This window comes from Camelus bactrianus, chromosome 1 (assembly GCF_048773025.1).
Source record: "Camelus bactrianus isolate YW-2024 breed Bactrian camel chromosome 1, ASM4877302v1, whole genome shotgun sequence".
Lineage (NCBI taxonomy): Eukaryota > Metazoa > Chordata > Mammalia > Artiodactyla > Camelidae > Camelus > Camelus bactrianus.
In genome coordinates this window covers 80,200,160-80,324,696 of record NC_133539.1, presented here as the reverse complement: position 1 = coordinate 80,324,696, position 124,537 = coordinate 80,200,160, and the positions used below count along the sequence as shown (strand labels likewise).

Below are 124,537 nucleotides of genomic sequence, written 5' to 3'. Positions count from 1 at the left end.
AGCACCCAAATCTTGGTTTCCCATCTCATTCTCCAATAAAAGGAACCACAACTCTTTGTCATGGCTCCTTGGAGAAAAGGCTGGTTACAGGGCTGTCTGGGGCAGGTAAAATACAAGATGAACCTGTTGTGCTGGAAGATAAGGAAATGCTCAAAAATGATGGGAACTGTTCAGAAGGACACAGGTGGCAGCTTGAGGGGTCTCCCAATGGCTAAAGCTGGGATAGTTTTAACATCAAAATAATTAATAATGATGGATTATAAACCATTGGATAAAATAAATACCTAGGAATCTATACTAATGTAAATAAATGTGGAAACACCACTCAAAAAATTCTTTCAGTGTCTCAATGGTAGCAGAAAAAGCATTTGAAACCAGAATATCTATAAAACATGGGGGCAAGGGTGGATATAGAGTGCAAGAAAGAACATCACCAGCAGAATTACAACCAGAGATCCAGAAGGAAAAAATTGGAAGAACTGCTTAGAGAACTCCAAACTTATTAAGGCCTTAAAACACCTGGTACATAAAATTTTGCACCTTAATATAGTAATTTAAATTTAATCTAATCCAAAGTAGAGAGATAGTCATAAATTCAGGACTTAAAATTAGATTATTGGAAGGAAGCTGGTTTCCTATTCAAAGTTTGGAAGAAAACATTTATATGAAGGGTACGCTTCAATGATGTTTCAAGCATTCAAGTTTGAGATCATCATTGTATATCTTTTTTTTTTTTTTTGCAGTTACTAGTTAAGCATATAACTCTAAACAGAAAGAGATGCATATGTTTGTAGGTGAATGTATGTGCATAAAGTTAGAAGCTAATCATTATGGGTGACTAGAAATAATCCCAGAGATAGAAACCAAGCAGACAACTGGATTGATTAGCATAATTTGCTTTCAGGTAATTTGTACAATAATTCAAAATTTTACCTTGTATACTTCAATATTTTCTTTCTGAATTTGGTTGTATTCATAAAATCATAGATCTTGGAGCTGATGACCAAACTAACAAACCAACAACAAAACTCCCCATACTGGACCCATCCCTCTATCTTCAGCCAGTAATAACAAGCTCAGTTTATGAGCCTTTTGAGGCCCAGAGCAACTTGTTTATGATCTTCTAGTTTGTAAGTGATGGAACCAATGTTTATTTCTCCTGCCTCCCAGTGCTATGCAGTATCCCTTAAGCAGGGCATTAAGAGATAGAAACAGAAAAACAAAGAAACCACTATAATTCTCATTGCTTCTTCTGTAGATCTGAGAGTTTTAGAAAATGGAACTAATTTGAGATATATTTAAACACCCAATTCTAATACCTCATTCATTCAACAAATATACCTGGTTCACATTAGGAAATAAAGGAGTCGGGGCAAGGCAGTAAGCTCTCTGCTCTTTTTGATTTTACATGCTTGGTGGTGATGGTAGTGGGATGAGAGTAAGGAAGGTACAGAAAGGAGAGCCAAACAATAAATAAACAATAACAACTAACATGCAAAGAACACTTGCTACAAGCCAGGTTAACACTTTGAATGTATTAACTCATTTAGTCTTCACAATTCCTATGAAGTAGGCACTCTTATTATTCTTTTATTTAAACATTTTTTATTGATTTATAATCATTTTACAATGTGTCAAATTCCAGTGTTCAGCACAATTTTTCAGTCATTCATGGACATATACACACTCACTGTCACATTTTTTTCTCTGTGAGTTATCATAACATTTTGTGTATATTTCCCTGTGCTATACAGTGTAATCTTGTTTATCTATTCTACAATTTTGAAATCCCAGGCTATCCCTTCCCACCCTCCACCCCCTGGTAACCACAAGTCTGTAGTCTCTGTCTGTGAGTCTATTTCTGTCCTGTATTTACGCTTTGTTTTTGTTTGTTTGTTTTTGTTTTTGTTTTTTAGATTCCACATATGAGCGATCTCATATGGTATTTTTCTTTCTCTTTCTGGCTTACTTCACTTAGAATGACATTCTCCAGGAGCATCCATGTTGCTGCAAATGGCATTATGTTGTCGGTTTTTATGGCTGAGTAGTATACTCTTATTATTCTGAAAACAAAGGCATTGAAAGATGAAATGCTTGACCCAAGTCACCCAGCTAGTGGGAGGTATGGCTGGGATTTGAGCCCATGGAGTCTGGCCCTCATGCTCATGTGCTTTACCACTCAACTCTGCCGCTGAGTGGTTAGGACCGTGAAGAAAGTAGAACAGGTGGTGTGACACCCCGTGGTTGGTAGCTGCTTCAATTGGGTGATGAAGGGGAGCTCCTTAAGGAGATGCCATTTGAACTGAGACCTGAGTGACTCAGGAGACAGTCATGCAGGAATCTAGAGGGTGGGGAACAAGTGCAGAAGCCCTGTGGTGTTATAAGGTCAAGGAATAGAGAGAGCGCTTGCTGACGGGGCAGGAGTCATGTGCAGGGGCTGGTGGTGCAGGCACAGTCGGAGAGTGCAGGAGAGTGCACGGGTGCAGGAGAGTGGATCATCTAGGATTGTGTGGGCCATAATAGGGAGCTCGAACATTCTGATGCCATGAGAAGCCACTGGAGGCTTTGTAGCAGAGGAGCTATGGGATCTGATCTGTATTTGAAAAGAAACACTCCAGCTGCAGTGCAGAGAATAGGAAGCCAGTCAGGAGGCTTTTTCAGTAGTCCAGATCGGAGATGATGGTGGCCTGGAGGGGCAGTGGAACAGGGGGACTGAGAGAAGGGGCAGATTGAGAATACATTTTAGAGAGAGGGGAGACAGGACATACTTACAGATTGTGAAGGGTGATAAAATGAGAAGAGTCAATAAAATGCTGCGCTTCTAAGGAAACAAGGTGTGATTTGAGTCAAGCAATTGACATTTCTATTTATAGAGCATTATCTTAAATTAGTTTTTATTAACATCTCCTAATTATATGACATAGCAATATCATTGTTTAACAAAATCTTTACTTTTATTACTTGAAGTGATTTACCCAAAATGCCATAGACTATGCCATGTGAAGTGGGCTTCTTCATCTAAAGACAAGCAGAACTTTAGTCCAACAAACACTGAGTCCTGCTCTCTACATGGCACTGTGGTAGGCACTGTCATGATGAAAATGATCCCTTTCCCAAAAATAAAGGACACTCTAGTCAGAGAGGAAGTCAGATAAACTTATTATTCCAAATATACAAAGTTGAGAGATATAGTGAGCGGAAGTAATGATTAGTTCTGTTCTAGAAGAGCTGCAAGAAAGGTAATGACTGAAACAATTGGGGAGGCTGGACAGGAGTGTGCAGCTGGACAGAGGTAGGATCACCTGAAGCAGAGAGAAGACACATACAAAAGTCCTGAAATGTGGTATGAGCCACAAGTAGTTCAGGTATTTCTCAAGCATCGAATGCAGGAAGGTGGAGAGTTTAACCTGAAGAGTTAGGCAGAGGTCATATGAAGCAGGGCCTCATGTGTTGTGCCAAGGAGTTTGAACATTATTTTCTAGGCAATGAGGAAGCACTGGGGGATTTATATTAGATCTAATGACAGCGTAAAGGGTATATGGTGGAAGGAGAGCAGGAGAAGCTTTTCAGAGGGTGTTGCTTCTAAGGTGTCCAAGAAAGATGATAGACTTGTATCAATTGTTGGTAACCGGGCTAAAGAGTCAAAAGAGAATTGAGGTAGAATTAAAATGATTTGGAAAGGAAGGAAAAAGGAGTAGTTAACATGGTTTCCCAGGTTTCTTGTTGAAGCAAATGGATAAAAAAAACAGTAGAAGAGTAAAAAATTTGAGGAAAAATGACACAATCAGTGTGGAATACTTAGGTTGGAGTTTCTATGGAGCATCTACTTAGAGGAGAGATATTGAGTAGACTCCTAGGCATACAACTCAGGAGGCTACAGAAGAGGTCCAAGCTAGAGATGTATGTGCAGGAGTCTTCGTTCTGTAACTGAAGCCCTGACAATGGAAGAGAGAGAAGTTGAGAGTGTGAGGTGGGAGGATGCAAAGCAGGCTTGAGGCCTTGACGTTTACTGGTTAAGGAAAAGGAAGAGGACAAGTTAACAAAAGAGGCCAAGAAGAAACTGTCAGAAAGGGGACTGTCTGATCTAGAACACTGAGTAACGATGGGTAGTGAAAGTGAGAGAAAATCATTTAGAAGTTAAATTGATGGTTTCCTAACTAGATTCTTGAAAGAGGAGAAAGAGGATGGATTCAATAATGACTTCAAAGTTTCTGGTTCGAGTAATGTCATCAGCTGACATAAGAAATACTGGATGCAAAGCAGGTCTGAGGGTAGGATGATGATGATTTCAGTCCTGTGATGTACTAAGAGTTATAACCAGCAACATCCTTAGCAGTACTACCTAAATGTAGTGTTAAATATTTGATTAAGGTCAAAGCCACTACATGATATGTTGAGGAAAATTAGTTTGTGAATTACTATATTTATAATGTATGTACCTAATTTTCACAACCCCACTACCAATTATGGTTTGAAGTATCCTTGATCTTGACAATTGTGATAACATTATATTCTCTCAAGACAGAAAACCCTGGATTACATTCAAAAAACAAATGGAAGTTTTTCTTTTTTCTTGCAACCATCCTATTATGGCATCATCCAAAGATCTATGACTTCATTTAAAAAAAAATCCAGCATGGACCTGCCTATGGCAGCTCCAGGAAAATGGCAGTGTTACTCCCTGATTGGGAGCATCATATAGCCTCCTCTTCCCACCATAAACAAACAACTCATGGATCACTGCTATGCCTCATCTTCTGGTTTCCTGGATCTTGCCTTTGCTAACTGTATTAGTTTCCTGTTGCTGTTGTAATAAAGTACCACAAACTGAGTGGCTTAAAACAATAGAAATTCATTTTCACAGAGTTCTGGAGGCTAGAAGTCTGAAATCAAAGTGTCAGAGGGCCATGGTCTCTCTGAAGACTCTAGGAGATGATACATTCTTGCCTCGCTCATGCTGCCTTCTGTGGTTGCTGGCAGTCCCTGGTGTTCCTTGGATTGTAGATGCATCCAATCTCTGCCTCTGGCCTTTACATGGGTGTCTCCTCTGTGTATAGATCTTTGTGTCTCTTATCTTCTTATAAGGACATTGGTCATATTGGATTTAATTTCACAGTGCCATACAAATTTTAAAATTAGTTTTTCAATTTCTGTGAAAAATGCCATTAGAATTTTGATAGGGATTGCACTGAATCTATAGATGGCTTTGGATAGTATGGACATTTAAAACAATATTAATTCTTCTGATCCATGTATATGGGATATCTTTCCATTTGTTTGCATCTTCTTCAGTTTCTTTCATCAAAGTCTTGTTGCTTTCAGTGTTCAGATTTTTCATTTCCTTGATTAAATGTATTCATAAGTATTTTATTATTTTTTTAAGTTACTGTGAATGGGATTGTTTTATTTTTTTCAGATGTTTCATTGCTAGTGTATATAAATGCAACTGATCTCTGTATGTTGATTTTGTATCCTGCAACTTTGCTGAATTTATTGATTAGTTCTAAACAGTTTTTGGTGTAATATTTAGAACTTTCTTATTTCTTCTACATTATCTAATTTGTTGGCATATAATTGTTGATAGTATAAGCATACTTCTTTTATGGCACATCACTTTATTGCATTTTACAGATACATGCTTTTTATAAATTGAAGGTCTGTGGCAACCCTGTGTTTTCAGATGATGGTTAGCACTTTTTGGCAATTAAATATTTTAAAACTAAGGTACGTACATTTTTTTAGACAAAATGCTATTACACATTTAATAGGCTACAGTATAGGATAGTGTAACATTTACATGCACTGAGAAACCAAACAATTCATGCAATATTCACTTGATTGTGGTAGTATGGACCTGTAACTGTACTATCTCAGGAGTATACCGGTAGTCTCTTATGATCCCTTGCATTTCTGTGGTATCAGTTGTAATGTCTCCTATTTCTTTTCTGATTTTGAGTCTTCTCTTCTTTTTTCTTGGCTAGTTTAGCTAAAGGCTTGTCAATTTTCTCTTTCTTTTCAAAATACCACTCTTAGTTTCATTGGTCTTTTTCTGTTGTTGCTTTTTGGTCCCTCTTTCACTTATTTCTGCTCCGATCTATATTTCCTTCCTTCTACTAACTCTGAGCTTAATTTATTCTTTTTCTAGTTTCTTAAGGTATAAAGTTAGGTTGTTTATTTGAGATCTTTCTTTTTCTTAATCTTGATATTTATCACTATTAACTCTCCTCTTAGAACTGCTTTTGCAGCATCCCACATGTTTTGGTATGTTGTGTATTCATTTTTGTTTGTTTCAAGTTATTTTTTATTTCCCTTCTGATTTCTTTTTTGACCCACTGGCTGTTCAAGAGTGTGCTTTTAATTTCCACATATTTGTGAATTTTCCAGCTTTCCTCCTGTTATTGATTTCTAGTTTTATACCACTGTGCTTGAAAAAGATACTTGATACAATTTTAATCTTTTTAAATTTGTTTCAATGTGTTTTGTGACCAACATATGATCTATCCTACAGAATGTTCCATGTGCACTTCAAAAGAATGTGTATTCTGCTGCTGTTGAATGGAATATTCTGTATATGTCTGTTTAGGTCTACTTGTTTGAAGCATAATTCAAGCCCAATGTTTCCTTGTTGATTATCTGCCTAGATGATCTATCCACTGTAGAAATTGGGTATTGAAGTCCCCTACCTATTATTGTATTGTCTATTTCTCCCTTCAGATTTGTTGGTATTGCTTAATATATTTAGGTGCTCTGATGTAGGGACCGTATATATTTACGATTGTTATATACAACTTCTTAATGAATTAATCTCTTTATCATTAGATAATGGCCTTTCTTTGTCTCTTGTTAGTGTTTTTTGGCTTAAACTCTATTTTGTCTGCTATAAGTATAGCTACCCCTTCTCTCTTTTGGTTTCCACTTACATGGAATATCTTTTCCATCCTTTCATGTTGAGCCTATGCGTGTCCCTAAAACTGAAGTAAGTCTCTTGGAGGCAGAATACAGTTGAGTCTTGTTTTTCAAATTCATCCAGCCACTTGGTGTGTTTTGATTGGAGAATTCAATCCATCTACATTTAGAGTAATTATTAATAGGTAAGGACTCAAAAATGCCATCTTATCAATTGTTTCCTGGATGTTTTGTAGTTTCCTTGTTCCTTTCTCCATCTCTTGTTGCCTTCTTTCATGAATTTATGATTTTCTGTACTGGTATGCTTTGATTCTTGTCTCTTTATCTTTTGTGAATCTGCTTTAGGTTTCTGATGCATAGTTACCATGAGGCTTACATGAAATAAATATAACAGTCTATTTTATGCTGGTAACAGCTTGACTTCAATCGCATACAAAAAAACAACACTTTACTCCTCTCCTTTTATGTTTTGATGTAACAATTTACTTTTTAATGTGTATTCATTAACAAATTAATGTAGCTATAGCTATTTTTAATACTCTTGTCCTTAACCTTTATACTAGAGTTAAGCATTTGACACTCCATCAGATCACAGTATTAGAGTATTCTGAATTTGATTACATACTTACCTTTACCAGTATATTGTATATCTTCATATGCTTTCATGTTACTAATCAGCATCCTTTCATTTCAGCATGAAGAACTCCTTTCAGCATTTCTTATAAGGAAGATCTAGTAGTGGTTAATTCCCTCAGCTTTTGTTTGTCTGAGAAAGTATTCATTTCTCTTTTATTTCTGAAGGACAGCTTTGCCAGGTAAAGTACTCTTGGTTGGCAGTTTCTTTTCCTTTCTGCATTTTGAATATATTTTACTTTCTTCGAGCCTGTAAGGTTTTGCTAAATAGTCGACTTTTGAGGATTTCCTTTTTTTCTCTTCTGCTTTTATGATTTTCTTTGTCTTTGATTTTTGATACTTTTATTCTGTGTGTTTTGGAGAGGGTTTCTCTTTAATTTGATTTTCTTTAGTGACCTGTGAGTTTCGTGAACCTAGATATCCAAATTAGCTCCCCAAATTTGGGAAGTTCTCAGCCATTATTTCTCTAAATAAACTTTCTTACCCCCTTCTCCTTCCCTCATTCTGTAACAGCAGTGATTCCAAATTGGTTCTTTTGATGGTATTCCATAATTCACATAGGCTTTCTTTCCTCTTTTTCCTTTGTTCTCTTCTGACTGGATAACTTCAAAGTTCCTGTCTTCAATCTCACTGATTCTTTATTCTATTTGATCAAGTCTGCTCTTACGTTCTCTATTGCACTTTTAATTTCATTCATTGTATTTTTCAGCTCCAGAATCTCTGTTTAGTTCTTTCTTATGATTTCTCTTTGTTAAATTCATTTTGTTCATGTATTGTTTTCCAGATTTTGCTGAATTATCTTTCTTGGCTTCTTGTAGCTCACTGAGTTTCTTTAAAATAATTACTTTGAATTCTTTATCCAGTAAGTCAGAGATCTTCATGTCTTTGTGTTCAGTTATCAGAAGATTATTGTGATTTTTTGGTGATATCATGTTTCCTTGATTTTCCATGTTCCTTGGAGTTCTTGTGTTGCTATCTTCACATCTGAAGTATTATTTCCTCCAGTCTTTACTAAGTGCTCACTGTAATGTGTCTAAACTAAATTTTTTTTCCTCCATGGAGTGTAGGAACTTTTCTGGAAACACAGATTTCCACAAAGGCTCTTTGGTTTGTGAGTGACTGTCTAAGTCAGTGTTCTCTAGGGACTCCTAAATCTTTACTGAGAGAGGCTGAAAATGGTTTACTGGCCACTCCAGGGTCCACAGTTACAATCAAGGTCTGTCTGCCTTTTCCCTGACAAGACACCTCCTGGGCCCCTTGACATATGGTGCTAAAACCCACAGCTCCCTTAAAGGCACTGTTGTCCATGAATGGATGCTGACTTTGTTGTTGGGGTGGGAGGGAAGACAAAAATAAGGGATGTCTATGCCATAATCCTGCTAACATCACTGCCTCCACCTTTTAAAACAAAATGAAACAAAACTCTTTACACCAAGAATTAAATGGTGAGGCAAAAAAACCTTTAAAATGTGTAGGATTTTATTTTTTGCTTATGCATGTGTGGCATAAAAAGGGGGTCTTACAATTAATTCAGCAAGTTGTAATTTCAAGACTCTTGGAAAGTGATTCAGTTATTACAGTGTGTCAGCTCTGTTTTAGAATTTTTTCCCCTAGAGTTTGTAACTCAGGTATGATAATTTGCTACATATAGTAAAAAATGATATGGTAGACTTTTGATGCACTTGTTTAAACATTTAAAACTTCTGTTATTTTAAAATGTTTATCAGTATGAAACTCCATTGATAAAAATAAAAACATTTTAATAATGTTTATATTCATGTAGCAGAAAATACTGCTAGTAAAGAGACACATAAGAAAATGTTTAACCTTCCAAGAGTCAAGGAATGTAAAATAATTTTCAAGGTCTTGTTTTCCCTCCAAAAAATTGTAAAGATAGAATAGATAATGCAGATGTTAGGAAAGGTAGGTAAATAGATAGTATCCAGTTTCCTTTTATAAATGATGTTATAGTATGAATGTTTATGTAGAAAACATTCTTTAGTAGAGATTAGTTATTTAAACATTTTTTAAAAATTACTTTGAAAACTATGTAAATGTTTTTCTACAAGAAACCATTTATTTTAACATAAATACATATAAATATGTATTTATACATATCAAAATAAGTAAATATTATATCTAAATGTAAACAGAACACCTTGTCCTTAAAATAATTTTAAAAGCAGGATATCACCACAAACAACTATTTAGTTATAAGTGAATGAATATATATATTATGACAACAATTATGTTTAAAACAACACAAATACAACAGCTGGAGGGAAATACACTTAAACGTCAAATGTATTTCTGTTTGTATAAAAGAACTTCGAATAATTTTATTTTCTTTTTATTACTTTGCAATTTTCCATTTTCTTCATTTATTACTCTATAATGTTCTAAAAATAAACTTAGAAGCAAAAAGTCACAAGGATGCAAAGGAAACTGGTACTGAAACCATCTTACACCAAATAAACCTGGACTTTTATTGAAAGTTAAGACTATTTACATGTATTTCTCTAATTTTAAAATTCTATTAATAAAACAATCCTTTATAATTTATTTGCCTCAAACAGCATATCCTAATAGAAAGTTTGGTTAGGAGTTCCTGACTTGGCTCTATCATAATAGGTAGCTCTTTCCCTATCTATGACCTAAGGAAAATTACTCATCATTGTTGACTAGTAGTTTCTTTATCTGTAAAATAACAGTTTGGACCCAGTATCTCTAAGATTTCTTCTAGCTCCAAGAGCTACCAGTCATATGAGAATGCAATTATAAGGCTAATCGTATGCCAAAGAGACACTTTAAATAAGGCTCTAAAAATGTACTTCTATAAGAATAATAAAAGAACTGTCACAAAAAAGTAACTTACGTGGGGGAAAAACAAGGAATCACTCAAATGCAGTATTAGTTCAATAGATGATCATAATCAAATCACAGAAATATATATTTGGCAAGAAATTCTGTCATTGGGAAAAAACATGGATCATAATTGAGCTCTTCTGGATTCATTGGTCTACAGTTATTTTTCCTGTCCTTAGGTAAAATGAATCATTCAGCTTTTGCAATACTCATGGCTAACTCATTACAAGTTACTTTAGAGTTCTAATGAATAGAATTGTAAGATCAGTTCTAAAATCAATGGTAGAGATCCAACAGGAAGTTGTATTCTTTGTACTCCTAGTAAGGAAGTAAGAATAGATTTACTTCCCTGGCTAGTCTGAAAAATACACATATTATATTGAAGGTTTTTTTAATTGTATATGATGGTTTATTTCTATCAAATGAAGGTCTCATCGATTTTAGAAATCTTTGATCATCTACCTCACAATAACTGCATCTCCCAATTTTTAAAAAATTATCTTTTATGCTAATTTTTTACTTGGTTTTAAAATATTACCCTTTTCACTCTTTCTAAGTCCATGTGTTTTGTACTTCTCAAGGCCTAATCTGACTTGATAGGAACCAAACCAGTTATCCAATTAAATTTTGTTATGAAGACCCTTGACATTCTGAAAGAAGATCCATTTCCTACACATTCCTTGCTAATAAGCAAAGTACCTCTTGACTTTTCAGGCTAAGCTTTCATTTCAGCCAGATCACAGATTACCATAACTGCTAGAATTAGTAGCAAAGTGAAGAAATTCAACACTAAACCTATCTTAAAGGCTAAAATATCCACCATAAGAATTCCTAAGTAGGAATTAATCACTGTTCAAGGTTTGGTAGTTTTCTGTCCACTTCCTGGTGAGATCATTCAATGATAAAATGAAGATACCTATGCTCCTTATTTCATCTATTTCAGTCACTAGAACTACTGTGTACTACTGTCTAGATCCTGAGAATTGTTCAATGCTCTTTCATATGTGGTTTTTTTTATTTAATTCATACAATTCTGTGAGATTGGTAGAATATTTTTATGCAATATTATAGATGAGAAAACTAAAGCCCAAATAAGTTCAGTGATTTGCTTAACATCACAGAATAAGCAGCATCAGAAATTAAATCTAATGTTCTAATGACAAATCCTATTTTCTTAAAAACGTCATCATCCCCTAAATCCCTTCTTAAAGTGATGATGAGAAAGAGGAGAGGCAATTAGTAATCTAAATTATAAACAAAGTTATACAAAATACAAAAAAATTATAATTTTGTTTTCTAATCAAAAAACATTTTTTTTTCTTAAAGCTTTTTCTGTTTAGGATAGAATAACTTCTCTATTTTTCCTTCATAAACCAAAAATAACATTTTTTAAAGCCTTAGATTTTTTTTTTCACATTTGCAACCCTTCAAACCAGAAACATAGTTATAATATTTAGTGGTAGAATTTTTAGACATCATGTATTGTGTGCAAGAAAGGAATAAAGGTAGAAAAATACTCTAGTTGTCCCAGAAATGACATCTACTCCAGCTAAACTTAAAATATGGCAGTATGTTTACAAAGATGTGACTTTTCAGCCTTTAAAGGGTGGAGGGCAGACTTGTACAGTTCAGAATAATTCACTATGGGAAACAAAACACAAGAATAACACAAAAAGAAGTGCCAGTGTGCAGTGTAGTTTGAGTCAAGTACTGCAGGAGCACAGAGGTGGGAGCAATTAGTTCATCCCGTTTGAAGTTATGTGGAACAAGGCTCGGAAGGGGTGATGTTAGGTAGCTTTGATAGAAACACGCACTGGGCAGGGGGAGAGGAAGGGGAAAGGAACAACCTAGAAAATGGCAGTGTGTCTGCATTCAGGAAAAGGGACTCCAGAAATTTTTACTTCCTATAAATGAGGGCCAGTAGAAGAAGCCAGTTAAAATCAAAGTGCTGCAGCTGCACATGGGAAGGGGACCTGGTATAACCTGACCCAATGAACCTGACCAAAAGGGGATGGGCGTGCCAGAGGGCAGGGAACCTGAGTTGTCAATCAATCAATCAATCAATCACGAAACCAGGATATAAAAACAGGAAAAACAAAGGAATGGCGGCATTTTTTCCTCTCTTGGATTGGCCCGCTCCCAATTCTCGGGAGTGTACTATATTTTACTATTTTCTTTTACTTCACTAATACAAATCTTGCTTATATCACACTTTCTGTCTCTTGTCAAAAATCTTTTTTTCAGGTAACTAAGAACCAAGGTAATTCTTATTTCCCTTTTCCTGGTAACAAAGTAAGTGGGCCCCATCCCCTGTGGGAGTCAGGGGAGATGTGAATGATTCTGATCTCCTCAACCAGAGACCACAGGAGCACATACAAGCTCTATCAAGCTGTTCAGGGACAGTCAGCCACCCTGGGGTCACTTTATTATGAGAGAGGAACAGAGGCACTGAGTACTGATCCAGAGTCCTGAGACAGGCAGGAAGCTCCCTGCTGACTTGTGACCTTGACTGAATATCATCTGCCTCAGTTTTCCCACTTGCAAAGGTGGAATCTGCTAAAGTCCCTTCTCAGCCCAGCATTATTGTGGAGATCAAACTAGATAACAGGTGTGAGATCCCTTGTCAATCAGATTATTCTGCGCAGATGTGAGGGCACCCAGCCAGTGGCCTCATCTCTCTCAAAGCCTTGTTTGCATACTCTATCTGGGAGAAGCCTCCCTTAGCAGAATTAATTCCTATTCTGAATTCTCTGACTCATTCCCCCTTTTACATGTGGCCCTCCCCTCTTTGAGGTCAGGGTCCAGATTATATCTGTGACATTCAACATACAACACAGCCACAGACACAATAAAGGTAGAAGAAGTAGCAAATTCTGCCAGTCCTTCCCTTCCCACCCTCATCCATCACCCATGACAATTCCCTGAGGCATACTTTCAATAACCTCATTTCACAAATGGGAAGCTGGGGCTGAAAATGACATGGTCACTCAGTCACTCAGATAATACATGGCTGAGCTGGGATTTGAACCCAGGTCTGACTGCACAGCCATGCTTAGTTTCACTCCACTGCACTGACTGCTGAGTCACTAAACCTGACTATTTCAACAAACAGAATCTGGTTGGCACCACCTTTGGGAATGGAGTGGCTCCGATGGACATGGTTGCAGTGGAGCACTTACAAACATGGCTCTCTATTCAAATCACAGCTCCACCAATGACCTAACTGTGAGATAAACTCTAAACCTCAGTCTCCTCATATGACACATGGGAATATAATAATGCCCATGTCATAGGATGGTTGGGAGAATAATCTGAGAGAATGCAAGCAAAAGTATGCTGTAAATTGTAAAGGACGATATACATTACAAGGATTGATCCAATGATGATAATTATTACAACTAAATAATTAACAGAAAACTTAATTTAATTGAGTTGGGAAGTCAGAAGAGGGAGCCCTCACACCCTGCAACAATGGCAGAGCCCAAAAGGAAGAAAGACTCCTTTCCTGCCAAGGATGCAGCCAATGAAAGGCCATGGACTCTTTGTTTACAGAGCCCTCCCAAATTTCCATTCCCTTCTATAAAAGAGTTCTCCTTCCAGTGCTATGCAAAGACTTCCCGTAGCTTACCATGGCTGTAGAAACGGAATTGCGATTCTCTGCTGATCCTGAATAAAATCATCTCTTTTTTGCTGGAGAAATAACTAGCAGTCTATTTGTTTTAGGTCAACAAGAATGACAGTATGACTGGCACAGTGGGCAAAGTTGTTTTGTAACAGTAACCACTGGCCTGAGACCCCATTCACATCAGTTCTGAGGTGATATGACCCTTCTGTAGGGAACACTGAATGCCCTGTGGACACCCATATTAAGCAGTGACAAACTCTAAGTAACTTCCTGCTGGGGCCTAGCTCTAAAATCTGTTTCTCTTGCCAATCCTGGCCCTTTTTGCAGCCCAATACTCAGGGGCACAGGAGGAAACCATGACATATCATACTGATAGGATCTCCCACAGCAAGTTAAAGCCTCTCCAAAGAGGAGGTAGGAACCTGCCCTTGATGAACCAGTGAACAGAGATTCTTTTGTAAGGCACTGTCTGAAACTGTGTAGCTTGCTTGTTTATTTGTTTGTTTGTTTGTTTTTATTTATAACATTGTTAATTTTTACTGATCATTTGAACAAAAGAGTATTCTTTTTAAATAAAGTTATAACCAGAGACTGGAGGGAGGGTGGTGCAGAGAGCCATTTGGCCCTGAAGTCACACCCACAATCAACCTCAAAGATGAACTTAAAATTGTTATTTCCAAATGAGGTTGGTGAATGAATACAGAACTATTCCAGCAGGCTGGGAGGGTGATGGTCCCCATAAAACTTTAAGCTTGGGTCTTACCCCCTTAGTATGCAGAGTGGACCATGGTTTCTTGGGTGTATTAAATCTGTTACTTTGTTAAATAAATTTTTTTTTTTTCTAAAAAATTCTTTCCTACAACTGTATGCCTCCTGGTAGATTAATATCTAATGTTTTTAAACACCTCTAGAGATTTGGCAACTTGATGTTTAGGATTAATCAATTTAACAGGAAAACTCTTCTCTTAAGACTAACCAAAATCTCTGTTGATTCAGTTTAAACTTGTTAGTACAAATGTTTAATCCTATATGGTCTCAGATACTAAATAAATATTTATCATTCACTTTCTAAGTGCAACCCTTCATAAACTTGAAGAAGGTAACCTGGGGTGCTGCAAAGCTATCCTTGGTCCAAAGTGTGCAAATTTGCCTTCCTCATGTTAGATTATCCTGCCCCATTTGGATCCTTGGACTCCAATGCATGACTCAGAGTCAGCCTTACCCTTTGGCAAGAGAAGAGGGCAGCAAATACATCATGAAGGGCTTTGACTGTCAAGGTCTAGCTTAAGCTTTATACTGACCTGAAGGCTAAGGAAACTGAAATAGTCTAATGGAAGGTAAATTACATAATCAGATCAACATTTTTAAAAAGATCATTCTGATAACATATGTCTGCTGTAGTAGGTAGGGCAGGATGAAGGTCAGGATATTAGCCTGGAAGCCTCACTTCCACGGTCTGCGTGAGAAGAGCTTAGACCCTGCAGAAGACAGCAGCAGAAGGAGTGGAAATAACTGGACAGATTTTAGAGGGGTACAATACACAGGACTGCTGTGCTGTTTTAACCTGGTAAAAGGGAGGAATGGAAGATGACTTCAAAGTTTCTAGAGTCATGGGGAATTTGGTAGATGGCACCATTCACTTAAGAAATACAGCAGAAGAAGGTCTGTGTAGGATAATATTGAGTTCAGTTTGGGGCTTACTGAAGTTTGAGAAACAGACTTCCAAAAGGAGATTCAACGTATAGGTGTGGATCTCAGGAGTGAGATCTTAGCTGGAATACAGATATGAATACTTAAAACATTAACAGTGTGAATAGCACTGGTAAAGTCATGTAATACTTTGTTAAAATTTAATGACAATTCTCATTTATACAGATTCTTGATAAATATATTTAGGGAAATTATAGATACAGAAAAAAGACAAGGGAAAAAAGGAGGAATAATAGGAAGGAAAGTAGGGGATAAAGAGGAAGTGTTGGAGAGAAAGAGAATAAAAAGAAATTTTTTTTAATTTTAAATTTTCATTATATTTCATGTTTAAAAGGTGAATCATCTGTCTCTTCATATGCCTTATAGTGAATATGTTTGGGGGCATATGAATGTGACATTATTCCAAAGAAAACCTGCATAAGCATCATAGTGGGCATTTTGTATATCTGTGGCCTCTTAGAAGCTTTTAAATGTTCTAAACATTGGTAATTTATCACATTGTGAATCCCAGGTCTGCAAGCTGGAAGCTATGAATGTCACCTTTCCAGTCTCTCTCACATCTCAGATACGCAGTATGTGCTCTAGATTTTGCCATTAGCAGCACCCACAGAATGCCTTTCACTCAAAAGAGCATCATGAAGAGTCTAGCTGAGAGGCACAGAGCTCTCAGTGGTATCAAAGGTGAAGACTGCTGGTGGTGTCTGTGCACCTTGATCCCAGAGGCACTGGAGACAGTCTCAGGGTGGCTTTTGGTACTGCCTCAAGAAGCTTTAGCCTTTGAGAATGATTGGCCCTCTTCTGTTAAAACTAGCTAGACTGAGTTGGTTCTGTTTATAACAGAAAGTCCAGATAAAACCATTTATAGAGTAAATTCATAATTATGATGAGTTTTAATATTTTATAAACCCAGCTCATTAATATATGTGAATTCCTAAAGGTAGAGGCTAGCCAATGGTGGCACATCCATTGGATATAAAGGAATTACAACTTAGTTGCATTTTTTCTTTCTCCCTCTTTCTATCCATCTACAGATTCATACCATCACATTTCTAGAATATAATGAATGAACAAAATAAAAATATATTCTGAACCTGATATAAAATTTTTTGTCCATGTTTCCCAAGAAGACACAAATAAACATAATGCTGAGTCATGTCTAAGAATTTATAGAATTGCAGAACAGAGTTGTGAAAGGCAGTGAAATGTATGAGCAAGAGCACTGGCATCTAGTCCTAGTTCAGTGATGAACTAACCATGTGATCCTGGACTCTCTGACCTAGTTTCCTCCTCTGTAAATGGTAGGGTTGTGTTAATGACAATAGCTACTATTTACTGAGCACATACTTTGCTTGTCACTGATAGAAGAGTGATAAGTAATATTACTACCTCAGGCTAAGAGAGGAGATAGGAGATAAGTAACTTGCCCAAAGTCACAGGCAATGGCAGAGATGGACTATGGATTTTGATATATTGCTACCAAAGCTTTACTCCCTGACATTTATTAGGCAATCTGTTGTGTTTCTTTCACTTATACCCCTGTAAATAAATGTGTATTATTTTATAAATCTAGATAAGAATTTCAAGGAAGATGTCAGCTGACTTCACAAGCAACATTATACATTTTGATTTTTAAGCATCTTAAAGCTACATGAGATTTCTTGGTAGGCTTAATATCCTGTTAACTCCTGTTGAAACTGACTCAGAAAGAGAAAGAGCCATGAGTCTTGGCTGCCGAGGGAATGATTAATGATGAATGTGTGTTTGAAATGGCATGATGATAAGGCAGAGACCTTGGGCGGGGTGGTGGTGGGGGATCTGCAACAACAATGAGAGACCAGCAAGCAAAGTGGTGGCAGGAGCAGCAGCTGTGGAATAGAATTAAAATCCCTGATGGTTATGGAGCAGCAAGAATACAATCGGCAACTGCAAAGAGGTCCCAGCATCGTCACTGTCATCATCAGAGACACCTATGGAGTGTTTCTATGTACCACACAGTGTTATAAGTATTTTATATACATTATTTTAGTTAATCTTTTTTGGTTAATATTTTTCCACTTTTACTATGGATAAATGTGTATATTTTTTATAAGTGATCTCATATAATATTAAGCTTTTGTCGCCTGCTTTTGGAATTTCATGTATCTTGAATACCTTCCCTTATCTTTGAAAACAAAGCTTCTCAAACTGTCTGTGAAGGACTAGGGTTTTTTTCAATCCTTTCAGACCAATATTTTGTTAAGTTACTCTGCTCATGCACTTGAATGTCACAGCAATGTTAAATTGCTATTAAAGTTTCTAAATGCTTACTTACAATTTCTGTATTTATCTCCTTGTGAGTTGGTAACAGCTTATAGACTGGTTCTGAGCTACAGATCACACTTTGAGCATCAGTGTTTCAAAATGCCTAAAATTACTGCACAGCATGAAGAAAAACCAATTTGATAACCAATCCCGTTGGGGGTATAAGATAGTGCTTTTCAATGGCAGTCACTACATTCAGTGGCTCTACTAATTTTACTGCTTTGAGAAACAAGTCAAGCTCTGATGTAAATATACTATACCTTTGTTATAAAATCAACTCCCCATAGCATGTTACCTATCATAGAAACTTGCACTTCAGCTTAACTTTGTATTATTCTTTTACATCTTATCAGTTATCAGCAAGACTTCAATTCTGTTTACCCTGCCTTTGATATTTGCCTTCTTTTTTATTGCCATCATCCTTGTTCAGGACCCTAGAATCATGATTCCTGAACTATTAAAAAGGTTGTCTTATCTCCTTGCCATCAGCATCTTTTCTTTCTCTTTTTCCTCATTTAAAAAAAATGAAGTGAGCAGAGACTGATTTAAGATATCCTCCAGTTCTAATATCCATGTTTTATCCCCTGCTGTTTTTATTGACTCTGACTCTGCTCTGCCCAAAATACCTTATCTGAAATTTCACATTAGAGTCTTTGCTACAAAAATAATTATGAGCAGTAAGTACAGCCTGCAGATTGGCAGCTAAGATTTGAAAGATACAACCAGGCCCAACATGCTGACAATCCAGAAACTCTAACCTTGGCCACCCTACATTGGTATTTTCTACTTCTTAATTTGGAACTATAACCCTCAAGGTAATGAATATTTCTGTTACTTTAGCAAGGCAACTCCTAAGAGTAATGAGAAATAGTGATGAGAGTAGTATAGAAATAATGAAAAGCATAAATTTTAATCCGTAGTATTAATATTTTTAACTGCTTGAAGTAGAAAAGTAGTGTTTTATAATCAATATAATTTGTGCTTTTTAGTTCTATAAGTATGTACATATTATTTAAGAAGACCTGATATACCAGACATGATTTTTAACTAATATGAAATGTTGATTATATGTTTCAATGTTTCATTAAGTAAATAATCAATGTTTAAATTTAATTTGTTTTGATTTAGTATCTCATAATAACTCATGTTTAAATAATTAGTAAATTAGCATTAAACAAAGTACATATAAGAGGGAGGGTTCCTTTCCATGAAAAGCTCCATGACACTGAAGATCCCTTCAGCACTCCCCCTTTGCCCTTAAGGAAGTAGGCCATTTTGTGTTTCAGAATACTGGCGAGAAGAAGGAGAGAGAGAAGATAGAGACCAGGTCCCTGAGGTGAAGATGGACTCTGGTCTGACTTTCAGGGCATTTTTCCTGAAGCATGGTGGAGGCAGCTCTGAGAGGGATGAATCCCAGACGCACTCCAGGAGAAGGAAGAATCGAGGCAGCTGCTGAGTTAGGGCAGCCTGGGGATGCCTGGGGACTGATACCAACTGTCATGATTTGGGGAATAACAAATACTCTTGTTCAAGCATGGGATAAAAGGAGTAGACGTGGCTGCCTGTAAATAGTTTATGCTGGCATCAATAATTAACACCTCAGAGGTAATCAAAATGGACTGAAGACCAGACCAGGTAATCAAAACGGACTTCCTTTCCCACAAATGTTCTGGACTGTATACGATGACTGAGATGGTTCATGATCCTAGAGAGGGATGGAGACCCCCTGCCTTATTTGCATTCTCCTATAAAATCAGCTAAACAAGATGGATTAAATTAATCCTGATAAGTAGCAAGCTTATACAGGCATATATAATTTAGAACAGTAAAGAAAATGATGATTTTTTGGACCCAAGATTGTGAAGTAGATTCATGTTATTTACAGATACAGTGGAGCCCAGTGTACTTTGACTCAGCCTGAGCTATTCGTGACTCATGGGAAAGGAAAACCACCGTGGGATCCCTGCTTCCTGGCAGAATGTGTCCACATTTGAGAGGAGATACAGAAAAGGACCACCAAGTGAAGCAGGTAGAGGTAAATCCTAGTAATGTGGTACACCAGAGATGGTAAATAGCCCTTCATTTCTATGGCCTAGGAAACAAAGCCTATGCTTAAATCCCCATCTCCTGGTTCAAGAGGAGGAACCAACAGGAAAACTTTTCTGTCTTGAGGAATTCTAAAGTATATTCAAGAAATCAAGCCAGACCTTGCTTAAGACAGTACAAAGTCTGTTTTACTAAAAACTTTTTTTGCTATGATAATCTTGTGATAGTCAAACACATGATTGATTTTTCTTAGGAACCTAAGATAGTAATATAGTAAATATATTCATTACAATTCTAACAAAATAATGGAATAGGCTAATAGACTGGAAACTCAAGCTTTGTTTTGTTTTAAGATTAACACTACTACTTGTAAAGTTTATGAGTAGATGATTTAATATCTAATTAGATATTATTAAAACTTCAGATAAATATACGAATTGTGGTTTCAACCTTAAGGTATTCCAGAAGTTTCCAGAAAATGGTTCTTTTAAATTATGGTCCTTATTTTCATAGCATGAAAACATATTTTTACTTTCTGCTTGGGGGGTAGTTGGTAAAAGACCTTGAATGTTCATGGCAAAGTGCTTGGATATGCTATTGTTAACAGGAAGTCAAAGGTTTAATATGGAAAATGGCACAATTAGGGCTGATTTATTTTCCCAAGTTTTAAATTATGAAAGTAATCCATGTTTATAATTTAAAAAATTAAACAATACAGAAGTTCTGTCTAGAGGTATCTACTATATGAAAAGATATTACCTTTTAATTTTACATTGGTTTTCTCAGGAGCAGCGATTTAATATATATCAATTCATTGGTCAGTCCTATTTATAAAAAAAGTAAAGAAAACAAACAAAAAAGGATTTTCATTAGGAAAATGAAATAATGTAATTTGAAAATATTGATAAACATCTCAACTCTATGATATACATTACAGTTCCATTTAATCTTCAAAAAGAGGAGCATGCAAAATGTTAATAAAAAATGAAAAGAAATTATGCTTAATGAAGGAGAAAATAGCCTAATATTTTAATAGCCTCTATAAAATAAGTTCAACTATGTGTGAAAGAGAAGGTAAAAATAATGAGAGAGAAAGCATTAGTTCTTTTTTTTTTCCTTATCTGTGACTATATCAAGCATCACAACTGTCATGTTAGTATGCATTAGGGAAACATTTTTCTACTTTTATACATATTAATGTAAAATTAACTCTCTATTATGAATGGTTAGAATGCTATATGGACTTGTGAACTCTAGGTGTATAAAAAGGAAAGCAGTATGGTGGAATGGGGATTGTCTAGATAGATCTCACTAAACTCTGAGCTCTGTGATGGCAAAGTCTGCACCATTTTGTTCCATAACTTTATCCTCAATGCCTAGCAGTGCCTAGTGTATAACAAGAACTTAATAAATATTTGTCAAATACGTAATAATAGTAATAGCTAGCACTGACTGAGTGCTTTCTATGTGTCACTATTCTAAACACTAAAATTATTTTACACAATTCTCACAAAAATCACACTACTTCATAGGATACACATTATATTCACCATAGGGCAAAGGTTAAGAACTTCTGAAATTACACAATTGCCTGAATTTTAGGTTTCCTCTGATTCACCTCTATTGTCCAAAATATGGAAATTTTTCCCTGTCTGTGGTTCTCTGGTCTTTAGCATCTTACACACTATTTACTTGGCCCCTAATGCTTGCTAGAATTTCAGTAGCTTAGTCACCACAGGTTTAAAACTTCTCCTGGGTCCCAGTGCCTTTGAGCTCATATCCTGTAAGTTCTGAATTCCTGCACTAACATCACTCTTTTGCTCTACTTCTGCCCCAGGATTTAGTAAAGGTATTGTATTCACAGTCAATATACCACAACCACAGGAAAAAAGAAGAAAACTGGGGAGTCTATAGGTCAATTTACATGAATAAAAAAGTATAAATTTTGGGAACAACCAAAGAAAAACTTTCAAGGGTCTGAAAAGTCTTCTTTTCTTATTTTGGAATGTATCTCTAAAAGATAAGATCTCTTTAAAGCTTATAACTACAATACCATTATCACACTCAAAAATAAATACAATTCCTCAATATCATCAAATACCCAGTTTGCATTCACATTTCTATGATATTCTCATATTTTAAATAAATTTTTATTGAATCTTTCCCCTAACAGTTTATTATGAAAATTTACATACAGGAAAGTTGAAATAATTTTACAGTGAACACCTATTTACAGACCACCTAGATGATACCAATAATGTTTTTACTATTTCTAGTTTTATCATATATCTCTCTCTCTAACCTACCCATCAATTCATCTATTTTTTTAAACACATTTCAAAGTAAATAACAGACATCAGTACAATTTCCCTTAAATAATTCAACATGTACAACATTAACTGGAGTACAATCTTTGTTTACTTTTCCTTTTCACGTAAACTTTCCAAACAATAAAATGCACAAATCTAAAGTATATATTGTGTTTTGGCCAATGCATACATCTGTAATGCAAACTGCTATCAAAATACAGAGTATTATCATTGCCATCATGCCCCTTCCCATGTATTCCCTATCTCCATTTCCTAACAGACAACACTGTTTTGATTTTCTTCCCATTATTTGACTACTGTTGAACCTTATATAAATAACCTTACTCGTTTGTCTGAGGCTTTTTTCTGCTCAGCATAATGTTTTTGGGAATCATCTGCATCGTTGTGGAAATCAGTGAGTCATCCCTTTTTTCTTGCTGAATAATATTCCTTTGTATGAATATACCACAGTTTATATTCTCTGATGGACATCTGGGCTGTTTCCAGATTTGGGGTATTATGAATAAAGGTGCTACAAAGATTCTTACACAAGCTATTTTTGTGGTCAGATATATAGATTTTTCTGGAGTATTAATGTCATAGGGTAGGTGTATACTTGGTTTTATAGGAAACTGTCAAATATTTTCCCAAAGAGGTTGTAGTTTTTTACATCCACCAATGATGAGGGTTCTGATTCTCTCACATCCTCACCAACATTTGGAGTTCTCAATCTTTTTAATTTTAGCCATTCTTGTGAGTGTATACAGTTATCTCATTTTGTTGTTAATTTGCATATCCCTGATGACTAATGACATTGAACATTTTTTCATGTGTGTATTGGTCATTACTACTCGTTTATATTCTTTTGTAATGTGTCTGTTCAAATCTTCCAGATTTAATTATGTTTTTAATCATGATCCAAATAAAATTTATATCTTGTGTTTGGTTACATGTCTCTTAAACCTAATCTATTGATTACCCCTTTATTGCTCATTTTCCCCTTGCAGTTATTTGTTGAAGAAACAAGATTTTTGTGTAGAGTTTCTGCAAGTCTAGATCTTGCTGATTATATACTTGTGCTGTAATTTATCATGTTTCTCTGTTCTTTGTATTTCCAAAAAAATCAGATCTAGAGATTAATTAGATTCAAATTTGAAAAGTTTTTTTTGCATGGCTTCATAGATGGGTGTGAATATCTATTAGGAGTATATCTCATTTTCTTGTTTTATAAATGAATGATTTGTTCCTTCGAATTCAGTGGTTTTCAAATTCTGTGTTCCACAAGAATTAAAATTTCTGTAGTCTCTATGAAGGCAAATCATGGCTTCTTTTGGAAATTAATTCAGCTTGGCATTTATCTGTTTTATGTACTAGAGTTCACTGTGATATTTCATTTAAAGAAATATTTTAAAAGCTTGAAAACAGTGGATAAACTATGAACTAAATTTTTATTATATTACATAGGTAATATTTAGAAATATTTGTCTCCTTTCTTCCTTCTTTTCATTCTTTTTTCTTTCATTTATTCTTCTTTTCAAAAAATTTCTGAGTACCTATCATGTGGCAGGTACTGACCTGGTCACTGGAAATATTCTAGGGAACAGAATACACAAACTCCCTGCCTTCATGTAGCTCACATTATAGTATGGAGAGACAGACAATAAACAATAATATAACAAATAAATATATATTTGCAGTCGATAATGGCTATGAAATAAAAAGAGTAGGGCAAAGAGGACCAGAAATGCTTGAGGAAGGGGCTGTGATTTTGGAAGGGGTAGCTACCTAGGCTGATTGAGAAGGTGAATCTAAGCAAGAATTGAAGGAGAAGAGGTGGTAAGTCATGCACATATGAGGGAAGGACATAAAAGCAGAGAAAACAGCCTAAGTTAGGAGTATGCCTCATGTCTTTGAGAGGCAGCAAAGAAGCCAGTGTGGCTAGAGGTCAGTAAAAGTGTGGAGGAATAGGAGATGATATTAGTAAGGACTGTGTGGGGCCATGAAGACTATTGTGGCTTCAGCATGAAAAAATGGGAAGACAGTAAAGGACTTTGAGTAGAGTGACATGATCTGACTTAATGTTTTAACAGGAAGACTCCAGATGCTTTATTGAGAATAGACAGTGAAGATTTAAAGGTAAAATTCGGGAGATGAGTCAGGAGGCTATTGCTATAATTCAGGTGAGAGAGGATGGTAGCCTAGAAAAGGGTAATAGAAGGATAAGAACTAGTCTAATTATGGACATATTTTGAAGGTAGAACCAACAAGATTTGGATTTATAAAAGCAACACATCTTGGTATTCTTGGTCACAAGCAATAGAAACCAATTCTATCTTGAAGGAAAAAAGAGTTTAATTTATTTTGCAAATTTACAGGATCAGTATGTGGATCAGACTTGGGAAATGGGCAGGAGCTAGAAAGCTCCAGAGGTGTAGGCAGTGGAAACACCAGCAAAGATGTTTGGACCCAAAGAATCTGGTCTGCACAATGTTGATGCTATTAGAATGTATATGATCTTTAACCCTTTCAATATCTTTAGCACATGCTAAAAATTCACAGTCCTCTGAAAGAGCACATAATTGGCTGAGCTTTAATTATGAAAAGAGGATGTGGCCCTACTCAGATCTATGCTAACAGACAAGAATTACCTCCCACTAAAACCATATTCAATGAGGGATTCTTCAAAAGGAAAATCAGACCATTATTAGGAAGGAGTGGTTAAATGTTCAACAGCCAGGAAAATAACAACTGTTCACTAAAACACTCAGAAAATTTGAAAAGTACCAAAAAAAAAAAAAAAAAAAAAGGAAAGGAGAGGGAGAAATAATCTTCCCAAATGCAACTCCCCACATACACTAAGAACATTTTGTATATTTCTTTAATGTTAATTTTTTCCTATGTAAAGGATTTACATATAGTTGCATTATGCACTTGCATATCATTTACAATACTACCTCTCACCTTTAAACTATCACCCCAATGCATTTCTACCATTTTTCACATGTGATTTTTTTCCTTCATCATTAAACCCACAGTTAATCTGCTTATGCCAAATGTCCCGGGTTCTATTTTTATTTCAACTGCATTAGCAATTCCATTTTCCCATTCATTTGAACAGCACCAACAAAACATTGCTAAGTACAATCAAAGAATTCTAATTGTTGTCATAGTAAATACTCCATAAAGATGGAGTTGCTGTCAAAACTAAACTGGAAGACAGAATCACTTTGGGATACACTGGATGTTTACAAGTCATTTGATAGTGTGGAAGAGGCAATTTATGAGTATCAGTGTATAATGTATGAAAGTGTAGGCTGTAAGAAAACTGAATTTTTGCAGGATGGGTATAGCTCAGTGATAGAGTGTTCACTTAGCATGCGCAAGGTCCTGAGTTCATTCCCCAGTACCTCCACTAAAAAAAAAACAAACAATTTTTGATATGGACAATTACCTATGTTCATAAATACTGGCAAGTTTTAACTGATCAGTTTAGTACGATTAGCATTAACTCTTCCACTCACAGCTGGACTAGGTGTGATAAAAAAAATTCAATTCTTGTGTTATTTGCTCAATTGTCAATTCAAGATGTAAATTATTTTATCTTTGATGTAAATTTATTAATTTAAAAAATGTCACTAAATTTTTCCTGAAAGTTGCAATAAATAATGGGTTTGATAAAAGCAAAAATAATAGAAACCTTTTTTAATATGTTTGGAAAACGCATCACTGATACTATAATAAAAACAAGTTCATTCAATCATTGATTCATTTACTTGTTATTTCAACAAATATTTAATTGAGTGCCTTCTATGTGCTAGGCACTATGGATAAATGGTGAACAAAAAGGCATTTTTTCCCTTTCAAGGAGCTTAGCTAGTGGAGGAGACAGACATTAATCCAATAATCACATCTTTGACAAGTACCACGAAAGAGAGACTTATGGTGCTGGGGGCTGTACACTGGGAATTCTGATAGTGTGAGTAGTTAGGAAAGACCTTCTGAGGAGTGGTAAGTGAGCAAATGCTGAAGAATCAGTAGAAGTTGCCTACTGGAGGTTGAAGGAAGGGGCATCACAGGAATTGGTAGAGAGAAGAGCAGGTGCCAAAATCCTTGAGAAGGAAGACAGGTATAGAGCTCAAGAGAAGGAATGGGAACATGGTGTAAGATGAAGCTGGAAATGAAGTAGAGGTTAGGCCATGCAGGCCTAGTAGGATTAAGTGTTTTAAGGATGTAGTGACATGATGAGTTTGCATAATGTCACTCTGAATGCAGACTGGAGAATGAATTAGAAGAAGGCAACATGGATGCTTGAAGATCAATTACAATGCTATTCATGCAACAACTTTTGAGAACATACTATGTGCCAGGAAGTGTTGCTTGATGCTGAACATAGATACACTGGTGAACAAGACCAAGAAGGTTTGTATGGAACTGAAAGCATCTTACTGTCTTTAAAAGTAAAAAAATGCAAGCAATATGAATAAAGATACTGATATTTTTATAAGTATAATATAAAATATAAATATTAGTATCTTTAATAAAAAGACAAAATAGATTAATGGAAATAAAACTTATGATCTTGGTTTTGCCTCTAAGTAGTTGCCTGCCCTTGGTAAAGGAATGTAATAAGTTCTATGTGGTAGGCTTTAGTAAAATTCATTTGTAAAATAAAGAATAAGACTAATGAGCTAAGGTTTTTTTCCCCACACCTAAAATTTTACTAATCAAATTACATAATTTGAAAAATGGCCTCATCATGTTTGGAAACCTCTTGCTCCATCAAGGAAAGCTAATTGTATTTGTCCAAGTGAAACTTAAAGTGGTAAATATGTATAGTTTTGCAAATCTGTGCCAAGTAATTTATAGCCTAATGATTCAAATGAATAGAACAATGATTCATATCCTAATTACTGACTATTGAGGTGTGTAAAATAGCTGCTTCTGGCTCACAGTGATTATAATTTCTAAAGCTTGTTTCACAGGCAGGAATATAGAAGATGCTGTATTATAACCCACTTGGAAATATGACATTTTAATTGGAAAATGTTAATAATTCCAAGAAAGGACAGAATTCCATGAATACTCACTAAAAATTTTGAAATAAAAATCTTAAGTGATAAATTCTTAGAGGGACTGAATCTTTGCAACTGTACCTGGTTTGGCTTTATTTATAGATATGTACTTCATAAATGCTTTGAGGGAGTAAGGATAGTGACAGAGGAGAAAAACAATTACACAAGCTCTATGTGATTTTACAGTGTTAACATTTAGTTACAGTAAAACATTTAATCCTATGATAAAATATTTAAATTTATAATAAAGTAGATATTATTACTAGTTGATAGCATAACATTTCATATTTAAAAATAAAATCTAGAAATTATAATATATTTCATCACAACCTGAGGTTATAAAAAGCCCACTACAACAAATGTTGTCCATTTATTGCAACAAATAATATTTTTTCCAGATATACTAGTTCTTATTAGTAGATGAGAATAAACTACAAAGGTGTGAGAAATCTCGTTCACTCTGATTTGAAGAGTGACTGCATGGGCAGTGTGCACATTAATGTGGGTGGGTACAGGGTGGAGAAAGATATTCCAGAACCCCAAACTAACTTTCCTAACTCCCCATTCTCTGCTACCCTGAAGGAGTACAGATGAAAAAAGAAGACATAGATGAAGGAGGGGAGGAGGAAATGAAAGAAGGGAACTATAAATAAAGAGGAGGGAATAAACCAGATGGGGAACAAGTGTAAGATGGGAGTGAGGAAAGATGGTCCAGTGTGTCCCTCAATTCAGAGGTGGAGGTGGGGAAGCGGATTCTCCAAAGGAAGAATCTCAGTAGTTCTATCTTCCACATTTCACTTCCCCCACCTGAGAAATTATCTTATTGCTCGAGGAAAATACGTCACACAGTTTAGTATACTAAATACTTAAATTCAGTTCAATTCCTTTAGTATTTTTTGTCTGAAACCTGTTCATTCAGCATCTTAGGAGTTGTGGATGACACATAATAATTTTTAAATAGTTTATTCTTTCAAGGAGCTTCTCATTTTGTTCTATCTTTTTATCCTTTACTTTATACAGTTTTGTCCCCTTGACATATGAATTCAATAACTACATTCCCAGTGAAGAAACCTGAAGGAAGAGGCTAACAATTAACATAAGGAATTTTGGCTGGGACTTGCCTTGGATGGGGACAGAATCCTGGCCAAGGGCAGCAGCAAGAGTGCCATTTCTTCCAGACTAAAGGAGACAGCTTGAGCACAGCAGACTTTCCCTAAAAAGAGGAAAGTGAGATTGGGTTTGGTGAATGCAACGGAGGTCTTTGCTGTATCCAGTCTGGCCTGGTGAGGGACAAGATTTGTGTCTGGGGTAGGGTGGGGCAAAGGGGACAGACATACAAGTGCTATTGCTCCTGTGGTCAGGGATGAGGAGGCAGTGCAGAGAACCATCAGTCCCATTAGGCAATCACAGGGCCTCAAGTAGGGCAACAGTAGTGGTAATGGTAGCAGCAGCCACAGTGCTAGTAAACACAGTAATAATACTAACAGCTAACATGTACTGAGTGCTTATTATATGCCAGAATATGTTTTAATTACATATATTAACTTCTAATCCTCACACCAACACTATGGGGTAACTACCATCATGCCCTTTTATAAAAAGATAAACTGAGGCACAAAGAAGTTAAATAAAGTACTTGAGGTTACAGGGCTAGGAAATGGAAAAGGAGGTTGTATGATTAGGAAATGTAACATGACTATATTGCCTGTTTATTTGCTAGTCAAACTGCTACATATCCCTTAAAAGGAATCAGGTATAGCTTTCATTAGGCTAGCATATGATTTGTGTAGCAATACCATATAGGCAATCATGAGATTTGGGTTCAAAGCCTAACAGGAAGCAATGCAGAGAGGAAATACTTTGTTTCCTTCACTAACTTAATATAATTTCAGTAATGAGACTTTTTGGAATGCTGGGCACACCCTAGTTTAAACATGCAACCACATTCCAAAGTGAAATTTCAATTACTGTTTTTCTTTTCTTTGCTCTAACAGTTATCATGGCATTTAAATTAAGGGCATACTATAAATGTTCTTCAGTTATGAACCAGGAAACCGATAATTACCACACTATTTCACTGATTTTGTGGAATGCATTACAAACTTTTCAGGCTTTCTAAGGTGGCCTGGCAAAATTAAGAAAAATTCTAAATCCTGATGATCTCTTTGAGACCTTCAGAAGTGTTCCATTGTAAAATACAAGTTTTCCTCCTCTTATTGAACTATGAGTTTCCAGCAACGAATTCTCCTTTCTTCCTTCATTTAAATCAGCGATTAGGTAGGGGACTATGCAAAATTCACCTTCGGGAGGAGTGTTTTGAAGAGATTGTGTTACTGGCATCACATTTAGAAAACAAAGAAAATAAAAGATTTTCACTACAGTAATTACAGGAAAAACGATAAATTCTTGGCTAGTCTTCAGAGGAAAGCAGCAAAAGATCTCAGGGTGGGGGATGCAGAGAGGGCAGCAGGAAGCAATTTACCTTGGCTCCAGGAGATTCTAGAATCTCATGACATCTTTTTACATTTGTTCAAGTGCAAGCTTATTATTTTTTTTTTTAAAAAGTCGGAGAAACACTAAGAATTTATTCTAGTCACCCGTTTAATTCCCTAGACCAGAGCACAGTGCCGTACATACATCAGGATTTAAACAAGCAGCTGCTGACCTGAGGTACACCTGGAAAGTCCCGAGTTCCCGTGTCTTGGCCCTGCCACGCCCAAGGCAACCTCTGCTAGGCCGCAAACCTTTTAACCGAACTTAAAATTTCTGAAGCAGAAAGCATACAGGCAGAAAAACCTTGCAGCTCACAGGAAACAATGGCGAATAAGTCATCTATCAAGGGACTGATAAAGTTTAAATGATTTGGTGGTGCATAAAGAAAAAACAAAAACTTGAGGGGACGGAGAATCCACTCAAACGTCCCTCAGGAAACGGGATGTTTACCGAGTAAACAAGCTGTAGCCACACATACACCTGCTACTCCCAGAAGCGGCCAGGGGCCACTATCGCCACCTTCTGGCCACATCCGGGCACTTCTCTACAAACTCGTGACGTTCCGACGTCGGAACCGTTGGGTTTATTTGAAACACACGCACAACCAATCAGTCGGCGCCTACGGGGAGGTGGGCGGAGAGCAGCGGCCAATCACCGCCCCTCTGGAGACTCCAGCCTATGGGAAGGAGGTTGACATCACGCGCCAATCGGCATGGCTTTTAGAGAGAGCGACTCAGTTTTTGAATTGGCCGTGGCCGCCGCTGGCAAGGAATGGCGGTAACGGTGAGGAAGACCGGTGCTTGAAAAGGTGGAACTTCCAGGGCGTCTTTTGAGAGGGGTGAGGGCTCAGTGGGCATAGGTGTGGGTGGCGGAGGTGGGAGCGGGCCGGCATCTTCGGAGCAGTGGGCCGCTCTGCGTGGGTACCACGGCCCCGCCCCGGTGATCGCGAATTCCCGAGCGCCCAGCCCCGGCTTCCCGGCTCAGGGAACCGCCCCGCCGCCATCCCAGCAGAGGGGCCGGGACGCGGAGTGGGGGCCCGAAGTCCACCAGGTTGCAGTGCATCGTCGCCGCCCACCGGGTTGGATATTTTTTCCCGAAAGTTTCTGGGCCAAGGGGGTAGTTTTTGGGAAGGGGCGGGGGGGTCTTGGCATGCTGCAGTGGCGGCCGGCGGCTGCGGCCCTTGGGGGTTTATCTCAGATTACTTAGTGGTTTCACTCTTGGATTCTTCTTGCCGTCTTCTCTGTGAGAAGTTCAGTTTTTGGTATTTACGTAAAAAAAAAAAAAAAAAAAAAAGCCAGCCCCTTCCGGCACCCCATCCCGCGTACAAATTTGTACGTCTTAGTGATTAAAAGTGCAGCCTTTGGAATCAGCCTGGGTTTGAAGCCTTGTTTTGCCACAAACAGTATGGCTTGGGGGGTGTTAATCTCTCTGCTCTAGACTTTAGCTGTAAAATGGATCTACTACTACTACTTGCTTCTTCGGATTGTTGCAAAGATAAGTAAATAAAAGTAAAAGGTTCAGAACAATGTCTAAAGTTTTAGAACAATGCCACGTATTAAGCGTTAAATAAGTGTTATTTATTAATCGCAGTGTTATATAATGGTAATACTAATGTTACTGTCAGTAACACCAGCATATTCAGAATGGCATTTAGCTCCTCCACCCTGAAAGATGATTGCTTAAAAAAATAAGCAAAAGGAAACTTAAAGTGAATATTTGTTTAAATAGTAGAATTTACCTTTGTGATGAAAAGAAGCATGTGTTTTAGTGTATTTAGTCAGAAGTCCTTGAGTATGTTCTCAAATGAGAAATGATCTGTATGGATTTGTGAACACTGATCCTACTGTGTTTATTTTAAAAGTGCAGAATACATGAATGTGAAAAAGTGATTAGTGTATTTCAGTTTGTAGTCAGATTGTTATGTCATTAGTTTACCATGCAGCTCTTTTTGTGTTAAATTTTAAAGCTGTTTTGACAATAAATTGACCATATACAGTATCATCAGAGACAATTTTAATTTTTAATCACTTACCTGTTTTGATGGTCTTTAAATACAGGCATAGGTGAAAAATGCAACCTCATATGATATTTTTATTTATTGAAGTCTCCCTCCTCCTCTATTCCTTAAAGCAGGTTAATTCATCCCTTAATTTTCTTTTTTAACATTTTTTTAAAGGGACTTTAAGTGAAAGCCAGTTTAGAGCCTTTCTTTTTGGATGTAAACAGTTCAGTGTAAGTGAAGTAAACAGCAAAAAGAAAAAGGGGGAGGGGGGCGCTGATATTATTTATTATTGCTTCTAAATGAAGGCTTTTATTGACAACTATTGGAGCACTCCCTTGGAGAGCCTTAGAATAATGATTGACATGGATGTATGGTAAGAGAGTAAGAAATGTCCACATTGTGAATATTATATGAGAATTAATCATTGTCACTCATTTTAAGATATCATCTATTCAGTTTTCATCACAGTAGGATCTGAGTTGTGCCATTATCTCTTTTACTGATGTGGAAACTGAGACTTAACCTACTAAGTGCAGAACTGAGACAGGAAGCTCAGTTTCTTGACTTTGTGCACCTAATAATTAGGCTTAGGTCTGTTATTTTTAGTTTGTACATCTTCACACTATTTGGTATCACCATGCAGAAATGATGCTGATTATACTTAAACTATTACTTTGCTAGAAACCTGATGGAAGTTACTTGTATATTTTTTTAATCTGAAAAAGTAGGAAAGGGTAAATTAGATCAGGCATGTACCTCCAGTTAAGGTGGGGCTTCTTCTTTATATTTGCCCAATATTCTGAAAATTTATTTCAAGATAATCTTACATGAAAACCCCAGTTTGAACTGATAAAAATCTATTCAACTTTTTCTTTATTCCTTGCTTAAAGTCCTGGAAATTTAAAAACAAACACGATTTTCTTTCATAGTCCAGAGTCATATTGACACTTGTTCATTGTCTCATGAAATCTTTTAGAGGAGAAACATTTGAAAAGTAATATGAAAATACAGATAAGGGAACAGTCCAGATATACTTGAGAGGTTTGGAGAAATCCACAGAGGATAAATCGAGAGTGATGGGTCAGATGAAAGATACACTAGGTGGAGAATTAAGCACTATTGAATGCAAGTACATGCGGAGTAAATTGTGATCTGTGTTTGAAAAATCCTGAGAAATGCATTCTGGCTGGTGCATACAGTATATGTGGACTGGGGGAATTATAGAAGATGAAGCTAAATAGGTATGTTAGGACCAGCGTGTAGACTGGATGGTAAACTTGAACTTGATTGTATAGGGAGCAGTGGTTGTGGAAGTTCTAAGCAGGGAAATAATATGGTAACGTTTGTTTTTAGAACCATACCCTGAAAATTATGTGGAGAGTGATCTCTGAAGAAACTGGTGTTAGCGAAACTTATTTGGAACTGTTGTATTTGACCAAGGGGCCACTGTGGCATTGGCCATACGAAAGTGGGCCAGGACCCAGAGATACAGAGATGCTTGAGGGATTGATAGGAATTTTGGGACAGCAAATGAGGTAAAGGAAAGAGGATGGATCCAGTTTTTGACTGGGGTTATTTGGGGGAGGGGTGATGGAAGTATTATAAATGAATATAGGAAGAGAAGTAGGTTGATTGAGGGCAAAGATGTGGAGGAGGGAGGTAAATAGTATTTAGAGTACCTTTTGAGTAGTTTTTGAGTGTTAGGTAATATTCTGGGTACTTTCAATAAAGCATTATTTTTACTATATCCCTATGAGTCAAGTATAGTATCTTTACAGAAGAGGAAGCTGAGGCTCAGAGAAGTTGTGTGACTTAATTACCTTACTTAATTACCTCAGAGAAGTTGAATTAAGTTCGGGATTAAGAAAAATGGGTAATGATACTTTTGATAAATTCTAGGTATAATGCTTGTTTTTGCCCAACGACTATGTTGGTTTCATATGTCTTTATTCACATTTTATTTTCTCAGCCATCATAGAGGAGTACGAACAATGGCTGATAACAGTGTATTAACATCCACTACTGGGAGGACAAGCTTGGCGGACTCTTCCGTTTTTGATTCTAAAGTTACTGAAACTTCTAAGGAAGACTTATTTATTGGATCTACTTCCTATGTTGAAGGTAAACATGTTATCTGCTTTAAAATACCAAGTCACTATTTTAATCCTAAACTTTCTGATTAGTGACTTTCTTATGATTTAACTGTAATACTGTTCAGCTAGAGTACAGGTACTGAGTAAACATTTGTTAACAGAAACTCTTTACACTAGATTTTTTATTATTGTTTGGATAAATGCTTCCCAGCTTTAGAGGGGAAGGTATCTTGTTGTTGGATATTGCTTTTCTGTATGTGAGGGCCATCCAGCTGCGACACTGCTAGCTAGAATATGTTCAGTTATGACTGGTCGGGTGAAGAGCTACTTCTTCCCTTCCTACTGTGGAAATGGATCTTTCCTAAAGTTCCATGCCCTGTTGAGGAGGGTGACTACACAAGATGGTGAATGCTTTCTTTGGTTAGGAGGAGTGCTGATGCTTGTATACTTTGCTACAGTGCGTTTTCTCTTCTAAAATGATACATGGTCAAATTTTAAAAATAAGCTTGGAATTAAGTCATTTTAATTTCAGGGAATGTTATATCTCAAAGATGGAAAACATTCCAGATATAGCCAGAAAAGGGATTAAGAACTGCTGATTTTGGTGTTCGTGACTAATAAAAATGTTTTATTTAACATTTTTAATTTTAATAGAAGAAATGCCTCAGGTTGAAACAAGAGTGATATTGGTTCAAGAAGCTGGAAAACAGGAAGAACTTATAAAAGCCTTAAAGGTATGGAGTTTTAGTTTTGAGTTTTTCTTTAAAAAGGCTATTTTTCTTCCATCAGTGTGTAAATAATTTTATAGTGTTCTTAATCTCACACCTAAGTCTCTTTTCCACAGACTATTAAAATAATGGAAGTCCCTGTTATAAAGATAAAAGAAAGTTGTCCTGGAAAATCGGATGAAAAATTAATAAAAAGTATTGTTAATATGGTAGGTCAAGCATTTCATTGCATGTGGCATGCTGCACTTCCTTTGATTTATTCATATATTCCACTTGTGGTGATTGGACCTAAATTATGTACAAGGTATACTTTGAGCACTTTGAAACTAGATCAATAGAAACTATTTTATATTTATTTTTAAAATCTGGGTGTTTCTGAAACCCCAAACTGTAATATATTATAAGTAATGAAATCCTTGTAAAGTAATTTGGCATTGTTAAATTTAAGTGACATTCTATGTGTTTAGGGAGATCTGGTACTTTTCTTGAAACTCTTTAGTTTCTTTTTTCTCAATATATTTATTCTAAATTCTTGCTTTATTTTCAGAATTACAAATCACAATAATTGAGTCATGAGAGAATTTGTCAGCATATAAAATATATCTAATTCTCTATATCAGCTTTATTAACTTGTGAGAGGGCTGCCATAAGAAAATACTACGGACTGACTGGCTTAACAACAGAAATATATTTTCTCACTTTCCTGGAGGCTAAAGCCCAAGACCAAGGTGTCAGCCTGTTAAACTTCTCTTGAGGCCTCCTTCACTGACTTGGAGATGTCTGCCACCTTCTTGCTGTATCTTCACATGACCCATCTTCTGTGCATGCATGTCTCTGGTGCTCTTCTGTGTATCCAAATTTTCTGCTCTTAAAAGGACACCAGTCAGATTGGATTAGGGTCTGCCCATGTGACCTCATTTAACTTTACCTCTTGAGAGGCCCTATCTCCAAATGTAGTCACATTCTGAGGTACAGGGACGTTAACGACTTCAACGTGAATTTTGGGGATACACAATTCAGCCCTCCACATTAGCCTAGTAGATAAAACCCAAATAATTTACTGACCTATTTGACTTTTCTTTTAAATTGTTCTTTTCTTTTTATGCAAGAGTCATAAATATTTAAATATCTTCATTCTGTTTTGTATATGGACAGTACAAAGTGTTAAACAGTAACTTGCCTTTTTATATCCTGTTTGCCATGCTGCATCTGCCTACATATTTTGTATCTTTCTCTTATTTCCCTCATATCTAGTGAAATGATTAACTCCATCCTTTTTGTGGATGTTACATGCCATAGTATTTTTTCTATTTTTCTGAAGATAATTTGTGCAGGAAGAACCATATGTATGGCATCATTTTCTTGGTCAGAATAAAAAGCCAAAGTACATTCTGGTTATCTTTCTAATGTAGTCTATTAAAATTGGTGTACTTAAACAATTCATCATTCTTACTTTATATGCATACTAGATGATTTATAATGACTACCAAGTCATGTCAAAACTTATGTCTTTAAAATAATCATCTTCAGAATTTAAGATCTTGATGTGGTTGGAGATACATTTATATGAAAACAAATAAGTAAAGAAATATGGCTTCACTATTAAGTACAGTGCTCATTGTATGATTTAAAACTTAAGTTTCTACAAATATAAAAATGAGAATGTTGATACTGAATTGATTTTTAGGTCTTATTTAGAGAGATACATAATTTTATAATGTAAATTTTATTTCTTATAACTATGAAAAAAAACAAGGAAATTAAAGTGCCATTTGTAAAGATGGAATCAATTGAAGAATTTAAAAGTTTGGATTCTCCAGAATTTGAAAATGTATTCATAGTCATGGACTTCGAGGATTCTGTCTTTAATGAGTTATACAAGACTGATTGTAGAGTTATTGGACCACCAGTAGTATTAAACTGTGCCCAGAAAGGAGAGGTAAGAAAGAAGATATGCTTATTATGACTTTTCAAGGTTAAATTTGTAATGAATTTTTATGCAGAAAAATCCTGTTAACTATTGAGAGTGTACATACATAAACTTTAATTTTCTTCCACACAGCAGATATCACAATTCCACTTTTATCAGTTACTGCATAATTTAAAATTAGAGAAATTATTTCAGCTTTTTGTTTTTAAATAGCATTTCAATGTAAGAGTTGTAGTAGAGTTAATCCCTATTCTTTGGTTTCATTACTTTGTTTTGACATTCTTAAGCTTGCTTTATTAACTTAAAATTGCTTGGATTGTTGTGCTTCTTTTGTTATAGATACTAGTAATGAGCACATGATAATCTTTAATTTTCTGTTCTGATTCAGAAGTGTTGCTTTCAAAAACCAAATAAACTTTTTATAGGCCAAAATTATGAAAAAGAATATTCTTGCATAATAGTTGGAGTTAAATATATATCTACTATATTTTTTAACAATTCTCTTTCATATATGTGTAGACAGATAAAACCATTTGTAAAATTATTTACTGACTATCTCCATTTTTTTAGCTCACAAATTGGAATCTTATTTGGTTCCGTATATGTATTATTCGTATTTATTAGAAAATATCTTCGATCTCTTTTAATTTTAAGCATTTACAATAATGTATGGAAGTCTTTCCTTATAGACAATACTTTATATGTGTCTAAGTACATTCTGGGACTAAAGGTTTGGATATAAGTATGTTTTATTTGCCAATAGTGAAGTGTGTTTAGGTTGTGTGTATCAAATACGATTTGGGAGTCATGGGAAATTTTTTATTGTGAAACTGGTTTTTCACTTTTTTTGTTGCATTTTGAAAGATGCAAGTATATCTTTGGATTGGGAAAGTTGGCAAGAGGGGCAAATATGTTTAGCTTGAGAAAGATGTGTTCTGTTTTTACTATAAAAAGATCTCACAGGTTTAAAATTGTTGTGTCCTTCAGCCTTTGCCATTTGCATGTCGCCCACTCTATTGTGCAAGCATGATGAATCTAGTACTATGTTTTACTGGATTCAGGAAGAAAGAAGAACTAGTAAGTATTTTAAAATATTCTATTCAAAGAATATTTTTTCCTAGCAAAATAAATTTACATTAGCTTTTTTTTTTGGGTAGTTATATCATGGTTTTATTTTAAAAATATTGAAGGAGAAATAACTATGAATATACCAGGTCTTAAATTTTGTGAAGAAACACTCTGAAGAACCTTGTAAAGAGACAAATGTTTTGTCTAGGATGGCTGGTATGTGAATTAGAATTATTTCATGATTATCTAGTCTGTTTAAACTGTCTTTTTGTTAAGTATCATATCAGCCATGTTATTTGAAGGTTTTGTTTATACATCGCAGTTTTTTATTATACAGGCCCAGCCTTAAAGCATTCTCAGTGCTCTAGAGAATTTCATAGAAACTTCTTTCTTTAATCAATAAAATTTTTTATGTTGGAGCTAATGGAGTATTTTTGTAATTTTGTGGGAAGAATCTTGGTGTGATGTAACCTGGTATTAAAAAAGTAATATATTTAGGCCATATGAAAGCCAGTTGTTAACTTAGTTTTGTGTGATCATCTTTTCTGGCATATCTCTCTGTGCCAGTAAATGAAATGAATATTTAATTTTTTTTGGCATAAAGTTTATATTTTTATAAAATTCTTGTAAGTACCTTATAAATAGAAAGTATTCAGTAAATGCTAAATGAATTGTAAGCATAGTTTAAAATTTTGTTCAAGTTAGTCATAAAGTCACTGTTGTTTACTTTTTTCTTTTGAGGTCAGATTGGTGACATTGGTTCATCACATGGGTGGAGTTATTCGAAAAGACTTTAATTCAAAAGTTACACATTTGGTGGCAAATTGTACACAAGGAGAAAAATTCAGAGTATGTAAACTTTGGTATTTTTGTGTTATTTCAATATAGCATTACTGGGGTATGGATTTAATAATAGTGCTCTTACCTATCTATTCTGCAGTTTATTGAGGATCAGAAATTCAATTTTTGCTGTATGTACATGTAATAAAAATTTTAAACCATAGGAGTGTGGTCCCTTAGGAGGCAGTGGAACTTGAGTTAGGTATTGAAAGATGAGTAAGATTGTGGAGGCTGGTAGGTGGATAGCATTTTAGGCAGATGAATAATATTAGCAAAGATTACTGTATGAGCATTGGTGAATAAGGGGGTCAGAAGGTGATGAGAGCAGATATTTCTCCTATATAAGTGGTCTTTATAAAAAGAGAACTATGATCTTATAAAATAGTTCTAGGATTTAACTTGTGAAAATTATCGAAGAACAGGAGAAAGTACTTTTCATCACGATTAAAATTTTAGTTTAAAATTACACTTGAGTATATTAGGAAGAGTTTATCACTTTGTTCCCACCCTCCATCAGTGTCCTTATGTAGCAAATGGTAATTTTTGGATAATGTTGAATTCCTGGAAAATATACTTAAAATTCATATCTAAGGTTTTAGTGATTTAATTATGTTTTCTCTTAGTCCTGTCTTAGGGGTTAGTACTTCCAAGGAGGTAAACGCAAAGAGAAATAGAATATGATAACAATGAACTTAATCAGCTTCAGAGATGCGTTTATTAAAAAAAAAAAGTGAAATGGTTTGGGCATCATCAAACTTACTTCAAAGTTATTTTAACCCAGGTTGTATGATGGAAAGACCATTCTTTTTCTGTTAATTGTTCTTTATATTTTGTTATAAAGCAGATGAATAATAATCTAAGACTGTGGGGAAAAAAGTATGTATAATTGCTTCTAATGTCCATGGATGCATTTATTTAAGGTAAAAATTTATCGTGATTCATGTTTATATTTTTAGATAGCTGTGAGCTTGGGTACTCCAATTATGAAGCCAGAGTGGATTTATAAAGCTTGGGAAAGGCGGAATGAACAGTAAGTGTTTAGAAATTCAGTCGTTAATTATGTAAATTAATCGTATTTATGTTATGTGTTATAAAGATAAACCCATGTGCTCAAAATTCATAGATAATATATAAAAAATTAATCCAGTCTTTGTTTAGCTTAGGGGATAAAGTCTAGCAAGAGCAAAGTTATATAAAAAAATTAAAAAAAACTGAAAATAGAAAGACACTTATGGTATTGTTGGACTTTGTGAAATAATTTTGATTATTAAAAACATTCTAAAATTATTAGGTAATAGCGTAATGCGTCTGGATGTTTGGGTTGTGCTATATTTTTTCTTATTTTATGTTTGGTTACATTTTAAGTATTAATTGCATTCCAATCTCATAATTCCTTGCTGTTGTATTTCATTACTACTTAACATTTCATGAAACTATAGAATCCCTTGAATATATATAAAGTTTCATGTACAGAGCAGGGATTTGGGTTTTATAAGGATTACCCATGATTAAACTTTGTCAGAAGTTACTTATGCGATGACTGAGGACACATCAATTTTTTTTAACTGAAGTTTTTATGAGTATATCAGGACCAAATGCAAAATATTTGCAGTAAATGGATTATGCTAAAACCTTGAGAATTACTGTAGATTTGTAAATTGATACATCTAAATTATTGAATGTAAGTCAAGCTGGTTTTAGAAGAATGTATTTTGTTTTTAGGGATTTCTGTGCATCAGTTGATGACTTTAGAAATGAATTTAAAGTTCCTCCGTTTCAAGATTGTATTTTAAGTTTCTTGGGATTTTCAGATGAAGAGAAAACCAATATGGAAGAAATGACTGAAATGCAAGGTAGAATTTAGCATAATTTAAAGGTTATATATATTTTGTTCCCCACTCCTGCTTGATTACTTCCTGCTGAATATGCCTCTTTAAAAATTTGAGCCTGGAGATAAATAGTTGGGCTTACTTATGCTTCTGTTCATTCCTCTTTAGGAGGTAAGCATTTACCAGTTGGAGATGAAAGATGCACTCATCTTATAGTTGAAGAGAGTATAGTAAAAGAACTTCCATTTGAACCTTTGAAGAAGCTTTATGTTGTCAAGCAAGAGGCGAGTAATTCTAGAATGAGATTGTTTTTTAAAAAAATATTACTAATTGTTTTTCTGATGAGGTAAATTTTTAATTGAAATATTCTTTTCTTTCCTCTAGTGGTTCTGGGGAAGCATTCAAATGGATGCCCGAGCTGGAGAAACTATGTATTTATATGAAAAGGTATGCTTTTTGTCTCTTAGTCACTTGTTTTGTGAACTTACTTGTATAAAGATGACACTTTCTGTCCTAAAAGAGCATAGTTTAAATAGCATATGGATCATCTTTTATGTCATGTTTAGGAGGTTCAGAATAATTAAACACTTGGATACTGAGTAATAGTCTTAGTCTATAGAGATTTAATGTATTGAATATTATTTTAATCTAATGTATGTCATTCTGTGCTAATTCTTGGTGAAACCATTAAGAATAATTACATCTCCGTCTTCAAACACTTAGGACCTTATAGGAAAGAGAGATATGCAAACAGTTAACAGTGCAGGGTGAAATGTGCTATAACTAAGTAATGTATGTGTTGTAACTTAGTTTCACTATGAGGGACTCAGGCAGAATTGGAAAGAGCAAATAAATGTGGAAGTTGAGCCAACTTCCTAGGCTAACCTGGTAAAGGCATTCAAGTTGAAGAGCAAGTGAGAGAGGGCATGAAAGGTTGAAAGTACACTAAAATTGCAAGTAGTTTAGTATGGCTTTAGAAAAGAGTATGGGAAAGAAGGCCAATAGATAAAGCTGACTAGGTAGGCAGAATCAATCTTCTAATATGTTAGAAGAATTTGGATTTATCCTGTAAGTTTTGGAAGCCATTGAAGAATATTAAGGGGGGGTGTCATTGCAAAAAATGATTGTAGTAGAAGGAATATAAACAAGGAAAATCGAGCCTTCATGCTGGATCTTGGTGAAGAGTGGTATCATTAACCAAAATGTGACATCAAAGTATAGAAGCAGCTGTCTTTAAGGGAAGATTTACTTCAGTTTGGGATTTAATAATTTTGAATGGAACACTGAAGGCGAAGTGTGGATTTACTGTGTTTTATGAAGTCTTAATATGTACTCTGTTGTGTACTCTTTGGACTCTTTCATCCTCAATGTAAAGTTCTTAACATAAAATTTTAAAAATATGCCTTAGAGTTCAGGAGGGTGCTCTTAAAATCAAGTGGTGTTTGAACAGTACTGGAGAGCATTATGTCCAGGCATAGTGCTAAATGCCACGGATATAGTGAACAAAATATTAATGGTCCCTGCCCTCCTAGAGTTTATGGCCTAATGGGGAGTAGACAGTAAACAAGCTTATAGATGAATATGTAATGGTAAAAGTGCTATGGAGAAAAATAATTAGGTGTTTGGGGTTAGACAGTTACAATGGTCTTTTGTCTGTTATATTTTATGAAGCTTCTGAATTACCTGGAAGAATATATAGTTGTAAAATTACTGTGCAAAATTCAGATTTTGTTAGACTCATAAATATATTTTTCTTTTGTCCCTGTCTCAGTAAAGAACCACGGAAGTTAAATTGAGCTTTTGTGCTTTTGATTGCAGGCTAATACACCTGAGCTAAAGAAATCAGTGTCACTGCTTTCTCTAAATACCCCAAACAGCAATCGCAAAAGACGTCGTTTAAAAGAGACACTTGCTCAACTTTCAAGAGATACAGACATATCACCTTTTCCTCCCTGTAAGCGCCCGTCAGCTGAACATTCCCTTTCTATAGGGTCACTTCTAGATATCTCCAACACGCCAGAATCTAGCATTAATTATGGAGGTAATTCACATTTTAAAAAATTGATCTTTAGAATTTAATGGAATGGAATATGCACTAGAATATTGATAAATCCCTACTGCAGTGAATATAAGACTGTTTTTAATCACCTTTGTTCTAGCTGAGGAGAAAAGGCACATGAAAATGTTTCCATTTAATGATTGCTTGCTATATGCTAAGTGTTTACATATTTTGTGTATTTGTAAGATAGGTTTTATTGCCTCTATTTTACAGATGACTAGACTGAGGTTAGAGAAGTAAAACTTCTCTAGGGTCACACATCTAGAAAGTGGTAGAGCTATTCAAAGAGCAAATTCTTGATACAAAAGAATCACAGATGTCATGAGTTATGGAAAAAAAAATCGGTATAATGAAGTCGGAGGAAGGTGAATTTACTTTCTCAGCTGATACAGGAAGGCACCTACAATTAACTCTTCTCCCTTGATCATCAATTTTCCCTCTATTTTTGTTTTTCATTCTGCATACACATACGTTGTGTTGTCTAGTTTATGAAACAATCAGAGCCTTCCCTTGACCCCATGACGCTCTCCACTTGTTATCCCATTTCTCTCTTCCCTTTCACATAAGTACTCTTCAAAGAATTACCTTGATCCATTGTCTCATTTCCTTGTTTTTCATTTTCCTTTCAATCTATTCCAGTTGAACTTTAGCCCCTACTACATGAAATTGCTCTTGCTGGGGAGACTGACAGTTTTTATGCAAAAACAGCATTCAACATGAGCAGCTAGTTATTCTTTCTTGGACACATTTTTTTATTTTGGCTTTTGTACATTACTCATTTCTCATTCTCCTTGACCTAACTTCTCTCTCCAGCTGTAAATGTGGAATGTTACTTCTGAGTCATTTCTTCTCTATTGAATTCTTCCTATACGATCTCTTATGATTCCGTGGCTTCTGTATACATAGATGACTCCCAAATTTGAGGTTTTCCCTGTCCAACTTTATACTTGACACCTCCTTGTTCATGTCTAATACACATCCTAAACTTAAGATAATCAAATTAAAACTCTTGTTTCTATCACTCCCAACTCTATTCCTTTGCCACTCTTCCTTAATCAGGCTTTTCTGTAAAAAGAATCTCTTAGACAATTGTAATGGTCCCGTAAATGGTCTCCCTGTATTCATTTTTGCCTTTCTACGTGCGGCACTTAGAGAGGTCTCTAAAAACATATAAATTAGTTCATGATGTTCCTCTGCATAAAGTCATTCAGTGGCTTTGTATTACCATAGCTTTCAAGTTCCTATGTAATTCTTCCTCAACTACTGCTAACCTCATGTGATGTTGTCCTCCAGTAACACTCTCCGAGTGTCAACCACAGTATCTTTGTTGCTCTTCACGTTTTTCTTCTACAGAACCTTATACTTGCTCTCTCTGTCTTAAAGAAATCTTATGGGTTCTCTGTAAAGTCAAGTCCCTGACCCACCACTCTTTCCTACCAACCCATTACCTGGTGGTTGTCTTCAGTAGTAGTTATCAATGTTAGAAATGGTTTGTTTACTCATTTATTTTATTTGCTTCATCAGAATGTAAGCTTGAAGAGAACAGGAGCATTGTCTGTGTTATCTCTGCTTTATCCCCAGTGCCTAGTATAGAGTAGGTACTCATTAAATATTCATGGAAGGAGTTGAAAGTCCATTTAAGGTAGGCCCAGAAAGCTGAGGTGGATTTGAGATGATAAGAGGAGCAAGAATACAGATAACAGTACACAGATTGAGTTGTTAGGGAATAGTGAGTAGGTCAGTTTGCTTGAACTATGGTGGGACAGTAATAGTCAAATTAGAACAGTTAATTGGGGAGTAATATTAGAGGGCTTTGAAATCATACTGGCATATCTGAACTGTATATTGTCATCAGCAAGGAACTTCAGAAACTAGAGCAGCAGTATAATTCATTAAGTAATTTGTACTGTATTAATTCTGAAGAATGATTAGAAGTAAGGCAGTTTAGAAATAGCCTGACCATGAAGTACTCTATAGTGGCTTTGTCCACAAGGTAATAAGGCCCTAGACCTGGGTTGATGATGTTTGGAAAGAAAAGTAAGAAGCACTGGGGAAATACTGATAGAACGGAGTGATAGAAAGGGAATAAGAGGAGATGATGGCAAAGTATTAAATAGAGGAAATGCTACCTTAGCAAAAATAGAAAGTTTATATTTTGGAGGAAGATAGTACAGTTTTAGAGAAAATCCAGGTTAAATTGAGGCAGAAATGTCCAGTAGGCATTAGGAAAAGCTGAACCAGCTGCTTGGGTGGGGGGTTATGATTAAATAGTAGATCTGAGAATTTACATGTTTTGTGATCATGATGGAGATAATGGGCATGAGATGGTAAGAGGTCATGATCATAAAGGACAAAGCTTGGATGTGAAGTTGAGGGGAGAGAAGAAAATGAATCACTAAAGAAAACAGACATGACAACTATACTCATACATGAGATATTCTGTATGGTAGAATTCCCAGTTTGTAGATCACTGCCTAGATAATAATTAATAATTTAATTAGATCAGTTTAAGTCAGTTTTTTCCCCTAACGTATCCTGTAATGGCAAAGACTCCTGGGTCTGGTGAAAGTAGCCTGAAATAATGTGCGGTGTGTGGGAAATTCTTTGAAGTCTTATTTCTTTTTAAAACATTCAAAACTCTACAGTACACGTGGTTGTTTTACTAATGCTTAAGCTTATTTGTCACTGAGTAAAACTGATATGCTGGGACTATATATTATCTTTTTTCATGTCATTCTATTGTATGTTATACATTCCTTTTTCTATTGAGAAACTTGCTATTAGGTATGAGGTATTCTTACCTAATTGTTAGTAAGGAAATGTATTTTAAGCTGTTATGAAATTTCATTTAAAATTTTTTTCTTGAAATACATATAAATATACTAATACATCCTCCCTGCACTTTGGATTAGACTGGGTGTTTTCTATAAAGATACTTAGAACTAATAGAGAATTTGCAGGTAATGTTTGTTTTGGGTTTTTTTTTTTCTTTTGTCTTTTTGTTTTGAGGGAGCCTCTCTCTCCCCCTCTCTCCCTGTCTCTCTCTCTCTCTATATATATATATGAAAAATTTTCCATTATTGTAATTGTGTAATCATAACAACTTTCCCTCCTTTTTTAGCTTAAAGATTTTTCTATGATGTCTATTGTGCTTTTTAGTAAAAGAAAAAAGTTCTTTTTTCTGGCCTTGAGTGCAATTCAGCATCACACACTGTTATGTTATCTCTCTCTAGTCTCTTACCTGAAACACTTCTTTCTTCAGTCTTTCTTCGTTTTTAATGACTGTGGCATTTTTGAAGAGTACATGATTATCATTTTTTTCTGGCCTTTTCTGTGAGGAAGTTCTACTTTAATAAAAATTTGTATGATGATATATTTGTAAGAGTAGATATCCTTCCCTTTTTTCTGTTAAACCTGTAGTGTTATACCTGACTTCCATTTTAAATCTTTCTTCCTTTTTATCTTTTAGAAACACCAAAGTCTTGTACTAAGTCTTCTAAAAATTCCACTCCAGTTCCTTCAAAGCAGTCAGCCAGGTGGCAAGTTGCAAAAGAGCTCTATCAGACTGAAAGTAATTATGTAAATATATTGGCTACAATTATTCAGGTAAGACTTCGGTTGCAAAATGATCTGTTTTCCAGAGTTCATAAGTAAAAAATCTGAGGTGTTTTTTTTTTAATAAGAAAATTATATAAGCATAGAAATGGAACATAGATATTAAAAATGAAAATGTATAATAAAAACTGCTGTTAGGAAAATACCATAATAGTAATAGTAGCTTTTATTCATGCAGAAATAGCATGATTTTTTAAATAGTGACTTTAAAGAGAGAAAGATCCTCAGTAAAAGATCTTAGAGGGGACTGAGTTTAATTCAGAATTTTGCATGTTTCATATCAAGATACTGCATTTTATATATGAAAGTGGTAGATAACTTTTCATGAAAGTATGTGTTCCAGAGTCTAGAGTTCTAGAGTTAGTACTGTATATACGTGAAAAAGCAAGTAGCAATGAAGCATAACAACATGGATGTCAGTAATTTTTTTTTAGTAATCCTTTCATGTGTCAAGTTTTCTTAAAGTATGCAGTAGTCATAAATGTTCATTCATTGCTTACTAATATTAAAATGTACTATGAAAAGTTAAGTCTGAGGAAAAACAATTCTAGTGAATCCTTGTAGGATAAGATTGAAGAAGATAATAAGGAATATATCAAAATTCAAGGTTCTGAAAGACATAATAATAGGAGCATTATTTTGGAATTTGTAGGAAGAAGGAATAAATTGTTCTAGGTAATGAAGGAGATAGTTTGTCAGGAAAATAAAGTTGATACCACCAAGCTTGTTTTTGAATAGAAAAAGGATTGGGAGATCTGATTGGGGTTTAATTTTTAACTGACCTCTTTTTGAATTCTTAATATAACTCATTAGGGTCCAATGTAATAGCCTTTAGTTGCTTGTACCATTGATAAAATACATGAATAAGAAATGGAAAGACTTCTTTCTTGGTAGTCACGGAGAGGTTATTCTTCACAGTTAATTTGTTTAGCAGTAGTCAAGGTTTTATGAGGCCCTCTGCTGTATTAAACTTTACTTGTTTTAAGTCAGCTCTGCTCTTCTTCCTCAAGGGGAATCATCCTACAAGAGTTTCTTGTTGAAGTTTTTATAGTCAGCCAAAATGTGGCTGAGTAGCAGAAAATCGCCTTGGCATATACTGTTCATGTACTTTGGTAGCATTTATTACCTAGAAATGAAAATCCTTGTAGGCCATGCTAATGCATTGGAGTTTTCAAATTTTAATTTGCATATCAATTAAATTCACTAAAACTTCTTTTTAAAAAGCACTTGTAATTATTACACTGTAGACAAAGTTTCATACCACTGTGCATAGTAAAAACTCACCTAAGTTTACTTAAAATATTATGGTCTATTTTGTAAATAAATTCAAAATACCTAATCTTTATTAAAAAAATATTTTGGTCTAAATTCATGATAGTGTTTTCTTTAGGGCTAATGTGTCCTTTTTTTTTTCTTTTTTGACTTGAAATAATTTGATTTTAACTTAGCTCCCAAATTAAGACAATATTCAGTAGTGACTTCATTTATTCTATATAGTACTTAGGTGCCTACTAATATAAAGTATTATTCCAGGTGTTAAAGAGGATTCACATTTTAAAGGAGCTTAGACTGGAAGAGGAGATAAAACATACACACTTAAACATTAATACGAAGTGGAAAGTTAGGAGTATCACGAGGGAGGTTTAGTTAAGATATTTGGAGATTTGTATGGTGAGAATTTTACTTTTCTTCCAGCTTAGGCAAGGTGTTGGGCTAGAATTTTCAGTGGGTTGAACACTGGAAAAAGTATCACGGAAAAAGAAGGTAAAAATTGAAGTGAGTTTTAAAGCATGATTATGATCAGTGCATGCAAAGAATATGAGTGGGAAGTGTGTTTGAGATTGTTCCAACAATACAAACAATGGAAGATACGTATCATTTAAGGTATTACAGGGTAGTCTAGGGGGATTAGACTTTTGGGTGGGTGAGTTAAGGAGACAAGGCGAGGGGTTGAGGTACGGATACGGTGAGAGTTGAGATAAGACTGCCTGTGTTAGACTGGAGAAGGCCTTTGTACAGTGTGCTGTGTAACTATAGAAGAATTTTTGATGGGAAGGGAAAGATGCTGTGTGACTTGTATTTTAGAAAGTCACTTGGCACACTGAAGGAGATATTGAGGAAGGGGAAATTGTGGAGGCAAGGAGGTTAATTTGGATGTTATTTCAGCAGTCTTGGTTTGGGATTTTGAAAACCTGAACTTCTTAGGATAGTCTCAGTGGAAATGAAAAGAGGATAGATTTCAGAAATGTTGGAAAGGTAGAATCAATAGTTTCTGGCTAATTTTATTTCGGAAATTAAAGCAAACATAGTAGAACTGTTTAGATAGTGTGTCTTCAGACTGCTGAGAGGTTTTAATGAATCTTGATGTATTTTGGTTGTCTGAATATTTTGTTTAGGATTTTAGGATTTTCAAATGTTGACTAGATAAACGAATGCTTATAAATGGTTCCAGATATCTTTGAAATCTCTGTTGTGTTTTTTCCCATTCGCATTCCTTTACCCCTCCTCAGATATTATTATTATCTAGCGTTTTGTGCTTATCATTCTTTTTATAGATCTATCACATGTGTAGGAAATCAAACTATGTAAATGTAACAGTATTTATATATTTTCTAGTGTTGCTTTTTTGCTTAATAGAAATGTTCTTGGGATGCATCTGTGTCATTGCGCATAGCAGTAATTCATTTTCCTTTATGAATATATCAGCTTATTTAACTTATTTTTAATAGACATTGAATTTAAGTTTTAGTGTTTTGTTGCTGGTTTTTTTTGTTTTCTTTTGTTCTGTTTTTTTTTTAAACTATTACTAAAGTAGTGCTGCTGTGAATATTCTTATTCATTGCTCCTTAAGAAAATATTCTGGGCAAAATCCTGGAATTTCTGGGTCATAGGTTAAACACACTTTTAAGTTTACTGCAAGTTGTTAGTATGTTGAAAACTAGCTTTTGTGTTGGTCTTCTTACCCTTTGAGGCTTTTGTAGGTGAAAATTAGCTTATATTGGTTTAGGCAAATGTCTTTGGGACAAAAGTTGGTTTTAGTACTCTACTTTACTTTGACTTAGATTTTGACCTTACTTTCTTGTCACCTTGTTGTTGTACTTAGAATGAGGTTTTTCTTCAGTATTTTAATTGTTTTCAGCAGGTTAAGTTCACTATACTTGAAGAAATGGAAGGCCTAAATATATATGTATTTTGGGATGGATGGAGATAAACAAGTCTAGAATTGTAGTCGTTCTTAAAAATAGGAACAGTTCATAATCTTAACATAGTTTCTTACTATTTATAATGTAATTTTTTTATCTTTTTCTTTTTTTCCTCTTCCATTCATTCCCTCTTGTCCTTTGTGCTATTGTTACTCGTTTTACTTCTGTATATGTTAAGAACCCAATAGTACATTATTATTTTTACTTTAGTCAAATAACTTTAGTCAAATAGTCAATTAGCTATTTAAAATTTAAGTGAAATTTTTATCTTAAATTATACAGTTTTTACTTGTCTTTTTCTTTGATGTACATTTATGTGAATTTTAACACATGTGAAAATTTGTATAACCACCACTACAATCAGGATATAAAACATTTCCATCTCCCCAAAAAACTCCTGGTACTGTTTTTTTTTATGTCACACCCTTTTCTCCTTCCAACTCCTGGTAACCAATGATCTCTTCTCCATCGCTGTAATTTTGTCTTTGAAAATGTCATATAAATGGAATCATATAGTATATAACCTACTAAGCCTGGCTTCTTTCAGCCTTTGAGTTTCATCTAACTTGTATGTATCAGTAGTTTGATCCTTTTTATTGCTGAGTAGTATGCCATTGTATGGATGTACCACAGTTATCTATTCACTTATTAAAGGATATTTGAGTTGTTTCCCGTTTGAGTGGTTATGAATAGAGCTGTTACCAACATTTGTGTACAAGTTTTAGGTGCATATGTTTGCATTTCTCTTGGGTAAACACCTAGGAGTAGGATTGTTGGATCATATGGTACATATGTTTGACTTTAAAAGAAACTGCCCAACCTTTTTCCAAAGGGGCTATACAATTTTGCACTTCCACCAGCAATATGTGAGAGTTCCAGCTGCTCATGTCCTCACCATTGCTTAGCAATATTTTTAGCCTTTCAAATAGGTAGGTAGTTGTATCAATGTGGCTTTAATTTACATTTCCAAAATGACTAATGATATTGACTATCTATCCTTGTCCTTATTTGACATTTGTGTATCTTTTTTATTGAAATAACTATTCAAGATTTTGCCTATTTTTAATTGGGTTGTTTCTTTCCTGAGTTTTGAGAATTCTTTATATATTTTAGATACTAGTCCTTTGTCAGATAGGTGATTTGCAAATATTTTTTCCTAGTCTATAGCCTGTATTCTCATGTCTTCTGATAAATTCATCAAAATTAAACACATTTTTATCATTTTTTTGTCTTATACATCATGCTTTTGATTTCATATTTAAACACTCTTTACCCAAGTCACAAGATTTTCTCCTAGGTTTTCTAAATATTTCATAGTTTTAGGTTTTTCCTTTAGATCTGTGATCCATTTTGAGTTAATTTTTGTATAAGGGTTATATTTAGGCTGAGGTTCATTTTTTTGCCAATGGCAGGTGGTGTTTTAGTGCTATTTGTTGGATAGCTGGCCATTTTCCACTGGATTGCTTTTGCACCTTTGTCAAAAATTACTTGGCCATATTTGCATGGGTTTGTTTCTAGACTCTATTCTGTTCTGTTGGTCTTGAATGTTTCTCTCTTTACCAGTACAACACAGTCTTGAGTACTGCAGCTTTATAGTAAGAAGTTCTTTGCCTTTCTACATCAATTTTTAGAATAAGGTTTTCTTTAATCTACAAAAAGTCATGGCATTTTTCATAGACATTGGGGTAGATTCATAAGTCTGTTTTGGGGGGAGAATTGACATTTTTACTGTGTTGGCAGTCCATGACCATATGTCTTATTTATTTAGGTCTTCTTTGATTTCTTTCATGAACATTCTGTAGTTTTCAGCATCATGTACGTGATTTATTATATTTATGCTTAAGTATTTTAATTTTTATTGTAAATGATACTGCTTATAGATTTTGGTTTCAATTTGTACATTACTGGTACATAGAAATACAATTTTTGCAGTGTGCATGCATGTGTGTGTGCATGCATGCATGTGGGTGCTGACTTGGTATCCTTTGACCTTGCTAAATTCACTTACTAGTTGTAGGAGGTTTTTTCCCTTTTATTTTTTTAAGATTAATGCAAGTAGCAACATAGATACAAACAGATCTTCTGGTTTCAAATCCAGTCTCTTTCCTCTAAGCCAACTTTTTTGGCCACCATTTCAAAATATGTTACTTGTATGAAGTATATGTCTGGAAATAATTTATTGCTTTCTTCCTTAGTGACTTGAATAAAAAAATAGAAATTACTCTGTATCATACTAACAATTTTAATGATTTCTAGAACTGTGTGATAAACTTTTTAGATTCTAACATAACATTTTATTATAAGAGTATATACATACATACACAGATATATAGATAAGTAGGATAAAATAGAATAGAAAATGTTATGAGAAAAGATTTCAAATTTAGGGAGAAGTATTTTTTTTAATTACTCTTTTCTTTTTCATTAAATCTTATCTCCTTTATCACTGTCTGTTAGATTTAAAAGATTTTTTTTCATTTTCCACAATCTACCTAAACTAGTCTTTTTTTTTTTTTTTTTTTTCTTTTAACTTTCTAGTTATTTCAAGTACCATTGGAAGAGGAAGGACAACGTGGTGGACCTATCCTTGCACCAGAAGAGATTAAGACTATTTTTGGTAGTATTCCAGATATCTTTGATGTGCACACTAAGATAAAGGTAAATTTGTATATGTTATGTTGGTGGTAATTCTTTTTTGATTGTGTATATTTATTATGATTTTTCAGATACTTCTGGTTAGCTAATTAAGTTTCACATTTAAAATTTCTTCATTATGCTGTACACCAGAAATTGACACAATATTGTAAACCGACTATACTTCAATAAAAATATATATTTAAAAATTTTCTTATTCTTTCATTTATTCCCTTGAATCATTTTCCCTTGGCTCTAGTACCTTATTAATGTTTGTTGTTTGCCTGTTTTTTGATTTTGATTAATCTGAAAACAAGGAATTTAGACCTTATGAAGTCTTTTCTATAGAGACATGTAGTTGCTAGTACTATTTTTTTTTTTCCTACTGTTTTTCCTCTTGGGTTATGTATGTTTGGTTTGCTTTGATTTTTTTGAAAAACTATGAAGGTGGAAGGGACTTAGAAATCATTTCATTCATTTCTCTTTTCATACGTGGTCAGATAAATGCTGAAACCATATAAGAAAATGCTATCCTCTTTTTAATAATTTTCCTTTGATGAGGGGTCCCTGATTTCCAGGTATCAGTCTCTCATAGTAAAGTAATTTTGGGGCAGGTTTCACTTAACTCTTAAAAGTAATTTAGTTTTATTTCCATTTATTTTTCTTGTGTGGTGCCTGGTCAAAATTGATCAGTTTTCTTCTCAGAACAATCCATATTAATGGATATTATTCCATATTGTAATAAAAAGATCAATCTGAATTACACAATGTTTTCAAACAAATACATTCACTTTTGATTTTTATTGCACAGTATAGACAAAATATAAGATATGTAAGTTAATAAAAATGCAGTTTATCAAATGTTTATATTTTTTATTTTATCAAAATCCATTATTATATTTCACCTATTTCTAAATTTACAAGTAATTTTGAAGGAATCTTTATTTTCTTAGCTATAGAACCTCAAACTAGTTTATCCTTATTTCCAGTTAGGATTCTGAATATTTGAAGAGGAAAATTTTCTTGAAATGATCTTTTTTCTCATAAGAAATACTAAGAGGCATAGAGGTAGAGTGGAAAGACAAGCAGGTTTTCATCTATGTGTTTACCCCCAATTTGTAGATCATTTTGTGTCAGTCATTTAGCCAGTCTGGGTGTGCAAGTTACCTTCCAATATAAAATGTTAAGTGCTTTTTATATGTATGGGATCATAATCTCAACTCAGAAGATCATGTTCTCTAGTTCACTGAAGCTTTTTAAAAAATAATTAATTTCTTATTGAATAAAGGAGTCTTTAAATTCTATACTGCTTTACAATTTTCAAAAGTTACACACATGATTTCACATAATCCCATAATAACCTTCCCCCACCTCCGCCTTTACATTGCCTTCCCCGCTTCCCTCTCCCCACTGGTAATCATTGGTAGTTTGTTTTCTGTATATGTGAGTCTGCTGCTTTTTTTGTTTTATTCACTAGTGATTCACTGGAGCTTTGAAAATGATTATCACCCTTTAGTTATTATAATGCATAACAAAAATTTTTAAGATTCTTCTATAAACTTGGATTACCAATATTTCAATGAGTAGTTATTTTCTGGCTGATTTCAGGTTTGTCGTACATGTAAAAATTTTAAAGCCTGTATTTTCTTTTTTTTCCTGCTATGAAATCAATGTGTGCTGTCAAACATTTATTTGTGAAATCAGGAGAAAGGGAAAAAGGAGTTGAAAATACCTATAATCCCATCACTGAAATGCTCCTAAAATTTTGTTTTATTTCTTTCTTTTTTATTGATAGCATTTTTTTCTTTTCTTCTTTTAAATATAATCCACTATCAATTACTCCCACATCCATTGAACACTACCAAGAAGGTGAATATAATTGTCTGTATTTTATAGATGTGAAACAGCTACATACAGAGATTAAATGATTTTTCTGAAGTCATTCATCTAATAAATGCTGGATACAGGATTTGAGTCCTTTTTTTTTTGTCTAACTTCAGATTCTGTACTCCTTAACCTTAATGTTGTCTTGCTTTCCCCCTCCCTTTTTTAATGAGATAAAATTGACAGGGTAACATTGTATTAGTTGTAGGTATACAAAGTAATTGTTTGATACATGTATATATTTCAAAGTGATCACAGTAAGTTTAGTTAACATCTACCTCCACACATAGTTAAAATTTTTCTTTTTTTGTGATGAGAACTTTTTAAGATTACTCTCTTAGCAACTTTCAAAAATGTAACACAGTATTATTAACTACAGTCACCATGGTCTACATTATGTCCGTAGGACTTATTTTTCTCATAACGGGAAGTTTATACCTCTTGACTGCCATTACCCATTTTACCCATCTTCCTCCCCCATATCTCTGGCAACTACCAATCTGTTCTCTGTATCTATGAGTTTGGTTTTTTTTTTAGATTCCACATATAAGTGAGATCATATAGTATTTGTCTTTCTCTGAATTATCTCACTTAGCATAAAGCCCTCAAGGTCTGTTCATATGGTCACAAATGTCAGGATTGCCTTCTTTTTAATGGCTAAATAATATTTCATTGTATAATACCACATTTGCTTTATCTATTCATCCATTCATGCACACTTGGGTTGTTTCCATGTCTTGGCTATTACTAATGCTATATTGCTTCTTGATGCTATGTATATAAATACACATATATATGCATATACATATATATTTTACTCAATTATATTTGATTTACAATGTTGTGGTAGTTTCTGGTATACAGCAAAGTGATATATATATATATATATATATTCTTTCTCAGATTCTTTTCCATTATAGGTTATTACAAGATATTGCATATAGTTCCCTGTGCTATACAGAGGGTCCTTGTTTATCTTTTTGTATATAGTAGTGTGTATATATTAATCCCAAAATCCTAGTTTCTGTCTCCCCTGCCCCTTTGGTAACTGTAAGCTTGTCTTCTATGTCTCTGAGTCTGTTTCTGTTTTGTAAATAAGTTCATTTGTATCATTTTTTTTTAGATAACACATATAAGTGATATCAAATGATATTTGTCTTCCTCTAACTTATGTCCATGTTGTTGTAAATGGCATTATTTCATTCTTTTTTGTGGCTGAGTGATATTCCATTGTATATACATACCACATCTTTACCCATTCATCTGTTGATGGACATTTAGGTTGTTTCCATATCTTGGCTATTGTAATAGTGTTGCTGTGAACATTGAGCTGCATGTATCTTTTCGGGTTTTCTATGGATATATTCCCAGGAGTGGATCATATGGTAACTTTATTTTTAGTTTTTTAAGGAACCTCCATACAGTTCTCCATAGTGGCTGCACCAGTTTACATTCCTATCAACAGTGAAGAAGTGTTCCTTTTACTCCACACCCTCTACAGTATTTATTATTTGTACACTTTTTAATGGTGTCTATTCTGACTGGTGAGAGGTGGTACCCTATTGTAGTTTTGATTTGCATTTCTCTGATAATTAGCAATATTGAGCATTTTTTCATGTGCCTGTTGGCTGACTGTATATCTTCTTGGAGAAATGCATTTAGGTCTTTTGCCCATGTTTGGATTGGACTATTTGTATTTTTTTTTTTGGGGGGGGCTATTAAGTTATATGAGCTGTTTGTATATTTTGGAAATTAATCCCTTGTTGGTTGCACTGTTGACATATTTTTCCCCATTTTGTAAGTTGTCTTTTTGTTTTGTCTGTGATTTCCTTTGCTGTGCAAAAGCTTTTAAGTTTTGTTAGATCCCATTTGTTTATTTTTGTTTTTATTTCCATTTCTCTATGAGACTGGTCCAAAAACACATTGCTGTGATTTATGTCAGAGTGTGTTTTGCCTATGTTTTTCTCTGGGAGTTTTAGAGTATCTCATCTTACATTTAGGTCTTTTATCCATTTAGAGCTTATTTTTATGTATGGTGTCTTTAATCCATTTAGAGCTTATTTTTACGTGTGGTGTTAGAAAGTGTTCTAATTTCTTTCTTTTGCAGGTAGCTATCCAGTTTTCCCAGCACCACTTACTGAAGAGACTGTCTTTTCTCCATTGTATATTGCCTCATTTGTTGTAGATTAATTGACTTTAAGTGTGTGGGTTTATTTCTGGGCTTTCTGTCCTGTTCCACTGAGCTGTATATCTGTTTTTGTGCCTAAAGATACTACCAGAAAACTACTAGAGCTCATCAATGAATTTGATAAAGTTGTAGGATACAAAATTAATATACAGAAATCTGTTACCTTTCTATACACTACCAAAGAAATATCAGAAAGAGAAATTAAGGAAACCATCTCATCGACCATTGCATCAAAAAGCATAACATATCTGGGAATAAACCTACCTAAGGAGTTAATTAAGAGACTTGTACTCCATAAACTATAAGATGCTGGTGAAAAAGTTGAAGACAACACAAACAGTTAGAAAGATAAACTGTGTTCTTGGACTGGAAGAGTCAATATTGTTAAAATGACCATACTACCCAAGGCAGTCTACAGATTAAATGCAAGCCCTATCAAATTACTGCTTGCATTTTTCACAGAACTAGAACAAAAATGTTTTAAAAATTTGGATGGAGACACAAAAGACCCTGAGTAGCCAAAACAATATTGAGAAAACAGAGCAGAGCTGGGGAAATCACACTCTTTGACTTTAGACTATACTACTAAGCTATAGTAATCAAAATAGTATGGTATTGGCACAAAAACAGATATATTCTTTTAGTATTTAGTGAATAATCTGTGTAAATGTGTCTTACATTTGTGCAGTTTTTCATATCATCTCATTAATACAGTATTCCGAAGAAGTACTGATGTCTGTTTTATAGCATTGCATAGTGGTTACAGATAAGGACTGTGCCCACAGTAGATCTGGATTTGAAGTAAGGTAACCTTAAGTGCTTCAGTTTTTTTACCTATAAAGTGGGAATAGTAGTATGTGACTCATGGGTGGTTGTGAAATTTTTATTCTCAGTTTTTGCATTTTTATAAGTCACTAAGCATAGTGCCTATCACTGAGCATTCAATAAATAACAATGGCAGTTTATGTTAGTAATAAACTAAATTCAGAAAGTAAGTAAACTAATGTTCAAAAGTTTTGTGAAGGATTAAAATAGTTTTTTACCCACCATGTTTGCAACTACTGTCTGGCACTTAGATTTCTGTCAGTAAATATTTGCTGAATAATGGTCATTCTACTTTTAAACGTCTGAATCAGGACTGGAACTCAGTGTATTTTCTCATCTTATATATTATGTGGACACCTTTGGTCTAATTCTTTATTTGCCTCCAACTTTTAGCATGCTAATATTTAAATTAAAATGAGAATTTTTGAGATTGATATGAACATCTTTTCCTACATGTGAATTTTTCCTTTTCGGAACTAATCAACGTTAGTCCTTGATGTGCCACTGCCTGCTGTTTTTCGGAACTATGACGAAACAAGAGAGGGAGGGAGGAATTGGAGGGAGTACATTTTCTTTCTGTGTTTATGGTTTGTTAATTTAGCGTAAGTCTCAAAGTACCTTGTACTTACTCAGGGAAAGGTGTATAGTGGGGAATCTGATACCTTGGTGTTCAGTGAGCTAAGTGAAAAAGAAACCCGTCTTGTATAAAAGTAGATGGTAACAGTACAAAAGAAATCTTAACCAGGAGGAAGAGAAGGAAAGAGCTTAGCTTTCTTACTCCAATCTGTTTACAACTTCCTTTACTTTTCTAATAGGCTTTGGGAGCTAGGCTCTATGACTTAGAACTATAGAGTTCTCTTATGGCCATGGCTAGGAGGTAAAGTTGAGAGCATCCTATGGAGAATTGTGTATGGATAAGAAGGAGATATGTGCCAGTGTCTGTCAACCATATTCCCATAGAAACATTGTAAGAAAATAGTGGCACTATGAATAACGCTCTTGGAGGCTCGCCTCGCCTGCCAACCTGACTCTCCATTTCTAATGGGTAGAAACTGGTATAGAGCAGGTAGAATGACATGGGATCTGAAGTCAGACAAGCCTGAGTATGAATAGCGGTTCATTTGGGGCAAATTTGCATGTGATTTGGGGCAAATTAAACTCTCTAAGCCTTAGTTCCTTTATTATTTAGTCCCTAAGCTAACGGTTGATTAAGACAGAAATCTTTATTTCATCAACAGGCACCAGGACTTAAAGGTTGACCAGAAACAGTAGACTTTTTCAGGGTGCCTAAAGGTTATTTTGCTTTCTGAAAGCAATGTTCTTAGGTAAGGATATACAGCCGTCCTGTAGTTACACTTTGGAAATGTGCCACTAGATTATATTGGCAGAGCTGTAAGTTTTTCTCTTTTGCATCACAGTTTCCCAGATGATCTTCCATATTTTATATTAAATACATAGGAAAATATAGTTAATAATAGCTTATGGAGCACTACTATCTGTTAGGGATTCTAAGTGCTATATAAGTATTAAGTAATTTAATTTTTTATGGGGTAGGAGTCATTACTATCCTCATTTTTCAGAATAAAAATTGAGACACTTATTGAGTTAGGTAAAATTGAGTTAGGTAACTTGGCAAAGGGCACAGAACTAACAAGGCCTAGAGCCAGTATTTAAAACTAGCTAGTCAGTGCCAGAATTCATTATACTATATTGTTCCAAGGTTAGTCTTACTTATAGTCCTTTTCTTCCTTTTGTTGTCTTTCAAGTGCAATTTTAGATAGTTAAATCTAGTTCTTGACTCTGTGGGCTGTTAAATTATTCTTGCCTGAGTTCACCTTTATGCTACTGGAAGTAATTTTTTCCCCTTTTGATTTTTCTGAATCTACAGAGTGTAGGAAGGATAGTGGTTCTTAAATTATTTGGTCTCAAATAATTCTTAAAAATTATTGAGGTACTTATGTTTATGTGGGTTTTATCTATTGGTACTAAATGTATTTGAAATTAGAATAGAAAATTTTAAAAATATTTTTTAAGATACATCAGTTTTTTCTTTAACAGCTTTATTGAGGTATACTTTACGTCTTTAAATTCACCTTTTTAAAATAATGTGATTCAGTGATTTTAATAACTTTATCAAGTGATGCCATCACCATAAATCTATTTTAGAACATTTTCACCTTCCCCATTAAGATCCTTCATGCCCATTTATAATTAATTCCCAATGTTAGCCCCAGGTCCTCCAGGCAGTCACTAATCTACATTTTATCTTACGACTTTGCCTTTTCTGGACATTTCATATAAATGCAAATATACATTATATGGTGTCTTAGGCCTGGCTTCTCTCAGAAAATACTTAGCGTATTTTTGAATTTCATCTGTGATGTAGCATGTTAGTACCTTGTTCCTTTGTATGGCCAGATAATAGTCCATTGTATGGCTATGCCACATTTCTTTATCCTTTCACCAATTGATGGAAGTTTAGGTTGTTTCCAGTTTTTGGCTATTATTAATAATCCTGCTGTGAACGTTGTGTGCAAACCTTTGTGTGGGCATGCTTTCATTCTCTTCCATAGATATTTAGGAGTAGAATTACTGGGACATATTAGTATTCTTAGATTTAAAATTTTTGAAATTTTTTACATCATTTTATATTCTCACCAGTAATGTATGAGGGTTCAGATTTCTCCACATTCTAGCCAATACTTATTCTTCTTTCTTTTTTTTTTTTTTTTAATAGCCATTCTAGGATGTGAAGTGGTTTTGATTTGCATTTCCCTAATGATTAATGAAGCTGAGCATCTTTTCATGTGCTTATTAGCCATTTGTATATTATGTCTGTGAAATGTATACTTAGATCTGGTGCCCATTTTTTGATTGGGTATTGTCTTAGTGAGTTGTAAGGGTTCTCTATAAATTCTAGATGCAAGTCCTTTATCAGCTATGTGTTTTGCAGATATTTCTTCCCAATCTGTTTTTTCTTGTCATTGCATTTTTTAAATGATGTCTTTTGAAGAACCAAAATTTTTAATTTTGCTTAAGTCCAATTTTTCCATTTTTTTAAAGTATAATATGCTTTTAGTATCATATCTTAGAAATTTTTGCCGAACCCAAGGTTTTGAAGATTTTGTCCTATGTTTTCTTCTTAAAGTTGTATTGTTTTAGCTCTTACAGATAGGTGTATAATCCATCTTGAATTCATTTTTGGCTGAGGTGAGGGTTTAAGTTAATCTTTTTGTATGTGGATATCCCAATTTTTAAAACATATATTAATACACTTAAAGTAGTAATGACTTAACATATGGTAGCATAAATAACATTCTTTGTGAAAAATACCTAATTTCTAAAAAAAATAGTGAGAAGAGTGATGTTGATTTATGTTTTTACTGTCTGGCTTAATAGAAGAATATTTCTCATGTCTGCTCTTAACTCAGTCTGTTGCAGTGTCACATACCACGTAGTCTCTAGAAAACTCTGTTGTATGGTTGAGAGAGAATTAGAGTGAAAATGTCAAATAATGCCTTAGTATTGTAATAAAAATAGTTTAACTCATGGATCCCACTAAAAAGGTGTGTTGGAGGTTCTGCATATAACACTTTGAGAACCTTTGGTACAAGTTTATTGATTAAAATCTATTTAAAGTCACTTTTAGAATTTCAGTTAAAGCATATCATTTGGCATCTCACTATCATCTGATCTGTGTTTTATTACCTGATAAAGCTTTTAAATGTCTTCTAAATTTTTACAAATATGTAGTGTTAGGATGATGATTGAGAAATTTTATAGACTGGAGATTAGCAAACTATGGTCAATGGATGAAATCTAGCCAGTTTTAGGATTTTGGTGAAGTTTTGCTTGTTTTGGTGAAGAAAGTTTTATTGATATACAGGCACACTCAGTCATTTTTGTATTGTCTGTGGCTGCTTCCACTCTGAGTACTTGTGACAGAAACTATATGGCCCACAAGCTGTAAACTTAGTACTTACCATCTAGCCCTTTAAGTTTGCTGATCCCTATTATAGATTACAGTTTGGGTTTTTTTGTTTGTTTTTTGCTCTGTTTTTCTCATTTTTGTTGTGGGCCGCTGGGGTGGGGCCTCTCCTTGTCCAAGAAGGTGCTCTCAGTTTCTTCAGCCACTCCAAGCTTGGGCCCTAGGGGTCCTGGGGGTGGCTGGGCACATCAGGCGTGTTCCTATTGTCTTGGAGGGGCACTGGGTAGTTGCAGGGTGTGGCCTCGTTGATCATGATGGTGTACTTTGCGTAGGGGCTGAGTGTGGGCAGAATTATAGTGAGGCCCCCCATGGTGAAGGATGCCATCAGCAGCAGCTCCTTGTCTTCAGCATTCTTGAGGAAGGCAGGGATTCTCGCAGCCCTCTTGGTCTTGGTAGCAGTGGCGGCAACGGCAGGGGCGCAGAGCACCTAGATTACAGTTTCTGATGGCTGAAGTTAAGTAAGATGCTTCAGCAGCAGGATTGAAAGTAGTTTTCTATAATGTCATGTCAATCAGCTTTATAGTTAATAATAATTAGGAAAAATATTGAACTATCACATCATACTGGGAAGTTAGGCTTAGTCTTACTTGACACTCTTTATATTTTCTTAATTATTTTTCAAAGGATATTTTCCTCATAGTCAAAAAGTTATTTAATATCTTGTTGAGGAGAAAGAATGTTATTAATTGTTTTTCACATGAAATCAAGATACTTTGTAAAGTGTGTCTTTCAAATGAATCTTTAAGAGATTGTCAAATTCAATCTTAAATGTTTCCATTTGTGGTTTTTCAGGATGATCTTGAAGACCTTATTGTTAATTGGGATGAGAGCAAAAGCATTGGTGATATCTTTCTTAAATATGTAAGTATTTTATTTCTTTCTTAGGTTTTCAAGTTAGAGTGTCATCTCATCAAGGACTGGCAAGGAATGAAAGTTACATTTAAAATGTGAGAGCTTTTAAAACTTTGACATAGTTGTGTATGTAAAATATATTGAAAGTGTTCTGGTCTTCTGAAACATGCTTTCTATATGCTGTCTAACATTTTCTTGACAGCTCAGGTCATCATTAGGAACACTAATTGTACTATGCTACAATCATTTTACTATATATCATGTTATTTGCCCTTCATATATAGCCACAGGGTAATGGTTTTTTTCTTTGAAATTTTCAATGATTGAGTTTTTATTTTTCTCTTTCCTTGTTGATACCACTTTTTTGTGTCATTGTATCTGCTCTGCATAAAAACTTCCAATGAACTGTTTCTTCTCTAGGATAAGAACAACATAGCCTAAGTTTATCAAATAAAGTATATTAATTTTGAATGAGATGCTGTGAATAGAATTCAAAAATTTCTTTCAGTCTCTTTGAATAGGATTTACAGTTTTCAGTGCCTTGGGTTCTTACACATTTACTTCTGTTTCCTGAGGCCTCCTAACTTTCATCCTTACTGTATAGTCCTTAGATGTTTCTTTCTGGTTGGTTAAGAATTCCAAATGTGCAAATTATTGTCTCATATCTTTTTGTTACATGTTAGTCTTCTCAGTTAAGATATTTTCCCTTTTTTTTGTTTTCATTTTTGGGTAATAAAAGTTCATCTTTTAATGATTGTTTGGATCCTTCAATAAATAATAGCATATTCTTGGGCTGCATAGATCAACTTTAATTATTATATTCGGAATTTATAGCAGTTTTAAAAATTTGCCATATTTATATCAGTAAAATAAGCTTTGATATACTTTTGTTTCTTTCTGGATCTTTATTTGCTTTTCAGGTTTTAGGCTCTGTGTACCAGTTGGTGCATTGTTTAGTAATTTACTCACTAGTGAGAAGTTTATAAAATGCATTTCTGTATTTAACTTGAGAGGAAACTTACTTTAATCTTTTCTTTCACATTCAGTATGTCAGATTTTGATTATTGATTATTCAGCTTTAAGTTTTGTTGACTAAGGGTAACGTGCATTACAAATTAATGTTGGTTTTCTTTTTTCTTGTTCCTAGTCAAAAGATTTGGTAAAAACCTACCCTCCTTTTGTGAACTTTTTTGAAATGAGCAAGGAAACAATTATTAAATGTGAAAAACAGAAACCTAGATTTCATGCTTTTCTGAAGGTAATGTACATTTCTTTCTAATAAAATTCTGAGAATACTTTTCTGAAGGAGTTCATTAAAATTATACTTGTAAAAATGTGTCCATGTAAGAACACCTTAATGTTATCTGCTAACTTTTTCTTTACCTGAGAGGGACACTGATGTTGAGCTTTGGAAGTTTTGACATGCCTAGGTAGCAGGGTCTCAGAGGCTGTTGAGTGAATAAGAATAATGTTGTCTCTGGGTGTTTGTTTGTTTTTTAAGTTATGCATGTTTTAGTTCTCAAACACCTCTAAAAATTTTCCAATGAGATATTTTTGTTTCACTTTTAGTGATTTTTTTCCTACCAATGCCTTACTTTGTTTTTTTTGATACCAGCATAATTAATATTTTAAATTTGTTTTTTTCTTTTGAATGATGTAGACTTAAGAGAAACTTAAAGTAGAATATATATGAGTGGTTAGAGGAACTCACTTTCTGTTTAAGATGTTAATTCTTGGCTTGCCTGGAGGCTCCTTCAGGGCTTGAGAGATTATTAAACCACAGTAACCTGCCAGAGATCAACTGCCATCACTCCTCTCCTATTAGTTCTTATCAGGTCACAAGTAATAAAGTGTAATCACATAAACATAGAGTGTCTCATCTTTGCAGAAAACCTTTAAAAAATTTTTTGTAATTCCTTTCAGATAAACCAAGCTAAACCAGAGTGTGGACGGCAAAGCCTTGTTGAACTTCTCATCCGACCAGTACAGCGGTTACCCAGTGTGGCGTTACTTTTAAATGGTACTTCTCTGATCTGTTTTCTGGCAATTTTGGATGTTCTTAGGGAATTGTTTTGTCATAAAAAATTTGAAAAATTTCTCATTTTCAAAGTGTTCTTAGATTTCAGCTTTAAAACTTATATTTTTACATAGAAAATATCTTTAATAAGGATAATCTGAATAATCACTGGTGCTACAAAAATTCAATCTGGCCAAAAATGCTTTATTTATTTGTTCTGATGTCAATTATATTGACTGGTATTGTACTGTTTGTCTCTTCCCTAAAAGTCTTCTTACATTTCTTTGTGTCCCTAATTCAAAATCAGTTTACATCCACATAAACATGAAATTTACCTACAAAATCACAAGATGAGAGATGATTAGTATGTCTCAAGTTATTTAGTCCTTTTCTGTATCTTAATAAAGTTCTTTATGCTTGACCTTATGCTTTTTTTTCTTGCATTGTGCAGAATACTCTTCAAACATACATCCATTTATTCTAAAACTTAAACTATAGATACCAATGAAAGGGATTTTCATAGCAAAGATATGTTACAAATAAATTTTGCCCACATGTGAAGAAAAGCATATTTATATGCTTTTACATTTACCTGACTAAAGTAGTGAATATCTTTAGGACAGTGTCAATTTTTATATTTTTAAAATTTAAGTATGGAAATGAAATTATAAACAATAGTGCAATAAAGCATTTTAAAGGTCCCCAAACCTTAACTACAGTAGTATGTGTAGCAGACAAGGAGGCTAATTTTGTGACTGTTTAATGTATTATTGTCTTTAAAATATATTGGAAAAAAAATATATTGGTTAAACTGTGAGTTATGATAGTAACTACAAAAATTGACAATTTTTGTTCTCTTTGAGGTTATCTCATGTAGTTTAGAATTACTAGTATACAAAATAGTTCCTCCAGTCTTTAAAAGCTTTTGTGTTTTAAGATTATAAGGAGAATATATGAAGAAACAAATGTTTAACTTGACGAAGCAGTGTATTTTTTCTTAAATTTGTTTATCTTAATTATTGTTTCATTAAGTACTTGTAGGAATCCATCAAATGTTGTCATGATTAAATGAACTTGATTTCTAAGCCTTTCTCATCATTCCACTTAAAAGATTAGGTGGAAATGGTATTAGGGAACCATTAGGTAGAAGATTATAAACAACCTAGGTAAGAAGAGTTGAAGTTTATGCATCTCATGAACCTGTAAATGAAACAAAACCTTATCTTGAGGACACCAGCTGCTCCCTGCGATGGAGCCATGGTCCCTGATATGAAATATAGCATATATAATGATTTCTTAGTGCACTGAAGATCATGTGTTTTCATTCAGCACTTTGGAGAGAGTTTGAAGAATCTAGGAATCCCCAAGCTTTACTAAAAGTGAATTGAAATAGCAATGTAAGAAAATCTGTGTTAAATATTCTGAAAATTTAGTCAGTGAAAAAAACGTGGACACTTTAATACATGTTTAAGAAGAGAGCTCTTAAGGGAACATTTTTTTTTTTAGTAAAAGTTAGATTTTGTTTTTTAATTAATCAGTCTATTTCTATCAAAGTGGATTGCAGTTTTGTTATAGATGGAAAAAAATCACTGAATTTTTTTAATCTCAGAGAAAACATTTTATCTTTACAGATCTTAAGAAGCATACAGCTGAAGAAAATCCTGACAAAAGCACTCTAGAAAAAGCCATTGGATCACTAAAGGAAGTAATGACGTAAGTACATTATTTCAATTTTTAATTGTTTCTCAGATTTAGAATGGAATTGATAGAACAATTAGAATCATAAGTGGAGGGAAAAATATCAGTAGCAAAATTCTGTAAAATAGTATTTAAATTATTTTTTAGTAGTATAATTTATACTCAAATGTTAGAAATATTGTTAAGAGTGCAATGATTAATCAAAAACATTTATTTCTGAAGGTATTAAACTATTATACACAGAGTAACAATGGTTTAGAAATTTGAAAATACTGTAAATGCACTAATGGACATTTTCTTCATACACCTCCAGTCATAGCTTGTTTTTGTCTTCATATTCATATCACCTGCCCAAATGTAACTTGGGAATTTGACCATGATGAAGTAAAAAGAAAAGATTTATAATACTTTTCTGGTGTTAACTTAGACTTTTTTTATTTCTTACTTTGAATTCTATGGAATTAAGTTGATGGCGTTGGTTGGAGACATATTGAAAGTATAAACTCAGTGAAATTTATTAGGGGAACTTGATTGTTAAACTTGGGTTGTTTACTGTAGGTCTAACTTGGAGCCATAGATCAGAAATGATTTTTTCTAACTACCGTGATCAGAATTGAAAACTCTGTTGCTGTTAATTGTTTAGCTTCGTAAGGGGCAAGGACATTTCACTTCTTTGAGCTTTACATATCAACATATTTAATAGATTTAATTAAATGATTTCTGAGACTCCATAAGGTGCCTTTATGTGAAATAGAGTTTCTTAAAATACTTGCAAAGGAGCTCCTAGAGAGAAACCTTACTAGGTCTAGAGAGAAGCTGCAGCAGTAGAACAGTGCTCAAATTGGTGAGTACCTGCTTCTGTTGCTGCTGAAAGCATGAGGCTTATGTTTTAGTTTTTGCTTATGTTCATATTTTATATGTTAATCAACCAGCCTTTATGCTCTTGGTTTGTTATTTTGGGATTGGGATGATAGTCTGTTTCAACACTTCATGGTTTAACATACTTAGACACACGTTATCTACCTTGATCCTTTCCACAAATGATGAATTAGGCAGTCAGTGTTAACATATTTTCACAAAAGAGAAAAGCTTTTAGTTTTGTTAGTTTTTCTCTATTATTTTTATATTCTCTATTTCATTCATTTTCACTTTAATCATTATGATTTCCTTTTTTCTGCTTGCTTTAGATTGTTTGCTCTTCTTTTTTCCCCCGACTACCTTAAAGTAGACAGTTAAGATATTGATTTGAGATCTTTATTATATATTTTTATAACTATAAATTTCTCTTTAAGCACTGCTTTAGTTGTATATCCCATAAATTTTGTGTTTTTGTTTATCTCAAAGTATTTTCAAATTTCCTTTGTAATTACTTCTTGACCCATTGGTTATTTTGGTGTGTGTTGGTTAATTCCCATATGTTTGTGAATTTTCAAAGATTCTTTTTGTTACTAACTTATAATTTCACTTCATTGTTTCTGGAAAATATACTTTGTATTATTTTAATCCTTTCAAACTTTTTGAGGCTTGTTTTATGGCTTAACCTGGAGAATGTTCCATGTACATTTGAGAAAAATGTATTTTGCTCTTGTCTGGTGGAGTATTTTCAACATTTTACTTTTCAGCCTATTTATGTCTTTGTATGTAAAGTGTATCTTTTGTAGACAGTATACAGTTGGGCTTGCATTGTTTCCTGTCTCATAGGAATTGACTTCTAGTAATTTGAGAAACCTTTGTTTCTTTACACTTTGACAGTTTTTCAAGTTATTTCAGGCAGAGTATGTTTTTTTCTTCCTTATTCTATCTTGTCTGGAAGCAGTAAGTAGTCTTAGTTTTTATTTCCTTGAAATGATTAACATATGACTTGGGAATGACTTGCATAAAACCTTAACTGAACTTACAGTTAAAACTTATGTTAGCCTGAAGTTTATACCAGTGTAATGTATTTTAGGGAGTGTATAGTGAATATAGTTAAAAAAAGATTATAGTAAGAAGTAAAGCAAAACATTTTTCTGAAGGATTGTATGAAATTTTTTTAATGTAGTGGGATACTTTTAGGGAATATTTTAACTGATACAGTTACCAGTTAAAGACAGACTCACATGGAAGGACTTTTTTTGTGACATGAGATGTATGTATATGCAGTTTTCATAGTCTGTTGTTTTAAAAGTAACCTCATTAATTTTTCAGGCATATTAATGAGGATAAGAGAAAAACAGAAGCTCAAAAGCAAATTTTCGATGTTGTTTATGAAGTAGATGGATGCCCAGTAAGTATTTATTTTTGATGACTGTCAATTTATTTTCTTTTTCTTGTTACAGTTGGCCCTTGAACAACTGAGTAGGTTAGGGGCACCAACACCCCAGCACAGTAGAAAATCTGTGTGTAAGTTTACAGTTGGCCTGTGCTTTCTGTGGTTCCACATTCATAGATTCAACCAACTGTGGATTGTGTTGTGCTGTAGTGCTTGTTTATTTAAAAAAATCTGTGTGTAAATGGACCAGCACAGTTCAAACTTGTGTTGTTCAAGGGTCAACTGTATTTAGATTCTGTAGTTTTATTATAAACAGAATCTCAGGACAACTTTCTTTTAAATTATTTAACTTTTAAAAAAAATTACTTGCTATAAAGTAATCTCTTCTATTAATATTTTCAATCTATTTAGGCTAATCTTTTATCTTCTCACCGAAGCTTAGTCCAGAGAGTTGAAACAGTTTCTCTAGGTGAGCACCCCTGTGACAGAGGAGAACAAGTAACTCTCTTTCTCTTCAATGACTGCCTGGAGGTAAAGTTGGGCTTAATATAGTGTAATAAATAACACTGCTGTTTTGTGTGACTTCACTGAATGTTTAAAACCAAGTACAGTATTGATTGAAGTACAATAGGTTTAAATTAAGTGATTAAAATAAGTTTAAAGTAAAGTGAACTTAAATAATCACATTCTTTGGTCTAATACTGTTAACAGAATGCTTTTAGGAGAAGGCCTAATATTAAGAATCATAATTTTTTATGATTTCAAGTCTAAGTCACAATGAAAATTTAGTTTATTTCCATGTAAATAAGTGCTTAGGTCAAGAATTTTAGGAACTTCCTGTATCTGCATGTATTTCTTCAAGATTTACAAAATAATTATTAGTTCTTTCTGAAATTTAAGTAGATTTCTCTGGCAAAGGAGAAATCAGAGGGAGATAACTTGGTTATTTAACATAATGAATTATAATCCCCTGATTTCTTCCTTAAGTCTGCAGTTTTTACAGTGATGGAGTGGTCAGTTTATCAGATGGGGTACAATGATTCTACTTCTAAAATTTTTAACTATCTCAGTTAAAGTTTTTCCCTATATTACCCCATGGGAGATTGAATTACGTTTATGTGCTTTTCTAACCCTTTTCTTCCATTCCTTTAGTAGTGTTTTTTAAGAAACAACTAGACAGTCTAATTGGGGAATATAAAGGAGTAAATTTTCCTTTATCCCAGAAATGAGACTTGTTCATTTTGATAAAGCAGTCGTTAACCTGGAAATTAATTTAACATTTCTGTTATTTGGTAACTTTTTGTTGCTTTCATTAAAGTGATTTGATGGGTTGCCTTTTTCTTTAAAATCTATACTTCCTTTTACTCTTTTCCACTTCACTTCTCTTCTAGTGTGATTTTCTTATATCATGTATATCAGTATTTAATGTATAAAATACAAGGGAATCTTAGAGAACAAGCCAAGCACTGTTACAGCTGCAATAAAATCACCAAAAATTTCACTTGTATTTTATTGTTATGAGGTTAGTGAAGAATAGTATTTCCATTTGGTCAATATTGTCACAAAACACAAAAGTAAAGACAGTGAAAGTACTGTACACAATTGACCATACCCTGAACCGAGATAGTTATAAAAAATGATGAGGCAGTTAATTCTGCACTACTTGTCTCCCCCATAATGAGAGCTGTAGCCTGCTCTGCTTTTGAGAATGGGGCTAGGTGGAGTCAATTTTTGCTCATATTTTATCTGAATCTGGATTATACTGTTACACTGAGTGACATTTAATTGCTCAGTACTTCTATTTGTTGGCTTCCATTAAAGCTTTTTTAGGTTTCTCCTGTTGAAGTCCCTAGGTCAGCTGGCTCCATTCATCTAAATAGGTTAGGTTATCTGTATTTCCTTTGTTAATCCATTCTGGTCTTTATCCTCTTAATCCTTAGAGAGTTGTGGCTTACTTAAAAAATTTTTTTTCTTACATCCCTTCAAATTCTATGAAGTCTTCTATAACTGGCTCATTGACTTACTTTCCACTTTAATTGCTGCTGTTGGTCATTCCTTGTAGTTTCCAAGTCCATTATATGATACCCTGGCCTTTCACGTCCTTTACCTTCCTGAATTCAGTGACTTTTTGTTCTCCTCTGTCTTAGTCTCCATGTCAGGATCACATTAAGTGTAACAGCTCTATTTCTACCATTAAGTTTGGACTCCAGATTTATAAATTTGGAGTTTTAGATTTATAAACTCTTATTCTTTAGCTTTTTTTGTTAAGAAAAATAAAAAGACTGAGCAAATTTGGAATGAAGAGTGTGGTAAAAGTTAGAAACATTTGAAATGGATAAAATCTATACTGACTTCTCTTAAACATGACAGGTGATGTTTTACTGAAGCTAAACTAATTTAGGATTTAAGGATATACTTTTCCTGTTTATATTTTATCTGTATTTTGAGTTTTTACCTTAATAAACTAGCATTTGTATCATCAGCATTAATACTTGTTATTGTTTTTCTTTTTTAAAAATGAACCTTAAAGTTATTTTGCTTAGCCAAATTAAAAGTATGTTCAAATATCACCGTGGAAATATTTAAAGAGTCTGCTTATTTTCACCACATTAATGTAGATGAACTTTTAATATTTGATATGTAACAGATCTGTGTCATATTTTGCATCAATGTGAATATGATACTGACTGCCTTTTGATCTTTTGTCACTAGCCAACACAAGGTAGTACATTTTTCAGCCTCACTTTGTCATATTCATGATGATGACCCATCAATCTCAATTCATTAGTAACTTAATCTAAATCATTTTGTGTTAATGTCTTTCAGTTGATGAATATAGCCTCAACAGAGATGTTCTTTTAAAAAGGCAAAATAATATACTAGGCTTTCATGGAAATGAAAGCAATAAATGTAAAGACTATAAAATTCACAGAACTCAAATAGATCACAAATCATTTGAGTTCTGTTTTTGCTGGTTTTGCTCCTATCTTCTCCAGTGTTATCTACCTGTCTCTTCCTTTTGCATGAGTTTCCAGTTTAGGTAAAGTTGTATCTTAACACAGCACCTTGAGTTTATAATTTATATCAGTTTTTAACATATTGTTTAGTTATTTTAATCTTCCTGTTTCTCAATAAGTGTAAATGTCCTGAGAATCAGAACCATTTCTGTGTCATTCCCTCCTTTATCCTCAGTGCCTTGCACAGGATCTGAGATAGCTGTGAATTCAGCTCCTAAACTGAAATCAATTACCTTTTGAACCAAAGGTTGTGATCCCAGAGCAACTAGTCCCCTTTCTGAATTCAAGGCCTTTAATTGATGATTCTTCTATCCTTTGATCTCATTACTTCTTGCAATGCCTCTAAGTTCTTTCATTCCTCTGGGACCTTTTCCATAGACCCTGTCCTTTTGCCTGTTTTCCTTACTTTGAGCTCTTCTCATGTAAACGTGAGCATTTCTGCTACATAATTACATGTATGAATTTGTTACATAGCAACTCTGCTTCTTATCAAATAGTAGTTCTGGAATGACTGATAGTGAAATGAACTGCATATAGATTTATGTGATTAGTGTCATTTTATTTTTAATCATTTGGTCTTTGTTTTCATGTTACTGACAATGACTTTTTTTTTTGTTCTTTCTATAATCAGATAGCAAGAAAACGACACAAAGTTATTGGCACTTTTAGGAGTCCCCATGGCCAGACCCGACCGCCAGCTTCTCTTAAGCATATTCATCTAATGCCTCTTTCTCAGATTAAGAAAGTGCTAGACATAAGAGAGACAGAAGGTATGCTCATTGGGTAAACTATTGGCCAAATAAAAATAATTTATATAAATTGAAAGTGATTTACTCCCTTACATATTTTTTAAACTGGTAAACTATCTTTATTTATTTATTTATTTGACTTTATTGAGAATTTTATTTTATTCTATTTTTATTTTTCAAATATATTTTTATAGAAGTATAGTCAGTTTACAATGTTGTGTCAATTTCTGGTGTACAGCACAATACTTCAGTCATACAGGAATATATGTATATTCATTTTCATATTCTTTTTAACCATAGGTTACTACAGGATATTGAATATAGTTCCCTGTGTTATACAGTACAGACTTGTTATTCATCTATTTTATATATAGTAGTTAGTACCTGCAAGTATTAAACCCCCAATTTATCCCTTCTCCCCACCTGGTAACCATAAATTTGTTTTCTCTATCTGTGTTTGTTTTGTAAGTAAGTTTGTCTTTTTTTTTTTTTTTAACTGGTAAATTATCTTTGAATATTGTTGGTTAGTTCTGACAAAGTAATGATTCTTACATTTCTATCCCAACTACATCTCTAGGAACCAAGTTAATTTTTTTCAAATGAAAGAACTAGATCTCAACCTGTAGGATATCTTTATCTCCTAAGGGACAAAGAGCTTTTAAATGGTTACATGTCAAAATGGTGCCTAACTTATTCCCACACAAAAACTTATTTTTATTCCTTTAGAGTCCAAAAGCAGCTGTAATCTATTAACTGTGTTCCGCATCTTATACCTTCCCTGTTGCCAGTGGCTGTATTGTTAGTGATACATTGAGGATATGACCAGGAATAGATAGGCATGGGTAAATACTCCCAAAGTAACCGTGGTAGACTCAACATGGGCTGAAATGTGTATTAAGGAAAGCTTTTACTCTAAACTTCGGGAGTGTTAGAGAAATTTCTCCGAAGGCCTGAAATTAGTAAAAGTTTATACTTAGCAAAAGTAGTATCATTTGTTTAATTGATACCTAGTGATGTGTGTGCCTGGTAATACTTTGCTTATTAGACATACGTTTTCACAGTGTACGCTGGTTCCATTACTGATCCCATAATTTCCCAATGATGGAAAGCTTTTAGTTTATGAGAAGCAATTAAAGAAAACTTGAACAGCAACTTATATTGCTGTCTTTACTCAGTTTTTGAATTCTGGGTTTATTAAGGGTTACATAGAGCATTTCTTTAGATCATCTCTCTATTTTGGGGTTATAATTATGGAAGATTTTGTTTAAAATAGGTCCTGTTTTAGTATCTTGGTCACAAAACTTTGTAATATTTGAATGTTTTTATTCTTTGAGATTGATTTAAGTAGGTTGAATTATTGAATAATTCTTCATTGTCACTTTAATTTAAAACTTAAATTCTAGAATTCTAAGAAATGATATAGTTTAATTTTTTGAAACTATCAAAGAAAATATTTAATGTAGGGAAAATACTGCTTACTTAATGTCATTATCATTGTTGGTTCCTCACGTGGTACTTATTATAATTACTAATTATAATTCTTTCCATTGTTTCAGTGTGATATGGTTATATTTTTTGCTCAGTTAAAAACAGGGGCAAGAAAGGTGAAAAGAGATAATCTCATTAGAATTTTGTTGCTCTGAGAGAACTAAACTTGCACAAATCTATCATTTTCTAAGGAGTAACACTTAATGTTTGTGATTATTCTGCAACCCTAGATTGCCATAATGCTTTTGCCTTGCTTGTGAGGCCGCCCACAGAGCAGGCAAATGTATTGCTCAGTTTCCAGATGACATCAGAGGAGCTTCTAAAAGAAAGCTGGCTAAAGATGCTATGTCGACACGTAGCCAACACCATTTGTAAAGCAGATGCTGTAAGTTCTTAAACCACTGTTATAGGGAAAGTTTAAACTCCATGGTAATAACATTCAGACTAAACCTGTATATTTCTAATAACCTGTTAATTATGAATGGAGGAGAGTTTTTGTTTTGTGTGTATTTAGGAAAATTGGCTTAAAAGTTGTTTTGGAAAAGATTTTTAAAAGTCTAGACACATGAAACATTTCTTTGAGTCCTTAACTTACAGATAGATCCTCATAGCCTTATAGTGCCTGTGACTGATTCAGTGAAGCTTTTGGAATTTGTTGTAATGTATTTTCTTCAGTACTCTTTGACTTGGCTATTTGTAAAATACAGGGTATTTTGTTCTGTTGTTCTTTTATCTTATTGAAAGCAATAGGTGAGTTGTAGCAAGTTGCCAATCCAGTTTTCTCAGTTCAACCTCTGAAAATCATAATATATATAAATACCTTTATTCTTTGCAGAGTAAAGTGAAGTAATATGAGAAAATCAAATTACTGAAGTTAAATAATTCACTAGAAATCAGGTAGCTTGTTGTAGATCTTGGATGAAATCTTGGTCCCTTAAAAGATAATTGGACTTTTTCATATACGGGAGAGACATGTGATGGACAGATTTAGATCCCTTCGTCTTTGCACAAATGACTTAAATAAAGGGGGATGTATAGATAGATGACCCTTTTCAATTCAGTAGTACTGTAACTGAGATTGCCTTGGACATTCATTTGGAAATAAAACATTTATTTTATTGTAGTTAAGTCTGATCTTCAAAGACATTGAGGTATAACTATTGTTTATAAATACTTGATTAAAAATATTTAATCTACCTAGGTGTTTAGAAAAATTAAGACTTTTTGATTTCTTTTTTAAAATTTCTATGGGCCAAGACTATGCTGTTAGTCAATAAAGGTTCATAGATGGAAATACAATGCTAGTGCATACAACAGACTGCTGGCTAGAAAAATGATGGAGACAGCTTTTTGTAAAGCCAAAAAACTGCTCATTATAAGGAGGAATTTTTTTTTTCATAGTTCTAAGTATCCATATATAAAATGGATCTCTGCAGTATAGTGATTGCCTGTTGTAGAAATTACTCCTGGATTTATCATGATGTCAGACTAGATGGCTTATGTAGTCCTTTCCAAATTTATAACCATGATTCTGAAGTGTAAACAATTAATGGGAAAATTTCCTTAAAACAAAATTTACTCAATTACTAGCCACAAAATGGCTAATAATTCTAGAACTGAAATATAGACAGTTAATGAAAATATTTCATAAAGTAAAAATTAACCACAAGATGGCAGCAAACATTTAACTTTGTCCTGATTTATACTGTCTTAAACCACAAAATTCTTCCAAGTTGTGAGATTTTGTTACTAAGAAATGTTTGTAAATTCAGATATTCAGTCACTTCAGTTGAATACTTTTCCTACACTTCAAATGTTGTGCATAGTACATTTTTTGAAAGCCCTGAATCACTGTCTTATCATTTGAGAACATTTGGCATGTTGAAGAGAAGGTATTTCTATACACACACAATATACACACGCACAATGAAAAAGATAAAAAATCTCTGATTCTTTTAATCAAGTTTTGTTCTATTTGATTTTTGGACTTTTAAATAATTAAAACTTACTTATGAGTAAAGAAATTACAACTATTTTGTTCTATGCCCATTTGTAAATTACTTAAGAAAAGTCTTCAAACTGAAAGGAAACTTAATCTAATCTCATTATTTTACATGTGAAACTAAGGCTTAAGAGCATTAAAACTGACATGAGGATCCAAGTATCCTTATTCTTGGTTAAACCCTTTTAATAATTTTTCTCCCCATGCATACAATGCACCATATTCTGTTATTTCAGAATTTGAAGATTAAAGTTTTGAATCTTTGCAAATTTTCTGTCTCAGAATATTTAGGTGTAAATTTTTGGTTTTGCCAACATGTAACCTTTAATTGCATGGTTGATATTTTTAAGGTTCTTATTGCCTGAGGTCAGATGGTAGCTTTGCTGAAATCATTACAGATTTCTGCCCTCTAATGACAAAAGTGTAATTTTATTAACAAATACATTTAAGCATTGTTACCACTCTTCTTGCACTTTGAATAGTTTAGAAGTAGTAACTTGATAATTAAATGTCCTATGCGACAATTCAATACTTTTACCAGTAATTTTTTTTATATTTCTTTAAAAAATCAAACTCATCCCACATCTTGGTTAAATCACCACTGGCTACTTAAGAGTAGCAATATTCATTCTTAGGTTTTAAATTTGTAACTAGAGGATTAGACTGAAGATACAACTTATAGGAGAAGAGTTCATGTTTGTGAGCTAATATTATTTATAATGGAGTTAATATGATGTGTTTAAAACTATAGTTATTCTGCTGATTATTTGCCATGCATAGTAAGTTGTTAATCTAAATGTCTGTGATTGGTACTACTTTAATTTGGCCAAATCAGAAGCTCTAAGTTATAAAAACGATTACGGAATTTGAGGAAATCAAAGAGACACAAGCTAAGAAAGGAGGCACAGTGAAACTAGATTATTTTTTCTTTCATATCTGAGTTTGAGGAATAGTGGGAGAGGGGAGCTTAAGGAAAGAAGGACCTGGTAACTCACATGTAGATGGGTCCCAATGGCTTTAAGATATCAGAAATGCTAAAAAATTTCCTGTGACTCAAGACCTATAAATAGGCCTCTAAAATCTATAGCTGAGGCTCAGTTTTCTCTTGTAATTAATATTATATATCTCAATGGAAGAAATTGGTCACTACTGTCCAATCTTAAACTCAGATCTTTAGAACTAGTCTTAGATACATGTGAATTTGGGGCTGATTGAAGAACTCCTTCCCCTCCCAAGCTTCTTTAATGCATGAGATACGTTGAATAAGTCATTAAATATTTTTAGAATTATATTCATATGTTATTTAAATGATTTTGGTTATGGTACAAATTTTATTTTTATTTTAGAAATTTAAAGGAATTGATTAGAAAGCAGTTTTTTTGTTTTGTTTTGTGGGTTTCTTTTTCATTTTATTAATGAGAAAAAGTAATAGGAAAAAGCCTAGGAATACTGAAAGTTTCCCCTGCTTCGCCTGTGATTTGTCCTGCTTACCTTCTTCTGGGCAGAGAGAACTAAAGGAAGTATTTCATCTTTATATCTTAGAAAACAACTATATTTTCTACTCAGTTATTAGTGCACTACCTAGATGTTTACCCTTTCAGTCGTTCTGAACCTTCTAGAAATGTAAAAGGCCTCATATGTATGTCCCCCAACCAAACCAGAAGTAATTTATTTGTTCCTTGAGAGAAAACATGAAGCCATCAGCTCCCTTTTCAGTTTGTAGGTGGTTATTATCTGCTTAGTAATTGTTACTGTAGCAAAAGGAAAGACTGAGACTCTCTTTTCTTTATTAACAACTGCTTAGGGATTTAAATTTCAGGGGCCTTTGTTATGAAAAGAGCATGTCACCAAAATTGAACACACTTGGAATTTAGTTTCATTATATAAACATTAATACATTTTGCATCTAAATATTTTATTCAGAATAAATTTAAGTTACCACAATATTTACTTTTATATTCATGCTATGATTTTTACTTTCCTCTCTTAAGTTGAAAAATAATATTTACATATAAGAAAAAACTCAAGGTATACTGCAATATATATTTCTGTCCCACTAGTATTTTCAGTGGTAAAATTTTTGATACTTTCATAGGTATCTTTCCAGAAATAATACATGCAGACTTGCATTTCTTGTTAGATTTTTTTCCTAAGTAATTTTATTTTTGTAATAGTATCATAAATGAGATATTTCAAATGTTTAAGTTGTTTTCTAGTTGTTCTGTATATAGGTGAATCTTTGATATACGTATGTTGATTTTGTACCCAGTCAGTTTTATTAAATTCGCTTTCTTAACGTTTCTAATTGTTTTATGCCTAATTCTTACTGGATTTTTTTCAGATTTTCAGTTTTTAAAAAGTCTTAAATTCACCAGTTCAGAATGAACATTGAGTTTGAAAACAAAGCATAATGAAGGAAAATATGTTTAAATGGAGGAAAATATAAGTGTCAAAACATCCTTTTGTTAAATTTGCCTCTGTATTTAGGAACATTAAAAAAAATGCTTGTCAAATAGAAGGCCAGCAATATATATTTGTTGACTGAATGAAATCCAGGTTGAAATGAAATTAAATGAAATTAAAATTGAAGATAGAATGAATAAAAACAAAATTAAGTTCATAAAACTAAGCTGTGCTTAGTTTATGGTGTCAGAAGTACAGCCGTGTAGGAAAATTGATCCCTCTGAGATGTAGGAAATCTTAATGAAAAACCTTGTAGGTGTATGTGTATGGGGATGCCAGGATACTCCGGGATAGGCAGAGCTTGGATTACAGTCCTCACTACTTTGTCTCTCATAGATTGGTGAGAGATGTTAACTATTCACAGTTGTTTTGTAAATTTTTGTCTGGATAATTAACAAGAACCAATTGAGAACTATTAGTACTTATAACAGTTAAGTAGCCAAATAAAACATAAATATGTAAAAATATAGTTCCCTGTGCTTTATAGTAGGCCTTTTTAAAAAAAAAATCTGTTTTATATATAGTAGTATGTATCTGTAAATCTCAAAATCCTAATTTATCCCTCCCCTCCCCCTTTGGTAACCATAAGTTTGTTTTCTATGTACAAAGCAAGCATTTATAATTGTAGAGTATGATATTTAGCACATTGTTTCTCTAGCCACAAAATGGTAGTGCTGGAGGATAGTCTTATGCTAGAGTAGTAAGGCAACTTGCCAATTTATGGCCTGAGTGCTTATTTTCCAGTATCCTTAAATGAATGTATTTCAGAGTAGAAATGATGTCAAATGCATCAAGAATCTTGAGCAGCTTCATGTATACACACTCCCTATGTATGCATATTAGTGCTTAAAGGTTTGATTTTAGGCACAGTTATGTTTTTTAATTGATTTATTTTAAAATAATAAAAATATTTATTTCCAACAGGAGAATCTTATTTATACTGCTGATCCAGAATCCTTTGAAGTAAATACAAAAGATATGGACAGTACATTGAGTAGAGCATCTAGAGCAATAAAAAAGACTTCAAAAAAGGTGAGTCTTAGTGAAATTATTCAGCAGATTTCCTCCATGCCAAGGCACAAGATAAAATCCCAGAAGAAGACATGTGATGAGGAGATAGGTAATTTATCTGAGAAAGAGTTTAAAATAATGATGCCCTAGATGTTCAGAGAACCCAAGAGGAGTATAGGGTGCACAGAGTGAAGTTTTTAGCAAAGAATTGGAAAATATAAAGAATACCCAAACGGAGTTGAAGAATAAGGTCACTGAAATGAACAATGCCCTAGAAGGAACCAAGAATAGACTAAATGAGGCAGAAGAATGGATCAGTGAGTTAAAAGACAGATTAGTGGAAATCACTACTTTAGAACAGAAAAAAGAATAAAAAGGAATGGGGATAGTTTAAGAGAATGCTGGGACAACATGAAGCACTCTAATATTCTCATTATAGGGGTCCCAGAAAGAGAAGAGAGAGAGAGAGGACCTGAGAAAATTTTTGGAGATAATAACCGAAAATTTCCCCAAGTTGGGAAAGGAAATAGTCACCCAAGTCCTGGAAGCGCAGAGAGTACCACACAGAATCAACCCAAAGAGGAACACACCAAGGCACATAGTCATCAAACTGACAACCATTAAGGATAAGGAGAAAATATTAAAATTCAGCATATCTCCAAAATGTATTTTTCAGAGTATATTAAAATAATACTGCCCTAAGTGTCAGTGTAAAGGTGTATATAAAACAAAGCTGTTTTTTGGTTCTAGGAAATGGCCCACAGAGGTAATAGTTTAGTTCTGTGACTTCTTTGGCACAATAATTATATGACAACTTGTTATCCTCATTCTTGTTACAGTGATACTTCTATGGGCTATACTTGAGTAGAAAGGTACTGATGGTATTTTAAATATAGATACGTGTGCATTCATCTTAGAAACTGCCTCAGATATTTTTCAGCAAAGGGCACATGAAAGAGTCAGGAGACCTGGAATCTATTCTTGACCACAAGTATGTTTCAGTCTTCTAATAAATACCTTCCCTACTTATCAGAGTTGCTGAGGACTACATAAGAATGTTGCTAATAGGGCTTTTTAAAAAGTAGAACCAGAATTTTATTATTACACATAAAATTTGCAACCAGAGTCTACTGTTAGGTTTACAAGTATTTTGTTCTTGTTTACTTTGCCTTTGAGAGGAGACCTTGTGTTTTATTTAATCATCGCTGTATCTCTGCATTTAACATGTGTGGTGTATAGTAGATAAGTATGTTAAAAATGACTTCAAATGAACTTCACTTTTTCAATGAAAGAAATTGAGGTTCAAGTGGCTTTGGATCAAAGATCTCACAACTAAATTGTCATAGAATCAGGTAACACCGAGGTTTCTTCTCTCATGCCTAATTTTCCCTTCCACCTTTTCCCCTTGGACTGTAGTGCTCAGTGAATGCAGGCTGGAATAGTTTACAGTGTACTACATTTCCTCACTGCTTTGTCCAAAGAGATCCTAATTCTGCCATATAGAAAATGCAGAAAAACTTTTTTTTTGTAGAAAACCTTTTGAAGTTTATTTGGCTTTGTTTACACATAGTTGTTCTTACCAGTTGTTATTAAATTTGTCTAGGTTTGTTAATTAATTGTAACTCATTTTAATTCTAGGTTACAAGAGCATTTTCTTTCTCCAAAACTCCAAAAAGGGCTCTACGAAGAGCTCTTATGACATCCCAAGGTTCAGTGGAGGGAAGAAGTCCTTCTAGCAATGAAAAGCACGTAATGAGTCGTCTGTCTAGCACATCGTCATTAGCAGTAAGTTATTTTGATTTAATGGGCTAAATGGCTTATTCATGTTATGGGAGTTGGTGTGGAATTTGTTAACTTTTAAAGATGGAAATCTTAACATCTCCATCAATTATTTTGATGTATCTAAACCTCTAACCTCTTTATTGGGTAAAGGTAACTGAGAAAACCTCACTTAATGAACTACTTGCTTAATGTGTAGTTTATCTGATAGGAAATTTTATTCAGATTGAGATGTTAATCTCAAAGAAAACATGTTTCAATCTGGCCCATCACGTTACTAATGCAAACAGTGATGGTCTTGTTTATACAGATTAGCTCCAATAATACAGCAGAGACTGAGCTTTCTTTCATTATATTTCTGTGATGAATGTATAATCTCTGAAGCTGTGAATCTTGGAGGGTGATATGAGTTCTGAATTCATGCGTATATTTTTAAATGTTTTCTGAGCAATCTCAAATGTTTCAGAATTATTAGACAATATTAGGCCATTTCTAACATTTATTACAGTCACTAAGTATATGAGTGATGTATCTGTTGTTTGCAAAAATTATTACTTACCAACTAAGGTCAAGAAAAGCAAGTGACTGTCACTTCTTAGCTGTATGTACTTCAGCAATTATCTTATTCTTTCTTATACCCATTTTTGCAGATGAGAGAAAAGAGATCAACAGTGCTTACCATGTAGTATTATTGTAAGGACTAAATACACACACACACACACACTCTCTCTCTCTCTCTCTCTCACAGTTATATACTGAAATATACTCAGAGACAGTTGAGTAGAGGTTAAGAGTGTGAACTCTGGAACTCACATGTTCAAATCCCGGCTCTGCTATTTACTAGCTGTATGACTTTTGGCAACTTATTAAAGATCTTTCTGTTTTAACTTCACTATCTGTAAAATAATCTAAAGTAGAAGTTGTAAGGATTAAATCAATTAATATACACAAAGTGCTGTGAACAGTACTTGGCACAGGGAGAGTGCTCTGGTGTTTTATAAATGTTACTGTTTATTATATAAAATTTATACAGACAAGGCACATAATGTTCAACAACTTATTTTTTAAAAGTGAAGTCTTTAGTGAATATTACATCAGAGTTATAGCTAAATTTGTGAGTGTGTTTATACAGACTTTTAATCAAAGTTAACCTTCCAATGGGAGGGAAGTTACACTTAGAAGATAATATAAATTTATGTGAAGAAATTTGATCAGTTAAAAATGTATTGAAATTGACAAAAATATAGTAAGCATTCACTTCTTAAAATCAAATTGTAGGCTTTCTGAAGGCCAGAGTACTATCTCTTATTTATTTCCTGCATCTATAGTAACTATTATAAACATTATTGCTTTTCAAATGAATATAATTAGATAATTAGATAAGAAAAATTTTAGAAAATGAATATACATATATTTATTAATTTTATGTAGACAGTATAAATAAGAAGTACCTAAAATATCTTTAAGACATTCATGTCCTCTTCTCAATTACCTATTTCTGTTCTAACAGATTACCCATTCTGTTTTCACAAGCAGTATAATTGGATTTACTAAGCATCTTTATGTTCAGCGCTCAAACTCTACTGGTGGGCGCTTTCAAAACTCCTGGTTTCGATCTATACGTCATTCTGCCTCACAGGCTAGTTATTCAGAGATGCTAGAAGGAAATACTGATTTTTCAAATTCAAAAAAAAGTTCTATCCAAGTCATCTTTGAAATTTGTGAAGAATTAGGAGATATGCCAACCAGTAACGGAAACAAGCCTCGTGAAGTTTAATGTGAGCTTATTAGCTGTTTGAAATTTTTATTTGTGAAAAAAGAAAGTATTTTTCTCCACTGAATCACTTATTAGGTGGGTGGGGACTTTTGAATTCACAACTTTATAACCGCTTGAATTCACAACAACTTAGGCTTATGGACTTACTCATAAGTCCAGAAAAAAATCAGTCCTATCAGAAATTTTCTTATTTATGAAAATGATTGTTTAAAAAATAGTAATAATTGTCATGTGAAGTATGTTTATATTCCAGATCTGATTCTTAATCTTAGATTTATGGCATTTATATAAAATTTATGCTTTTAATATGGCAAATCATAAAAGTTTTACCTGAGGAAAATATAAAATTTTATGCTATTTAAATCATTGCTTTGCTATGACTTGAATGGTAATACTTTATCAACCCAGCTCTTTAAATATTTCATTTTATTTACTATCTTGTTGATTAAAACTTAATAGCCAGCTACCTTGCTGGCTCTAAATTTAGTTACAGTTAGCCATTCATGTCTGTTAAAATTAAACAGTAGCTTTCTTTATAATTTGTTTTATGTTTTTACCCCCTCTTGAGTTTTTGGTATTCTTGTGCTTATTTCTTTGTAATTAGAAATTCTGATGATATTTAACTTTGACACTCTAAAACAAGTTTAGATAGCTTAGTATATTAATAATCTCTATTATCAGATATGCTATTTTGTTCAGCATTTATATGGAGCAAAATTATACATAAACATGACACATACATACACATATATACATATGCGTTGCACATAATACAAGAACTCTTGGAGCGTATTACTTTTAATTTAGAAAATTATTTCCCATCAAGTAATTTCACTCCTCTTAATTCTACTTTATGATTAAGAAGAAATCACTAAGGTTTGTCTTTTTGCCTCAAAAATTTATTTATTAAATTATAATTTTAAAAAGTAACCTGAAAATCTAAATCCTTAATATCTCTACTAGCAGTAAGCCAATATCTATTTCAATTGAGTTAATATGTAGTAAACTAGTTATCCATTTGTCACTTGTTTTCAGACTTAATGCTAAAATAGTTTTAATTATGTGTCCTCCCCAGCCCTCCCTTTAATTTTTAGTTTTTATTTACTTAAAGAGTTTAGATGTTTCAGATGTCTTAACTGTTATGATAATTTATTAAGTGCAAAAGTGATACACATGATGCTAAACTGTATGCTACAATTTTTTAAAAGAAAAATACTAAATATAAAATATTTCTCTTGTCTTTACAGGGCATTCCATCTCCCTCCCTTGTCAGCCTTCCTTCTTTCTTTGAAAGGAGAAGTCATACTTTAAGTAGATCTACAACTCATTTAATATGAAGTTTTAAAAAAAAAATCTTAATTTGTAGAAACTTATGAACACCTCATATTCAAATAAGAAACTGACTTAAATGGTACTTGTCATTAGCACTTGGTGAAAGCTGGAAAGAAGGTAACACTAAACTATGCCCTTTTATTTTCTTCTTGAAAGAGTAAGGTTAACCTCATACATTTTTTGAGTTAATTCATGTAAAAAATTATATTGATTTTGATGTAATATTTCTTTTTGCTTGAGTCTAATTGAAGATCAATAATTTAAGTTATTCATGATATTAGTAACTTTGCAACATGATACAGTAAATAAATTTTATTGGTGGATGCCAAATAGTGCTGTGAATCTCTTTGTGTAGTGTCTGAATGAATTTTTCAAAACAAATATATGTGTATCTCGATTTGTGCAGAGATTAAATATCACATAGATCTCTGAGTACTGGGATCTTGCTTCACATGCGTTGTTTGAAGTAGTTATTTAATTGCTCCTTTTGAAGTTTATTTTATAATAAATAAAGATATAATAGCATGTGGATTTAAAAAGATTTCCCCCATTAACAAGAATAACAGTTAAAGGAGATGGTTTCAAAACATACTTGCAAACTGAGATAAGAACAGAATGATTAAAAAATAATGTATACCTTGCACAAATGTGATATTGGTGTATACACATAGCTGTTTCAGAGACAATATACTTATGGTGATTTTAGGCACTAGCAAATCTTGACTTAGCTTGATAGTGTGTAGAATTTAATTTTGAAGGATAAGACCATGTGGAAATTGTGGTAAGGATTGTTTATACTCTTTATGAAATAATTTTAAAGTTGGCATCAGTTTTACTAATCTATTAAATACATAGATACTGTATATGGTCAGATTTTTATTGTAGACTCATAATTAAATGTAAAATTGAAATACATTTATTTGCTGTTGTAAAATATTTTTCAAACCCTGATATTATCTTTCACAGTAGTTTTCTTTTTATAGTCAGTAATACAAAATACTGCAAATGTTTAATTGTCGTTTAACAATTTTCAGTTATTCGTTATAATAGTTTGACTATAGATTTTTTTTCCTATGCCACATATGTGCCACTTTTAAATAGTAAATGACCCATTATTGCTATATTTTAAAAGCAGTTGTATTAGGAAGAACTTTGTAAATAAATACTTAAAACTCAAGTATTTTACGTTTCATGTTTTAAATAGTTCTTTTAGACAAATTTTCATAGGCCACTGTGAATGCATATACCAGTCTCTGCTCTGTTATCTACTTACATATTTATTTGCTTATTCCTTCCTCCATTAATGCTTTTGAGCATTTATATACTGGGCTATGTGTAGGTTAGGAGTCTTTAATCTGGAATCTACTGCACAATGGAGGTAGTGAATCCTATCATAGTTTATATAAAATATATAAAATATATTTTATTTGCATGTATGTGTGCATTTTTCTGGCAGAAGATGCACTTCTATCGCTTTATTGGGGGGATGGAGCTGTGATCTCCTCCGAAAGTGTAGGTTTTCCAGGGAGAGGAAATAACATGAGATAAGGTTGTGTGAGGTTGGAATGTATTGGATGTTCACTGGCAAAATATAGCAGGTAGTTAATTCTAATTTTAAAGGGAGCTTTAAAATGTGGAAAGGTACTACAGCCCAGGGGTGTGTGGATGCAGAAGGATGTGAGCAAACTGGAACTCATTACTCCCACAGAATACCACAATTCTCACAGATATTTTTAGAAATATATAACTTATTAATACTGATATAGGAAAAAATAGAAAACATAAATGTTCCTATAAACACTAAAGAAAAGGAATCCAAATTTAAAATCATTACTAGAAAGAAATTGGGCCCAGATGGCTTCACTGGATAATGAATGCTATTCAACATTTAATGAAGAATTAACCAATCTTACACAAATTCTTAAGGAGAATAGAGAAAAGAAATACTTCCCAACTCATTTTATGAGTCCTAGATAACCTTGGACATTTTAAGAAAGGTTAGTCTTATTTGTGAAAGTACGTGTAAAATTTTAAAATAAAATATTTCATTTTAATATGTAAAAAATTATATATCATAACCAGGTTTGCTTTATACCAGGCACATGAGGTTGTTTTTAGATAATTTATCAGTGTATCTTCTACTTTAATAGGGTAAGGCAGAAAAATTATATTACCGCTGTATTTTCAGAAAAAATCTGATAAATGTGTCTATTATTATACTTTTTGCAAATTAGGAGTAGAATGGAACATACTTAAACTGATAAAGGTTATCTATCAAAAAACCCATAACAAATGTCATACTTAATGATGAAGCCTTGGCAACGTCTTCTTTGTGATCAGAAAGGAGAGGAGTGCTCACTTCACCACCTTTAATCAACATTTTACTGTAGTTCCCCTTCCCCAATGCAGGATTGTTAAGAAAAGGAAATGGTATAAAAATTAGAAAGGAAAAACCAATGCTGTTATTATTCACAGATGATATGATTGTGTAGATAGGAAATCCTAAAGAATATACAGATAAGTTACTAGGTTAAATTCTGATACAAAATTAATATATAAATATCAATTGTATTTCTTAACACCAGCCACAAACAGGTTGAGAATACTTTTTCTTAAAAGATACCTGTGACAACAGCATAAAACCCACTGAAGTACTTAATAATAAATACAACAAAAGATGTACAAGATCTTACAGGGAAGACTGTGGGACTTAATTTATATCAATTAAAGACCTTAATGGAGATATTGTACCATTGTCATGGATTAGTTACTTCAATTTTGAAAAATAAGTTTCCCCCAAATTGAGCCGATCAAGATTTTGTGTGTGTGTGTGTGTGTGTGTGTGTGTGTGTGTGTGTAACATGACAAATTATTTCCAAAATATATGTGGAAATACAAGAGTTAAGACTAAGAGGTAAGTTGAAGAAGTGAGAGGACTTGCTTTATCAGAAACAAGGTTTATTCTAAAGGTGTAGTAATCAAGACAGTGAGATGTTAGAAGTCTTGGTGTACTGAGCACAGATAAATTAATGGATTATGATTGAAAATCCACAAACAGACAAAAGTGGCACTTTAAAACTGACAAAAAGATAGTCTGTTCAACAAATGGTGCTGGGAAAAAATGGGTATCTTTATTTAAAACAGAAGAGAAGGAAATTTCTAACATGCTGTACAAAAATGAATTTCAAAGGAATTATAGGCCTAAATATGAAATGTAAAACTATAAAGATGTTACTAGATAGTATACGAGAGGATCTTACTCTTTTGGGTTGGAAAAGATTGCTTAAACATGTTACCATGTTTAAGATAATTAATTATAGTGGGAAGGACAGATAAATCTGCATAAAAATTAAGAACTTCTCGTCATGAAAAGACATCATTAAAGTCAAAGAGTAGATGTTTGCAATTTATGGAACTGACATGTCCAGAAGATGTAAATCACTAAAAAAAAATCTGAAAAATCAGACATCCTTATAGAAAACCAGGTATTTTACAAGTGAGGAAATCCAAATGGCTAATACGCTTATTAAGAAACATTTCTCATTCATAATGCAGAAAATGCAAAAAGACACCCTTGCACATACACCATATTTGCTTAGCACAAATGGGAAGCAGAGGTCTCTTCCACTGCTTGTAGGAGTATAAATTGTATAACCATTTTTACAAGATGCTTGGGCATTAACCAATAAAGATTAAGGTACACATACCTTAAAACCAAGTAATTGTGATTCCAGATATTTATTTCAGAAAAATATAGGCATATGAATACCAGAATCCATGTACAAAAGAATGTTCATAGCTGCATCATTATATGTAATAGCCTGAAAATGAAAAATCAGAAATTTACATCAACATTACAATATATGAATATTCTGTGTTACCGTCATGCACTGAATCAACATGCAACAGCCTGGATAAACTTTGAAAGTATTCAATGAAAGAAAACATATAAAAGAATAACTATTCTATGATTCCATTTATATAAAGTTTAAAAATTGGCAAAGTAATACTTCAGGTTGCAAAGTTACCTAGTACAAGTTTAAAAGCAAGCAAGAAAAATGATTATTCTAAAAACCAACATAGTATAACCTCTGGGTGAAAATGAGGAAGGGGCACATGGGAACCTTCCTACTTCTAGCAATGTTCTGTTTCTTAAGCTGTATATTATTTATGTGGTTGTCACTTCATAGTAGTAATTTACTGTTTTAATATTTTGAGAAGACCAGTAACGACAAACATCTGTCAAGGTTGAGGGGGGGGAGCTAATATAAAATGTTAGATGTGTTATAATCTAGACACATGCTATATGATACTATGAACAACTTTCTGCCAAATTGAAAAGTTAATTGAAACTAATAAATTTTGAAGAAAATACAAATGAATAAAACTGGCTTAATAAGAAAAAAAAAGCTGCTTGGTTCTGTAATATTAAAGAATAGAGCCCAAAATTAAAATTCTTTCTTACAAAGAAAATGCTTGGACTAGTTTTACGGTAAGAACACTCCAAATTCAAGAAACAGATTGAAGAGAGAACATTTTCCATTTTTTTCATGAGTTTCACATACCTTGATATGAAAACAAAGAGAAAAGGAAAGGAAAATTATATAGTCTAATCTCATTCAAGACTATCAATGGAAAAATTCTAAAATTGCTAATATTGTATTAGCAAAGTGAATTCAGCATTGCATGAAAAAGGTTATGCATCATTAAGTTGAGTTTATCTCTGGAATGCAAGGTTGTTTAACAATACAAAATCAATTAATGTATTTCACCGCATTAATAGATAAAGGGGAAAGTCATAGGATCATCTCAATAAATAAAAAGTATTTGAAAAATTTAATAATGCACAGAAAAGCACTTCCTTAAGGTAATAAAAGACTTTCACCAAGAAAACCTACAGCAAACATCCTTAATGATGAAATGTTGAAAGCATTCCCTTCAAGATCAGCTCATTTTGAAAATAAGTTGTTTTAAAATAAAAAAGCAGTAAAACATATAATAAAATTTAGGGAAATATTTGAATAACCTCAGTGTGTGGGGAAAAAAGCCAAAAACATGAAGTTAGACATGTTTTACTTTATAAGGATAAGCTGTTTGTAAATGATGAAAATTTTCAGGTACAGGTACACCTTGGAGATATTGCGAGTTTGGTCCCAGACCACCACAATAAAGCAAGTATTGAAATAAGGCAAGTCACAAATGTTTTGGTTTCCCAGTGCATATAGAAGTTGCATTTACGTGATACTGTAGTCTATTAAGTGTGCATTAATAGCATTATGTCTAAAAAAATAATGTACATACCTTAATTAAAAATCCTTTATTGCTAAAAAGTGTTAACCATCATCTGAGCCTTCAGTCAATCTTTTTGCTGGTGGAGAGTCTTGCCTCGAGTTGGTGGCTGGTGACTGATCAGGGTAAGGTGACTGGTAATTTCCTAAAATAAGACAACAATGAAGTTTGCCACATCGATTGACTCTTCCTTTCGGGAATGATTTCTCTGCAGCATGCAATGCTGTTTGATAGTATTTTACCCACAGAACTTACAAAATTGGAGTCGATCCTCTCAAACCCAGTGCTGCTTATCAACTAAGTTTATGTAAATCCTCTATTCTCATTTCAACAATCTTCACAGCATCTTTACCAGTAAATTCCATCTCAAAAAACAAAACAAAACAAAAAACCAAAAAACACTTTCTTTGCTCATCCATAAGAAACAACTCAGTCATCAAGTTTTATCATGAGATGGCAGCAATTCAGTCACACCTTAAGGCTCCACTTCTAATTCTACTTCTCTTGCTATTTCTACCACAACTGTAGTTACTTCCTTCACTGAAGTCTTGAACCCCTTAAAGTCATCCATGAGGGTTGGAAACAGCTTTTTCCAAGCTCCTGTTAATGTTGGTATTTTGTTCTTTTCCCTTAAGACTTGAAAGTCAAAATTGCTCCTTGATCCATGGGCTGCAGAATGGATGTTGTGTTAGCAGGCATGAAAACAACATCAATCTCATTGTATATCTCCATTAGAGCTTTTGGGTGACAAGCTGCATTGTCAATAAGCAGTAATATTTTGAAAGAAATTTTTTTTTTCCTGAGGAGCAGTTTTCAGCGGGCTGAAAATATTCAGTAAACCATGTTGTAAACAGATGTGCTGTCACCCAGGCTTTGTTGCTCCATTTAGAGAGCACAGGCAAAGGAAATTTAGCATAATTCTTAAGGGCCCTAGGGTTTTTGGAACATAATGAGCATTGGCTTCAACTTAAGAGTCATAAGCTGTATTAGCCCCTAACAAGAAAGTCAGCCTGTCCTTTGAAGCATGGAAACGTCAGGTATTGATTTCTCCTCTCTAACTATGGAAGTCCTAGATGGCATCTTCTTCCTGTTTTATGTAGACTGAAAATCTTTGTTTAGTAGAACCACCTTCATTAATTATCTAGATCTTCCGGACTACTTGCTGCAGCTGCTGCATCAGTACATGCTGCTTTACCTTGCACTTCTTGTTACAGAGATGACTTCTTTCCTTAAACTTCGTTAACCAGCCTCTGCTAACTTCATACTTCTCTTCTGGGGCTGCCTCACCTCTCTCAGCCTTCACAGACTTAGGGTCTTGCTCTGGATTAGGCTTTGGCTTAAGAGAATGTTATGGCTGGTTTGATCTTCTGTCCAGATCACTCAGGCTTTGTCCATTTCAGCAGTAAGGCTGTTTGCTTTCTTATCCCTTTCACCAGAGCACTTCAATTTCCGTCAAGAGCTTTTCCTTTGCATCACAGCATGGCTAACCATTTGGTGCAAGAGGCCTAGCTTTTGTCCTGTCTCAGCTTTTGACACGCCTTCCTCACTGAGCTTAATCCTTTCTAGTTTTTGATTTTAAGTGAGAGACATGCAACTCTTCATTTCACTCAAACATTTAGAGGCCACTGTAGGGTTATTAACTGGCCTAATGTTAATGTTTGTTGTGTCTCAGAGAACAGAGGCCTGAAGGGAGAGAGGGAGGTGGGGAAATGTCAGGTCAGTGGAGCAGTCTGAACTTAAGCACTTACAGATAAAGTTCCTTGTCTTATATGAGCGTGATCTGTGGTGCCCCCAAACAATTACAATAGTAACACAGATCTCTGGTCACAGATAACCATGACAAATATAATAATGAGAAAGCTTGAAATGTGAGAATTACCAACATGTGACAGAGACACAAAGTGAGCAAGTGCCGTTGGAAAAATGGCGCTGATAGACTTGCTTGATGCTGGGTTGGCACAAACCTTCAATTTGTGAAAAATGCAGTGTCTGCGAAGCTCAGTAAAGTCAAGGGTAATAAAGTGAGGTAGGCCTGTATTAAAAAGAATGACGCACTATTCTCAAGGGTATGTGGGAATAGTGCTTTCATGGAGCACTTGTGGTATAAACTTTTTGGTGCATAGTTCTATCAGAATCTTCTGAAAAAAGCAAACCTCTTTTGATAGAGTCAAACTCCTTTCACAAGTTGTTCATAAGCAAATAGGCAAGCATGTGTAGCTGTATTTCAGGACTGTCAATACAAAAATGTTTTATGTCCTTTAATAGGGAATTGGTCATGTAAACTGTGATACAGTCATGCAATGGAATATGACATAGTCATTTAAAATGATGTTTTAGATTTATTTATGAACATGGAAAGACGTTCATTACCTCTTGTTATATGAAGAAAACAGGTTATAAAATGGTATAGAATACGATCACATTTTTTGCTTAAAGTATTATATAGGAATAGGAAAAAGTCTAGAGAGAGACATACCAAAATAATAGTAATTATTATCTATGAATAGAACTAAAAGTGATTTAAAAAAAATTTTTATGGGAGTGTACTTGATTTATAATGTGTTAGTTTTAGGTATAGAGCAAAGTGATTCAGTTATACATACACATACATATATATATTCTTTCAGATTCCTTTTTAAAAAATTATTTATTCTCTATTGTCTGAATTTTGAAATAATGAACAGATGATCTGTCTATCATATAGACAGAGCAGATCTATCCATCCATCCATCTACCCAACCATCTATCATTTATCTATATCCCGGATGGTGGAGGAGAGGAGAGAATTGTTATTTTTTCTGATTCTAAGGCTCTCCCAATCACCCTGTAACCCACTATTTGGCTTTTGCACTTATCTTTCCACTGAAGCTTGTTTCCCAAGGTCACCTGTGACTTTCCGTTTGTCAAATCTAATATGAAGAAGGGTTAGGTCAAAGTGGTAGAGTGCATACTTAGCATGCATAATGTCCTGTGTTCAATCCCCAGTACCTCCTCTAGAAAAAGTAAATAATTAAATAAACCTTAAAAAGGAAAAAAAAAGTTATTAAAAAAAATCTTACACTTTTCAGTTCTTATCCATTGGCCCTCTGGTTTTGTTCCTATAAATCATCCCCTCCTTTTAAAAACTCTTTCCTCTTTTGGATTCTGTGTCACTTTTTTTCCCCTACCTATTGAATTACACCTCGGTATATATAGTTGAATATATAGAGAATCATCTCCTACCCCTTATATGTAAATATACCCGAATGTCCACCTTTGTTCCTCATTTCTTTGCATTTTACATACTCACACTATTTTATGCATGTATGTATGTCTTTATCTCTATGTCTCTGTATCTCTCTATATCATATCTGTATATCTATATATATCTATTTATAGAACTGCCTGCAGGATGTTATCCACTGGATGATTTAAAACCATCTCACACTTTGTATATTTAGATCTGAAGTCTCTTCTCCTTCCTTCACGCCTCCAATACTGTTTATTTTCTCTACAGCTTTCTGTGAATGGTATCACCATCCACCCTACCACCAGAACCAGACTCCTGGGAACCACCCTATGCCTGGGCTTGGCTCTTTCCCTCATTCCTCCCGGCCAGGCTGCTGATCCTACATCCGTAAGCTCTTATGAACGAGTCCACTTCCTTGTCTCCATTCCCACTGCCATGCTTTCTTTCAGGCACCCATGACTTTCTCCTGGATTTATGTGGTAGTCTTTAGTCTTAGCCTGAGTTCTACAAAAGCACAATCTGGAACAGAGGCCTGTGTTCAGGATTATTTGGGTAGTTTACCCTGGGGAGTAGGAATGAAGAATGAGAGGAGGAGGGAAAGCCAGCACAGCCTGTTTCACCAAGCTGGCCGTCACCAGAAACCACGCTTGCTCAGTCCTGTGGGAATTTTCCTTCTTTTGTGTGAAGGGAGGAAGCGTCGATTTCTCAGTTTCCATTCCAGCTGTTTGAGGGTGGTGCGCTGGACGTGAACATCAAGTCCCCAGCAATTCCAGGCTGTATCTGGCGTGATGCCCAACGATTCTGACACCCCAAAGCCTCAGAAATCCCTGGTGCAGAAGGTGAGAAGTAGACTGCTGCAGTAAGGGGGTGGGTAGGGCTGAAGGGGTTTCACGTTGCCCACGGCAAGTGTCTGATTTACCTTGTAACTGATATTCCTGTCCTCCTTCTGAAATCCAATCATTAGAGGCAGAGTAATCTCTACCACTTTGTTATTTTTCTGCTTAAAATGTTTCAGTGTCTCTGCTAGAGAATTGCAGATAAATACACGTTCCTTAGCATATGGTAAAGGCCTTCCCTTTTTGATCTGGGTCCTTCTTACCTCCCCAGAACCATCCCTCACCACTTCCCTATATAAACCCTTCCCAAAACATGCCCAACTCTTATTCTGGCTCCTTATCTATGCTGTACCCTCTCCCTAGAATGCCCTTCCTCTCCTTTTTTGCTTAACTAGTCTCTCCTTCAAGAAACCTTATTTGACTCTCCTCTTCTTCCCAGGCTGGGTTAGTTCCCCTCCTACATGTTCCAGCAGCAACCTGTGTTTAACTTCATCGTAGAACTTACTATATTGTTTCATTTTGGGGGGTCTAATATATCTGTTAAACTAGATTGTCAACTCCTAGTGCAAAATAAGTGCTCGATAACTGTTGAAATTGTTCCAAAATCTGTGTATCAGGGAAAGTGAAGCAACTATATCACTGAAATGAAGAATAACCACATTCAGTGTATGTCTAAAATGCCTTTGAGGTTTCAGTTTTTCTCAGAAGGTGTTAATCTAACGTGTGCCTGTCAGATGTGCCGTAGGAAGAACGCAGACTTCAAGCACTGCATGGAGTGTTAGGTGGAGAGATGAGAGGTGGCAGCGCTGACCTGCCAGAGTGGTCCAAAGAGCAGTCTTCGTATTGCTGATGGAAACACCGCTTTGCAGATCACCTGCCTTCAAGAAGCATGAAAACTGATAACCGGTGTAACAGTCTACGAGAGGAGGTGTTTCAGCCCTCTAGATGTGTTGCACCCCTACACTGGAACTGGCAAAGCTGCCACACGAGTCTGGATGAAATTGGGCTGTGGGCCAGGATAACCTTTGTAGAGTTCGAAAATGTGACATACGGCACTAATATTGTACCTCCCCAGGATTTGAGCCTCGCTTCCAAGAGGTGTGGCATTGCTATAACCCTGGAAAGTGTGGCAAAGACCTGGGAAAAATATTGTAGCCTGAGAGATTATTTTTCACTTCCAAATAAATCTGCCAGGCTGAATTCATTTGCAAAAGAATAGATTCAGCTTGGTTTGTCTGGCTTTTGTGGTTCAGCTTTCATAGAATTAATTTGTGCCAAATATACTATAGCTTTATTTTTTAAATGAATAATTATATAATTCTTTACTTGATTAGAAAAATAATAAGTGCTTATAACTATTTCTGGTTTTAGTGTTTCTCATGGTTGCCTTTCTAACTTTAAATAATACAAAACAGCACTGTTTTTTTCAACTGTCGACTTCAGGCATTATTTATTAGCTGAACCTCTGAGAAGCTAAAAAGTATTGAGTCTGCTTAAGCTACACTTTCTCTCCTTCCCTTCCACCTCCAATTTAAAACAACTGTTATTTTTTTTTAATTTTACCGAGATGGCATCTCATAACTCCAAATGATGTCAGATAACATTAAACATTAAACATTTATTGAGTGTTTACTGTATGCCAGGAACTGTTCTAAACACTTATCTATTAACTCATTAATCCTGACATTGGCCCTATGAAATAGAGATTATTATCCCCATTTTTAAGACATGGAGGCACTGAGCAGTTGCATACCCTGTGCAAGGTTACCAGTTGATAACTGGTAGAGCTGGGGTGGCTCTACTATCTGTGCTGTTAATTACTATGCGCTACAGTTCCCCACCCAGGAAGCTATTAGAAACCATGTGTCTTTCGACTCCCCTGCATCTAACAATTCTTTTTCCCTTTTCACTCCCCACAAAAATCATGTTTACTTTCTAGAGTGGAAGTTATCTTCCTTCTTTTCCCTCTGTGGCTCTTCTCCTTCAGCGAACACACTCTTCTTTCTTCCCGTACATAGGTCCCCGAAGTGAGAATCCTGGCACTGGGGGTAGGAGAGGTGGTGCTGATGGTAGGCCTGCGCTTGTGCACAGGTCTAGGCTCCAGCTTCTGTTACAAATACTTTTAAAATGCACATGCCTTCCACACAGTAATTTTTCAATTCTCTACCTCATTTGTATAATTTAAACAAATTTAGAATTTTTACAGCCACAAATCAGTATGTCACAACTTAACCATCCATATCCAAACAACTCACTGCTCACTGGGGCCACCCCCTCTGTCTTCTCTACTGTGTCCCACTCTCTCATTCTGTATAGCTAGCTCCCTATTTCTCTCTCTCTCTCTCTCTCTCTCTCTCTCTGTTGCTCCTCTCTATTCTCTTGATCTTTCTGCCCTTCTCTCTATTTCTTCCTTACACTTGTCATGCCTCACTCGGCAAGTTTGTTTTCCCTCTTGTTGCTCTTTCTCCCCAAGCTTTCTGATGGGACATGACTTTCTTGTAAGGTTCCTTCCCCTCACCTGTCCCCACAAACACAACCCCTCACCACGGCCACTTCCCAGAGTGGTGTTTATAGAATAATTTTAATTAATCTCTTTTCAGCCACTATCTTTTATCTGTCCCCTTACCTCTGACCTTGAATTTGGAGTCTCTCCAGGGTTCTGCCCTCAGAGTTCAAGGTTAACAGCCTCCTTTTTGCTGCTTTTCTTCCTTCTACGAATTCTGTCTGGGTCTCTGCTTCCTCAGTTTGTTTTATCCTTTAACAGGCTTTTGTTCTCTTTCCATTCTTTAGAAATGTGTTAAACATCTCCTCTACTGATGTTTTCCCTTCTGCCCCCTTTCATTACATCATTTCTTCACTCTTTTTGGAGTCTTCACTGGGTAATCATTTGTGCTTAAGCTGCATTTTGAACTAGAAATCATACTTGGTCCACATAATAAATGTAATAGTCAACGCGATATGTATATATAAATCTTAAAAGTACAAATTGCATTGTCAGACAAAAACAACATTTGTTTCTTTAAAACTAAATGCCTTTGGGGGAGGTTCTCAGAGGGCAGAGTAGAAGGATGCATAGCTCTCCCTCTCCCACGAATACACCAAAAATTTACATCTAAAAAACGGATTAATTCACACAGAATAGCGGCTGAACTTTGGCAGAATATCTCTCACTTCGGAAATACAAGAAAATTCTCACAAAACGAGGTAGGAGAAGAAAAGAAAGAAAAAGGAAATCGGTGTGTGATCTGTCCCCCAGGAAGGAGTGGCAGAGGAGGAAAAGCACCCTCACCCTGGGAAGCCCTCTCTCTTCAGTGAGGAGGTCAGCGTGGTCAAAAAGGGAGCTACAGAGGCTCAGAAGAGAACTCAGTAGCTGCCTGGCAGACAGAACTGAGAGAAATGAGCACAGAGGGTCCCTGCGATCCCTGGCCTGAGATGGAAGCTGGCGGGGGCAGGCCGGCTTAGGCCACTGAAGCTCGGGCTTCTGACAGCCCAGGAAGAGGACTGGGGCTGACTGCACAGAGGCTTTCCTCAAAAAACAAGAACAATCTCAAATAAACAACCTAACTTATCACCTAAAAGAATTAGAAAAAGAAGAACAACAAAATCTAAAGCTAGCAGAAGGAAAGAAATAATAAAGATCAGGGAGGGAATAAAATAGAGATTAAAAAAATTGAAAAATCAATCAAACCAAGAGCTGGTTTTTTGAAAGAGTAAGCAAAATTGATAAACCTCTGGCCAGGCTCACCAAGAAGAAAACAGAGAGGACACAAATGAACAAAATAAGAAAGGAAAATGGAGAAATTACAACCAACACTACAGAAATACAAAAAAAAAAAAAAATGTATGAACAACCATATGGCAACAAACTGGACAACCTAGAAGAGATGCACAAGTTTCTAGAAATATGCAGTCCACCAAAACTGAATCAAGAAACAGATCACCTGAACAGACCCAATCACTAGAAGTGAAATAGAATCAGCAATTAAAAAACCTCCCTGCAAACAAAAGTTCAGGACCAGATGGCTTCACTAGAGAATTCTATCAAACATACAAAGAAAAGCTCATACCGATCCTTCTCAAACTCTTCCAAAAGATTAAAGAGTAGGGAATACTCCCAAACTCATTCTATGAAGCCACCATTACCCTGATACCAAAGCCAGACAAAGACACTACCAAAAAAGAAAACTACATGCCAGTATCGTTGATGAACACAGATGCAAAAATCTTCAACAATATATTAGCAAACAGAATTCAACAACACATAAAAAAGATTATACACTATGATCAAGTTGGGTTTATTCCAGGGACACAAGGATGGTTCAACATATGTGAATCAATCAATGTGATTCACCACATCAACAAAAGAACAAAAATCACATAATCAGAAAAAGCATTTGATAAAATTCAACACCCTTTATGATAAAAACTCTTACCAAATTGGGTATAGAGGGAACATATCTCAACATAATAAAAGCTATATATGACAAACCTACAGCCAGCATTGTACTCAACAGTGAAAAGTTGAAAGCCTTCCCACTAAAATCTGGAAAAAGACAAGGATGCCCACTCTCACCACTTCTATTCAACATAGTATTGAAAGTCCTGAGTGTAGTAATCAGGGAAGAAAAAGAAAAGAAAGGGATCCAAATTGGAAGAGACAAAGTAAAATTGTCACTATATGTGGATGACATGATACTATATACAGAAAACCCTAAAGGCTCTACACAAAAACTACTAGAGTTGATAAAAGAATTCGGCAAGGTAGCAGGATACAAGACTAACGTACAGAAATCAGCTGCATTTCTTTACACTAACAACAAATTATCAGAAAAGTATAGAAACAATCCCTTTTAAAATCACATCCAAAACAATAAAATACTTAGGAATAAATCTGATGATCAAGGAGGTGAAAGACATATATGCAGAGAACTACAAAATCTTTATTAAGGAAATTAAAGATGACTTAGAGAAATAGATAGATACCCCATGTTCTTAGATTGGAAGAATTAATAGTTAAAATGGCCACGCTACCCAAAGCAATCTAACATTTGCAAAAGATGAGACTGACAAAGGCTTAATTTCCAGAATATATAAACAGCTCATATAATTTAATAAAAAAAAAAACAACCCAATCCAAAAATGGGCAGAAGACCTAAACAAGCAATTCTCTAATGAAGACATACAAATGGCCAAGAGGCACATGAAAAAATGCTCAATATCACTAATTATCATAGAAATACAAATCAAAACCACAATGAGGTATCACCTCACACCAGTCAGAATGGCCATCATTTAAAAGTCCACAAATGATAAATGCTAGAGAGGCTGTAGAGAAAAGGGAACCCTCCTACACTGCGGGTGGGAATGTAGTTTGGTGCAGCCATTATGGAAAACAGTATGGAGATGTCTCAAAAAACTAAAAATAGACTTACCATATGATCCAGGAATCCCACTCTTGGGCATGTATCTGGAGGGAACTCTAATTTGAAAAGATACATGCACCCCAATGTTCATAGCAGCACTATTTACAATAGCCAAGACAAGGAAACAACCTAAATGTCCATCAACAGATGACTGGATAAAGAAGAAGTGGTATATTTATACACTTATATATATATTTATATATATATTTATTTATACAGCCATAAAGAAGAATAAAATAATGCCATTTGCAGCAATATGTATGGACCTAGAGATTGTCATTCTAAGTGAAGTAAGCCAGATAGTGAAAGAAAAATTCCACATGATATCACTTATATGGGGAATCTAAAAAAAAAAAAAAAAGACAAATGAACTTATTGACAAAACAGAAACAGAATCACAGACATAGAAAATAATCTTATGGTTACCAGGGGGGAATAGACATGGAAGGGGATAAATTGGGAGTTCGAGAATTGCAGATGCTAACTACTATATATAAAATAGATAAACAACAAGTTTCTTCAGTATAGCACAGGGAACTATATAGTCAATGTCTTATAACCTGTAATGAAAAAGAATATGAAAAGGAATATATGTACATATATGTATGACTAAAACATTATGCCGTACACTGGAAATTGACAGAACATTGTAAACTGACTATACTTCAATTAAAAAAGTATCTGAGGAAAACTGCAAAATTAAAATGAAAAAGAAGACAGAGTGGCTGAATGGAAACAAAAACAAGACACATACATATGCTGTTTACAAGAGACTCACTTCAGATCTAAAGACACACAAACTGAAAGTCGAGGAACAGAAAAAGTATTCTGTGAAAATGAAAAGAAAGCTGAGGTTGCAATACTTGTATCAGACAAAATAACTTTAAAAGAAAGACTGTAACAAGAGACAACGAAAGACATCATATAATGATTAAGAGATCAATCCAGGATGATGTAACAATTGTAAATATATACGAACACCAATGTTCACTGCAGCATTCATTACAATAGCCAAGATATGGAAGCAACCCAAGTGCCCATTAAGAGATAAATGGATAAAGAAGATGTGGTATATATTCACAACAGAATATTACTCAGCCATAAAAAATGAAATCTTGACATTTGCAACAACACGGATGGGCCTATTATGCTCAGTGAAGTAAGTCAGACAGAGGCAAATACTGTATGATTTCACTTATACATGAATCTAAAAAACAACACAAATGAATAAACATAACAAAGCAGAAACAGCATCATAGATACAGAAAACAAAGAAGGGGTTGCAAGAGGGGAGTGGGTGGGGAAAAGAAAGAAAAAGTAACGGAGATTAAGAGGTACACATTTTTAGCTGCAAAATAAATGAGCCACAGGTATGAAATGTACGGTGTAAGGGAATATAGTTCCAATAACTATGTAATGTTTTTGTTAGGTGACATATTGTAACTAGACTTATAGTGGTGATCATTTTGAAATGTACAGAACTACCAAATTACTACATTGTGTAACAGGAACTAGCACAGTGTTATGGGTCAACTATGCTTCAAAAACAGAGAGAAAAAGAAACTCATAGGAAGAGATACCAGATTTGTAGTTACCAGGGGCGGTTGGAGTGGGGAGGGCAAATTGGGCAAAATGAGTCAAAAGGTACAGTCTTCCAGTTATAAGCTGAATAATTACTAGGGATGTAATGTACAACATGATAAATATAATTCACAGTCCTATATGTTGCGTATGAAGGTTAAGAGAATAAATTCTAAGAATTCTTGTCACACACACAAAATTTTTTTCTTCTTTAATTTTGACCTATACAAGATGATGGATATTCACTAAACTTATTGTGATAATTACTTCATCATGTATGTAAGTCAAAGCATTATGCTGTATACCTTAAACTTACATAGTGCTGTATGCCGATTACATTTCAATAAAACTGAAAGAAAAAAGAACTAAATGCCACTGATATAGATGCATGTTAGCTTATAAATACCTAAAAATTAAAGAAGATGATTTCAGAATATGATTCTCCACCTTCCACCTATCCCAGGCTAGTAATACAGAGAAAACTCCATTATTGGACCCACTATTAATTAGATTCCTTATCAGCTTAATCACACTTATAGCACAATAATAACTGATGCTCATATTGATGTCCTTAAGGCAATGCAAGATACCAAAGCACCTTCAGAACTATCAGAATGAAGTTAAATTATGTTCAAGATTAACTTTAGTGCAAAGTATTTTAAGCTAGATCTGTAGACGTTTGTGACAAATGTATTTATTGCTCTACCATATTACAGAAAGGATTTGAGGTGGTTTGCATAAAAGCATACTACACAAAAAGGTAAAAGAAAACCATGGGGAAAAGAGTGGGAATGGTAAGTTGAAGCTAGGACTGAGGTCGGTACTTAGAAGTGCACCACACGCGACCACAGGTTTTATTCTGAACGCTCGAACAGCTGAACAAGAACCAGTTCCACTGCCAGCAGGACCAGTTCCTTGATTCCCAGTGAGCATAATATAAAAACAAACACTCTGCTGTGGAGGAGAGCTACTGGTGGTACAAGGGCTGGGGCAAATGATTTCCTGTGGGCCCTCGTAAAGAAGACGCTTAGTGTAGAGTATGAAGTACGCCGTACCCTCTTCACAGTGAAGGTAGCAGCAGGACACGTGGGAGCTTTAGTAACACGAGCAAATGGAAATAAGCAACTTCAGCTCCCACTGTCACGCCACCATCATTTACTGCCTGATGATTTTCCCCACTCTTTTCATGAAATTTAGGACAGGTCCCTGGGATTTGCTTAACATTCGCAGAAGATGAAACATTTCCACTCACTTTTAGTCACAAGAATACTCTCCTCTTGGTCTTTATTATGTTCAGTCCACTAAAATAATCAAAACTCCGAACTTCATTTGAAGTTGAACTTTCCTCCTCCTTTCAGATCGGGCTGTATGTCTGTGGTGGTAAAAGGACAAGGTCTTGTATCGTGCTTCTTTCCAGGTTTTGAAATTCTCTTTCCTTCCTGACTGCGCCCTCCCGATCTCTATGACTCAGTTACCCTGGATTTCTCTGCTGCGGGGAAGACAGAAGTCAGCGTCGGGAAGCATCTCACTCGGCTGCTTGCCTGGTGGTGCTGTGCCCTGGCTAGCTGGACAAGCGCAGCTAGCGCCCCCTGCTGCCTGGCTCTTCTACTTCAGGTGGTGGATTCTTCAGGATGTGCCAGACCCCAGTCCCCTGTGTCTCAACATCCTACGTTCTCTAAATGTTCTCCTTCAAGCCCCTTTCTCCAAGCTGAGGTAAAGCTGCAGGAAACACCCTTCTTCCTCCCAAAGGTGGGAAAAGGGAAAATGTCACAACACTGCAAGTTTTCTTTCCCACCTCTTCTACAAAACCTTTTTATAACCTTTGACATGGGGTTCAACTAAAGGCTGAAAAACCAGTTTTCTGACACCTCCTTTGTGAGTCTCCTTTGTCATCTATTGTTTGGCTCTCAGCTTTGTGGTGGCTTCTGCTGAAACTGATTCAAAACTGAGTTCCATTTTAGTATCTTGTTACATTTTAAATAAAGTTTTGCAGTAGAAGCGGATTGGAAATATTGTTAAAGTGCCTTTCTGGTTGGAGGACCAAAACAAGGTGTGGTTCAGGTGGGACTGTACTCTGCTAAGCCAGGTAGATGGCATGTTATTCTACTGATTTATCTGTTTTCTCCATTTAACTATAAAATTGATACATATTTATTTTCAGCAGGTTAGAAGCACTGATGAACAAAAAGAAAAATCATTAAAATTACTTTGCCCCATCTTTTGGGGATAGTTATTCTTAACCTTGGTTTATATCCTTGTATAGTCTTATAATGGATAATTCTTGCCAACTGAGTGTTGTTCAAACGACATATAAATTTTTTTCCTAACCATCTGAAAGGAAAACTTGTTACAACAAATTCACATTGTCACAGCAACAAAACTGATTTGTGTACAAATTCAGGAGAGAAAATAGACAAAGTGCAGCAGCAGATTCTCAGCTCTTCTTTGGGCAACACTGAATCCTGTGCCTGCACAGTTTACACACGTGGTGCATTATCTCCTCAGACGCCCCACATCATTGCATGAAAATGCCTTCTAAGAATACTGGAAAGCCTGTGAAGAAACTAGATGAGCCCACGAATTGCAGAGAACTACTGACAAAGGTGACTGAACTGCAGAGCAAATTTTTAATGTGGATGAAATTGGGCTATTTTGGAAACAAATATTATCCTGTATGTTCATTTCAGAAAGGAGACAAAAGTGCCAGAACACAAACCAATCCAAAATAAGCTAACACTGCTTTAAAGTGAACGTGATGTTAAGCTGTAACCTCCACCGGTGTATCACTTCAGAAACCCCAGTGCCTTTTAGGGACTACTGAAGAGTGAATTGTCTGTTATGTGATATTCAACTCATAAAGATTGGGTGACCAAGGCAGTGTTCAGTGATTACATGAGGAACTGCCTATTCATCAAAGGGTACACAAAGATGAAAAACTTGCAAACGACGCTTTTTTGATAATAGACAATGCTCCCACATGTCCCTCTAGTGTTGACAATTACGGAGACAATATCAGTAGTCTTATGCCTCCCAGCATTATTATGTCTTATTGTAGCCTCTCAGAGTCCTGCAGCCTTCAAGGCATACTGTTTACAGACGGTGATGTAGTATGCGGCCCTTATATGCTGACATATCGTCTGGGGATGCAGGCAACACTGCATCGATCAAGGATTTATGGAAGAGTTTTGACATTTAGAAGGTCTTCAAATTTATCAACTGGGTTTGGCATGTATCATAACAAACAATGAATGGAGTATGGGAAAAACTGGTCCCGTAATTGTTGCTGACTTCCAAGGTTTCAAGGAAGTGATTAACGCAAAGTAAAAATCCTAAATCTTTTGAAGGAGGTTAGATTTAGTGAAGGGGATGGTACAAAGAACTTACAACCAAGGAACTTGTTCAACTTGATGTTCATTGTAGGTCAAAGCAAGAGAAAGAAGAGGAGCCATAAATGCCTGTTGCTGGCTCTTCAGAAAACGTGGAATTATGTAGATAAAATGATTGCTTTTGCAAGTTGTTTGTTCTGGTCCTTGGTTAGCTACCATATCAGATAATGGTTCATAGCCATCCACTTCTCAGACTCAACTGCCAAAAAGAGATGACTGTCCACAAGGTCCTTGGACTTGAAGGTAGGCGAACTGCAGGAGTGCTGTTCCTCTTGCTCTCTGCTAGCTCACTCCTGCACCTCCACCCACCCCTGCAGGGCATCAGTGTCTACCTAACTGAGGCTCCATCCTCCTCTCCATAAAGCACTCCTTGTTTGGTAAGTAAGCATTTTTAAAAATTTTCATTTTTGCTTATTTAACTCAGTGCTATTTGTATTCACTGCATAACTTTAAACTATATAATAGTTTTTAGTTTACATCACAGTATATGCTTGTAGTATAGAAGAACAAATTTCCACTGTATTATTCAATATTACATCAAAATATATCCACTAAAAAGCCCATTAAATAATTATGTAGTTGACTTCTTAATAATAGATTTATGCAGAAATCCTCAGGGTTATTACTATATAGGTGTTTAAGAATTAAATTTTGGTGAACTTATTTACAAAACAGAAACAGATTCACAGACATAGAGAACAAACTTATGGTTACTGGGTGGAGGGGGGTGGAAAGGGTTAAATTGGGAGTTCGAGCTTTGCAGATACTAACTACTACATATAAAATAAACAAGTTTCTACTGTATAGCACAGGGAACTATATATTCAATATCTTGTAGTAACCTATAATGAAAGGGAATATGAAAAGGAATATATGTATGTAAATGGATGACAGAAACATTATGCTGTACGCCAGAAATTGACATAACATTGTAAACTGACTATACTTCCAATTAAAAAAAAAAACAGAGCTAAATTTTGGAAAATTGATTGGGGCTTTTGGACAGACTTGAAACAGACATATTGCTCATTCTCCCACTATTTCAACTTTGATATCCAACATTTCAAACCAGGAAGGGAATGGATTCAAAAAACAAGCAATGCTTGTATATAAATGTTTTTTATTCAAAATGGGACACTATCTTATAGATTTGAACCTGCTTTTTCACTGACTTGTGACCATAGCTCTACATAAATAAAAGGTCTATATTGATATTTACAAAATATGATTTTGTCCTGTTTGTGCAATGCATAAGCCAAGCTTCAGAAAGTCTGCCCCACCCCAGAGCTCCCTGTGAAGGTTTTCTATATCCATGGCCCTCTGCTGAGGGAGCAGGACCACATCATCTTTTACAAATAGGGAATTGTTTCCTGTCACCTGACTCCACCTCTCAGGTCACAAATGACTGGAGCAGAGAAGGGTGCTTCCTCAGGGTTGCAAACTCAGAAGCCGGGCAAGTGAGCAGGCAGACCCATGAGGCAAGAGGGGTTCACTGGAGACAGCAAGCCCCATCTCGGGGGGAGGCCGGTACTCAGCGTTTGCCAACTCTCACCATCCAGAAATAAAGACTAAGTACAGCCCGAATCTTTAGATTTTCAAGAAAAGCTAAAAACTTCCATTTTAAACCAAATTTCCTGAAGTGAAAAATGATTTTAGTTTGCGTTTCTTTAATTTCTGGTTAGGCTAAACTTCTTTTTGTACGTATGTTTTCTTTCTTCTTTTTTTTTTTTTAAGTAAGTAAACTGAACTGTTGGTAATTACTGAAGGGGAAGGAGATTGAGGTTTTAATCTTCTGACAGGTCATTAGAGCCATTCTGTGTTTCTAGTGGAATGTGGAGACTGGTCCTTTCATAGTCCCTGAGAAGGGTCACTGCCTGTGGCTGTGGAGATCATGTTCCAACTAGCCCTGAGAGGAGAGTCAGGACGGAAGAACAGCCTTGTACTTATCAAACCACATGCCCTGGCATGGAGCTACATCAGTCTGGAGGAAGGCGAACTTGTTTGTAATTTTTTAAGTTATATTTCTAATAACTTGCTTTAAGGCATGGTCTGTTATAATGAGGATTGAATTTATTCAGTGGTGGGAATATGGCTCTCCCTACCTCCTCCACCTCTCACAGCTGATCATCCAAGTAAGGGGCCTTTTCCAAATTTCCAAACTTCTGCAGTACCCTAAGGTACTCAGACAAGCTGCCCACGTGACTGTGACCTGGTGGAGCAGAGAACCACACCACTGTTACTGATATCGGTGTATTGCATCCCATAGGGATGTTGGGACAAGTTGAAAACGAATGCCACAGTATGTGGCAGGAATAATTTTAGCCTTGAACATTATCATTTTGTCATATGTTTAAAAAATGCCCTTAGTACTTCCTTCCCAGGTCATGAAGCACTCATGGAGCATCGTGCAGAGAGTCCCTAGTGCTGCAGACTTCCCAGGGAGGCCTCTTCCAGAGAGGGACACCATTTATCCCTCTTCCACACATGAGAGTTGAGTTAGCTCCTATTTTGTCCAGAAGCCCTACAGTTTCAAAACAACGAATATAGATCACATCTCTATTTTGTGAATTACATAATTTAAAATATTGGAATAATTCAAATTAAGATGAAACATGCCATTGCTGGCAAACATTCCATGTATTGGAAAGAACATGTATTTAAAAATCAAAGAACCTGAATTCAAAGCTCAACTCTACCACCTACTGGTTGTGATATCCTGAGTTAGTTTCTGTTGTAATTTTATCTATCTCTCCATTTTATTTGTAAACTGAGGATAATAATGCTTTCTTCTTTTGGTTGTTATCAGGAATAATTAAAATTATGCATGCAGTATCCCCAAAATGTTACTTTCATTCCCTCGTATGTGTAATAGACATATCAATATCTGCAAATGGTGACCAACCTATAAAAGCCTCATTGGTTAAGATCATAACCACAATTCACCAGAAATAAATGTCAGGAGCTGCGAAACAGCAACAGGCACTTGTATGTATTTTCATTTTTATTAAAATCCTCACTCAGGTCATATGTCATAAAGTCCTTGTTTCTCTTTAAGTCTTGGGGCATTCAATCTGTAAAATTTGCCTGACTAGCCATATGTAATTGTTCTTTCCCAAGGAATAAGGAACTTTTCGAATCTTTCATTCTCACCAAGTACCTAGGGCAAAAGGCATGGGCTGGACCAGCGGCCTCATTTTACAGACAAGGAAATTCAGTGATTTATCCCTAACTGAGACAGATCTCATAAATCCTCATAGCGTGGGCAAGGAAAGAGGACTTTCAGCAGCTTGGCCAGAAAAGAATCTAATAGGTTTGCGTATCATGTGAAAATTCTGACCCTCATTACTGTCACGGTGCCCTGAAGTTTTTTCACATTAAATTATCAGTTAGCACTAATGATGCTCATCAGGCAGAGTTCACCCCCTATTCTCAGTATACATTTCAGGGATTGAAAAAGACAAAATCTATATGATTACTCCAAAAATTTCTTAGGCCTGCATTTTTTTTTTTCTTCATGGATTTGAATCATTATTTGTTCTCTCTGAGCCTTAATAATCCCTCCTGGGATTTAAAAGAGCTAACTTCACCCGGGCTTTCTCACTTTGCTCTCTCCAAGGGAATAGGTGGATGATTAAAGAGATAATGAATGTGAGGAGAACTCCCTGGAGGAAAGACATTTCATAAACATGAAGTGAAGACTTTAGCTGACTCATAGAATCTAACAGCTCAGAGACATGGATAAATCTTTTGGTATGAATCCTAGCTACTTAGTCTACCCTCCTCAGGCACATCTTAAAGCTGGATTCTGGAGAGCTTCCAAAATGTCAGACTGATCCTACTTACAGCAAAATTCCTCACCTACTTTGTAATTAACACCAAGTATTTATGAAATTAGATGACTCATCTCAGTGCTTTAGCAGGATGGGAAGCAGATCAGTACTCACATCTAACACAGAGTTGGATGGCCTGTGTGATGTAGCCAAGAGTGGCTCTGCTTGGCTTTTCATGTTCTTTGAGAATAGAAAGTCCTATCCCAGAACCACTCCCTTTAAAACAAATTGATGTTTTTATTATCTGAAGCTTTCCTAGGAGAATGGAAATGAACTGGTAAAATTTTAAAAAGCCAAAAGCAAAAGATAAAAACCTCACAGCTGGAAGAATTGAATGAATACTATATCCAGCTGTTTCCCAAGGACCTAAAGGATGTTAGGAAGTCAAGATGTTATCGTAGATGTGGCTGGAACTCCTCATTATGCCTCTGGCTCTGTGGGGTGAAATGGAAAACGATTTCAGAGGAACAAACAAAGAAATGATTTTTCAACTCAACTTTTGTGTTAAATGAGAGCCATAGCATTTTGTTAGATTAGAAAATCAGTCAAGAGACACTTTACAGTTATGCACATTTAAGATGGTTATGTATTCTCGATGAATTGGCTTTTTAAAAATCCTTATAAAATGTCCTTCCCCTGTGTGAACTTCCTCAGCCCACATGCATCTGTCCATGATCTTTTATCTGCTTTCTGTAGTAAATAATTTTGTGAAATGTCTTTTGTCTGTTGATGGTTTTCATAATCTCTTCATTGTTGCAGATTGAGAAATTAATTTATTAGATGGCATCTCCAATCACTGGGGTAAAGCTGGACTTTTTAATGGTGCTGCATAACTGGATAATCATTTAGAAGATGAAATTAGATCCACATCTCACATTATAGACAAGATTACACTCCAAAGCAATTAGGGATCTAAATGTAAAAAAATAAAACATACACGTATGTGAAGAAAACATGGGAAAATTCCTCTCTAACATTATTAAAGATGTAGGGAAAGACTCTCTGTGACTCAAAATCCAGGATCAATAAAAGTAAAGATTAAGAAATCTGAATCTGACTGCATGAAAAGTTTTAAAAAGCTTTCATGATAACCTCCACCCCCACCACATTATAAACAAAACCAACAGACAACTGACAAACAGGAGAAAATATCTGTAACGTACACCACAGACAAATATAGCATAAGCAGAAATCGAGAGACAAAGGACTGAAACCTATTAGAAAAATGGGAAAAAAATCATGAACAGACACAAAAATATATAAGTAGCACTCAAACATATGAAAAGATGTTCAGATTCACTTATAATTATATAAATGTACATTAAAACAATACTGAAGCATAATTTCTCACGATCAGACTGGCAAAAATAAAAACAGCGTATCAACATCTTTTGTTGGTAAGGCAGTGAGGACACAGACACTGCCTAGTAAGTTCCTGCAGACAACGTGCACCAGCACAGCTCTTCTCGAGGGGAAGTGGGGAATACCTAACAAAACTACACATGCACTTGCTTTCTGGCTCAGAAATCCCACTTACAGGAATCTACCCTGAAGATATATTTCTAATATATACAAAATACATATGCCAAGGTTATTTAAGACAGCATTGTTTGTAATTACAAAATATTGAAAACAACCTAAATTCTAACTCGAAGGGGAGTGATTAGATAAATGATAGTACACCTAGAAAATGGAGTACTCTGCTACTGTAAAAAAGAATGAGGAAGGTCTCTATGTACTGACATGGAGTGATTTCCAGGGCATATTTATCAGTAAGTAAAAAGGAAAAGGAAAACAGAATATATATATATATCATGCTACCTTTTTATGTGAGAAAGAAAATACATATGTATCTGCACATTTATGCAAAAGAAATATGGGGAAGATAAATGAGAAACTAAAGAGATTGGTTATCTACAGTGTTTGGTAGGAAACGTGCAGGAAGGAGTGAATGGGGACAGGTTAATAGGGATGAAAAGGGACAAAAACACTCTTCTGAGTACTTTTTAAAAGAAGTTTGACTTTTAGAACCATAGTAATGTTTCACATACATCCCTTCCTCCCAGTTGATACTTAAAATCAACCAGGAAGTGCGGGAAATCCAAAATGGAATGTAATCAGTAACAAATGAACCTGTCTTACAAATGGATGACCTAACTGCACTGAAGTGAATGGACAGAAAAGAACTAACCTAAATTACTTTGGAAAATAATATTTTGACAGGATACTGTGAGGCTAAAGATAAAAAGAACCGTGTGCAACTACTTTAGTTAGTAAATCTGTTTCTTATGAGAGTATAGATGAGCAATTATGTAACTACTCTATGTGTATACTAGTATCGAACAAACAAGTGAACATACTGTAGAAAACAAGAGCTGGATCTCTCACTGTTGCAGAAAAGTTACAGATAAATAAAGGGAGAAGGCTGAAATGAACCTCATGGTGTTGGACTGGAATCATGGGTATGATTTATGAATGTGGAAATTTACAATTTTTAATATATATACGCAGATGGATAGATGTAGAAATAAATATAGATGTGTGTATATGTGGGTTAGTATTGATCTTTATTTCTCATCTTTGTTCATTGAGAGAGCCTAGGAGTAATGATACTTCAGTAGCCATGAGTACCCCTAGTGGCAAAATCTTGGTTTATAAATTCACTTCTCCTGTAGAAGAAACCAGAGCTCCTTGGAAAAGTTGGGGCAGAAAAAATAAAAGATGAGACTGGAATATCTTGTGGTGTCAAAAAATAGAGAAGTACTCAAAAAAGGGATGACAGCATGTCACAAGACACAGGAGCTAAGGTGGAACTCCCAATGGCCAAAAGTGGAATGATTTGAAATAAAATACATAAAAATAATATTGGATTATAACCAATAGAATAAAATAAGTATCCTTGAGTGAGTACTGATATAAATACATAATGAAATTAATAAATGAGAAGGGACTGCTCTTCTCTACAGAAAAATTCCAATTAAAAAGCATTGACTGTACACCAGAAATTGACACACTATAACTGACTGTACTTCAGTTAAAAAAAATAACACTATAAAAACAACCAATTAAAAAAAAAAAAGAGTTGAAAGAATGAAGGCAATACAAATCATTACAAGGCAAATCTAGTATTAAGACCCACTAAGATACATGCTAACATCTTTCAGCAAAAATTTGAGGAGAAACAGGATATTAGCACAGTCTCAAACCACTTACATTAATTACAAATGGAATAACAGTAACTTTAGAGAGGAAAAATTTCACAGATACCACCTTAGCTCATGTTCAAGCTTAGTATCACCTGGAATAAGGTCTGACCCTCTGATATGCACTAAGGACAAACACTACTTTGTGTGGTACTCTCACCCAGAAGCCTTAAGGTCAATCTAATCATGAGAAAATACGAGTTAAAAACCAAACCGAGCATTTGTGAAATGTATCATGTGTTCAAAGATATATAGATACACATATGTATCTATATATCTTTGGTATAATATATTTGTCTATGTATATAGGCAGAAATACATACAAAGCACAGATAAAATTTAAAGGATAATAAAACAAATAATCACTTCTTGCCATCAAGCTTAAATATTAAGTACCAACACCTCAGAAATCCCTGATCCCTTCCTTGATTTTATCCCCTGTATTCTTCTACCAAGGTAACCACTTCTCCTAATATTGTATTAATCATTTCCCTCTTCGTCTTTTTTTTACAGTTTCACCACGTGTATATTTTTCCCAAATAATCTATTGTTTAATCTAGTACACAGTGAATTCATGTGGTATATGAGTTGGATCAAGCTCTGCAAAGTTACAATCAAGGTGTAAGGAGCTGACCCATCTCAAGGCTCAACCTGGGGAGAAGCCGCTAACAGTCTCACTCAGGCTGTGGGCAGACTCAGGTACTCCTTGGCTGCTGTCTGGTCACATCCTTGGTCTTGTGAGCTCCTCTGTAGGCCAGTTCACAACACCGCAGCTGGCTTCTCTCAGAGCAAGTCAAGGAGAGAGAAAGAGAGAACAAGCAGGAAGGAAGTCACTATCTTCTTTTGCCACCTAATCCTGAAAGTGCTCTTCTCCATATTCCATGTGTTATAAGCAAGTCACTAGCCCACACTCAAGAGAAGCGGGTGCCACTAGGGCATGACCAGGAAGTGGAAGTCATTGGCACCTGCGGGGGAGGCTGCCTGCCACAAACACCGCACAGCAACTGGGAGGGCAAGAGGAGGAGCAGGGCTGGAAGCTGAAATGATAACCAGTTCTACTTCAGCATTTTGAGTATAAAGTGTTGGTGAATTAGATGGAAATTAGATGTTGAACCTAAGGTTCAGGCATAGGATCAGAACAAGAGATTTAGGTATCTTCAGCTTGCCAATGGTAATTAAAACCATAAGGTTGGAAGCAAATAATATTCAGAGAAAACTCGCCTGTGCAGGGTGAAGCAGGGAGCACCAATATTTAAGACACATGCAGATAAAGAGAAGTTCGGACAAGAGACAGAAACAGGATGACCAGGGAGACAGGAGAATCAAGAGTTAGGCATCACAAAAACCAAGGATGAGAGCTTTCAAAAAAGAGGGGAGAAGTCATGGCAATGACTATAGGGCAGTCCGTTAAGATGACTCCAGGTGAGTACTCACTGAATTGGAAATTAAGAAGTCACTGGTGGCCTTGGCAGGGCTAGTTCTGATGGATGGTGGTAATGGGAGGCAGATGTTTTGGCTGAGGACTGAATATGAGCTGAGGAAGGGAGGACACTGAATGAGTTTAGACTACCCTCTTTAAAACGCTGGAAGGAAACTATATATTAGCTTTATTACTGAACCAAACTTGGGTCTGCTCGCAAAGCCAATCTACTGACACCAGGCTGTGGTGAAGGAAAGCACAGGAAGGTGCCAAGCAAGGAGAATAGGCAGCTGGTGCTTGAAAGACCCAAACTCCCTGATGGCTTTCAGAGAAGGGTTTTTAAAGGCAACTTTTAGGGTGAGGGTTGCAGCTGTGAACTTTCTTTTAATTGGCTGGAAGTGAGGTAACACTACCAATGTTTCAGAAATCTTAATCATCATCCTTCTGGTTCCAATCAGTCTGGGGTCTACTCCACCTGGGCTGACGAGGGAGTGGAGTTGGGGGGTGGGGTGATGGTCTTAGTTTCTGCAGAATAACTCAGAAATATGCATCAGATTGTTATGTATATCCCCTGAGGAGGAACTAGGTCTGTTTTATATCTGAACTATTGTTTAAGCTACCATTACTGTTCTTGCTTGACTGCTTTTCCATTGTTTCTGCCTTCTATTACTTAATTAGTAACTGCTTAAGCCTGCTCTTTGGAACTCAGGGAAGGCCTAGGAGACAAAAGCCTTTTTTTTTCTTTCCTTTTTTTTGAAATGGAGGTACTGGGGATTGAACCCAGCACCTCATGCATGCAAGGCATGTGCTCTACCACTGAGCTATACCCACTCCCCTCCCCAAAGCCTTTTTCAAACAAAAAATGGGGGACATGTAGGGACTTCTGTACCTGGGAGGTCTCTGCAGGATCCTGCTTGGTTTCAATCCCCCCTTTTCTTTGATATTCCTCAATCCTGAGGGAAACAGGGGTGGGGCAAGAAAGAGAATAAAGCATTGGGTAGAGGATTTATCATAAACTTGGCAGGGGAAGTAGGTTTTAGGGGGATTTGGTTTCACCTCTTATAAGTGTTACACTCCTGGCTTTTTGAGATAGATGAGAAATTCCCATTTTGCCAACTATCAATAAAAACGCTAGATTTTAAAACATTTTCTGTTAACTCCTCGCATGTAAAAAATGACTCCATATTTCTTGAACGTGTACTTGTTCCTATGCCCTGTAAAAATGGTAGAAAATTTCCACAATTGCTGACCATATGAAATGCATTTCTCATCATCAGTCTCATAAATATTCAGCTATTGTACTGTTCCCCAAACAGCCAAAGATTTATTCATTACATTGAATTCCAATCTCACCCTTCCTTTCTGCTCCTTTGTAAAGAGAAGATAATATTTCGGCAGTTTTTGCAACGCCTCAGTCTTGAGGGGATATAAATATAAGCATAATTGATTTTCTGAACTTGCTTTTTCCCCCCTCTGCTTTCCAGTGCTTTATGCATTATAGGTAGAATGACTGACAAATCAGCCCTGATTGCTAATTAGAAAGCAGAATGTATTAAAAGCATAGCCCATATATCCAGTTTGCTCTCAGTGCAAACCCTGGAAATGCAATGCTTCGCAATGCTCCGGTGCATGCTGTCCAATTACCTGCTCTTTTGCTTTGACTCAACCATTCAGGAATAACATTAGCTGCGTCTGGCAGGTCAGGGGTGATTGCTAATTAAACGGAGGAATTCACTTCGCCTCACCCTGTCTCGTCTTTCTTTCCCCTCCCCACTCCATGGTGACACTTTTTCTCAAAATACATTTCTTTCCTTCACGTGTAGGCCAGATAATAAAGACTGGTGCTCTTATCCCTGTTTGAAGCCCAAATTCGCAAGGTAATTTTACTTTAAGGATTGGTGAAATAGGAATTCTGTCCTCTCCCCTTTCTAACTCCTAAAGAGGTCTTTTTGTGTCAGTGCCCTTAACAGTAAGGCAAGACCCCTGGGGTTTCTATTCTTTCCTGCATCACCTCAGCAATCAGCTAGTGGCCCTGAAAGGAGAGGCCATCTTTGTCTTTGTGTTTGAAATGAGAGTTCACTCCTCACACCAGGAAATCCGCCGGCACCTGCAGACTGAAAAGGAAGAATTGATTTTCTTTCACCCTCCCACTAATCTGAATGTCACCTCAGAAGCGCTCAGGATTTAATTGATCTGTGACAACTTCATGGCAACTGCAGGGCCCTACCGAATACCAGAAACTAATACAACATTGTAAATCAACTATACTTCAAAAAAAAAAAAAAAGAGAATATTAAGGCGGATGGAGGCACGGGCAGCACTGAAGTAAGGATCTGCTCCTCCTGGGACCTCGCAATTACGCATTTGAATAGAACTTGATTCTTGAAAGTGCTTTAAACTAGTTTCCCTCTGTTTATCTGAAGGTGTATTGGAAGCATCATGGGAGACTGGACCACATAAAATTGCCAGAGCTTGTGCGTTTTTCAACATTGAAGATGGCATTTTCATATGGTTCAGCTCCTATCAGAGAAATGGAAGATTGACACCTGGATAGATGAAATGAATTCTGAGTTCCCATCCAAAACTTTTGCCCTTATAACTAATGGTTTAGTAAAGTCACTCACTGATTCATTAACAAAACATTTGTTGCATATCCATTCTTGTCTTGAGCATTAAGGCAAGAATGCCAAGGGTTGAGTATGTACTGATTCTACTTAATTAGACGGTAGGCAAATTAGGCATGCATGTAAGGCCCCACAAAATAGGGCGTTATATTGTCTGTAATTTAGATTAAAATGATTCAATATAGAAAGCGTAAAACATACGTGTGCCTTTTACCTCCAGGCGCATACCTCCAGGGGCAGGCTGCTAATACCAGACATACACACTCCACACGAGGTTCATAAGCATTTGAAAGACACTACTCAGGTAGCTCTGCGAACATTTAACTCTCAGCCATCTCACTTAGCACTAGAAGGTTCATTTTAACTAGCCTGAGGGATCCTAGCAATAATTTTTAAGTAGTGAAATAAGCACTACTCAAGATAAATATATTGGCAAGGATTGTGGCTCAGGCACCACTGCCCGAGCATGAACAAAGCGTTGAGAATCCAGGCCACTCTTGACCCAGGGCTCTGATCCCCATTAGAGGAGGTCGGCTGAATCCTGTCACAGGGCGCGGCTGCGACTGCCCTGAGTGAGTCCTTCACGAAAGGTGCCTGTTGCAGCGCTTTTAAGCACAGAGAAAGGAAAAATTCGTGGGCTTTTAATATTGGATATGTAACTGCATGTGATTGGGTTTGTTTTTGAAAAAAACATTCTCACAGCAGTGTACAGGCGGCACTGAGGTGTTCAGGGGCTGAAGAGAGAGCAAGAGAGGGAGGCCATGGTAGCTGCATAACGTTGAAGGGCTGAACTAAGGTTATGGCAGGGTGAGTGGATGGAACAGAAAGGATAGCATTGATAGATTTACATGAGAAAATTAAATGGGTTTGATGAATAATTAGGTATGGGGTGAGGTGAAAAGGGAGTCATAAAGACAATCTCCAGGGTGTCTGATTTGCATGGTGCCATTTACTAAAATAGAGAATGAAAGGTAAGGAAGAGGTTGGGGGCCAGTCAAGAATAGCTATTTTTGAATAAGATAAATATGAGATGCCTGTAGGACATTCAGGTGGAGTAGCCCTACCGGAGGTATATAATCTGTATACCTACATGCACATATACACATATTTATTGTCTGGGGCTCAGGAGGACGACCTGGGCTGGAGACAGATACTTAATGCATTCAACAAACACCTATGAATTAGTTTCTGTTCTCCAGGCCAAGATTGGTGTGATCCTTGCCTTCACTGTGATTATAGTATTTGGCAGACATAGTATAACGGGCACATCTGAAGTCTTGAGGATGAGATCACCTAGGAAGAGTGTAGTTAAAAGTGCAGAAGCAGAATCCCATGAATGATTAACATTTAAGGTGCAGAAAGAAGAAGGATGAGTGGTATGAAAGCATTTATATGAATGAAAATGAGGAAGATTGGACAAATAGGAGGAAAACAAAAAGAGAAGACAATTATACCAAGGAAGTCCAGGGATAGAAAAGTTTCAAGGAGGGAATGGTGAATGGTATCACGTATTGCAGCGATCAAATAAATAAGGAATGCAAACATCCATGCAACACGACTCTTTGGAGGTGCATGAATGAGTCCATTTTCCTGTAGTGAGGGGAATAGTGGGTTGAAGGCTGAGTACTGAAGAGAGCATGAGAAGTGATAGAGTGGAAATGAAACTTTAAAAGGCTTGGCCAGAGCAATATTAGAAATTACATGGCAAGGGTTTTGGAAAGAGAGGGCCAGAGCTCTGCTTCCTGCTCTAATCTAGGGCAGAACTCTGTAACAATGACTTGCTGGGAAATGAAGCAGGGTAAAATAATCCAAAAAAGGAAATATGAAAATAGTAAAGGACACATTTCAAATTTCGTTCATTTTAAAGAAAAAAATGTCCTGGTAGCTACACATTTTAGGAGACAACCTGAGTAATGCTGGGTTCTCTACTACAGTTTCACGTGAGCTTTAAGCTGACAGATGGTGTCCTGTGCACACTCTGACTGAAGTGAAGGAGAAGAGGTTCCAGGATCACAGAGGCCCTTTCATGTCTGCTAGAGCTCTGACAGGCCCCTTTATATGGGTCATGGTTCCAGGAATGATGTCCCATTACAAGTGAGTCAGCATTTCTGGGACTGTCACAGTTTTACTGGAAGTAAGTACTACCTTATCTTTCTGAGCAATTACTTTCAAGAAATATGATGAGAAAACATTTCAAAGCTCTGACCTCTCCAGATTTCCTCTTCGTTTTTTTCAAATTCTCTGCAGAGTTGTTCCTGGTTAAGAACTGTTTTAATTAGAAAGCGCATGTGGAGTCTCTCGGCAATTAAAAGCAGTCAAATCCAACCCTGGGACCAAAGGTGAGACGTGACCTACTAGCCTGAAGCCAACACCAGGGCTTTCAGGCCAGACAGACTTGGGCAAAAGTCTCAATTCTAAAATTCACTAGCTGTGTGACCTAGGGCAAGATACTGAGCCTCTCTAGGACTCAGTTTTTTCAGCTGTGTAAATGGGGATAATAAAAACAAGTTTACAGGAATGTTGTAAAGTAATATACATAAAGTGTCTTGGAAGAAGTAGTTTGCTCAATAGCCAATGTATTTTTTTTTTTTTTTGGTATATAAATGCACTTGATTTCATTGGTTAAATCTGAGCAATATTTGTTCAGCATCTGTGCTAAGCAAAGTACTTTGTCCACATACACTGCGAAAAAGGTAAGGAACAGCCAGTATGAGAGATGGTAAATGATTTTTTTTTTCTATTTACACCAATAGGTCAAGAAAGAATGGAGTGAAATTGATGCAGGAGGGATTTAGATTAAAGTGCAGCAGAATACAATTTCAAACCACAGTGAAATGCCATCATGCCATTATAAAGAGAGTCAATAAGAAACCTTTAGTGGAGATTTAAAAGTAAAGGGTAGTTATTTTGTGATGATTTAAGTGCTAGAAAACGATGATGTCATTTCCATGGTTTCACCCTATCTTTAATATTTGTACTCTCAGAGATGCCAGAGCCATTTCTACATTTTGAGGCATCCAGTATATTTACAAATGGAGAAATGCTAGAATAGGGTTAACAATTGTACAATATTAAAAATATGTGTCTATCTGTCTATGATCAATTAATTCTAAATTAAAACAAAATATGAATAGGCTTTTCACACGATAGTCACAAGATTTAGAAAACCTTATTTCAAAGTCCATTACAGGCATTTTGCAGAGCATCCTCTTTCTGTCTTGCCAGTGTGAGAAGGAAGATAGCACAGCCTACCTTTGACAGAACTACTTTGCTGGCCTCAGTGAATGGGAGTTCCAGGCCCATGGCCTCTTATCATAAACTCTTGGTGATGAACTGTCCATCACTTCTGAAAGCTTAATCCCTGATATAACGTGGATGCTTAGGGAAAGTTTGTTGAATTAATCAATGAATTCTTTGCATTGATTATCACCTAGGAGGCTGGCTGAAGATCTTTAAAACTGCTTGCTGCTAGATTGGGTAATAGCTTGCGATTCCATTCATTTTGCAAAGGGAGACAACACATTACCCATGTTGGCCTTCTGGACTCTATGGATGACTGCCTTTCAGTCAGAGAGTGCTCAGTGCAGAGCAGAAGAGGGGAAGTGGACGATGGTGGGATATGTGGACAAAGGAGCTTCTTCAGCTCCAGTTTACTTGGGCTGTTACTGATCAGAGAGCTGAAGGATTCTGGAGTTTTATAAAGCACAAATGACACAGCATCAACCTTGCAGTACGCGAGGTAAGGAAAGTCAATTCGATTAGCAGCAGCATCTGGGCATTCCTAATTTCCCTAGAAATTAAGAGAAATCCACCTGTTTTTAAATGCAAAGCTTCTTTCTAATCTCTTGTTCTTAATAAGGTGTGCCAGCTCCAGAGACCTGGTTGCCATCTTGATACTTCACATTATCTAGGACAGATTATGCCAACTGACCTCATGCCCGATGCTTGCTGTCATTGCTAGGCTCCCTTCTCATCTCAGTGTGATGCATTTCTGACAGAGAGAGAGCACAGGGTAGAGCATCTAAATCTTCCTCAAATTGATGTACCTCAGCGGGCTCAGCTTCGAAGCCCTCTGCGTCCCGAGGGCCCGGTTTTCTCATTCTAGATGGGATAATGCTTCTGTTCACCGCCCCTAGGTAGGGAATTAGTTCTTGCTGGTGCGCTAGAGAGAAGGTGAAGGCTGGTTGCCTTAGCTATGGGTCTTTGAAAGACTTCAGTCTTCTTTACCCATGGGAATCTTTAAGGGGGCAAAAGAGGTAGGAACAGTAGCAGTAGTAATAGGAATAGTGCTACTACTACTACTGAAATCATTATAATTTTGAATTTAAAAGTTACCCATCTACAAAAATCTGTGGGTTTTAAAAAGTTTGGTAACCTACACATTAGCCTTCCTAAAAGTGAAAGAAGAAAGCAGTCTAACTTCACTGAAGAAATTCAATTTAGTGAACATTTATTGAATGGTCACTATGTGTTTGATTCTGTGTTAGGCATTTTGGTGGGGAGAGTATCAAAATAATTCTAGATTATGGTTTTTGTTCTTAAGCTCAAAATCTAGAAGTGGAGGCAAACTTGCACCCAAGTCACAGAGCCTGGCAGGTGTCAGTGCCCTGCCGTCTTGCTGCCCCTCTCCCCCTCCCCTTTTCTCCTTCTCTCCATCCCTTCCTTCAGCCACCATTCATTGAGTGCCTATTTTGTGTCAGCCCCAAAGTCAGGTGCTGGGGTGTTGTTCTGTAAACTTGGTAATTTCCCCGAGTGAAATCAGACACTGGGCCCTGGACACCAAGGGCAAGGAGAGACTAAAGAAGGAAGCAGGTCACTCCAGACTGGTAGGTGGTGAGTTTAATAAGCAAGCTTGGGTGGCCTCAAGACAAGTAGGTCTCCACACCCACCCACCAGTCTTAAAACTTTATATAGAGGCTTTACCTGGGTTCAGGAATGCGTACTGTCCAGATGGTCTCAACAGCACAGTGCTCTCTCAAGGCTGTGTCCTTGAAAACAGTTCTGGTTGTGAAAATGGCAGGCAAAAGTACATCCCTAAGACAGGGGAGGAGATGAGGAGCCTTTAACTCCTGGGTTCAGCTCAAAAGTCCAACAGCAGTCACATCCTCTCAATGACCTCATGACCCTTGAAATGTGACTTTCTATTCGATGATGGTACCCATACAAGCTACTCGATTTCTCTAATCCCCTAACAGTGGCAGCCTGGTTTGTGCAGTGGCAGGGGAAAGTTTAAATTAGCTCAGACACAGTGTCCACACAGATCCAAAGCATATTTAGAACCACCACTCAGAGGGAGGGGGTCAATGTAACCAGTTTGCCCATCCCTCACCAGTTGAGGATCCCAGTAGACAGCCCCAGACTCCTTTGGCAGTTGCCTTAGGCATTGCTTAGAACACACAGGACATGCTGTTACTGCATTAACCAAGTCACTGTATTTCAGGAGCAATACAGCATCCTTGGCAACAGGCCATACCCAGTCTGCTGTATCTACTGAAGGGTCAGTTGCTAGGGCTTGTATCCCAGCTAGGAAATCAGCTTCCTGATTGCCAGGGAGTGTCAAGTGCTTTATGAGCTGGGAAGTGGGAGACAGGACAGCTTAGGCTCTTGGAAGCAAACCCAAATGTCTTCCCACATATCCCGACCCTGTGAGGGCTTATTCATGATTATTCACCCCTCATTGTCCCACTGTCCAAGCCATAGGGTTAATCCCTTTAGAACAGCCCAACCATCTGCAGAGTCAACAGTCAGGGCTCCTGAGTGATCACCAAACAGCTCTGCATTTAGCCCACTGGCTGCTGCATTTTATTCCTGTTTTCATCGAGATGGTGTCAGTGTTGGGTTGAATAGTGACTGCAGTCCATGTGCATGAGTTGTTTGCCCCTTTTAGACCCGTCAGTATACCAGACATCAGTGGGAATTTCCCCCCTCCCTCCCTACAGGCTGCAGGACTGCCACCAGAACAGGGGCAGGGGCATTTAGAGGATCTACATACTCTATGGGGCCTACTAGCACCTGCATTTCTAGAGACAGTGGGCTGCAGACAGTTCCTCTGCTGCAAATAAGCATGTCACTTAGTCAAACTGGGAGTTTGAGCCATGGCAGAGGTGGGTCAATGGACCATATTCTCAACCCACCCCCTAATAGGAAGAGAAATTTTTTCCATGATATGCTGTTCCTCTGCAAGAGGCTCTAATTGGAGAAGCTCTGTGTACACTGTCAGTAGCTTTTGCTCTTTGGGGTCTATCAGGTCTCTGCCTCCTCCCAGAGCTGGGACCAAAATCTTCAGGTTACTCTCTCCTTCCACTGTCTCTGCCATAGTACCCAACCCACACCTTACGGAGTCACAGACACATCTAACTCCAGCGGTGGGAGACGATGCCCAGGGCTTTAAATCTTTTTCACTAGCATTGTTGCCTTCTCAACAGCAGCTTGCTGCTCTGATCCTCTGTCTCACATGCGTCCTTTCCTTACCAGGTTGTATAAGGGATAGAGGAACTGTGCCAGGTGGGAAGTAAAAGTCTTCCCAAACCCCTAAAGCCCTAAATGCTTGTATTTCTGTTCTTAGGGGTTAGACAGGTTTGCACATTATCAATTACAGCTTTTGGGACAAGTCACGTCTTATCCCGCTAAACGACTCCCCAAAACTTGGTGGTGGTGTCTGGGCCTTGAATTTTCACTGAGTTTGTTGGCCATCCTCTCCCTTGCAGATGTTCCAGCGAAGCCTGCAGAGCATTCTGCGGCAGAGGCAAATATTCACATTAACACTATATCATCAAGGTAATGGGCTTATTTTACTGATGCATAAAAAGGTAACAGTGACAGATCTCGAGTTACCATCCCATGACATTTGGTGGGGCTATGCTGGTCATTTTGGGGAAGCTCCTTAAAGGTCCATTGTCACCCTTCCCATATGAAGGCAAAATGATCTTGTGACTCAGTGGCCAGGGTTATACTGAAAAAAGCATCTGCTAAGTCTGGTACAGCATGGCAGTGGCCAAGGTATCTAAGATGGTGGCAATGCTGAGCATAGCTGCATGGATGGGGGGGGGGGCACTACCTTGTTCAATTCTTGGTAGTCCCTGGTCACCCCTCCATGAGCCATCTGCCTTTTACACCTGCCATACTGGGCTGTTGAAAGCACTATGGGGAGGACATACAATACCCACTCAGTGCAGTTCTTGGATAGTTTCTCCTATTTAATTTCTGTCCTTGGTAATTTATATTGTACGAGTTTCCACTCTAAGAGGGGGCAGTAGACTAGCTGGTTCTTAGTTGGCATTTCCCCTCAGCACTGGCTTGATTACTCTACCTGAAGGTAGAATTCACTGATAGACGTTTTCAGAATTTGACCTTGTAGGTTACCAATGTCCAATATGTTCTCTGATATTGAAGAAATTAAAACCCTTGTATTCCAGTGCAGAGAACACCCAATTTGCAGTGCCAAAGGGATCTTTCTGACCATAACCATTTGTCCTCCATAACCATCAATGGCCACTTCTGAGGGTTACCATTATATTACATTTTGTTCCAGTGTCAACCAGAGCCATCATCTTTTGTTTATTTCTGAGGAACACTCAATCGGAGCTCAACATGAGGCCTTCCTTTGATCAGCACCAATGGCCCTCACCTGGAGGCAATCTTAGCTTGCATCTTATACCGGGGTTGGGGTTAGTGGGGGGTGGTGGTGTGTGAATCCCTGAAGCTTCTGCTGGAGTAAGCAGGGCATCAGAGATAGTAGGGGCAGGTGAGGCAGGTTTGAACTGTTCGGGTTTAAAGCTTTCAACACACTGATCAACACAGTGTTGGGCTGCCTGCCTGTCTTTTAAGGGGAAGCCCCTGCAGCAACAAGTCCAAACCACATTTGTTTCTAGGTTACTTTTACCAAACCCTTTACGGGTGATTGTAAAAGCTTTTTGGCTTCTTGAGTTCCCTGTCTTGAGTCTTTCCCACAACCCGTACCTGTTCCCAGGATATGTCAGTTTCCCCCAGACCAGTGATGGATCGCCCAATATCATAAATGTCTCCTCCCATGACTGGGCTCAACATAGATACCAGTTTCCCATACTAGGTACTGGGGTGGATGGGAATATCTTGACTTTGATTCCTGCAGTGAATGTGGCCCAATCAAGACCTTCAAAGACAGGGTTGTAGATGGCTTGTCTCAAATCCCTGAGAATTTGTTGTACCTCCTCTATAGATTTCTAGGGTCCCACATGCCTAGGGAGATCCCTTTCATTGGACCAAACCTCCCTGCAGACTACAATAGTCCAAGGAATGAATTCCTTGAACTAGCACCTTGCCAGCGCTGCTGGAGGGCAGGGTCTGTTGTGATGTTGCTCATTTTCTCTTCCTCCTGCCCAGAGAAATGCCATTGTCCCCTGTATATAACAGAGCCCCACTAACCATTCCTGGATAGTTTCCCTGGCCTTTTGGTAGAACTTAGTAGCTATTCCAATAAACTCAGTGGGAGAATACTCTCCCATCATTTCCCAAACTGGGGACTGCTGGCTGGTCGTGTTGCTGTGGTTTCAGCTTCCTTTGTTTTAGGGGTTGGACAGCACGAGGCGTTCTGTCCGTTTCACTGTCAATCGCCACAAAATCCTCCTTTTGCACTCCTCACTTTCTCAGAGATTCTACCTCTGGTGTCCCAATCAGGCTCTGTTATTAGTGCTCAGACTTCCTAGCTTCAGATAACTGCGTGTTAAGGTCTCCAAATTACTATCTGGCTCATCCACCTTGTCTGCCAGCCCAGAAGCTAGCAGAGCAGTGGACACTTCACATCCTTTTCTAACCTCATCTATTCTTCCAACTTTCTAACCTGAGCTTCAGCCTCTAGCTGGTCATCGGTGGCCAGCCCACGGCAGCAGCGTTCATTTCCCTTCTTTACTGCAGTGCGCTTTGCGCAGTTCATCAAATGCGTGAAAGCAGCTGGCTTTTTCCCGGAGTCCTGGTACTTGGCGGTGCACAAACATCTAACATACAGGCCTCCCTTCCCCACATAGAGATAAATGACCATCTCAGACCCCCCCCCCCCCTACGCACCCCATGCCTCTTTCCCAAGGCCCATTTCTTCCGACCCCTGGCTGACTCACCAATTGTTGGTTCACAACCTCAAATTTCCCCTGTGATATTTGAAACTGGCCCCCATACACGGAGGGCAGAGAGAGACCGAAAAAAAAGAGGAGATCACTGCAGGTTGGCAGGTAGCGAGTTTAACGAGCAAGGAAGCTTACAAAGGAGGCTTGCTTTGGCGGCTGCACAACGAGATCTCCGTCCCTGCCCGCCAAATTCTCAGTTCTTACAGAGGCCTTACCTGGGTTCAGTCACGTACACTGTCCAGATGGTCTCAACACCACACCGCTCTCTCAAGCCTGCGTCCTTGAAAACGGCTAGGGAACAGTGGGCAGAGCGCACAATCCAAGAACAGGGAAGGGTGAGGAGCTTCCCTTGCCCGGGTCCAGCCCACAGGTCAGCCCGCAGGCGCATCCTCTCCGTGATCCGCCCACATCCGGTGCAAGGAACTGGGCATGCTCCGCAGACATGCGCAGTCTCGGGGCGCCGCTCACGAGCAGGTCGCGGGAGGCGCAGGTGCAAGTGCTTGTGAGGCGCAGGTGCAAGTGCTTGTGAGGTGCAAGTGTGTACGTGGTCTGGAGCCTCACAGTCTTCGGCTTCCGCTCTCTTCCTCTAATTCGTCTTCCCACATCCTCTTGGTGAGGACAGAAAGAAGAGTAGGGATTTAGAGGAGACCTTCTAAAGGTCCTTGGTAAGTAGCCTGGCTGTTTCAGCTTTTCTTCTTTATTTTGCTTAATAACTGTTACAGACTGTACGTGGAGTGTCACAGACGACACTTAACATAAGAATACGTCCAGAAGTGAGAATAGCAGACTTGTCTGTTTATTCTTTTTGAGGAAATTCTGAAATTAAAAGCTAAGGTAACTAAAAGCTAAGGTAGTTAAAAGCTGGAGGTGGTTTAGATTTCCAGAGATTAGGACGAGTTCTAGGACCATGAACAGGTTGCTGAGGGAATTGCAAGAGGGTTAATGCCAGGAATTAGGCACCTTAAAAGTCAGAATAGCTGATAAAAGTTTATTTATTTAGAGACTTGGAGAAGGTAAGGGTCTGAGTAAATTATTTGTGGATGGGGTGAAAGATGCTTATATTTGAGCAATGTTTGTAGTGATTCAGTTCACCACTTTCTGCTAAATCAAGTTATATTCTTTTGGGGGAGGCAGTTTCTATTTAAAAATTTTCCAGCTTTTTTGAGATATAAAAGACAATTAAAAATTGTATATATTTAAGGTGTACAACTTGATAATGTGATATACATACACATTATGAAATAATCACCAAAATCAAGTTAGTTAACATACCCGTCATCTTGCATAGTTACCATTTTCTTTTTGTAGTGAGAGCACTTAAGATCCACTCTCTCAG

At 35.6% G+C, this 124,537-nt stretch overlaps 1 protein-coding gene, 1 long non-coding RNA gene, 1 other non-coding gene and 1 pseudogene across 10 annotated transcripts; 1 reads left to right on the top strand and 3 right to left on the bottom strand.

Annotated features, from left to right (window-relative positions):
* Positions 1 to 30,655: 30,655 nt before the first annotated feature.
* ECT2 (epithelial cell transforming 2) lies at positions 30,656 to 84,459 on the top strand. Of its 8 annotated transcripts, none has more exons than XM_045511258.2 (26): positions 30,656 to 30,768; positions 33,932 to 34,083; positions 34,710 to 34,789; positions 34,900 to 34,992; positions 36,540 to 36,722; positions 37,701 to 37,790; positions 38,523 to 38,630; positions 39,578 to 39,651; positions 40,344 to 40,474; positions 40,619 to 40,734; positions 40,835 to 40,897; positions 42,269 to 42,491; positions 45,979 to 46,115; positions 51,866 to 51,985; positions 61,639 to 61,707; positions 62,846 to 62,956; positions 63,622 to 63,718; positions 65,347 to 65,428; positions 67,601 to 67,679; positions 68,076 to 68,195; positions 71,313 to 71,451; positions 73,149 to 73,303; positions 78,308 to 78,415; positions 80,033 to 80,179; positions 81,684 to 81,951; positions 83,198 to 84,459. In XM_045511258.2, exons 2-25 carry the CDS (start codon positions 33,954 to 33,956, stop codon positions 81,948 to 81,950), a joined length of 2,922 nt encoding a protein of 973 aa, XP_045367214.2. In that variant the 5' UTR covers positions 30,656 to 30,768; positions 33,932 to 33,953; the 3' UTR covers position 81,951; positions 83,198 to 84,459. The 8 variants fall into 8 exon arrangements, with proteins under 8 accessions (XP_045367214.2, XP_045367212.2, XP_074223931.1 ...); XM_045511256.2 differs by having other exon boundaries at positions 30,664 to 30,798; XM_074367829.1 differs by having other exon boundaries at positions 30,725 to 30,743.
* On the bottom strand, positions 57,830 to 61,624 carry LOC123614789 (NADH dehydrogenase [ubiquinone] 1 alpha subcomplex subunit 3 pseudogene; annotated as a pseudogene).
* A 4,123-nt stretch (positions 84,460 to 88,582) lies between the features above and the next one.
* LOC141577978 (uncharacterized) lies at positions 88,583 to 123,561 on the bottom strand. Its single transcript, XR_012507701.1, has 3 exons — positions 123,417 to 123,561; positions 119,027 to 119,137; positions 88,583 to 88,716 (listed from the first exon to the last, which is right to left on the bottom strand). It is a non-coding gene; the product is annotated as an uncharacterized LOC141577978 (long non-coding RNA).
* On the bottom strand, positions 112,239 to 112,313 carry TRNAA-UGC (transfer RNA alanine (anticodon UGC)). Its single transcript has one exon. It is a non-coding gene; the product is annotated as a tRNA-Ala (tRNA).
* Positions 123,562 to 124,537: the final 976 nt, after the last annotated feature.

Coding starts and splice junctions, on each gene's coding strand:
- ECT2 (XM_045511258.2), top strand. CDS start 33,954: ATGGCTGATAACAGTGTATTAACATCCACTACTGGGAGGACAAGCTTG. Junction 40,898..42,268: donor CTATGTATTTATATGAAAAG/GTATGCTTTTTG, acceptor TTTTGATTGCAG/GCTAATACACCTGAGCTAAA. Junction 73,304..78,307: donor CCATTTGTAAAGCAGATGCT/GTAAGTTCTTAA, acceptor TATTTCCAACAG/GAGAATCTTATTTATACTGC.